The sequence below is a fragment of the Akebia trifoliata genome, chromosome 12 (assembly GCF_017979445.1).
Source record: "Akebia trifoliata isolate Shusen 1 chromosome 12, ASM1797944v1, whole genome shotgun sequence".
Classification (NCBI taxonomy): domain Eukaryota; kingdom Viridiplantae; phylum Streptophyta; class Magnoliopsida; order Ranunculales; family Lardizabalaceae; genus Akebia; species Akebia trifoliata.
Genome location: NC_141386.1, coordinates 3,923,562 through 4,067,740, shown reverse-complemented (window position 1 = coordinate 4,067,740; position 144,179 = coordinate 3,923,562). Strand labels below are relative to the sequence as shown.

At 33.9% G+C, this 144,179-nt stretch overlaps 8 protein-coding genes, 2 long non-coding RNA genes, 2 other non-coding genes and 2 pseudogenes across 16 annotated transcripts; 6 read left to right on the top strand and 8 right to left on the bottom strand.

The window, feature by feature from the left end:
- Nucleotides 1–1,461: 1,461 nt before the first annotated feature.
- On the bottom strand, nt 1,462–14,742 carry ERS (glutamate tRNA synthetase). Its single transcript, XM_086417813.1, has 14 exons — nt 14,433–14,742; nt 14,042–14,160; nt 13,737–13,858; nt 12,404–12,586; nt 12,106–12,224; nt 11,947–11,995; nt 11,719–11,820; nt 11,488–11,590; nt 11,298–11,361; nt 10,720–10,834; nt 10,508–10,608; nt 8,163–8,319; nt 3,752–8,044; nt 1,462–3,128 (listed from the first exon to the last, which is right to left on the bottom strand). Exons 1-13 carry the CDS (start codon nt 14,699–14,701, stop codon nt 7,814–7,816), a joined length of 1,734 nt encoding a protein of 577 aa, XP_086273939.1. The 5' UTR covers nt 14,702–14,742; the 3' UTR covers nt 1,462–3,128; nt 3,752–7,813.
- A 9,401-nt stretch (nt 14,743–24,143) lies between these two features.
- Nucleotides 24,144–32,146, bottom strand: MKK6 (MAP kinase kinase 6). The gene is made up of 8 exons (XM_086418758.1): nt 31,964–32,146; nt 31,699–31,783; nt 29,316–29,450; nt 28,201–28,425; nt 27,937–28,119; nt 26,773–26,996; nt 24,559–24,604; nt 24,144–24,478 (listed from the first exon to the last, which is right to left on the bottom strand). Exons 1-8 carry the CDS (start codon nt 32,044–32,046, stop codon nt 24,386–24,388), a joined length of 1,074 nt encoding a protein of 357 aa, XP_086274884.1. The 5' UTR covers nt 32,047–32,146; the 3' UTR covers nt 24,144–24,385.
- Nucleotides 32,147–36,008: 3,862 nt separating this feature from the next.
- On the top strand, nt 36,009–40,525 carry LOC147388691 (profilin). The gene is made up of 3 exons (XM_086418759.1): nt 36,009–36,202; nt 38,341–38,478; nt 40,202–40,525. The coding sequence occupies exons 1-3, from the start codon at nt 36,080–36,082 to the stop codon at nt 40,334–40,336; spliced, it is 396 nt and encodes a 131-aa protein (XP_086274885.1). The 5' UTR covers nt 36,009–36,079; the 3' UTR covers nt 40,337–40,525.
- Nucleotides 40,526–43,346: 2,821 nt separating this feature from the next.
- LOC147388690 (uncharacterized) lies at nt 43,347–47,795 on the bottom strand. 3 transcript variants are annotated; one of them, XR_015170721.1, is made up of 4 exons: nt 47,367–47,581; nt 44,894–45,165; nt 44,682–44,762; nt 43,347–43,710 (listed from the first exon to the last, which is right to left on the bottom strand). It is a non-coding gene; the product is annotated as an uncharacterized LOC147388690 (long non-coding RNA). The 3 variants fall into 3 exon arrangements; XR_015170720.1 differs by having other exon boundaries at nt 43,347–44,042; nt 44,682–45,165; nt 47,367–47,795; XR_015170719.1 differs by having other exon boundaries at nt 44,682–45,165; nt 47,367–47,587.
- Nucleotides 47,796–48,058: 263 nt separating this feature from the next.
- Nucleotides 48,059–54,499, top strand: LOC147388689 (uncharacterized). Of its 2 annotated transcripts, none has more exons than XR_015170718.1 (3): nt 48,059–50,302; nt 52,475–52,587; nt 53,390–54,499. It is a non-coding gene; the product is annotated as an uncharacterized LOC147388689 (long non-coding RNA). The 2 variants fall into 2 exon arrangements; XR_015170717.1 differs by having other exon boundaries at nt 52,475–53,056.
- Nucleotides 54,500–56,282: 1,783 nt separating this feature from the next.
- LOC147388688 (glucuronoxylan 4-O-methyltransferase 1 pseudogene) lies at nt 56,283–58,236 on the top strand (annotated as a pseudogene).
- A 12,835-nt stretch (nt 58,237–71,071) lies between these two features.
- Nucleotides 71,072–74,332, top strand: LOC147388687 (profilin). The gene is made up of 3 exons (XM_086418460.1): nt 71,072–71,318; nt 72,332–72,469; nt 73,898–74,332. The coding sequence occupies exons 1-3, from the start codon at nt 71,196–71,198 to the stop codon at nt 74,030–74,032; spliced, it is 396 nt and encodes a 131-aa protein (XP_086274586.1). The 5' UTR covers nt 71,072–71,195; the 3' UTR covers nt 74,033–74,332.
- Nucleotides 74,333–85,285: 10,953 nt separating this feature from the next.
- On the top strand, nt 85,286–88,630 carry LOC147388686 (DUF1005 family protein (DUF1005)). The gene is made up of 2 exons (XM_086419421.1): nt 85,286–86,031; nt 87,501–88,630. Exons 1-2 carry the CDS (start codon nt 85,439–85,441, stop codon nt 88,156–88,158), a joined length of 1,251 nt encoding a protein of 416 aa, XP_086275547.1. The 5' UTR covers nt 85,286–85,438; the 3' UTR covers nt 88,159–88,630.
- Nucleotides 88,631–109,143: 20,513 nt separating this feature from the next.
- Nucleotides 109,144–116,953, bottom strand: LOC147388685 (NAC domain-containing protein 75-like). The gene is made up of 6 exons (XM_086419431.1): nt 115,680–116,953; nt 115,282–115,459; nt 114,108–114,640; nt 112,760–113,017; nt 111,962–112,063; nt 109,144–109,668 (listed from the first exon to the last, which is right to left on the bottom strand). The coding sequence occupies exons 1-6, from the start codon at nt 115,800–115,802 to the stop codon at nt 109,582–109,584; spliced, it is 1,281 nt and encodes a 426-aa protein (XP_086275557.1). The 5' UTR covers nt 115,803–116,953; the 3' UTR covers nt 109,144–109,581.
- A 4,045-nt stretch (nt 116,954–120,998) lies between these two features.
- LOC147388684 (mitochondrial-processing peptidase subunit alpha-like) lies at nt 120,999–127,744 on the bottom strand. Its single transcript, XM_086418491.1, has 13 exons — nt 127,587–127,744; nt 126,052–126,282; nt 125,654–125,950; nt 124,924–125,091; nt 124,647–124,814; nt 124,471–124,551; nt 124,242–124,308; nt 123,681–123,778; nt 122,459–122,531; nt 122,287–122,357; nt 122,077–122,126; nt 121,495–121,607; nt 120,999–121,392 (listed from the first exon to the last, which is right to left on the bottom strand). The coding sequence occupies exons 1-13, from the start codon at nt 127,623–127,625 to the stop codon at nt 121,340–121,342; spliced, it is 1,509 nt and encodes a 502-aa protein (XP_086274617.1). The 5' UTR covers nt 127,626–127,744; the 3' UTR covers nt 120,999–121,339.
- A 624-nt stretch (nt 127,745–128,368) lies between these two features.
- TRNAR-ACG (transfer RNA arginine (anticodon ACG)) lies at nt 128,369–128,441 on the bottom strand. Its single transcript has one exon. It is a non-coding gene; the product is annotated as a tRNA-Arg (tRNA).
- Nucleotides 128,442–128,514: 73 nt separating this feature from the next.
- Nucleotides 128,515–128,587, bottom strand: TRNAR-ACG (transfer RNA arginine (anticodon ACG)). Its single transcript has one exon. It is a non-coding gene; the product is annotated as a tRNA-Arg (tRNA).
- A 607-nt stretch (nt 128,588–129,194) lies between these two features.
- On the top strand, nt 129,195–132,590 carry LOC147388681 (uncharacterized; annotated as a pseudogene). The gene is made up of 5 exons (XR_015170595.1): nt 129,195–129,498; nt 129,584–129,696; nt 130,456–130,701; nt 130,787–131,202; nt 131,297–132,590. The product of XR_015170595.1 is annotated as an uncharacterized LOC147388681 (transcript).
- A 1,140-nt stretch (nt 132,591–133,730) lies between these two features.
- On the bottom strand, nt 133,731–139,603 carry SIGC (RNApolymerase sigma-subunit C). The gene is given in 9 exon segments (XM_086418532.1): nt 133,731–134,221; nt 134,224–134,338; nt 134,340–134,396; nt 135,426–135,626; nt 135,736–135,876; nt 136,686–136,916; nt 137,012–137,569; nt 137,670–137,833; nt 139,239–139,603. Coding segments are annotated over 9 exon segments (1,668 nt in total). The 5' UTR covers nt 139,333–139,603; the 3' UTR covers nt 133,731–134,114.
- Nucleotides 139,604–144,179: the final 4,576 nt, after the last annotated feature.

The window sequence follows — 144,179 nt, the reverse complement described above, 5'->3', positions numbered from 1 at the left end:
TTAAACAATTCTGATTGTTGTTGTTATTAATTTCTCAATCAACTCCATTCCAAAAGATTAGATTGTAATCGATTCCAACAAAAAGGATCCAAAACCTGGGTGGGTACCCATTAACACACCTATCCTAAATCTTTAAGATAAAGATTTTTTTTAATAAAAACATTGATGAATCAGTAGATCAGATAAAAGAGAGTCCACGTGGCACTTAAATAAGCCGGGAGCACAGATACTTCTGTCTAACTTAAAAGCACGCGCTAAGCTCCCCATTTTGCGAACCACCTCAACACATTAACGCGCTTTTAAAACTGCAACTCTCAGTCTCTCCTCCAAAAACAAAAATGTTATAAAAAAAATAAATAAATAAAAATCTAGAAAGAAAAAAAAAAAAACCCACTCTCAGAGACACGCACCTTGTCTCACACCTTGTTTGGATAGATAGGAGAGATACGAAGTAATTTCTTCCATTTTCTCACTTCATCTGCAAATATCTCCGATTTGGGGGAGAACAAAATTTCTCTCTCATCACTCAACTTCCCAAACAAGAGAAAGGGAGAGAATTGCTTGCACCATTGGTTAAATATAAGGTCATTTCAATTAGTCTTGAGAGTAGACAGAGGTCCAGGACGGTATAATAGGAAGAATAATTTTTTTTGATGATAGGTAAATGCATAATATATTCAATGTGATCTGAGTTAACCAACAAAGCAAATGCAACAATACCGAACATGACACCCGACAATTGTCACTCCAAATTTCGAACCCATTCCCATTTACCTATAAAATCCTCAAAGAAATCTCCTTTGAATCTTTGAAACCTTTTACAAACACTTAAATTGACTCCAAAAAAGTCTCCCTTCCTTCGAACACTGATGAGGTGACTCCTCTCTTTCTAAAGACCCCAACATACCACAAAAGGAAGAAGAGATCATGACAACAGAGCTGTTTTCTGATCCAAATTTATTAACCTAGTAGATATTCTAATTCAATCCAAATTTATGCTTTTGTGATTTTCCTCCCATTCCTTCTTTTTTGCTTTTTTTTTCTGATGATGGGGGGTTCTTGATCATTACTTCTTTTTTTCCTGCTGGATCCAGAAGAATAAAGAGAGAATTTAAATAAAACAGAAAATTTAAATTGGTGATCAAATCCTATCATCGATCAAATGATCATATGACAGTTCAGAAATTTAACTTGATGTTAAAATCATCCACACGATGGGTGTTGTAAAAAGGTACAAAGGATTCCCTGTTATGGCCGGGCTTCAGGCACAGATGTACTGTTCCAATGATAGTGCAAGGGCTGTAGCCAAAAACAGCACCATTTACCAATTATAGCATCTAATTAATATTCTTCCCAAATAATAAGATTAGGTTGCTAAATTATTAAGAAAATATTTTTTCTTTTCTACTCTAATGTTTTGATGAGTAATTATAATTTATAATATAATAAGGTTCAAACATACCTTTGGAAGATTTTGAGGGTTTGACATCCAAATCCATCTCCTCACTATCACTATCAGCCACTACCGACTGACTCTTCGGGTTATTTCCAAAACCATCCAACAGATCATCCAAACCAAAGCTACATGCAGAATTTATATTGAGTCAAATACCATAGGAAAAAAGATGTTTTTTGTTAGGGCATGATGACCAATCAAGAATTCACAAAGATTCCCATAAAGAAAATGTTTGTTTTCAAGAAAATTGGCAAAGGGAATAATAGGACCACTACATTAGAATCATATTTATAGATAATACCAGGGTATATATTGCACGTACGATGAAGGTACAACATATCCATCAATGGGCCTGAACTCCTCTCCCAAAAGACTATTCCATTTGATGATCAGAATTCCTAGCTTGATAGTTTATTTATTTATTTATTTTTTTAATATATAAGTAAAATCCATTCATTCTCAAAAAGAGCTGGTTGAAAAAGGTAAAGATAGTCTATCGTCCTTTCTTGTCTCACAAAATCAAACCCCCCCCCCCCCCCCCCCAAGACACACACCAAAAAAAAGAAAACTCTTAACCGTGGATTTGAAAAATTCAGATGAAGCTTCACGTTGAAGGAAAAGGTAAAGGTAAAGATGCCAATAAATTGTTTACATGCAATTCATATCTTAATAACATTTTTTTTTTTTTTTTTTTTTAAGTTACGACTTAAAATATTTTAATATGTTTAAACATATGTATTGGCTTCTGACTCAGCATGTGTGAGCCATGTCTAAGGTTACCTATTGAAGATGGTATGGGCCCACTAATAAATGGATTATCAGATAAATGAAGGAATGTGAGGTTAGTGAGGAGGCCAATTTTGTGGGGTATCTTACCACTGAGTTTGTTCCTTCCCAGGTAAAGGGATTCAAGTTTGGTAAGATACTTGATTTCTGATGGAATTGGTCCCTCCCATGAATTATTTGTTAGGTAAAGGTTTTGGACGTTCTTAAGAGTAGTAAAGAGTTGCACTGGAATACAACCTGTTATTAGGTTATCAGACAATTCAAGAATGATTAAGTTGGGGAACTGAAAGATGAATGGGGGAACCTCATGTTCCAGTGAGTTATCATTGAGGCAGAGATGGGTCAATGATGCCATGCCCTTGAACTGAATCGGGTCTGGATTCAGTATATGGTTTCCACCAAGATCGAGATATTGTAAGTTTTGTAAACTACTAAGCTCATGTGGAATCGCACCAGATAGGGAATTCGTGTCAAGCCACAGAGATTGGAGATGTAAGAGGTTTCCTATCTCAGAAGGGATCATACCTGTGAAATTGTTGTCCTAGCAATAGCTGACCTGAAATTCAATTTTAAAAGCATGGCGTTGCTCAGAAGTAGCAGCCTCTGATAGTTCAGAATGCAGAGCATAGTCAAGAGTAGCTCCTTATTCTCCATGAACTGTGGTGTTATTCTCTGTTGCTACGTCACTTTGAGGACTCTTCGATGGATAAAAATCTCCAATTCGCAATTGTTGGTCCATCCAAGCACCCATTGATTTAATGATGCCAACCAAGAACTTGACAGATTCAAGTCGGAACGTAATATCTTGGGCAGGAGACAATGTAGTGGTAGAACCAGGAGGCAGACCCAATTCAGTTTAGAAGGCTATTTACTGTCCTGCAAATATCTGATGGAATTAACAGGGTTTTAATACATCTTACTAAAAACCAGCTACAAGAAACTGACACTTTGAAATTCAAAAAGAAAAATAAAGTTTGCATATGATAGGGAGAGGGGAATTACGCCTTATATGTCTCCTAGGAATACATAAATTAGTTAGTCTTATTAGCCACCAAACAGCCATCTCTGTCATGAATTGAGGCTATCTAATCAGTGACCAACCTTGGCAGAGCCATAGCCTCACAATGTTCACAAAATTGGATGATATAAATATCTGAAAAAGTTAACTCACGTGGGCACAGTTTTTTTTTTCCCCCCCTTCTTTATCAATGAAACCAAGCTACTAATCAAACAGTTCAGATAATCCAATCAGTTTGATTGTGAGAGAACATTTCATCCATCATGTGGCTTATATTGTTAGATTGTTTGGATCAACAGCACTTGCTTAGTTGGGAAGGTAAGTCATGGCTGGGCAGCTAACAGTCCATCATACCATTTAATAAAAGGTGTCTAAGCCAATCATGGATAGCTAACAAGACTATCCAAGACAGAGAAAAAGGCAATTATTAAACTCAATTTTTGACAGGTGTCTACCATCAAAAGTAAATAAAACATGTGCTAGGAAGATACCTTTCAAAAATATTTGGTGCATCCACATCACAGTCGTAATTCACGAAAACGTCAAATAATGATTTGTGGGTCCTGAGAGATCTTCTCCAGCAAGTTGAGAACTGTCATTTTCTGTAGAAAACTAGGCTGAAGCACATTTTCAAGTACTCTAAGGACGATCATGGGGAAGAAAATTCCGATTTCTGCCTTCAATCCTAGTCTAAACTTCAATAACAAACTCATAAAAATAGAACATAGAATCTGAAAAATGCTCATAACTGACAATGCACTATTTTTCAACAATGTTAAGCATAGATATTGCTTGATAGCACTTAGAAACCTGCTCCAGGACAAGAAAATTAAAATTTAACAGAAAAAAAAAAAAAAAGAGCAAAACAAATGAGGTTAGAGTAACCTGAAGATATAACGAGAAAATCAGAGAGACGCAAGAAACAAACTCAAAAACCACAAAAAGATAGATATACCAAGCAGTAAAAGCAATGGGGTCAACTGATCATTTGGCAAGTAAATTGGTCTCAAGACAACTTGGACAAATTCCGTGTGGATTAGCAGAGTTTCTCGAAAAATTGATGATTCGTTTCGACTCAAAGAATTTTATTTATTTATTTATCTATTCATTTATTTTGATAAGTAAAACTTCATTAGAAGGAAAAGATAGGAAAGGAGGCCGAGAAGGCCTACATACAAGAAGAAGAAAAAAAAACATAACTCACTCTCTAGACTTATATATCTGACCCCACCTAAACAAGATATCCTTAAGAAAGACACACTCATAAAATAACAATGATAGGAATGAATCACTACCAGGAGAAAGTGCTCTTTTCATTCAAAGATTTTGCTGTGCATTTCATTCCAGATTCCCCATCATATGACAAAAGGAGCAAATGCCCACACCATTCTCTATGTGCAAAAAGGCATTAATCACAGCCAAGAGTGGAGAAGATCTGAAACCAAACTAGGAAAGCACCAAGCAACATGGAAGAGAAAAAGTGAGCCAAAACCTCACATACAAAAGAGCAATGTGGACCTAGAAACCAAAATTGTGAAGAGAAAAACCATATTCGTAAACTTAGATGTAGAAGGTGCCACTTAGCTAAGTGGTAACACTTGTAGAGAGTTGATCCGGAACCTTGGTCCAAATCCCCTTGAACTCACCTTCACCACCATTAACCACTACCCCTTGCTTGCCTAGCAAAAAAAAGTTGTATATGTATAGCACCCTGAGTTGAAACAGATTGAGAGATACTCTCTTATAAGAGGCAAAATTGTCTCGGGTGTTCTACCATTGAGTCCCGCATAGAAGTTGACCACTTCAAGAGGTGAGATAACATAAAGGGATGGGAAGTGATCAACCTGAAAGGCTATAATAACAACCTTGTCTTCCACTTTTTAAACTATCCTACTTGGTGCTTTCGCCACAAAAATGGAAAGGGGAGAAATAAAGGACCACTTTATTAAAGACAACAGATTTCCATTAACAACGATCAACGGAGAAATTGTACAAATGAATACATTCATGCACTTCCTCTATCCAAAATCGAAGTGCATTCTCCATTAGGTACAAAAAAGCTCTACTTAATGTAGTCATACTTTATTTTTTAATGTCCAGTACAAGGAATACCCAAAGTCTTCACTCTGAAGTTAAGGACAATACATTCATTTGCAACGAGAATATTCTCAATGATTGTCCACCATGAACAAAAGTTTCCTGATAAGGGGATATGGGACTCAAAACACAATTCATAATCAAAGTTACAATTTTGGCCAACAAGTAGATTATATCCAACAAACTAATAGCCAAAATTCCTTAAGACCCCAACTTCTCTCTTAGGTACCAAAGCAACTTCTCCCTCAAGTACTTAGCCAAAAAAAAAAAATACCAAAGCAATTTTATCTTTAATCATGTCTTCAGTCAAGGTGCATTTCTACATTGGCATTTTTGAACACCAAGCAGAAATCTGAAACATTGGCATTTTTGAACACCCTTTAGAGTGATAAAAAAAAAAAACCAAAAAATAAATCCCTGCTAGAGATCACTATGACAACAGCTCAAGAAACCTCATATCTTTATCTGCTGCTGCACATGAAAAGTTTGAAAAAAAAGAAGAGAATGAGATGATAAAAAAATAAACCCATAAATTATTTCTCATTGGAAACACAAACACCCTGTGGTTCTACTTCAACATCAATGAATTCTTAGGTTGTGGAATAGGTTATTAGGTTTTAAATTGTCATCTAGATAGCTATTATTTTATACCTATATTTTAGAAATTTAACTAGCATTGAATCGGGTTCGAACTGGTTTTAAAGGGATAGACTGACTCAGACATGTTTCCTATTTTCTCTTCTATTTACAAAATTTAAGAAGAGAAACTGTTTGGTTAAACTTCTTGAATCTTTAAATAAAGTTTCTTTAATATTTTCTGATAAGTGACCACCATACAAGTTCTATCTTCTCTCAATTAGTGTTTCTGAATCACTTCTAGTTTTGTTTTAGTTTTACAAAGTTTGCATGATCAGATGAAGGAACCAATCAGTCAATTCAGGCTCATTGCATCATGATTTCTACTCTACACTTTCTTGTTGTTTGGGTTCATTAATGCCGACAATCCCACTCTCTTCTTTGATTGGACTGTTTCTTAATCTCAACGTGCACCTCTTGATGCACCAAAACAGGTTTATATCATTAAACTCAAATCATCCATTTTACAGTTTTTCTTTAAAATAAATCAAATCCCATAATTATCTGATTTTGTTGATTATTTAGGTGATTGTGATCAATGTTCAATTTCCTGGCCCATTGTTAAATGTGACAACAAACGACATTGTTAAGGTTAATGTCCACAACAACTTGATCGAGCCCTTCCTCCTCACCTGCTAATGTGATCAAGTGAACGATCTCGACTGTTTAGTTGTTGCAAATTGGTACATCACACATTCATTAATAGATTTGGGTTTCTCTTCAAATGCAAAGAAAACAAACCAGCAAGTGACCATGAAAACTGTATTTTCTCTCCAAATGCAATACAAGCCTCAATCATGCAAAGGATTTCTGGATACAAAAAAGTAGATCTTGATTTTCAGAAGCATTACCTTCTTGATGACCTTGCATAGTTTCTCTTCTCTTATCTTCGATTCCCTCAATCCAAACACACCTGTAAAAGCTATGGAATATGGATATTTATGTGAAAATGGCACCAGGAAAAGAGAGACAAATATATTTTTAGGATCAGATCTTCAAGAGCCTTGCATCGCTGGTCATCCTTAATTTCTATGAATATGTTATTGTAGAAGCTACCTATAGGTTCAAAGGGATGATAGTCCTCATAGTTACAAGCAAACAGATTTCTTATCGTCATTACTTCAGTTTGTTTTATGATAGAAAAGATATATTGGTTAATTTACTCTGTTTTATATTAAAAATAATTATAATTTATAATCTCATAAAAGTACAATTTTCTGGTAAAATATGAAATTCTGTGGGTTGTTTCAATAGTTAATCAAGAAAATAATTTTTTATTAGAATTTCAGTTTTTGGTTCACAAGTGGCAGGAAAGGATTTGACATCCCCCCTTGAACCGGAAATCTCTTATACTATCTGAAAATGACTGACCAGATATAACCATATAAATACACAATTGGCATTTATTTTTATTTTTTTGCACAGCAATGCATTCATTTTCATTAAGAGTCTTTTACAGGGCAAGCTTCAAATCCAAATACAATTTATACATCACCTCTAAAATTGGAAAAACTCCCTCAAAATCTCATTTTCAAAATAAGTTTTAAACTAAAAGTTAGGTATAATTGTGGTGTCCAACGTCTTTGGACTCAGAATGCTTCCAAAGACTCGTACCATGTGTTTCTGAGAAATCCAATAATAAAGAAATTGTTGATGCACACAAAAGGCAAAGTTTATTAAAAACCATCAAATAAATTTACAGAATCAAATTGAACATCCTTCATATCTGATAAGGTGAACATTATCATGTTAGATGATCATAAATGACAAAATACGCATACAACATAAAACCCTGGAGACTCGATCAAAACTGTGAAAACTCAGTGAGACACGGTGGCAACAGATTCTAAAGGAGGCTCAACCTTGTTAAATGCTTCCCAGTCAAGTTCTCTCAACATTTTGAACCTTTCATCTAATGTTATGAACTCTGCCTGAGGAGCAATAAGACGGCATGTCCCAGCTTTATACAGTAAAAGCACACTAGCCCCCATATCTGGGCCATGGAGCTTCCCTGTCAGCAAGACTCGAAGAGGCATGAATAGAGATTTCCCCTGCCACAAGCATTGAGATAGGACTGGAATGAAAAACAAATTCATTCAAGTAAAAAAGAGTAGAATCCTGACAATAGTGAAAAAGGATATTCACATCACTCGTCCATTTGAAACCAACCTTGCGTTTCAATGATTTGCCGAACGTCTTCACCCATTTCTGCCAACCATCATGACCCTTTTCAAGTGCATCGCGGAGCTCTCCACTGTCATAGGCAGTGAGCAAGCTGGTTGCAAATTCAGAAAGTTTGTCTTCCAAGACAAGTTTACCTTCAGGACTGCAAATGGCACAAACATTTATTATTATATTAATCATTAAAAAAAATATTGTGTGGTCTCACTTGTAAGCAGAAAAATGTGTGTGTGTGTGTGTGTGTGTGTGTGTGTGTGTGTGTGTATAGGGAAATGCTAACGTCCAATACTTCATAGGGATGTTAGCATTGTCCAACACTTTTTTTTTCCAATAATACCCCTCCTCGTTTTGTCTTTTAGTGAAAAAGACAAGAGTATGGTAGTCTTTTACACAATAAATGCTTGTTTACATGATAAATGCTATGAGCATTTAGGTATTTTGAATTAAAAATCTTTGTTGTAGTAAATGCTTAGACAATCGATGCCATCATAATAAATGCATTTATTAATGGCATAATAAATGCACTTATTATATTAAAGGCTACCATACCCTTGTCTTTTTCACTAAAAGACAAAACAAAGAGGGGTATTATTGGGAAAAAAAAGTGTTGGACAATGCTAACGTCCCGATGAGGTCTTGGACGTTGGCATTCCCATATATATATATATAGAGAGAGAGAGAGAGAGAGATTTAAGTATATGCCTTCTACTAGAGAGATTTATGACCTATGCCCCACATTCAACCAATCCCCATCAAGTTGAATAGTCTGGATTAGTGAATTCATGGACCAAGTTTAGAGTACGGAACAGTGTTCACTAGGCTGATGGAAATCAGGCCCATCATTTCACCATAATCAAAGGCTTATCGCAAAAATTAGGGATCAGCTGAACAAATATTGTATTCAATTCTGTCACAATCCATGTCTTCCATTCACTCTGGTTTGTTCAATCTGCCTTTGCCACCTCATATAATCCACATAGTATACAGTCTTTTTGGTTATGATACTCTGACAAGCAAAATATATATTTGCTATAATGTTAAAAAATATATTCATCCATCAGAAAATATTGATACTGATATATTCTAAAAATGTGAAGAAGATTTAATATAGCATTGCAAAAACTATTGACATATTGTGGGCTCAAGCACGTTTGAAACTTTGATACAGGCAATACACGAAAGTGGTTGATATATATATATATATATATATATATGGGTCCCGTTCGGCACCCAACCATTTACCCAACAATTTGCCCAACATGTTTTGTCCTACATGGGTTGAAAGTTTTGGAATAGGCTGATTTTTGGTGAGGATGATCTCTATGGTGAGGAGATCATCCTCACCAAAAATCAGCCCATTCCAAAACTTCTAACCCCATCACAAATGGTTTACAAAAAATGGACGGTCCACGAATTTTCAACTTGTAAACATGGGGTTAGAAGTTTTGGAATGGGCTGATTTTTGGTGAGGATGATCTCTCCAGTTTTGGAATGGGCTGATTTTTGGTGAGGATGATCTTCCAACTGTAGAGATCATCCTCACAAAAAATCAGCCGATTCCAAAACTTCTAACCCATGTAGGACAAAACATGTTGGGCAAATGGGTGGGTAAATGGTTGGGTGCTGAACATTTCCCTATATATAGAGAGAGAGAAAGAGAGAGAGCGAGAGAGAGAGAGAGAGAGAGAGAGTAGGAACTTCACCCAAGAATCCAGTGATCCCATTTGCGCAAACTACAAATGGTTGTATTCATGTTTGGAACTTTGATACAGGGCAATACATGACACTTGTATTCGTCCATCTAAAATAGAATTTGTTCAAATTAAACTCCAGGGATTTAGTTTCACCAGAGAAAATGGTTGTGATTCATGAATTGAATGAACAGGACCCATTTAGCGAACCCAAGAAAGTTAGTTATTAAAGAAGGTTCAACACACATTTTTTGGGGTACATTTTCTTTATTCCATAAAATTGTTTATCACAAAAGATTTCCTAGATTAGTTATAGGAGGTGCAACTTCTTGGATAATAAATTCAAGATAGTTCATGAAAAGAACATTGTGCAGCCAATTCTTTGGCAAGAAAGAGGATATATCATGAAATTCACCATGTATTGGTCACTCCTTATATACCTTTAATGTTCTTGTATCTTTTCTTTATTTTAAAAGTCTAGACTCCCTCTAATGATCAAAAAGCACAAAGGTCACATACAACCAATAAGAATGTAGATTCAAAATATGCAATTGCAGTCAGAGACATTTACAGGTCATATAAAAGATGTTAAATAACAACACAAGACTAATGAGCTATACATGGTAAGCTCAGGAAGGGTACCTTGACAAAGTAGCATACAATGGATAAGAAAGTAAATTTGAGAGTGGTTTATCTGAATCTGTCACTAAGTCAATCCCATCCTTGAGTAGCTCAGCAACTTCCTGTTTTAGAAATTTATTTTATGAGTATTAGTATTTGGTTTCTTTGCATACAAGATCAAATAATACAAACAAAACAGTACTCAATCAAAATGCACGGATGAAGAATCTTACCTTTACAAACATTCCTTCTGATTCTATGAGGATACCAGCAGTTTTCCAGTGTTCACCCAAGAGCTTTATTAACTCTTCTGCCGGAAGAGCTCTCAAATACTGACCATTCATCCACCTTAAATTCGTGGAAGAATGAAGGAAACAGTGGCAAAAAACATCAAACTATGAAAGAACAAATATCTAAATCCCAACAACCAATGAAACCAAAACTGAAACCTCGTATGTGTCCATGGCATGGTTTAAAATATCATACCATTTTCAGAATGTATTGGTTGATACATATCATTATCTGAACATTCTGATATGAAACATGTCTAGAATCAAGTTAAAATGAATGCTTTGATCTGTACCGGTTTGTCTCAACATGTTTTGATTTGCCTTGGAATGTTTCAACCGAAACATTCTTATCAGAACCAAAACATAATGATCTTGAGTTTCATATTCTAGGATGCCCCCACCATCTAAAGGTTATCATCCCGTGTTTGTTCAACATCGGGTGGTACACATTCATCCCATCAGATTAAATGTTTAGAGATGTCTTGGATGACCCAGATAACTGCTGAAGAGCCATGGCTTACCTTAACTTCGTCGAATCAAATATAGCTCCACTCTTGTTGACACGATCAATTGAAAACTTTTCCGCTGTAAACCACAACTTTTTCTAGTCAAGGGAACTGGATTAAATGAAAGACTGGTCCTTTTGTGTTTTCAAAACCATTCTAAGTGTCACAATTTTTTGGTATAAGAAGCTGAAAGGAAAGTACTAACCAAGCTGCTGGAGGGTGAAAAATTCATTTTCGGTACCATCTCCCCAACCCAAGAGTGCAAGGTAATTCACCATTGCTTGAGGTAAATATCCCATCTCCCTAAACTGTCAAAAGACACGCCATTAAAAATTAAAATGCTACAAGCCAAATGCAGCTTGTAGTAAAATTGGAAAAATATTTGTACTTCATCTGGCCAATAAAAGATAGGCATACACTAGTATAACTATAATACCTGACCCACTGAAGTTGCTCCATGACGTTTTGACAATTTACTCCTATCAGGAGCAAGAATAAGAGAAACATGTGCAAAGTAAGGCATTGGAAATCCTAGAGCCTGTAATGGAATAAATAATATATTAGTCAGGTTCCTCAGCATCAGTGAATGAAAATGAAAAAGAAGAAAAATAATAAAAAAAGATTCAAAGTAGTACAGTAGTTTGAATCTCAAAAAAATGATTACTTTGTATATCAGTGCCTGCCTCAAAGTGTTGGGTAAATGTTCTTCTGCTCTGAAATGTAAGTATTGAGGAAAATTGTAAGCAATAATGAAGTATGCACAATAGGAGAAGAATCACCAGATACATAGCAGATTTCACCCACACTAAGGTATAAAGTTTACCTTATAACATGAGAGATAGCCATTGTAGCATCATCAATTGTGACACAAAAGTTGTATACAGGTTGGCCATTGCTTCTCATGATCACAAAATCTCCAAGTGTATCTAAGCCCCAACTGACCTTCATGAAACGATCAAAAAAATAACAGGACATACACAATCAAACATGCTATTGAATGTGACAAACAAAAGTACGAAATACCCAGTAGGTTATCAGCTACTACACAGAAGATCATAATGACACAAAATCTATAGTAATGCTACCATGAGATCACATTCACGATAATGGATGGAACTTACTTCACCACGGATAAGGTCATTGATTTTCAAATTCCCTTCTTTTGGAACACGAAATCGGTATGTATATGGTGTACCCTTTGCCAACTCTTCATGTACTTCATCATCTGTGGCAGTGGCCCACTTTCCTATGTACACTGGTGGTAGTTGCTTTAGCTTCGCCATCTCCTTCATTTTCTCTAGTTCCTGGAAGAATCAGTATGGACCTTCTATTAGGATATCATAGCATTTCCATCCATAAAGACAACTCGTGAAAACAAAAGGATGCATCTCCATGATCTAACACCTGGATTTCAAATTACAATATTTCTTTTATAAAAAAAAAAAACCCTAACCAAGTCATCATAACTACGCTAATGATGATTTCAAATGAACATAAATAAAAGTAAGAAACAAAGTGCCAAAAAGACCCGGTAAAACTAATTCTCAAATGAAAGCAAAAAGACCAATATCCCCTTATAGATCATAATAATAAACTAAACTACCGATGATACACTAACTTTTTGTGGGCCCCTACATTCACATGGACATACAAGTTCATGTGGACAAAAACATTGAAGGAAAGGCACCCCGACCACCACACAAACAAGAAATTTATCCCTATCATATATGACGAATAGTTAAACTATTACAACAGAGCAATTTTTCATAATGTTCTAATGGCAGGACCAACTGTAGCCATGTCCTCATCCGCATCCTAATTAATTGAAAATAGCCTCCTCCCAAACCTCTTTTTTACATCTTCATCAGCAATCAAATGTGAATCACAGTCAATATCTCGTATTTTGTTTCGTCTAATTTTATTTCAAAAATCTCAAGGAGTGGTATTCTGCATCTTATTTAGTCTTCGATGCAGAGGAATTATGTGAGGTGCACGGTATGTGATGTCCAATAATGGCATGTAATAGTTGACACTTTTTCTCAAGAGTTTCTAATATGTTTTGGAGACTCCGACAACTGCATGCATCATGTCAGTATTTTCTTCCAGGCGCCTCTCTCTGTGACCCACGAGGAACTTAAGGACTTGTCTAGAGTAGTAGTAATTCTTATAACAGACCACCCATTTAATAGCTCTTTCGGAATGATCATTGGTCACAAACTTGTCCTTCCAACAATATAATGAAAATACACACTTGTTGCACTAGTTTGACAAGCATCTACAACTCAAGTTCGCATGAACACCGCTACCTACAAGTGTGCATGTGTCTGCGGATGTGGAAGGGGGGCATTCGTGTTTGTTATCTAAGCGTGTGCAAGTATAAGACAAAACATTACTGCCTTGTGATAGCCCATTTAAAAATTGGCAAACATTACCACTAATGGATCGTGAAATTACCTCATTAGAACAAAAGCAGCGGTAAACATGACCAGACTCCAAAAGCTTCTCTGCAAATTGCTTGTACAAAGCATTTCTCTCTGATTGCCGATATGGACCATACTCTCCACCAGCAGTAGGCCCTGCATATTAACCACAAAGTATCATCTGCACCAGTAAATTCATTGTTTTTTTTATGGGTAAGCTGGAGTTGAACCCACGATCTCAGAGTTGGTTTGCAATGTGTCAAACCACTGAGCTATGAGTCAAAGCCCGCAAATTGATTGTTATGTGCAATGGGAGTATAACATTGGTAGAACAACTACCTTCATCCCAAGTAAGACCGAGCCAGGTTAAATCTTGCAGCATTGCTTCCTCAGATTCCTTTGTGGATCTCTCCAAGTCAGTGTCTTCAATTCGAAGAACAAATTTTCCGCCCTTGGACCTGGAAGATTGATCAACATGAATGGAGGAAAAAAATCTGTCCTTCAAACCAGTGAAATTGAGAATTTGGGGAACTCATTTCAAACACGTAAATTAGCTTATTTGAAATCTGTTCAGTGTGTTCAAGTCACGCACACGCAAAGGGGGAAAAAAAAAACTTATTTGCAACCAAACAGATCCTATATGCACTAAAACTAAAACGAGCTGCTCTTAAGAAGGGCGCCAAGAAATGTAGGAAAAGAAAAGGAACGATTAACAGCGAGAAAGTCGAACCTGGCGAACAAGTAATTGAATAGAGCTGTTCTAGCTCCTCCTACGTGTAGATTTCCAGTTGGAGAAGGAGCGAAACGAACCCGAACTTCTCCTTCACCCTTCTTGAGGACATTGGAGTTGAGACTGGAGATCGAAGACGCAGAAACTGAGAATTTCCTCGGACAATAGAAAAATCTAATATTTTGGAGTAAAGATGGGCGAAAATTTGGAGGAGCAACCTCAGAAAAAACCCTAAATCTTGTCCATGGTGATCCAGCCAAAGTCGCCATTTTTTTTTTTTTTTCCTGCAACACTACGCAAATTCGAAGACGATAATGAGGGGTATTGCGATTTTATTTATTTTTTGAGTAATGCTGGGGTAACGTTGGATTTACTGCGATTCTAACATCTCTAACCAGGAGGTGCGAACATAACCGTAGATGTATTTAATCGTATCTCGATGAAAAACATCTATGGCTATCATATCAACATAGTGAAAAGCAAAGTCCCCCCAAGATTTTCCTTATTTTTTTTTTATTTAACCTTAACTTTACGTCAACTGATTATTAATTGGGTTATTTAGGGATGACTCTCCACATTTCACTGAATATTTGAGATATCCCCCATGTTTTTTAATAGATTATAAACGCCACTTGACTGGGGTCTACGCTGGAAGATTAATGAAAATGACCTCATCTTCAACCTCTTGCTATGTTTGATTTCTTTTTACCAAAAAACCTTCAAACTCTCAAACCTCTGAGGAAAAAAATTTTAATCTATTCAATCCACTATTTTCATTGTAAAAATTATTGACTTTTTCTACCCAAAATTTTGTCATAGAAATTGAGGATGAAAGGTTCTAGAGAGAAAGATAAAGGGTCTTTCTATTAAAATTTGAATATGAGGGTGTTTAGGTCATTTTTATTAATCTTTAAAAATAAAATGAGATATGTCATCACTTTTCTAAGATCATTTTTTCTCCCCACCTGTGATCAAGAAGTGTGTCCCTGAAGATGGGTATTTTCTACAAAAGTTACAAGCTCAATTTATGTAACCCTCGTAAGGTTATCACACGTGTCGTCAGATTGCCCAGGACACTCACAAATGGGCACCAACTTAATCGTTGTTCAGTCTAAGGTTGCCCAACATAATAGGACAAGGAATTTAAAGCGATTAGGGCACTCCCACTTATTTTATCTTGGTATTTAATGAGATATTCTATGGTCTTTATCAAAAAGGACTACATACATGACATTCTCTTACTAACCTATCCCAAATAATGATATTATACCAACTAAACATTAAATATCCCAAAATACTACTAATTCAACTCAAATAACAACATAATAAAGTGTGGGCACAATCCTCAAAAGTATAATCAACAGCACCCATCCAACTCAATCACAAGCTAACATTACACCTAGACCTATCATGTCGTGACAATTGACTATGGATTTCAACTATAAAACCCCATCTCAAATATTAAGAGAGGATTCAAAACTTGAATTCTCTCTTCAACTCCTGATATCTACGCACTCTTTGCAATTGTATCGTCCATCATCCTCCCCAAGCGCTCTTTCCACACTCTACCTCATTTTTCATCACCTTATTACCAACTTTATCATTGGATAACCTTTGGTAAGCGCCTTCTCTTTTATCCTTCCTACCATTGAAGTAGTTTGTAAGTGTTTCCAGAGTCAAGCTATATCAGGGATACATCAACCGTCAGATCAAATATTAGATTGTCATCAAAGGAGCATACGTAACTCGACGAGAAGAAACTCGAAAAAGGGCTCCTTCATCAATTGAGGATTGGTGTGACTAAATCATCCTTATTATTATCAATTATAATGAGGAGAATTGACTTTAAAACCAATGACTATAAGATGTAAATGGGCCGGATCAAGACTTTATTTTTACAATCTTTTTAAAAGCCACGCTTGATCTGAACCAATTCAAATTTAGTCTTCTGGTGGCTTATTTATACAATCTTACGCATACTAGCCTTGAAATCATTAATCGTGCAATTTCTGTCTATGTGAACATCAATCATTGGTAGGCCAAAAGTTCATGGGATTAATAGATTTAATAATAAATCACATGCAATGTTGACATGATCAATGGATTGAAGGAACCTAATGTCTAAATTAGTTAAAATCATTGAGTATTGATACCATAACGTAGGTTCAAAACACTTTGAATATCTAACATACCCTTACTCTTAATCTACCTAGGAAGATTACAAGATTGGTGTAAATGCCTTCACATTAGTTATAATCATTGAGTATTTTTTTTTTCTCGCATAAATCCATTATCTTCAACCTTTGGGATAAATTATTTTTAACCAATTACACATCATCTCTGAGAGAAACAACCTTCCCGACAATCTGCTTCATGAATTAAAGGGTGGCACCAAGGAAGACAATTGAAGACCGGGAATTCAAAGAGAAGGATCTCCAGAGATCAATATCTGGCATTGAGCCAGCCTATCATAAGTATGAGTTGGAAGAGCGAGTCAGTACCGCCTATTCCAATGCCCGAGTCTCAGTGACTCGTCAAAGCCTAGGCCTAACCCACCTTAGCTTGAGCCAATCATTGAGCCCTCTACTGAGCATGAGTTGGAGCTAGTAGATTATGACTCAGAATCTAAACCTGATGTGTTAAGTCTTCAATCTGTTAGAAAAGACTCGATTTTTCCACTAATAGATCTCAAATCTTACTCTTCATGTTTGAAGATTGAAGGAGAGAGAATGACAATAATGAATATGAGAAGGGTAATATTCAAAAGAAAATTGTCGATGCACACAAAAGGCAAAGTTAATTAAAACCCATCAAACTTTTTTAGAGAATCTAATTCAACATCCTTCATATCTTATAGGGTGAACATTATCTCAATGGGTGATCATAAATGCTTCCCAATCAACTTTCCTCGGCATTTTGCACTTTTCATCTAATGTTATATGCCTTCTACTAGAGAGATTTATGACCTATGCCCCACATTCAACCGATCCCCATCGGTTATGATACTCTGGCAAGCAAATATATATATTTGCTATAACCTTCTAAAATATATTCAGAAATTATTGAAAATGATGTATTCTAAAAACATGAAAAAAATTTAATATAGCATTGCAAAAACTATTGACATATTGTGGGCTCGAACATGTTTGAATCTTTGATACAGGCAATACACGAAAATGGTGGAGAGAGAGAAGGAAAGAATAGGAGCTAGTTCTCACCCAAGTATTCGGTGATCCCATTTGCGCAAACTACAAATGGTCGTCGCATGTTTGGAAATTTGATACAAGGCAATACATGACACTTGTATTGATCCATCTAAACTAGAATTTGTTCAAATTAAACTCCAAAGATTTAGTTTCACCAGATAAAATGGTTGTGATTTATGAATTGAATTAACAGGTCACATTTAGAGAACTCAAGACAGTTATAAATGAAGGTTCAATGCATTTTTTTTGGTACATTTTCTTTATTCGATAACTTCTTCCTAAACCCTATCTTCTTTTTTATGTTTAAATGTTGAAAAAACTAATAAGTTGGAGGTAAGGGGGTATAAATGTTATCATCTTCCATGTTTAATTGAGGAATCATTGTTTAATTCTTGGGTAATTATAAAAGCACCCCATGAATTAATAAGGGCAACCTGTTAGAAGTTTCGGAATTGACTGATTTTTTGTGAGGATGATCGCTTCATCATAGAGATCATCATCACCAAAATTAACTCATTCTAAAACTTTTAACCCATATAAGACAAAACAACTCGGCTATGGTGTGGATTGCCCTTATTAATTTGTGGGGTGCTTTTTTAATTACCCTTAATTCTTCAATATTAATTGGCTAATCCTTAATTGGGAGAATTTTGTGACTATGGCTAGGAGGAGAGGAAAGATAATAGAGTTGAATGTGGTGAAGAGGAAAGGATTAAAGTGCCTGACCCGACTGTGTAAGCATAACACCAAATGATTGGGATTTAATACGAATCCCAATATACAAATCTCAATGATACATATCTTAGGAATAATTTACAACCGTTGGATTACATATTTACACAATTAAGATCATGTATTATTCTTAAGTCAAGGAACCTATCTTCTATATGTGTGTATCTTTTGGATTACAAGTTTAATTAAGTACAATGTAACAATGAAATCTCAATCGGTTGGGACTTGGGACCATTGACTAATGAAGAATGGCACATGATCCCAACCGTGAAAACATGAAATTCAACTATTGAAATTTATCCTCGACCATATAAATCTCAACAATTGATTTCATGTTTACACGGTTGAGATCATGTGTTTTCTCATGAGTCATTGGAACCTGACCCATCTCAAAAATCTCCATTGCAAGATCCATATAATTTATTTCCTATTTTAGAGAATGATTAATTTAACATCTTTGTAGAATTTTTTTTCATATTTTAGAGATTCATTGATTTATAGAACCTTTGAGACATTCCTTATATAAGGAATTTTGGATCAATCTTGTGGATTACAAGTATGACAAGTACCATGTAAGTATTCATAAAGAAATCTCATAAATACCCAACATAAGATTTTTGTGATTTATTTCCTACTAGTGATTTGCTAGTTTATAAAAACCCCAACATATCTATATATATATATATATATATATATATATATATATATAGCCTACTTTAGAAATTTGTTGATGTATAGGATCTTTGTTACCTTCCTTGTATAGGATATATTTAAGGGAAAATTATTTAAAGGACCCTGATAGAGGGATTTATTTATAAATAGTCTATAAGTTTTGAGCGATAGTTTGATAGTCTATTTAGTAAAATTTTTATTTATTAGTGGTCTCTCGTAATTGGCGAACTCACTGCTTTTTATTTAGTGTACAGTGCACCACTTTTTATTTTGTCGAACTCACCACTTTTTATTTATTGTCGAATTCAACATTAGTAAAATCCATCCATTTTAAATTTTCGAGTTTTTCCGATTAAAATACATGGAAAGATCGACTAAAAACTTAAGATAACAACTTGTTTAAATGATTCAAATCAAAAGAAATACTCTTGATCGATTTTCATCAAAAAACGAAGAAAGAAAAAAAAAAAGTGAAAACTCCTTGATTTTTTACACACGTCTTCAAAATGTTTTAAAAATCCTTGAAAATGATTTCTTTTTTTACTCTTAGATCCTTTCTAATAAAATGGAGTCTCCGTAACTCAATAGAGATGTCAAAAATCCATTTTTTATATGAAAATAGTGAGTTTGAATGGTTAGGAATTCAATCACAAGAAATGTGAGAAATGTTAGAAATGATGAGGTTTAGGAACAGATTATAAATAAAATTTTACTAAATGAACGATCAAAAGATACCCTAAAACTTAGGGCAAAATAGAAAGAACTCCCTCCACCAGGAGGTCTTTTAAATAAATTTTCCTATATTGAATCATTCTTTGGGATTACAAGTATGTCCAAGTACAATGTGATTGCAATGAAATCTCAAAAATCCATTATACAAGATTCTTAGTATTTATAACTTGATTGATTTGTAAGATGCTTGAGATATTTCTTCTAGGTTTTATTATTTTTTTTCCTTAACAATTAATTAATTTTATTGGATCTTTGAGATCTTCCTTACATATGATATCTTTAATAGATCTTTTGGATCACAAATATGATTATGTATGAATTATGATATATTTGATTACAATAAAGTCTCACAAATCTTCAATGGGATTTACTTCCTAGTTTTGAGATTGACTTGTAAAATTAGAGGATCGCAGTAAATCTTCACAAAATTAGATAATATTTTTATATATTTTTGAGAGATTCTAATTAGATAAATGAAAGTCTCATGACTTTGCTCTTACCTAATCTCAGTTTTTGTATGTTTTTTAGATTTAGATATTAAAAATTTTCCTCAAGTAATTGACAATTGTGTGGATACTTTCTTATCTTAAAATTTCAAACTCAGAAACTTTTTAACTAGTTTTAGAGTCATGGGGCAATCTAAGTCAAGTTTGCTCTTATCATTTATTGGGTTGAGAGCTGGATTCATCCTTCACATTTAGGAAAATTTTCCAAAACCTAGAAACGAGGGAATCTCTCTTGAAGTTTTTTCAATCGGTCTCTCCTTCAAACGTTATCCCTTTTGGATAAATGAATAGAAGCAACATATGCTTCAACTGAAGCCACATATTTTGAAGTGGATCAAAGAATACACCATGGTTCGCATTGACATCATAAACTTCTGAACCAAGGTTGATTGTGGTCTTAACTCAGGATCTAAGAGGAACGACGTCATGAGGTTGATCCTCCATCTATGACGAGATACCTGTGGAAAATCCATGCAAGAATCACACTAAAATCAAGTTTGAAAGAGAGAGAGTTGGAATTAGAGGGAGAGTTTTTAACAAAAATAGAAAACAGAGAGAGGTATAGAGAAGATGTCTTGGTTTTCCGTTAGATTATGCCAAATCAAATGGTTGCCCTTTGTAGGGTGAAACGTCTGATGCTGAACAACTCCAACATAAAGCTACAACATGTTTTGTCTTATATGGGTAAAAAGGTTCAGAATGGGTGGATTTTTTGTGAGAATGATCTCTATGATGAGGAGATCATCATTGCCAAAAATCAGCCCATTCTAAAACTTCTAGCTCCATGTTTGCAAGTTGAAGAATTTTGGACCGTCCATTTTTTGTAAACCACATTTGATAGGGTTAAAAGTTTTACAAAAAATGGACGATTTTTCAACTTATAAACATTGGGCTAAAATTTTTGGAATGGACTAATTTTTGGTGAGGATGATCTTCTAATTGGTAAGGATGATCTTCTAATCATATAGATCATCCTCTCCAAAAATCAGCCCATTCCAAAACTTCTAACTCATGTAGGACAAAACACGTTTGTTAAAGTGTAGGGTAAAGCTTAGGGTGTTGAACATTTCCATATATATATATATATATATATATATATATGGGTAGCGTTCAATGGCCCACTTTTTGGCAAAACATTTTTCAAAACATGAGTTAGAAGTTTTGGAATGGGCTGATTTTTGGTGAGGATGATCTTCTCACCGTAGAGATCATCCTCACCAAAAATCAGCCAATTTCAAAACTTCTAACCCCATCAAAAATAGTTTACAAAAAATGGACGGTCCACGATTTTTCAACTTGTAAACATGGGTTAGAGGTTTTGGAATGGGCTGATTTTTGATGAGGATGATCTCTACGGTGAGAAGATCATCCTCACCAAAAATCAGCCCATTCCAAAACTTTTAACTCATTTTTTGAAAAATGTTTTGCCAAAAAGTTTGCCATTGAACGCTACCCTATATATATATACATATATAGGGAGCGGTTCAGCAGCCCTAAAGTTTGCCAAGTTTGGTGCCAAACATTTTTTAATCACTTTTGATGGGGTTAAAAGTTTTGTAATAAGCTGATTTTTTGTGAGGATGATCTCTACGGTGAAGAGATCATCCTCACAAAAAATCAGCTCATTTTGAAACTTCTAAGCCTAGTTTACAAGTTGAAGAATCGTGGACCATCCAATTTTTGTAAATCACTTTTGATGGGATTAGAAGTTTTGAAATAGGCTGATTTTTTGTGAGAATGATCTCCTCATCATAGAGATCATCCTCACAAAAAATCAGCTCATTCCAAAACTTCTAACCCATATTTTGAAAAATGTTTGGCACCAAACTTGGCAAACTTTAGGGCTGCTGAACTGTCCCCGTATATATATATATAGGTCCCGTTCAGCACCAAACATTTTGGCCAACATTTTAGCCAACCATTTTTGTCCTACATGGGTTAGAAGTTTTGGAATGGGTTGATTTTTGGTGAGGATGATCTCTACGGTGAGGAGATCATCCTCACCAAAAATCAACTCATTCCAAAACTTCTAGCCCATGTTTAGAAAAATGTTTTGCCAAAATGTTTGGTCCTGAACATTTCCCATATATATTTTTGCTTTGGCGGGCCGCACGTACCTCCGCCCTATACTGTGCAGGCATTTAAATATAGTCTTGTGGAAGAATATATAGAGATTCAAAGTCACGACCTCGGGTGCACACCCAATCCCTCCTTACCAACTTAGCTAGCCCTAGTATATATATATCGTTGGATCTCATATTTTAACGGTCAATATTTCATGTTTTTAATTTCCCTATTGATTTGACCACATTCTACACTAGGGACGGATGTATCAACATACCACCTAAATGGGCAATAACCAAAAAAAGAAAAAATCATGTTCAAAGTAGCTTTCATCTTCTCTCATTTATTAAATTTGGATTTGGATGGATTTTATCTTACATAGGATGCTTTACTTATTTCCCCCAAAAAATGATATAAGAGTGAAAGTCATGAAGGTGATTTGTCTTCTTGGAAATCAGTTGAGCTTTGCAAGCAAGCCTTCACTTTATTCTCGATGATACATATCTCGAAGATAATTTCTAACCATTGGATTACATATTTACTAATTTGATAATCCATGTGGGCCAACGACCCTTAGTAAGATTTCACATTACACGCTAAAGATTCTGTCTAAAATGGTTGATTTTGTTGGTAGACCTTAACGCTATGTTTGGTTTAAAAGAAATGGAGAGAAGAGAAGAGAAAATAACTGAGTTTCTCTCCATTTCTTTTGTTTGGATTATTAAGTCGGGAAAGAAAAGAAAAGATTTAGAGAGAAGAGGAGAGAAAAAAATGTGAGTTTTTTTTTCTCTCCACACATTTTTTTCTCTCCCAAAGTGGAGAGAGGAGGAAAGAAATAAAAAGAAATCCTTTTAAAATATTTTATAATTTCAACTCTGCTCCTAGATCTTTTAAAAGATATTTTAAAATTTCAAAATTATCCCAATTTCTCTACTATCACCAAACATGGTGAAAAGAAACTGAGTTTCTCTTCTCTTCTCTTCTCTCCACTTCTCTCAATCCAAACTTGACCTAAGTATGATTCAAAATCGGCAAAAATAATTAATTATATTTATTTTAAGGGTAAATTCTCTAATAATTGCTTAAATTTAAAAAAATATTGAAAGTGTTTCATTTGTTGACACAACACTACCTCGTAATGTTGATAAAATATTATCAAATTATCATCACATTCACAACATTTAGGAAATACCAAAAACTTTTGTAATTATTTGGAAATTTATCCTTATTTTAAAGGGTGGCGCCTTTAAAATATTATTATAATAATCCCACGCAAAAATATTAGTACAATGTTAAAAACCATTTTTTTTTAATAACAATCCTTTCTTTCTAAAAAGATATAGTAGCGTGATTTACATAATTTGTTACTTAATGAAATCTTAGTAAAGGTCATTTGGCCCACATGAATTATCAAATTAGTAATCAATCACCACATTCTAGATTTCATGAAAAAATTCGTATTAAAAAAAATATATATATCTTTTTTGAGTTTAACCATGGTGTTAAAATGGACAGCTACCTTACTCTATAAATTTAAAATTGAAATCCAATGATAGAACTTCACTTTTTTGAAAATTATTTTTTTCAAAGTTTTTAGAATTTTGTCCTCGCAACCAAATCATGTTTTTGGGTGTCAACAATCGATGCGGGGAACATTCCTACTAAGTTGGAAAGTGTTTTCTTTCTTAAAAAACTAACTTCCACCCACAGCTTTTAAAAAATTTAAAAACCTATAAAACCCTTGGTATAATGTGTATGTGATTAAAAGAACATAAAGTATTAAATCATTTAAAATAACATTGATCCCACTCAAAGTTTGAGTAACAAAGTTGATCGAATAGGTCAATCTCAACAGGATCGAAGAATAATACATAGTAGGTCAAAATCTATAAATATGATGTTCACCGTTGTAGATCTATCATTTGTATAAAGAAAATCATCCTCTTACTTGATACAAGATTTCACATAATATCTTTCATCATGAATGTTGACTCATATTATGTGTAGAAAAAAGCATTTTACCCTAATTATAAGAAACAAACTATCTTGGGAAATTTACAGGAGGTTCCAAGCTACCCACCAGAATTGCAAGATTGAGGTCTTTGTCCTCGAACTTTTTGATGAACGGATGGCTCTGAAAACAAATAAAGAGATTTAGTATATACTCTTAAAAAAACATAAATGTCGACAAAAACAAATCTATGATATACTAACCACAAGGTCTAACGACGACATTCTTTCTTGTGGGTCTTTTTGAATGCTGCAAACACATCCAACAAAAACTTATTTTACAAATAATAACGTTAAAAAGGCTTGTAACTTATCAAAAAATGAACATCATAGGATTGTAACGGTTGAGATTTTGTGTATCTCAACAATACATATCCCAATGATACTTATGTCGAGAATAATTTTCAACCGTTATATATATATATATATATATATATATATATATATGTGGGAGCGGTTCAGCGGCCCTAAAGTTAAACAAGTTCCATGCCAAGTTTTTTCAACCGTTAGATCTTCACGCATCCGACGGTTTAGCGGTAAAAACACGATTTTAATTTAAAATCAAACTAATTACAAGTTACCCCCTATTTAATTTCTAATTCTTTCATAAATCCCTCCTCTTCTTCGGCAGAACCCTCTCTTCTTCTTCGGCAAAACCCTCTTTTCTTCTTCGCACTCTCTTTCCCACTATAAGCTGATACTCTCCTCTCTCTCTCTCTCTCTCTCTCTCTCTCTCTCTCTTTTGGGGTGCAAATATTAGTTCTTGAAGTTTTATTGGCTTAGTTGTTCCCATCCAATTTTATGCAGATTGAGAATGAGTATGGACCATCAAGTAAGGTATCTGGGGTTATTGGCCATGCATACTTGACTTGGGCTGCAAATATGGCCGTCGGATTGGGTACTGGTGTCCCATGGGTGATGCGCAAGGAAGACGATGCCCCAGATCTAGTGGTAAGTGACCTTGTCCTGTTTGCCTGCCAGATCTAGCTTAGCTTCAACCATGTGTCTCCAAAATAATAATAATTCGATCATGGGTGATGTCTTGAAGCTCTTTTCCCTTGCTTGGTTCTTTAGTTGTTGGGCTCTTGGAGTTCACAGTGTTGCATTGATCTATAAAAGGAAAAGAAAAATCCGTTTCCAAACATGATAACAATCTTGGTTTCAAAGTACTGTGTAAGAAGTAGAGGGTTCTGTGTAAGAAGTGGGAAAGAGAGTGCGAAGAAGAAAAGAGGGATCTGTCGAAGAAGAAGAGAGGGTTCTGCCGTAGAAGATGAGGGATTTATGAAAGAATTAGAAATTAAATAGGGGGCAGCTTGTAATTAGTTTGATTTTAAATTAAAACCGTGTTTTTACTGCTGAACCGTCGGATGCACGGAGATCTAACGGTTTGAAAAAACTTGGCATGGAACTTGTTTAACTTTAGGGCCGCTGAACCGCTCCCTATATATATATATATATATATGGGTCCCTATCCGTGGCCAACAGTTTGGCAAACATTTTGGCAAACACTTTTTCAAAACATGGGTTAGAGGTCTTGGAATGGGCTGATTTTTGGTGAGGATGATCTCTACGGTGAGGAGATCATCCTCACCAAAAATCAGCTCATTCCAAAACTTCTAACCCCATTTTACAAGTTGAAAAATCGTGAACCGTCCATTTTTGTAAACCATTTTTGATGAGGTTAGAAGTTTTGGAATGGGCTGAGTTTTGGTGATGATGATCTCCTCACCATAGAGATCATCCTCACCAAAAATCAGCCCATTCCAAGACCTCTAACCCATGTTTTGAAAAATGTGTTTGCCAAAATGTTTGCCAAACTGTTGGCCATTGATCGCTACCCTATATATATATATATATATATATATATATATGGGTCCCGTTCGCCACCCTTAGTTTTACCACACACTTTAACAAACACGTTTTGTCTTACATGGGTTAGAAGTTTCGGAATGAGCTGATTTTTGGTGAGGATGATCTCTATGGTGAGGAGATCATCCTCACCAAAAATCAGCTCATTCCAAAACTTCTAACCCCATCAAAATTGATTTACAAAAAATGGACGGTCCACGATTTTTCAACATGTAAACATGGGGCTAAACATTTCGGAATGGGCTGATTTTGGGGAGGATGATCTTCTAATCATAGAGATCATCCTCACCAAAAATCAGCCCATTCCAAAACTTCTAACCCATGTAGGACAAAAAACGTTTGTTAAAGTGTGTGGTAAAACTTAGGGTGCTGAACATTTCCCTATATATATATATATATATATATATATAGATATGGTAAAGAGTAGTCATACATGATTGCTTCAAAGATACAAAGGAAGTTAGTCTATAAACCACGAACTAGAATAAGATAAAATGACATCGCATATGGACAGATCTCTGTTGCTGTGAAAGAGAACAAGATACATACCAGGCCGATATAAATGAACAAAACTCAGGTGAAAACTGGTCTGTTGGAGCAGAAGGAGGTGGTTTTCCCACAATAGCCTCCAAAAGCTCGTAAAAGCTTGGCCAACTTTGTTCTTCTTCAGATTGTATGTAAGGGAAACGTCCTATGGCACACTCGAGTATTACCATTCCCAAACTCCAAATATCACTGCTGTAGTCGTAGGTACTTCCACTAATTCTCTCAGGCTGAAAAATAAAAATATAAAGAGAATAATGGCACCAGAAATAATATTGTTCCCATAAAGTAGAGACCCAGAAATAGATTCGATAACTCTCATATTTAAAGAAAAAAAAATGTAGTGCATATGGAATGTGCCTAAAGTTTAGGACTCTCTAAATTTTCAATAAAGTAGCAAAAAAATATTAGACTAGGATAGGGGTATAATTACGTTTTATGACGTGGACCAATAAAATGCCTCCCCGTGGCCACTAGTGCAAGGCAAGGATGAATAGGAAGGGACATGCATCATGTCCTCAAAGTAGGAGGAACCATTTGGCAAGAGAGAGGTTCAGCCGAGACATCCATTCCTTGCTTTAGCTGACTCCTTAAGGGGACTCAGCCTAAACGACATGAGTAAGTACTTGAAGCACTCGGCTTAGAAAGGCCAAGAACCTAGTCCATGGGGGAAGATCACAGAATTAGAAAGAGAATAAGAGTGGACATAAAGTGGAAGGTTTCATAGGATCTACAGGATCCTAATTAGCATGGGATTGTTAGACCAATTTGGAAGGAGATTAACAGAAGAAAGAATCATGATTCACCACGGAATCAAAAAGACAGATGAAAAGATCTTAATCCAAGGAGGATTGGGACATGTACACAAGATTGTCAGGAAAAAAGTTATCAATTCAAGAATGATTCTAAAAAGCTATAAATAGAAGCATCAACACATAAGTAAAGGATTTTTTTTTCTCGCGTTCTAATTCAGCCCTTCTGGTTTTGCTGCTAACTTGATCGTCAGAGGGTCTTAATCTAGGTAACTCTCCCAGATTTGAGACTTTTTGCAAGAACATGAGAGAGATCAGCCTCGAGATTAGAGTCTGGGGTAAGGTAATTTATTTTTGCCTAGAACTAACTAGTTCAGTGCTTTTAAATAAAAAATGGAAGTATGGTAATTCAACATACCGACATATAGTTGTACGTGCCAACAAATGTATCCCGCTGACCCATGGAGCTAGCAAGCATGGCACTAACCCCAAAATCTGTTATCTTTACTTCCCCTCTTTGATTTACCAACAAATTGGACGGCTTTATATCTCTATGAATGACATGTTTTTCATTATGCAAATACACAAGGCCAAGTAAAACCTGGAGCACAAACACAAAAGAGGTTAGATGGAGAAATACAATGCAAAAAGTATAAAATCTAGAAAGAGGAAGTAGACTGACCTGCTTACAAACAACAGCAAGATATGGTTCAAGTATCGTTTTGACTTGTTTAATGATATCTGCTAGAGATCCACGGTCCATATATTCTAAAACAAGAGAGATGACTCCATTGTGGTAGAAAGAGTGGTAACAAACTACAACATGTGAACACTGTGATGCTTGGTTTATTTTCAGTTCCTGCACTATTTGTTTACGGACATCCTCTTGAATATTCATCTGGATGACCTGCATGACACATAACCAGTTAACTTCCTAGCAGTCCCTGAAGGGCTAAAGTCAGAAATGTTCTAAACCTTCAGAATTATTCAACATGTAGACCACTCATCAGCCCTTAAATAACTAACTATATATTTCTTTACAAAAAAAAAAAAAAATTCAGACCACATTCACCTAAATGGATCATTATGTGAATTGAGGATGAATTCTTTTCATCTTCCTTATTCTACGTATTTTCGAAATCATTTAGGGGAATTCTGTTAGAGATGTTAAAAATTTAAGTCCTGTAAATTCAGGAAATATTTTTTTATATTCACAGAGCCATAGTTTTTCACTTAAAAATTCAACTTAAGTGGACTTTCTGCACTCTTTGAAAAAAGAAATACTGGGTGCAAAGAATTGTTTGATCTATGTAAATGAATAAAGTCCTTTAACTTCTGTGGTGAAAAAGGTACACTTTGTTTTTCCATACATTTCACCTGCTCTGTTCTCTTGATCCTCATTTCTTTTTTTTTCTTTTTTTTCGGTGGAAAAGGCCAATAGTTTTATGAATCTTAGGAAAGAGGTCTCATTGAAAGAAAGAAAAAAAAACACTAAGTTAGCAAATATTTACTACAAATTGTAAATATTCCCTTCAAGATTCAGTAAAACTGGAATGCCCTGCATCCAAAACTTCATCCCTAGAAAGAGTCAAACCCGCTCTTACAATGAAACAGATTCATTTAATTTGGAGGATTTACTTATTAACAGTGTTCCCATTATTCCACATGATGCAGAGTCATGCAAAATTTAGCAATAGAACTAACGAATTACACCAAGAATAAATTCAATAGCATGTTAACATTTCTTCCTGTAAAACAAACATGTAGCTAGAAAAAGAAAGTCTCTAGAACAATGACCTTTAGAGCAAATAATGTTCCAACCCATTTATGGCGAACAAGTTGAACGACTCCACCACTTCCCTTTCCAATGACCTTGATAGTCTCAAGGTCTTCCAACACGAATTGGAAGTCAAGCTCTTTAGAATCTGAAAGCTGCCCATGGGAAGAGTAAAAGCAAATTAGATTAAGAGAATCAAACATTAGATAAACAAACACAAAGAAATAAGAGAATGATCATGAATAATATTCTCTAGTTCATGCCAAGCATCTCGCTTCTTTGTGTACCAATAATATATGGTTCAACAAATTGTCAGTCATTCGATAGGGAAAAGACCAATTATTCTATACTCATTTGGTAAATGGTACCAATGGAGAAACGAGTACTAATTAATATTGGCAAGAAGATTGCAATCTCTTTGAGACCACCGAGTTTAGGCTTAATCCTTGAGGCTTGAGGTGTGAGAAATAAACCTCACTGTGAAGCACATAAACTCATAAAGGGGCAGAAGATGAATCAAATCATCTTCTTCCTCTCATTTGTACTACTGGAGCTAATATTCATGGTTTGGGTAGCTTTAGTGCTTGAATAGTCTCCAAGTAACTGCACTTCTATGATAGTGGAGAAAAAAAAATGCTAGAACACTAAACTCGTCACAAGAAAAGAGAAAAAAAAAACAACTTTGCATGGGCAGGACAAAGTATTCCTAAGGAACACTCTCAAATAAATCATAAACCTCTCATGATAACCAACACCACTATCCTGTTAAAAGTACTCATTATTATTTGTTGGATACCTGGGTTATTGACCAATCGTGGAACAATATCACATGAGCATTGTAAATTGTTGTAAATAGATGAGCAGTATACATTACTAAAATAAACAAAAATAAATGTGATATAGGAATTAAATAATAAAGGCTTTGAATGATAGAAAAGAAGAATTTTATGCTTCATAAAAGCATCAAATAATAATTAGCCTAATTTTAAGAAATACAACCTTGAGCTGTGTGTGTTTTATTGGTAAATCATAAAAAACAAGAGCTCCTGAGTTCTTCTCTTATTCCTGGTTGTTTGAAGGTTCTTATATATATAATGAACCTTCTCTAAAACGGCCTGTTGCGAGATGTCTATTACATTCTTATTGGGCTTGGACTTCAAGAGGCAAAACAGTATCAAAGGGGATCTTTTCCTCTTGCTCCAAGCCTTGGCCCCGGATCAGGCTACTCAACTGACCCATGCAGGGGTTCGGGGGCAACGCCCCTGAGGCAATTTTTTTGGGGTATATATATATATATATATGTATTTCCTGGGTAGGGTTTTTAATGTTTTTGCTCTGTGAGGTTCCTTGCGGCTGAGAGAGTGTAATCTTTATCATTCATAATGGATTTTTTTCTCCCTCTCCTCTGTGGACATAGGCAATTTGCCGAACCACATAATCTTTGTTCTTTGTGCGATTGTTTTCTTCTTTGTTTTTTGCTATTGTTACACTTCTGCACAAGATGGCCTTCCAGCTTAAGGTCCCAACTCTCCAAGCTTGCTGAAATATCATATTTTCTCCTTGTAATGTTCATAGATGTATTTCCTAACAGAATGATAACATCGTCTCATACTACACATTTGATCCTATTTTGGGCAGCTATTACAATTTAATCAAGCACCCATTTTGCCATGAAGAATATTACAATTAAAGTTGGCATTTTTAACTTAGATATTTTCCTTCTCTTTGCAGAAATTGTTGGCTTCCAATTCTTGCGGCAGATCTAACAAAACCACGAAACCCCTCTTTTTCAGAGTTATTTAGTGGCCCACAGTGTCTTCAACCATCACGTTTCCTGACGTTAAGAAACGTGACCCACGAATCTATCACGTTGTGGCAACCAACTGAGATGTGGACGAGTGTTTGATGGAAGCCTCGATCAAATCCGGTTATTTTAAGCTCCGTTTGGTCCCCAAAACTCACTCACTCTCTCAATCTCTCCTTCATTTTTTTACACAATCAATTAAGAGTGAATCAGATTTTGGAAGTGCCAAATCGAGACCGAAAGATCCGCAGCGCAAGAGAGTGAAAATCAATGGCTGGAGGTATGTATTTTCATACGATTTTTTGGGGTATTTTTCAGATTTCGATTCTTAGATTATTTCCGTATTTATTTTAGAGAATCGATTTTTAGATTCAGATTAGAATTACAGAAATCTCCAAATTCCACCAATAAGACCTCAATAGAAATTGCCATATATCTTAGAATTACAAAACTCTAACATGTAATTACTACATAAAAAAATGTAACAAAATCAAACAAATGGTTAGTTTTAATTACAAAACTCAACAACCACATGTGAAAGATGAATAATAGTGATACCGAAATACTGATGTCTACTATAGGAATCAGTATAAACTTACTCGATTTTCCTTTTCTTCTGAGATCAATCTCAAACCTTTCTGATTCAAGAGCAGATCTCCATCCTGAAATGTTCCACTTGCAGTCCTAAAAATTCAACAAACCTAAAATTAAAATTAACCCCAAAAACAGAATAAACTAAATTCAGAGAAATCTTCGATTAGAAGTCCATTCTGTGAATCGTGTAAAACGAAAATGTAGAAAGGAAATTTAAAAAAAAAAAAAAATCAAATTGATCACATTTCTGTAAAAAAGAGTGTTACTTACAGGAAGTTGGTAATAGGGGTTTCTTGAGCAGGAACAGAAAGCTTGAGCTGTTTTGGATTTAATGGCTTCTTGCTCTTCATCATCTCTTGGTTTATTTCTAGGGTTTCTGATTTTTTAGGGTTTAATGGCGGACTTTATCTCTGTGTGTAACTGTATGTGTGAGAGAGAGATGTGAAACAAAGAAAAAATAACGAATTATAGTTCTTTATTTTTAATAGAGAAGCCGACGAAATTCAAATTACGAAGACCGCGAAAGCATTCTTTAACAGTTTCTTTTGCCTTTTTTTTTCTTTCAGTCTTTTACTTTTTAATCTAACGGCCCTTCTCACTTCTCAGTCTCACAGTCACAACTGACGACTAAGATATATATTACCACCGATTTAATGGGTTGTGATAATAGCACACCATTATACTATGAATTCACATCATAAGTGATTTTATTAGGATATTTTAGAAACACACCCTGTAAAATTATTGATATTAGATTTAACCCCTTACAATATGTAAGATTAGGATTACCCCTTGACCGTCAGCCAATGCTCTTTAAATTAATAAATTAAGAGGGTGTTAATTTTTTAAGTAATTATAAATAAATAAATTTATAAAAATTAACAAAAGCAATTTAATACGCTGGACCGTCCGACGTTTTACATTTTCCAAATATTTTACCTAACAATGTGAGAGGCGTATGAGTATTGTAGAAAAATATTTTCTTTACTAACTTAGTAAGATTTGAAATCTTAATAAGAGTAGTTGAGCTTCAAAGAAATATCAAATTGGCAAGTCCAACATGACAGATTTCTCGATTTCATGTGGACCAAATCCAAGGTTTTGAAAATGAACAGATACCCATCTCCCAAATTTAAAATTATAGTTTACTAATAGAAAAAAAAATTATTTTTAATTTCAATTTTCTTTAAAGTTCATATAATTTTGTCCTCTATATTCCTATGGAATCTGATCATGTTTTTGCATGTCACAAGTTGAGCTTCAACGTAAGATTTGAAATCAAGTTGGTATGTCTAGCCTTACTCTTTTAGTATTCAAATATGAAATTCTCCCTCAAACGTTGGACAGTCTAGCGATTTGACAAAGTGCGGAACAGTTCCATGACTTAATTCATTTTCGATAATTAAAAAAAAAAAAAAACTATATTTTCATAATTAACTAAAAAAATTAACTCTCTTTTATTAATTTTAAATTAAATTCTAAAAAATCAAAATTTTACGTTAAATCATCAAGAAAAAGCAACATTGACTTAAGGTGGTGAAGAGCTATAAGCCTAATCTTGCATTTTTCCAAGGGAATAAAACTAATATCACCAATTTTAAAGTGGGGTATTTCTAAATTACCCATTTTATTATAAAATCAGACCATATAGAACAAGATTTTGAAGGTGAGTGATCGATTGTAGAATCTGATTCTTACTTATAATCGGATTTTAAAAGCCTAAAAATATCGTTTGGTTTGGATCTTTTGCACTAAATCTTTTATAACCAGTGATCATCAAAAAATAGAAATGGATGCCTTCTTATTTCTCACATTTTTGAAAGACTTATTTTATGTCTTTATAGGAAGTTATCAAATGAACCACATTACTGCTCCTCTTGTTTAAGATCATGGGTTCAAGTCAGTCCACCTATCCTCTAAGGGAGAAAAAATAAATAAAAACAAACCATTTTACTACTTACATTAGGACTACAACTTGGCCAGGTTTGAGCACAATTAGCAAGGGTCCGGGATTGGGTATGGGTAAAAAAAAATTTGACCTAATCAAATTGGGTTGGGTTCGGACAAAGACGTTGGATTGCCCGAATCTAAGCTTTGCCCAATTTGCTTGAACTTAAACTTAGTATGATTATAATTTAAAAATATTTTAAATATCTTTGTTTCTCTTTCATTCACAATTCATATTTCAAACTTTAGTTAATTCTCATAATCTTTTTTAGGATACATAATTATAGATTTTATATATTTTTTCATACTACTTATCTTGATATAAGTCATTATTATTCCTAAATTATCTCGTATGAATAAGGAATGAGCAAACTCAACCAACCCGACTTGGGTTGGGCTCGAGTTGACTGTTGAGTATTTTATGCTTGAGATCAGGTTGGACAAGAGCACGGGTTGATTCCCAACCTGCCCAAGTTGTAGCCCTAATTTATATCAATGTTTTAAATCTCGAACTAATCAATGACCTAATTGACTAGTCGGGTTGATCCAAACATGTGTCATTTGTATACTCAAAATCAGAATCATGACAAGTTTCTTTGTCTTTTTTAATTTTTTAAGAGTCATGATCCATAATGGTGTCCCATTCCTATAGTAATGTAAGATGCCTACATGGCACGTTTTAGTTGGATTTAAAATACGTAGGGCTGCGTGCACATTTTGTGAGGGACCCATATGCTTTGGTTCTGGCCCTAGCTCTTTCAGCCCCCTTAGTCAGACTTAAGTTAGGACACCTCCCATCATATATACAGGGTAGCGTTTGGAGGCTCTAAAGAGAGCCAAACATTGTGCCAAATAGAGAGAGGTAGACATTCTCTCTATCAAAGAGGCTCTAGATTTGATGAAAAATTATTAACTTTGTAGATATACTCACTCTCGTGTTCGATCCATGGTCTATTGAAGATTTCCATCAAAGGAAAATAATCTCTCCTCTATTCTTTGAAATAAAAATTCAAATCATTTATATATTATTATAATTTATATATATTTATCTTCCATAGTTACATAAATGAAAAATGGTAGGAAAAAAATCACAAAAAATTTACAATTTTGTTCATAAAAATTTTCCAGTGTCGAACCTCGATGCTATAATACATTATAGTGTTAAAAGCTCAATGGTACCTATTGTCAAACCTTGACAAAAATTTCTAACGGAGTTTTTTAAGTGAAAAATGTCCATAGCGTCAAACCTCAAAAATAGGTACCATTGAACCTCAATGTTATAATGCATTCCAGTGCTGAGGGTTGACACTGAGTAAAGTTTATGAACAAAAATCGTAAAAAATTGTGAAAGCAATTTTCCTTTTGCTAACATTTTTCATTTATATAACTATGAACGAGAAATATATTAAGATTATAAGAATATATAACCAATTTTAAAAAATAAAATAACTAAATGAGAGATTGATATCATTTGCTTGAAATCTTTAATAGATCGTGGATTGAACACGAGAGTGCGTAGATCTACAAGGTTAATTATTTTTCATCAAATCTAGAGCCTCTTTGGTAGAGAGAATGTCTCTCTCTCTCTGTTTGGATGATATAAAATGTTGCGAGAGAATCAAGTTATAATTTAGAATATTATTTTTCAAAAGTTTATTAAAGAAATAATAGGTGAGGATATTTTATCCAAAAACATAAGATGACGTAACGAATAGCCCATATTTTGAGTATTAAAAATAAAAAAAAAGTTATCGCTTTTTTTCTATAAACCCATGAAAATTTTATGTTAAATGTCCTTTTGATAATCTAAATGCTTAAAAAAATTTCCTCGAACTTCCTTTTGCTCAAATGAGACTTATTATGTGATGTATGATAGCCGTGACATTTTATTACTTAACTCTTTTTTTAATTATATTGCGAGACCATCATCTTGGTCACTTTTTTTATATTCAATAATAATAAAAAAAAAGAGTCGTGATGAATGCACACGGTAAATCATACGTGGTCGACGTGGTAAGGGCACAAAATCATAGATCTTTTTCTTCAGGATACACAACAAATAGATCAACGGTTCTATGCCCTTGCCATATTAGTCATATACAGATCATGTATGATTTACCGTGTGTGCATTCATCATGATTCATAAAAAAAAATTATCTAAAAAAGTATAAATAATCTAGACGTCTCGTTAAGTCATCTCGGTATCCTTCGTGGATTGATATTGAAATTGAAAACCATGAACTAAGTTGGAAAAATAAGGTTTAGAGGGAATTATTATAACTTTTAAGGGACACTATGTAAATAATTAATTTGATTTTGTGTTTGCCCCCGTAAAATCTCTTCTATTTATTTACCCAAAATTTTCTTTCTTCCAAAAAAAAAAAAGTAACAAAGAAAAGTGAAAAAAATACAGAGAAAAGCAGAAGAGAATAATAGAAAATGTCGTGGCAAGCGTACGTAGATGATCATTTGATGTGCGAAATCGACGGTCACCATCTCTCGGCTGCTGCAATCATCGGTCACGATGGTAGCGTTTGGGCTCAGAGTGAATCTTTCCCTCAGGTTTTGTTTTTCTCTTTCTTTAATGCTTCATTTGATCTGATTCGGTTCTGATTTGTGATTGGTTTGATCCAAATTATGGTGGCGGTTTTCGTTAAATTTTGTTCCATTTTTTTCTTAAAATTTGATTATATTGTTTAATCCAAATTCCATTAGATTTGTTCTTTGTTGGATTTGGATTGATTTGATCACAATTTTGTTATATTCCCGACCTATAAATTTGATCACAATTTGTTACATTCCCGACCTATAGATTTGATCTTGTGGTTCATATCTGATTGAGGTGAGTTCATTGTCATACTTGTATGATTGTTTTATTGGATTGATTTATGTGTTTTAGATCCAAATGATGCTTGCTTTGTTTCATTTAGAGTTGATTTCGTAATTCGAATGGGAAGATAATATGATGAGATCAACATTACTTGTTGGATCTATGAAATGGTGTTTTTTTCAATGAATTATGATTGTTTCGAGATGTAAGATTGGATCGGTAGTTGGATTTCTTTTACAACTTATTCGCTGAGGGGCATCGGTTTGTTGATTCAATAATTCATTTGATGAAAATGACAGATCAGGATTTTGTTTAGCCATTAACCATTTTTAACTTTTGGTTTATAATAATATTTCAAACATGAACGAGACCGAGTCGTCTCGGACGAGTTGTCCGATTTATTCGAGTCGTCTCGTTCAACAATGAGACAAAGGAGTGACTTTTGACAGACACGTCAAGTTTGGGATGACTTGTCAACCCGTCTCATTGGTTGACGATACTAAGATGAATCGTCTCAGTCTCGGACGAGATTTAAAACCATGATTTCTAATTCAATACTTTTGAGTCTCGTTATAATGACATTTGCTTAAATTTTATTCTAGTACATTTGTTTGGTATCTTTATCAGTGTTTTTAGAAGCGTTTGAGCCTCACGAGTCTTGCCTTTAGAAGCGCTTCAGGAGGAGGCTCATTAAAAACGTCCTGTGGCATTACACCTCATAAAAGCGTATGCCTCATATTAATTTTTTTTTCCTATATTTTTTTAAGTGTAATGATTTTCTGATGCCCCCCTCTGACACACGCCCCATCACCGAACCGTAGATTATTTGCCTTGGGATACACATAACCATAAATATTTTCTTGTGTATCCCGATGCAAATGATCTATGGTAATGTGAAGGGGGCGTCATATTATCACAACTCTTTTTTAAATTATATGTCAACTGTATTTTCTTCTTTTTTTTTCCTCATCTTACGTATTATTTTCTTCTTCTCTCTTTTTTTTTTATTATTAATTTCTTTGTTGTTGCTGGCATGCAACATAGTTGGAGCATATAAAAATAAATTCAAATATAAAGTTTAATATATGTAAATAAAGTTGTTGGATTGATTTGATTCATAAATAAAGTTTTGTAGTATTTAGAATAATGCAAAGAGATTATAGAAAAGATAGTGCTTAGTTATATTTTTGCAATAAACAAAGAATAATCATTTAATACAAAAACTTTTTAATTATTTCAAATATAAAATATGCATGTTTTGTTGAAATATAAAATATTAACATTTTATATTAACAAAAATAATAAAATTTTAGATTACTATTATTAATGTAAGGAATTCATACTTGGAATTAGACTATATGGATTTGAAACTTGAAATTTGGAAATTTGTTATATGTTATATTATTTATATATGTTATACTATTTATTTAAAAATTCAATCTAAGGCCTATATTTGAAGGCACCGTCTAGAAAAATGCCTCGCGTCACGTCTCCGCGTGTTTGAAAACATTACTCTTTGTAATGATTGGATGGGAATATTTATGCAGGAGATTATTTATATGTTCCCATTCCTGGTGATATATGTATGGAATTCGTTTATCATAGCTGATTGGAAATGCTAAGAGTTTGAAATGTTGAATTGGCAATCTCTATTATCTGGTCTTATGAGGGTATCTATCTTGAATGATCCCGGATTCGAATCATTCATATAAACCTTTTTTTCCTACTATGCTTTTTCCTAAAAATTATTTCATCTAGAATTGTACATCAGAGAATTTATTTATTTATACTTTTTCTCTTTTTCTTTTGCAATAGTGACCATTTTTATTTTTATTTTTATTTTTTTTAATATCTTGGTGTTTATGTGCAGTTTAAGCCTGAGGAGATCACCGGCATAATGAATGATTTTGATGAACCAGGATACCTTGCCCCTACTGGCTTGTTTCTTGGGGGCACAAAGTACATGGTTATCCAAGGAGAGCCCGGAGCTGTGATTCGTGGAAAGAAGGTGATTTATAAAAAATTAAAAATTAAAAAAAACTTTTACTACTTGCTATTGTTTTTCTATGTTGTTAGATAATTTTCTGTTTACCTATCAAAAGAGTTAATTTATATTTTTAATTCGTAATAATCATCTCTTTCTCAATTGGTCAACCAACAGGTACACAAGGCACATTTTTTTATCGTCTCTCATTTTTTTTTTTTGATCCACTAATATAGAAATGTATTCATTTGGAAGCATTTCTAGCTGATTATACCTAGACCATGCACATTAGATTCGCTAATATAGATGACGCTGCCATCTTGATGAGTTGGTAAACTCCATGTGTGGCACCACATACCTGGGGCGACCCACGTTCACACAAACCTTTAAAATATAAATGAAAGGAAGAAGGGTTGGGAACACATGGATTCATTGTATGCTGGCCCTCTCCTTCTTGACCTCAATACATTTCTATATTAGTGACCTTGATTTGGGCAAAGGAAGACTTTTTTCTTTTTCACATATTGGGTATTCTCCTTTTAACAACTTGGAGATTAAATCATATTTATTAAGATTGCTCTTAGGAGTTAGGATAGATAATAAAATGAGTGATATTTTGAAAAGAGAACGAAAATAGATAAAATTATAATGCCCAGACATGTATGTGCTGCAGAGTTGAGGCCTTAGTTTCCTTTTCACTTCATGCCTTAAGCAGAAACCTTGAGGTGAGATGCTTTTAAACAATAGAATGCTCCCCTTCCCCTCACCTTCCCCGGTTGGCCGTGCTATTTCACATAATTGCGATCGAACCTAAGATGCATATATAATAAGACCCAATAGAATTTAAAATTGGAAGTCGTTGTAGATGCTTTAGTGAAGACCAGCACACACATAAGTTTCTTATGGGAAGGCAGATTCTACATTTCTTCAAATAGAATCTAACACAATCTAATCTTTGGGTCGGTGGTCCCAAGAAAAAGTAAGCCTTATGAGACCGTACGTGCATAATCTTTGCTTTCATCATTCTCTAGTTTCTATCGAAAAAGGATCTCCCACCATTTGATGCATCTTACACATTCATATTTATTGATTGGGAGACCCAGCACCACCACCTTCAGAAATAAAAGCTGATTGTGAATCTCATATGAGAGGGACCCTAATAAGTTGTCATCGGACCTTATCGAAAAGGGGTCTCCAGCCATTTAGGTGTCTCTTACGTGGGGTCCAGGTCTAGCGCATGCCCATTGCTATAAACACATGGCTAAGATCAACTTTTGCTTTTGCATTTTATTAGATCATATCAAGAAAGGCCCCCAACCCACACCTTGTCGATTTTGGGGCCAGTGCAGATTCATATCTATTCACATGAAAGCACACTCACAGGCCCGGATTGCTCTTTCTTTTACTTTTGTTCGTCGTTAGATCCTATCACGAATGTGCTAGCAATCCATAAGGTCCATCTTTTGGACTATGCCACGTAAATAATCTCAAATGGGGTAATTTATACTCAAAATATAACATTTTTTGTGTTGCCATTGATAAAACAACCGCCCATAACATGAAAGTGTCTGAGTCGTATTCTGAAATATTCTAGCACGTGTTCTGTTTGTTTCACATTTTGTGACTCGATTTTCTTGTTACAACCTTTCAATTTTCCCATGGTTGTGCCGTTAGTACTAATGGCTGATCAAATCTATTAATGTCAAGTTCTCACCTTTTACTTCTACATCTGTATTTTATTTGGCAGGGAGCAAGTGGCATTACTATAAAGAAGACAAACCAAGCCCTTATTTTTGGTGTCTATGACGAGCCTTTGACTCCAGGTCAATGCAACATGATTGTCGAGAGGTTGGGAGATTACCTCATTGATCAGGGCCTCTAAGTCCAAGTTGCATTAATGACTTCCTTTCTATGACCGTGAAGTTATTGGAGAAAATAAACTTGTCAAAATTGAATCTTTTTTTTTTTTTTGAGTCGGATCGTTTGAGATCACATCCTCCCATTCCATGTTTTTTTGTAGTTGTGCAATCCTTGTTTGCAATATCAATTTCCAAATTATTTTGGATTTAAATGTTCATGTCCCATAATCTTGGATCAGAAATTCTTTTAACATTATTATTAGCAATTTGTTTAATGATATTGCTGATCCCAAGCTAAGAAATGCATTTCTTTTTTCCTTTAAAAAGAAATTCTATTATTTTGCTACCCATTTTTCCAAACAATTGTAATTGTAAGCGAACTTTTGAACTGTCATTGGCCCATCCTCACTAGGCACAAGGGGCGGCATAGTCAGGATTTTTATTCACTGGGGGCTAAGTGCTAACAATGGTCAATCATAATTTTGATTTCTTTCTATGCCAAAACATAGAGGGTTAATCATCATTTAAAGAAAATAAAAAATAAAAAATCACTGCCCTACATAATCCAAAAAATCACTAAAACAAAAATTTCAAAAGTTTTATAAAAAATTGTTAGATTTGGCCCCTAAATGATAGAAATTTGCAACTTCAATTTGGTGCTGGCCTGGACTCCGGAAGTTATTGTACACATGTAACCTTATTTTCTTTTTGGTCTTCTTGTTTTGGCTCCCGAAGTTATCTTACACATGTGACCTTATTTTTTTGGTCTTTTTTTAATCCATCTGATCCAAAAACAACAATGGCAAAGTATTACAAGTTTCAGCACTATTAGTAGAAAACAATATACTTATCTGAACAATCATGAAAATTGAGTCATTTTTTATGCAATATATACTCACTAAATATATTACATTTTTGTAACCCAAGGTTCAATACACTACAACATTTTTGGCCTACAGCGGCGTTTTATAACAGCGGATACGTTTATCCGCCTCTATATATATACATGTTGCAGCGGATATAATTATCCGCCTCGATAGATACCCAAGCAAATTATTCAATTCCTATAGCAGCGGACCAGTATGTCCGCCGCTATAAAACCAAAATTTCTTTTATATTAAAGTTCGATTTAGTGAGTTTTGCTTATAAAATTGTTTTTATTTGAATATAGCAGCGGATATGAGAATCCGCCAGTAAAAAATTCAATTTTTTTTATATAAAACATTCTGTTAATGTGTTGCTCTTTACCAATGTATTATAAAATTTAATATAGCGGCGGATTTGGATGTCCGCCCCTATAGAATGATTATTTTAAATATTTAATGAAAATGGACTATAGCAGCGGATTAATGTATCCGCCACTACAAAAATAGATTTTATTTTATTATTTTTTTGAAGTATAAAAAGTTATGTTGATGAGCTCTTTATCAATTTATTTTTAATTGAATATGGCAGCGGATTATTCTTTCCGCCGCTACAGAATGAATTTTATTGTAGAAAAAAATAATTCATTTTATTGAGAGTGGATAAATAGTTAAAAAATTATTTTCTTTTATTTTAAATTGAGTATGGCAGCGGATAAATAGTTCCGCCACTAAAAAATTAGTTTTTTTTAATATAAAAAATTCGATTTATGAATTCGTCTGTATTAATTTTTTTAAAAAAATTAATATAGCAGCAGATGAGGGTATCCGCCACTAAAAAATAGTTATTTTAATTGTTTCACTACAACATTTTTATCTACAGCGGCGGTTTATAACAGCGGATAATGTTTCTGCCTCTATAGGTATATTTTTTGCGGCGGAAAATTGTATCCGCCTCTATAGGTGCATTTTTGCAGCGGATAATTGTATCCGCCGCTATAGAGACCTATGCATACACACCAGCTTATCTAATACATATAGCAGCGGAAAAGTATATCCGCCACTATAAGGACCCCATGTATATTCTCCTATGGTAGAAGTTTTGCAGCGGATCATTTTATCCGTCCCTATTGTGCACAAATGGCAGCGGAAAAAAAACTCCGCCGGTAAAAAGAGTAAAAAAACAAAAGGAAAACCCGCGAAATTCCCTCTCATTTTTCCCTTACGCTGTGTTTGGATTGAGGGAAGGGGAGGGAAGAGAAACTCATTAAAGGAAGGGAAGGGAAGGGAAGTTTCTCTTCACCCTGTTTGGATTGAAAGAGAAGAGAAGAGAAAAAATCATGTTTCTCCTGTTTGGTTAAGATTCATAAGAGAAGAGAAGAGAAATTATTATTGTCAAATGACTATTATACCCTTCATAATTTAAAAAATAAAATTCTTCTTGTATAATGATACAAAATATAAATAACTAAGCATTCAAGATCAATTTGAGGGGTACCTTTCGTTTGAATGCGTATAAATGAGAGTTTCTATTGCCACACCCACTTTTACTAAGAACATTCTAAGCAAAAGTTGGTGTGGCAATAGAATCTCTCTAATATAAGGATTTTGTTAATCAAACACACCCTAAATAATTTTCCTTAAAATAGAATAACTCCTTCCATTTATTTTTATTTTTTTTGGATTACGACCTCCTTCCATGCATTTCTAGCCACTCGAACAAAATTAATTGATTTGAGGTTAGGATTAAATGCTTTAAGGACGCGTAAAATTTTCCATGTATGACCCATGATTTGGACAGTTTAATGTTATGAAAAACACTTTCCTTACTTAGCTTAATAAGATTTTAAGCTTTCCAAAGGGTTGTTTTCACTATGTGAAAAAGGCCCATATTTGACAGTCTTAGCCCGTCAAATTTTGAGAAATTTGACGGACCATCCCGTCAAATATGCCCATCAAATATTTTCTTGTAGAAATTTTTTTTTTTTACGGCCCTGGAATATCAAATTATTAGAGAATGAGCTTAAAAAATAAAAATAAAAAAAATTCATGGAGTATGACCGTCGAATTTGGAGGTTTAACAAACAATAGCACAGTCCTCTAATTCACCAATTACAATAAACGAAATAATAATAAAAAAAATCAGAAAAATAATAAAACAAACTCCAAATTAAACTAAACAACTCAAAATTCATATTATATATTGAAATTCCATACAAAGATATATATATATTATATAATTGATAAGGCAAAATTTGACTGTACACTAGGTTTACAACTCTTATGTCACTAGGGAAAGCTAGGAAGGATACCATCTAAGGGGGATGTTATACACATCAACAACTTCTCACATACTTGTCGTAATTCCGACGAGTGACTCATTGAGGAAATACTTGACAGTACTGATCTTGCTTCCAGTAGCTCAACCGATATACTCTCCACGACCACATCTTCACTTGCCATGAGGGATGCCATTACTTTCATAGCTGCCATCTTTTTTTGCATGAAAAAATAGTTTACCGATGGTAAAACACCTGAGAAATAAGAGATGTCGATGTTGTGATGAGTTTGACTCATCTTGGGTAGGCAAGATTTTTTGAACTGTGAGTATGTGTGTTGCCATTCACATATCCAAGGTAGGTCCAATATATAAATAACAAAGAAACTAAAGTTCTGTTGTAGATTGTAAGTCAAAGAAAACGTAAAAAGAAATGGATTCCAATATCTTTTCTACTCCTTTTTGAACAACTTTTACGGAAAGTTTGATTAGATCGAGTGAGTAAGGAAGAATTGCATATTTGAGATGGTACATTGTTGAGAATAAAACTTGTATGAATGCAGCCCTTACCTCTGAGTCGGTCATCATCTGGCATCATTTAATACAAACACAAAATGTGACAATAAAATGAGCAATAGGAAACTATGGATTTTAACATTTGGAAAGACTTTCTAGTGATGATGAAGATCCCTAATAACCAACAAACCTCAAAGACAAAAATTTCCATAACAATTAAAATAAATGCACAACAGGATTCAAAACTTCAAATGCACACAAGCCAAATCTGTAATCGAGGAAAATAAATAATTGTTTACACTTCATTAGAAACATCTACCTTGTTTTTATATACATAAAGGGAACAATGAAACAATATGGCAACTGAGCAATGTATGCATCAAATGGAACTAAACCATCAACAAAAGAAATGAATCATTACAGATTAATAAGAACTCTCCATGAATATAGTGAGTGGCTATAGGCAATCTAGATTAGGCCCGATCATTTGACAAGAAGGCAAGAACAATGCACAAGTAAAAATACAGCACCCTTGTATTATCCAAATTAACCTGAAATAGTTGAGTTTCATACAAATTGGATCCCAAAAGGATCAATTGAGGGAGTCAAATCAATAATCTACATACAAAAAAGAAAATGGAATAACAAGAACACGAGATGGACAATTGAATTTTTATATAGCATAATGAGAAGCCTTGCATAACACCTTACCTTGTCTTTAAGCAAATATATAGTCTGTAGGTCCTCATCCTCAAGTGGGCGAGAAATCCATACTAATGCAGCATATTGCTTCTGCATGAAATACAATGGGAATATAACACTAAGCCCATTCAAGGCCTAATTTTCTAGAACAAAGCTAAAAAGATAATATGGTAAATAGTAACATAATGATGGCATATTGACCATTAAGAAAAAAAGATAACCTGTTTCTCTACCTCTCCTTCATGCATCAAGGTCCACCCTTGACTACCTACCTCCTTCAGGTTTCTCTCCAATTCAGATGGAAAATTCAACACAACCTTCAGTAAAAGTACATGAATGGGTGGTTTTTTACATAACAAGCCACTGAACTTACTAATTTGACTTTTGAGTTGTTTATCTACTCTTCCATTTCTTTGATAGACTCCTTAGATGGAACATGGCGTGCATTTTGTACTTCAACCAGGAAAGGTCGACTTGAACCCAACATTCACACCTAGACAAACAAGTTGTTCTTGATAAGAAGAGTATTTATCAAATCCATGCACACAGTAAAGAAAAACAGGTCTTGTAGTACATCAATATGTTTTCTACCGGCAACATGAAACTAGTAGTTGTCGCCTCGACATATAGGAAGAATTCTGCTTCCTATTATTTACTACAGAATAAGTACCATGAGGTTGTTAGCTCATCACTTGCAATTCTGTATGCACATGCTTGTTTGGGATTACAGGAAATAATCCTCCATAGGCTATATTGTTCTTCCCCAAACCACCAAATCCATTTCCTTAAAAGAGTTGAATTCATGACTTTCAAGATCCTAATCCCCAAGTCTTCTTTGGAGTGCTCATTGTCCTCCAATCGACCAATTAATATGTTAAGACATCATCTTATGCACTCCATTGAAGTCTTTATTAAGCTTTTCCAACTTCTCAATGCTCAACAGAATGGTTTGTAAAAAACATGTAACATAGTTTGATTTGCATACGTTAGCCTATTTATCCTTGATCTTACTCTGTTCATCTTTGATAGTTTTAGATAGACCTTTTATTGTGTGCCTTCTCTTTTTATTAATGAAAACACTATTTATGTATCAGAAAAATAAACAAATACCGCAGGTTTTCCTTTCTCCCAATTTGAAGTATTCATACAACTTAAGACAATGAAAGCAAATTTGATCAGGATATAAAATTGAGTTCAAAGAACTAATACTTCTCCACTGGCACAACAATAGGTGGGATGACACCAATTCTTGTATACTGGAGGATAGCCACAAATGTAAAATGTACCTTAATTGTGAAAAGTAGTAGTCAGGGGGCACAAACAATTCAAGTATTATTGTTGGAAGATCGTTTACAAAAGCATGAGCAATGGATTGAATTCACTTTGCTCAAGACATTTTCATAAAATTCTCCAAATATTTTTGAAAAATGGGAGAATAAGGGGTTGCCCGATTAATTCACCGAATTAATCAGCATTTCATGGTATTAATTGGCAATTCTCTAAATTAATTGATGAATTGTTGAATTGAACAAAAGAATTTATTTATTTTATCAACCAAATCACCCCTAACCTTTACCTCTCTCCATCTCTCGAAACCTTAACTCTGTAATACACCTATTTTAGTGCTTAAAGAATCATTTTTATAATGCCCAAATTTTTTTGGAATCTTTTCCAAATTAAATTGAACCCACCACCCCCACACCCACCCCCACCCACCAAACCATTGCTAAATCCGAACTTGGTTTCTTTTATTTAAAGGAATTTGACTCTCTAAAAAACACATGTAACCCTTGGGTCTTCATCCTCCCAACCTAACATACTTATCTCAATAGATCCATGGAATCAATTTGCAATTCTCCAAATAAATTGGTGAATCTTTAAACAAAAAAATATTTCCTTTTTGTAAGCTAAATCATCCCTAACCTCCGCTCTCTCCATCTCTCAAAACACTAACTTTATAATGCACCTATTTTATTGCTTAAAAAACCAGTTTTATAGTCATTGAATTCTTTTCTGAATCTTTCCTGAATTAAACCAAATGCTACAATATGAGATTTAAGGGGATTTGACTAACTAAACAACACATATAACCCTTGGATCTTCAACCTCCCAACCCTAGCACAATTATCTCAATAGCTCTCTGCCAAATGGAGAAACAGCATCCTTCCTATTCATTTTCATCCTACTTAATTAAAACTTGTTAGATAAGGTAAATATTTCCAACCCTCCAAGTGGCAAGAAATACGCAGCTTCTCCAGTGAAGAGATTTGAAACAACCTCCAGAAACATTTTTCCCTACTTATATGATCGATTTAAGAAAATAAAACTAAACAACAAATGTTCAATTATAGTAATACTTCGAAAAATGTAAATTAAAAGAAAAAAAAACACACACACATGAATGTCAGCGAAGTTCAAATTTACTGTCGTAATTCGCAATCTTGTGTTTAAAAATTACTATGTAATTAAACTGAGAACATATGTTCAGCAACATGAGATATCCTACAATTCGTATTTGAGGATTTTGAGATGAAATTGAAACCCTAAAAGTAGAAATCGAAGTAATGACGAGCTAGAAAGGAAATCAAACATCAAAGAAGAGTGAGAAAGAAGAAAAAGAAGAAGAGACTTAAATGAATTTTCAAGATCAGTAGAATGGAGGATACAAATACTAAATACAAGAATGGTTCATACTTCACCAAGATGTATAATGGTTTTGAACTTCCGTACAAAAGGAGAACGCGCTTCTTCATTGAACTGCAAAAGAGGGGTCGTCGCCTTCGTCCTTCTCTAGGGTTTCTTCTTCGTCTTCTTCGTCCCTTCTCTAGGGTTGAATTGTGTTTCATAACTTGGGGTGCAACTAGTAATAGTTGGCCTGTCAATATTATATATCTTTGGAAATTTTGAAAAATTTGGAAATAAAATTTTGTTCTCTTCCCTTCCCTTCCCTCCTCGTCACTCCGATTTTGGGGGGAACAAAATTTCACCATTTTTCCCTTCCCTTCCCTCCATTTTTCTTCTCTTCCCTCCTCACTTAACAATCCAAACAGGAGAAAGGAAGAGAAAATTACAAATTTTCTCTTCCCTTCCCTCCCCTTCCCTCAATCCAAACACAGCGTTAGTCTTTTTAAATAAAAATAAAATGCCGCTTCGTAGAGAGAAAAACAAAGAAGAACGAGGGAGATGGAGAACTTTAAACGAAATCGTAGAAGTTGCAGAGGAGAGAATCAAAGATACATGGTTGTTGAAGAAGAAAATCATGAACAAGGAGATGAAGAAGACCAAGAACAAGGAGAATCAAAAGGGGTTTCGAGGATTGTGAGCTTAACAGATGAAGATCTGGATGAGTTGAAGGAGTGTTTAGATCTTTTGGATTAGGGTTTGGATTCAATTAAGAAGAAATTTTGGAGCTTTGTAACACTTTACTGGCTTTAGATCTCTGTTATTCGATGAGTCAGAGATTCATAGATGAGCAACAAAAGCCGCCTGAAGCTTCTACCGAAGCTTCAGCTTCAGCTTCGTCTGCAATGCCGACAGAGACATTTTCTTCTTCGTCGTCTATATCAGACCCAATTTCGAATTGGAAGATCTCTAGCCCTGATATGTAATGTGGGCTTCTATAATTTTTTTTTTTTTTTTGAGTTTTTTTTTTGTTACTAATCTGAAAAAACTTACTTGAGTGCATGATTTTTGTTTGATTTATTGTAGAAGATTGGTTTTAAAAAAAATTAAAATTTTCCTGAATTATTTGGGATTCTATAGGTGTTTGGATAACTAGTTTTGCATCAGAAAATCAAGATAATTTCTTCTATAAAAAAATTATTTAGAAATATCTCTCTTTTGGCACATCAATGGTGATCCAAACAGGTCACAGTTCTAATTAAAGATTAATATCAACAGATATAAGAAATCTTCTCCCTCCTTTTTTTATTTTTATTTTTTTATAGGTAAGTTGAGATAAAATACCTGATTTTTGTTTAATTTCTTATTGAATATTGATATAAATATTCAATTTTTTACCTGAAAAAATTTCTTTGAAAATGTATTCGGATTCTTAATCTACTTGTGATTGATTTTCTGACTGAAAAGATCATCACTTAAAAATTTATTATATATATTTGGGTAACAAATTTTGATTTTTTTTTGGATACCAATACACCAAACAGAGATATATATGGTTTTACAACAAAGATAATGAGACATCTTGTTGATCAATTTCTACAGATCACAGTTTCTGATCTGAAAGACTTCTTGGTTATAATCTTGGCTTGCAAAACATGGGATTCTTTAGTTTCAAATTCAATCTTAATTGGGTTGTTAAATACCTCTTGATATTCAGTTCTCGGTTGCTCCTTCGCGATTTGACGTACCATTTTATTAGGTGCTTGGTTACCCCGCATCGATCACAAATTTGTTTGGTAGTAACTATGTAATTCTAATTTATTTACCTCTATAGATATGGGAGTATGGGACCTGAGGGTCCCAATCCAACAATTAAGAAAATACCTTAGAGCTAAGAACATGATACAATGAAAAATGAGAGAACAAATAACGGAGTTGGAAGAAGTATTTGGTACCAGGATCAATATTGTATTATGTTGATAAGCATATAACTACCGCTAGAAGTGTCCGACTATTAGAGCCTTCGTAACTAGAAGTAAGAACTGACAGTATTAGCAAAAACAAAACACTAGTTGCTCTTAGAGATGCGGTAGATATGAGAGTTCTTTGTAAGAAAGAAGCTGGACTTTAATTGAAGTCTGTATGATTAGAGGAGGGTCACTTATGAAACAAAAACAATGACCCTTCAAACTGACCCGAATACGTAAGGAAGACTAAAGTCCAAAACCTTGACACTAGCAGACAAGGTTTGTTTCTTATCTTTTACAATTCTGTAAATCAAATTGAGGTGTTTTATTCCCATTTTTAGCACACTCTTGGTAAGTAAATTTTTCTTGTATGCATACTATAATGGTTGTTTCTGGTACTCAATGTTGCAGGACAAATGTAAGGCAGAAAATTTCTTTGTAGGCACAGCAGGCTTTGTATTTCTTTGTTATGTGCTTGGGGTACTTATTAGTCAACCTGAAATCCCATTTAACATGAATGGGGTGCTAACAAAATTAAGTGGAGAGAGTGTATTCACACTCACAGGTACCCTTCATTCTCTTTTTAATAATTTCTACTTTTATGTTCTCTTTGTATCCTTCACATTTTTAATTATTGCTATTAGATTGCATAAATCATCTTCTTTATTGAGTAGGCATTTAGTTAGAGGTGACTAAGGGGAAAGTAGGGTAACAATGCATTGTTCCTTTGGCTTTGAAATTTGAAAATGACAATATCTTCTCATCTGACTTTTGTCATAGTATATATTGCAATATTAAATAGCTGTTGTATCTGCCTTGTTTTCTTCCCCTTCCCTGACTGTCGTCATTTTTCTTTTTCTTTACATTAACCCATTCTCATCTGACTTTGGTATAGTTTTACCTGAACATTTGGCTAACATATCCCAGTGACCTTCACTATGAGAAGCAATGTAATGTGTGAGAAGAGCATCTTCTTCAAGAGTCCATGCTAAGGATGCTGCCAGAAAGCTTTACTTGTGGGCGATGTTGAAGAAGAAAGAGGTATACATCTGCTATTATGCCATGCACTCTTTATTTTGTTCTGACGGCGTCTCACTGGATGCTTTTCTACTCATGCTTTTCTGTCTATATAACTCTTTCCAAGAGATTTAATGAATACTTTATCTACTCATGCTTTCCTGTCTATGGCGCCCATAGTAAATTTAGTTGACCTTTTTAGACTGTGTGATCAACTTCAAGATTTTCAATATTAGATGTTTATGGACAGTATGAATGAGATTATTCAATTTTCTGATTTGGAGTCGTTCATCAGTAACGATTGATATCCTAACACTTTCACCTTAGTACTCTATTCCACTACCTTCTCACCCTAGACAGGTTTGTGATATTTGACAAGGGAATATAGTTTCAATGTTCATATAGCCCATCGGTACACATGAATGTGTAATAGTCAGGTCAGGTTGGGTATGATAATTCTGGAATATTTGGTTTTTTCTCTTTTTCCTACCTATTTACTTCTTTGTGAACTTTTAATTGTACATTACCATTGTCCTCTTTCATTTAGTAAGAGTCCCATGTTCTAGAAAAATGGAAGAACAGGATGCAGTTTGGATCCAAACTTACTAAAATTGATTTTCTGATCACTTGGATTTCCTTCAAATCATAGTAACCATTTATCTTCCATTGATGATCTATGCTTGTTTCCATTTGGGGCCTATTGATTGAATGCCTTCAATTGATGATGTGGTGCATGGACCACTTGAACATGAAGAATAGATCTTTTGTAATGAAGAATATATCTATTGGTATTGGTGAGGTTTTAGTAGTAAGTATGTAATACTCTTGGTAGATTTGTGGAGCACTTGAGATTCACCTTTGATGAGATGTGGGATCCCATAATGAAAAATCTTGATTTGTTCATAATTTGGTCTAAAGATATGCATGTAAAGAGTTGTCTCATGGAAGTCTAAATGAATGTAAATATTTTGGCTTAGTCTGTGTATGTTCATACTTTTGCTCCAATTGAGTAGTCCCATATTCCTCAAATTTGAAGGTTTAATTAGACTTAAGAGTACCTTATTTTCGAATATAGGATAAAATTGTGATATGACTTAACAGTTATGTGATCATGTGCCCATGCAACACGTCGAATTCAGGTGATGAGATGCAGGGCGTCCTCCCATGTAGGGACTGTCTACTAATAATCCATATGTTGTTCTTTAAGTAAAAAATTCAACTCTTTTTCTTCAAAAATTCTATTGAAGTTTCATTCCTTTATTTCGATGTCATCCTATAGTTAGAATAACTATATTTTTTTTCTAACTAGAATAAGTGTAATATTACACAGAAATATGTTACATATAAAGAGATTATTTTCATATTTAAATATATTGAGAACTTAGAATAAGTGTAATATTACATATAAAGAGATTATTTTCATATTTAAATATATACGTGTGTAATGAAAGCTAAAATGTCCATCTTATTCTTTGCCATCCCGAACACTGATTTGAACAAACAGTCTACATGCAGAATTTGATGAAATGTGATCTTAGACAGGATTATGTTGGACACCATTAGAGCATTGCCTCATAGATGTTTGTATCCTCACACATTCATTTGTTTTGTTCATAGTTTTCATTACTAAAAGTAAGGTGAGATAAATCATAAATTCAATGAGACAGATTGCGCCCTAAGCTCAACAAGTAACTACCTCTCAACCTGTGAACACTAGGACCAGATTATTAGTAGGGTGCTCCATGCATATACACTAGTCTTCTATAGCAACCAACACAATCATTTTAATAGAATAACAACACTCATGATTACTAACCATGTCAACAATGTTCGTTATGGTTGGTAGCCCTTCTTTTTTTCTTGTCTCTCTTTTGTATCCTTTGGCATAGTCATCTCGATCTCCTTAACTAGTGCAGGTGGTGTTCAAACATTAACTAGTGCTTGACAATATCAAAACCTTATATTTGGACTCTTGTTTGTGGTTCTCACATGGATAACATTTTGCACAATCTAACTGTACAATTAGCTGTTCTCAATATCATGATGATCATCAAAACAGGAAAAATAAATAAAAATCAGTCTATTCTAATCTTGATTGAGCTTGTTAGGTTAACAATTGTCTTTCTCATATTCATACTAGAAAGAATGGGCACACCACATATTAACATTCTGTTTATTTGCTTGCTTTCTTTCCAGTTTGCTTTTGAGGACTGTTACTAGAGGTCATCAAGATCATGATTGACATTAATGTCAACGTGGAATCAGCTGAGATAGATACAGAAGTATGTTTTCAGAAGTTTCTTCCTTAGGTACTTTCACTATGTTATAAAACCATTTATGATACCTTTTTTTTTTTTCTAAAAATAGGGTTTGATGGTATTAGTTGTTTGATTCTGCCATCACTGATTTGGATTCTTGTTTTGTTCCATTGATATAGGCACAGTGTTAGATGAAGGAGTTAGGATTCAATGGGTTAGTGTCATGGCATATTATACATGGCAATTAGCTTTATTGGGATTATAACTATAGCAGCAGTGGCAACCGTTAAGTGGTAAAAGAAGAAAATCCTGTAGTAGATTGAGATGGGGATACTAAAAGAGAGAAAAAGATCAGAGTGATAGAGAGGAAACTCATTATTACAATGGCCTTCAAGTGGAAAAAAAAAGTGTGTTAGAAAGCCAGAGAGTCAGTCAGAGGGAGAGATTATGGGAATGGATTCCTTAGTTCAACTAAACATGGAGTCAAAAACAATGGGTTCGAAAGAAGAAATCAGTCTTGGTAATTTATTATTTTATTTGCAAAATTAATGATGGGTTTTTTTTCTATATATATTTGATGACATTCTCCCTTCTCACATGAGACATGGTAACATTCTCCCTTCTTACATCTGACTTGTTGATTGCTTTATCTAATATATGCATATCAATTCATAATTTTTACAATATCATTATGCAAATAGAAAGTAAATGAAAATTATATATTTGGGTCCTCAATTTAACACTAACAAACTAGTGCTACATAGTTATCAGTTACAAACTCAATTCTTCTGTCTATATTATTTTCTTGTGCCTTGAATATATTAGTTAGGATCTAACTTGACTAGTGCTGCAGGTCGCAAAATTTTGGTCTGTGAAGGTGGAGAAACTCGTGGCGATAGAACGATACTCCCATGTCATGCACATCAGCTCCACGGTGAGAGTAATGTCTGCTTCCAATTTTTAATGTTGGTTCAATTTGTAACTATTAACTAATTTGAACTCTGTGAATCTTAGCTACTTAACAAGAGATATTATAAAATGTTTGTATAAATGTGAACGTGAATCGAGTCTCTAACCACTCATTTACATAAATAATGATGATAAGGAGGGAGAAGTTTGAATGATAGTTTCAAATGGATGCACTCGTACCGTTTTTGTACCCATGAAAATCGTTGCCCATGAGGCAATATTTTAGAATATCACAAGCACATAATTCTACTCTATCCATGTTTTCTTTTTGTGTTTATTTCAAATTGTAGTAGTATAATAGTGGTTTATGTCTGTTGACATTACTTTCTCTTTCGCATTACCATATTTATTCTGCATTTCTCAATCTTCAGAGGTGTTTATGGTATGAAAAAGGTGTTTCCATGTAAATAGGCTCAAAGCCCTTAAGGGAAAATTCTGAGGCATTTAAGTAAGCTTATTGAATATTTTGAGGTAAGCCCACATTTTTTTACATGAAAAATCTATAGCTATCATATCATACATAATATTAAACAAGTAAACTTTTAATGATATTGACACTACCAATGCTCTCTATGTTTATCAATTCTTCCATTCATCCAATCAACCACATTAGAAGAGGTCCAGTCCAGTGGAGACCTCATCAATATAAGAATCAAGAGCCATTTGAATACCCCAGAGAACTTCCCACAGTTTCACCAAGGAGGGTATACCCAAAGTGCAGAATATGAACTTTCAGAAAAATTCATGACCTTTCTATTAGACTAAGTTCACAAAAAATCTCATGAACTTTCAGAAAATTCATGCAGAATATTGCTTTTTAGTTTCAGCATTCTGTGCAGAATTAATTAACTTGATACTATGGAAACTACCATTCCTTTTTGTCAATATAGTCTTGACTCTTGAATAAAGATGTTAGTTTAAATTATAAACATGTGCAGTTCTTTGGTGATTTACTTATATATTAGTGCGGGATTAATAAAAGTTAGTGTGCCAATAGCAGCTCTCTTATATTATTTATTTTAAAATTTTCAATCTGTACAGGTTAGAGGACACAGGTTAAATGTATATATATATGAAAAAAAATTACAGCAGTGGATACAAATTCCGTCTTTATATATTGTTTTTGAAGGATATATAATAAATTTTTTTTTTAAAAAAAAGCGTATAGCAGCGGATTTTAATATCCGCCGTTATATGTGTTATATATTTTTTTTTTAAATTGACCTATTACAGCGGATCTTAATATCCGCCGCTATATGTGTTATATTTTTTTTTAAAAAAATTGACCTATTGCAGCGGATCTTAATATCCGCCGCTATATATATTATATATTTTTTTTTAAAAAATCGACCTATTGCAGCGGATCTTAATATCCGCCGCTATATGTATTATATTCTATTTGTTAAAAATTCGTTCTATTGCAGCGGATATTAATATCCGCCGCTAAAGGCACTACCTGCAACAGCGGATTACATTATCCGCTGCTATAGTTAGCGACGGAGGACACAGCAACGGATCTTTGGTTCCGCTGCTCATCGCCGCAATAGCTTTTACCGGCGGAAAAATCACCTTGTAGCGGCGGAAAAATCCGCCGTTGTAGATAAAAAATGTTGTAGTGATAGCTCAAGAGTTTGCAAGTAAGACGACCATGGGTGAGCCACATGGTTAAATTTATAAAAATATATACAAATATCAAAACAATTCGGTGAAGGTAAGATTCCTAAAGTTATTCCCATTTTGATGTTAATTAAATTTAAGAAATTGATTTTACCCAAGATTACAGGCTTGAGAATCAAATGGTATCCATGAATGTTCTTATTTATATAATAGTTTCATGTAGTCTGAATAGCAATATCTTTAAGAGTTTTCATAAGTACTGTGTCGCAATATCTTGGAGTTGATAAACTTGCACTAGTTGCCAATGGCCTAACTTGATAATTTCAAGCTCACTCTAAGTTTGATTTCAAATCTCATTAAAATTAGTTGGATCTCCACTTTCAGGTTTGCTCGGTAAAAATGCAATTTATAGGTCTCATTACAAAATTTTAAGTTTTTAGCGGGGGTCAAAAACCGTCGCAAATACCAAAAATCGGGCTATAGTGGCGGTCAAAAACCGCCGCTAATAGATTATATTACCGTCGCTGCAGATATGAGTGAGTCCCATAATGACGGTAAAAAACCGCCACTAATAGATTATATTACCGTCGCTATAGATATAAGTGAGTCCACACAAACCGTTAATAGTGTATTACTGTCATTATAGATATGAGTGAGATCTATGGTAGTGGTTAAAAATCGCCGCTAGTTTTTTACCGTAGTTATAAATACAATTTTAAATGCCTATAATAGCGATAATGGCCATTACTAATAAGAATTTTTTTAATTTTTTTTATTTTTAAATTATTTGTAATTAAATACCTATTTTTATACAACCTGTCAATTAAACACAATTACTTAGTAAATCAAATTAATTAATAGACAAGTATAACAAAATGATAAGTCGATTGAATTAAGAGTCAATGCTTATAAATCCATATTTATCACTCAAAAAACAAAAATTATCTATCATGGTTGTTGTTGTGGACACTGATCAACTATTTATCATGGTTGTTGTCGTGGACACTGATCATTGTCGGGTTGATTGTGCTGCTCATTAACCTACAATTCATATACAATAATCAAATTAATCATATCAATAAATATTTATTTATTAATAAAATATTTTAAAACACAACATATTCTATTATCAGTGAGAATTTACCTTTCTCATTAGAGTAATGATCAATTCCTTGAGTCTCTCCACCTCAGCATCTCTCACAATCTGTTGTTGCTCCAAAGACTCTAGTTTCTTCTTCAACCTATGTACCTCAGTAGAATCGTTAGAGGAATTTTCAGAATATGATGCAAATAATTTGCTAGGAGTCTGTCCCAAGCCGACACCACGAACATGACCATGTCTATCAGGACCTAAGACCTGAGAGAATACATCATTTCGATCTGTAATATCTTGAGAGCTTTTTGGTAATAAACTCAAAAGTTCTTTTTATCTTGTCCTGCAAAATATTTTAAAAATTCTTAGTATCTTCAAATTCAGATATTAACATGATTGATTAATGCTTGATGAAAATTATTTAAAATTAAACTTAGAATCTTCTCCGCCGTGGCCAAATCATTGGGCTTGTGTGTCATGAGAGGCATCGAGTGCGACCTCTTTTTCTCTTCGATTTTGTTCTCTCACTAGATGAACTTTGTTCAGGTTCCATCTGCAAATGTAAAGTGCAACAGAAAAATGAATTATTTATCTAGATAATTATGTTTTATGTACTAATTGTGGAAAAGCATATACAACAAATTATGTTTTATTTACTACTAAAACAAGTTAGATCCACTAACACCTCATACAAGGACTAGCATTAAAGAGAAAATTTTGTCAAGTTGTTAAGTTGAGTCAATATAAGGTTCAACATTATCACATAAGTCGTAAGTGAGAAAACATAAGCATTCATGATATGAAAGATTTCTTAAAAAATTATCATGAATGCTAACTTTCATCCCCAACTCTTCACTTCCGAACACAACCTATGGAATAACTCAGTCTATTCTGCTCCATAAGGTTTTCAGCCTTGCTTGGATCGATGACTGCTGCATTACTATTATTATTTTTTTGGATTAAGTACATGAACTGCTACATTCAGAACCTAATTAGCAATCTAGTATATTATTCACATTTAAAAGGACAGATCAAGGTGTCTATGAAATTTGCAATAGAAGAAAACAAGATGAATCAAACATTTCAACAAAGCAATCTTAAAATCAGCACAAATGGTTGCATCACTCAATAATTAAAATCACTTTTGACCACTGATGCTACTAGGGGCGGAGCCAGGATTTTGCTCATGTGGGGGCAACCAAGAGTAGAAAAGAAAATTTGTGGGGGACATTCAAGAGTGAAAAAAATAGTTGTGGGGGCAATTAAGAGTAGAAAAAAAATTTGTGGGGGCAATAGTGATAAATTTCTTTATCCGCTGTTCAAATCTGTCGTAATAGCACATTATGCCATGGAATTTGAAAACTCTTGTGGGGGCAAGTGCCCCCACTGCCCCCACTCGAAATCCGCCCCTGGATGCTACCGACAATTAAGAATAATGAAACACACGCCATTGTAAACCGAGGAAACAACATCATTGGTCACTTTTGTCCACCTCTTCCTGTCTCCACACCTACTTGCACCAAGATCCCACCTTCCATCACACAAGCACTCATCCACTACACAACTTCAGACATCACACCACAACAAACACTCAAAGAAATCTCTGTAACAGCTCAAGTCCTAGAAAATAAGTCTCCATGCAACTTCTTAGTCTTTGGACTTGGTCATGATAGCCTCATGTGGAGAACTCTAAATCATGGTGGCCGTACAGTTTTTCTAGAGGAAGACAAATCATGTATAGATCAAATCAATGCGAGGTTCCCCACGTTATTAACTTACCATGTGGTGTATGATAGCAAGGTAAACCAAGCAAAAGATACGATGAAGATTGGCAAGGGAGAGGACTGTAGGGTTGTGGGTGATCCTCGATTTTCCAAGTGTCACTTGCATTGAAGGGTGTACCTAATGAGGTGTATGAGATAAAATGGGATTTGATCATGGTTGATGCACCAACAGGGTACCATGAAGATGCACCAGGAAGGATGAGTGCTATATATACAGCTGGAATGATTGCAAAGTAAATATTAGAGAAGCTAAATAGATCATGTCATGTTGGATGCAATTGAACAAGAAAGAGAAATGTGGGATTTTGACGAAAGACAACCCCATCACTAAAGGACCAAGACATCACATAAACAATTAGAAACCTTACAAGTATAGTTAAATTAGATTTATGCATCAGAGAGATTCCCAAAGACTAAGTGATCATTCTCCAAATCTAAAACAAGAATGGTGTAAATCCACTAAGATTTCATATAAAAATAAATAGCAGAGTTGATGGATATCATACCTGCACAAATCTGTATTGCCTTGTTATTCCTCCTGCAACATAATACAATTGTGTTAGAAAGGCTTGTGTTTTTGTAGTACCTTGACAAGAGGTAGAGATACAAGTCACTTGTTCTGAAATACAATTAAATACAGGATGAGTAACAAAATAGCAGTCAATAGCTATTTACAAATTTAGCCTCATTGTTATTATGCACTCCTCTAAATAATGGAATGAGCCGAAATAATAATAATTTAGTCTCGTCATCTGATTAGTACTCACTATCCCCTATTCAACTCTACCTTCTTGCTCCACAATTCACATCTTCTCAACATCAGGATGACAAAAGTCACATTCCCAATGGCTTTGCTATTTCTTAGTTTGGTTAGTACTCTTTCTTAGATGGGCTTTATAGGCGAAGAAAAGAAAGCTTTAATAGTGTGGAGGATGCGAGCTAAGATTTGGAGTTGGAAGGCATATCTAGTATGTGTGTATGTATATATAGAGTGAGGAAATGTTATGTTGCCAATCCATTCAAAAGGAGTAGTAGGTGGTAAGGGTGTCAATGGATAGCCGAAATCCGAATTCGAATTCGAAAATTCAGATATTATTCGAAAATTTCGGATATCGGATTCGGATTCGGATGTCATTCTAACATTCGAATGAATTTCGGATACGAATTCGGATATTGCGATATCCGATTCGATAATATCCGCTCCGATAACACTACATGTCATGTATTTATGTTTTACAACAAAACGTTTCTATATGTATATATGTGTTATGTATTCGTTACATACAACGAAAATTTATCTTAAAACTTCGTCTTCTCAATCTAACCCACCTTAGCCGTAAAGAACCAGACGACACAGCTGGTTTCGATCGAACTTCGACCACTATCTTCTCCGGCCGGCGAGTATCAGGTACGCATTCTCTCTTTCTCTCTCTCTCTCTCTCTCTCTCTCTCCGATCTGAACGGCTGAACCGGTCGGAGTGATTTTTCGGACAAATCTGTGGGTTTCGTCGTTTCAACTATGCGAACTCCGACAAGTCTTCCCCGGCCGGCGAGCATGCAGGTACATACTCTCTCTCTCTCCGATCTGAACTAGTCGGAGTGATTTTTCGAACAAATCTGTGGGTTTCGTCGGATTTTTTATCGAATCGGATATCCGATATCTTTTTCGGATTCGAATTCGAATGTTTGTCAGGATATCCGATCGGATTCGAATTCGAATTCGGATAGTATTATTTATTTTAGGATTCGAATTCGGATAGAGCACTATCCGATCGGATAGCTATCCGTTGACAGCCCTAGTAGGTGGTGAGGAGGCACGATCGGATAGCTATCCGTTGACAGCCCTAGTAGGTGGTGAGGAGGCACAATTGGCTAATTAAGCTTAAGGACCTACACCTCATAAAGCATCACATGGGTTTGCTCATTTAGTGTTCTTATCCATCAATCAATTGATGTTGCATCAGAACCACTTATGCATTTGAATTCATTATTCAAATAAACATTATTAGAACTCAGGGGCAATTGATAACCTTATCATTTCTATTTCGATGACTTCAATTTAGCCGTAATAATTCTAAGCAAATTAAACTTTTATGTTTCTTTCTTCAAGATTTATCACTATGACCTTCTTTGTCTCAGATAGGTCTTCCCAATAAACAATTCTTAAAATTGAATGACAAGAATGCATGGAATGCAAAAGATGTTGCTGATTCTGTCTTATCTGACAAGTTTGCATTGGTATTTGGTTTGTTCAGCTCTTTACTTGACACAGCCTTAAGTTTGCAACAATGACCCATGGGCCTTATTAGAACTCAGGGGTCAGAACCACTTTCTTTTGAGTGACCCATGGCTGATTTGGATCTTCCGACAGACTGTGACCTCCATCGATTGGATAGACCAAATCGAAGAGTGTAACCATTGACTAAGTACAGTGGTGAGGTCCAACAGTCCGTGATGGGAGGCTTCTCCAAATTGTATTAAAAAAAAATCACCTTGTAAACTCAATACTGGCTTGAACTCACATTCTATTTACTGTTCAGCATGTCACCTCCGCACAACGCTTGGCAGAGAGTTCTGTTCTTGATACACATTCAAGCAAAGTGTACCCATTTCCTGAGTTATGAAATCAGATCTTACTGGTCAATAATATAGTGATGTATTGTTTTGTTTTCCAATTGTTCTCTTTTTAGAATAGAATAAGCAGTGTGGGTTCATGATATAGTTTATGGGATTTGTGAATGTAACAGCATTTTTGAACTTCTCATAGATGCACATTTGTTTTATTACGGGAAAGCTGCCTTGGGCTAATTTAACGAGAAATTGGTTGGAACCAATTTAGAGGAAGTGGTATTATAGTTAAGGTTCAAAGGAGTCTTTTTTGGTGAGAGGTCATTTTCAAAGGAAGTTGGCATCAAGGTTGCACTTCTCCCTTTTGGGAGGTTTGGTTCCATGTAGAAAGTTTGATGTTCATTCTAACTAGTGTGTCTTATTAGTTGACTAGTGTGTTTTAAGGTGACCCTGATAGGTGAAGCTGATCCATTCCAGATCATAAAAAAGGTGAGGAATTGTATACAATCAACCTAAGATGAAGGCATAATAGCCCAAAACGAAAAACTAACAAGAGAATATAGCCAAAACTTGAAACAGATAGAAAAGATTAGGTTCACATCAGGAATAAAATCATCCATAAGACAGAATTTTGAAGTTCTGGAGGTCAAAAATATTTTCACTCACAAATAAGTATAGAAAAAAATGATGCACAAAAATCTTAAAACCCATTCAAACAAAATGACCTTGACAGAGCCAACCAATGATCAAATATTCTTTTACTTTTACATATATTTCCTATCTTATTTTTATTTTGGACTATAAATTATCTGGCATAGATATGACTACAATATTGCATCAAAATACATGTGTATGGACTTTTCTTGTGGGTTTCTTGAAGGTGTTGTGTTAGACACCTAGATTTGTATTGGATACCAACATACATCTTTGTATCATTGTTACATAGCGAAATATCCATTTCAACATTGCCAGGGTATGGAAGAGTCTCCTCCATTATAGGATTTTAAGTAGTGGTTGTGGACATATTATGAATAACTTGATGGTGGAATCCTATTTCTTCAATCAAAAACTGAAATTTGAAAATGCTGAAAGATGCAAAAAAAAAAAAAAAACACATTAATCATTACTCCACAAGAATGACTAAAGAATAATGAACTTAATTCACTCCATGTATATAAGATTGTGAAACTCCACAAAAATATCATTGAATGATACTTTAATGTTTGTGCAAGAAGGTAATTTTTTCAACCTAATTGGATAATTAAATAACAATTAAACAGAAACAGACCTGCAATCAAGCAATCAATAGTTTAAATGATTAAATAACAATAAATCAAATGTCAAGCAATCAAGCCAAAAGGCTTTTATATATCAACATGGATTGTAAAAATAGGAAAATCTCATAGTTTAAATGATGAAACAAATACAATATGCTGATTTTTTCCAAACGTAGAGTGCAAACCAAGTATTTTTACCACAAACTCTTCTCGCCATTACAACAAAGATCAGAACTTCAAAACAAAAAACAAAGCTACAACAAAGCCTATATCACGGACCAATTTATGAATTGGTCGGTGTGCTTGAGACTATATCAAGCAATCAACCACTAGATTGATGTTGAAAATGACATCACAAGGAACATAACCACTAAAAGAGCGACTATATCACTCATTCCATAAGGCTAGACATATAGAAAAGGGTGGTCACAAAAACAGGACCTTTTACCTACTAGAAAAGGCTTTTCAGATTGCTGGGATTGAAAGCGAGAAACCATGAAACTAGGGAAACCCAATAAATTTGAAATAGGCTTACTGATTTAATTTAAAAATAATTAAAAGCGGCAAATCAGTAAACTGATTGAGCTTCTCTAGAGAATGCAGTGAGAACAATCATTGATTCAGATAAGACTTCTGTTAAAACCCAAAAAAAAATTGCAATCATTAAAAAAGGATAAACTAAATTTCGTTCCATAAATAAATGTATTTTTTCTTATTTTCACTTAAATCTCGCACAACTGCATTATATTAAGAACCTTGCCCTATTAAACATCATTTTCAGACTTCCATCAATAAATAAAAAATTCCATATCCCACAAACAAACATAATGAAAAACTCGAACACCTTTTCTCTTCCCACTCTTGATTGTGCCTATCCACTATTCAATCAATCAACTACACCCCTGTATGATTGCTATTTTGCCAGAAGAAGGAAAGGTTTAGTTGTAGACTTGTATAAAAAATAGAAATAAAAAGTACTTAAATTATGATACATAGGTTGGATCTAACCTGAACTAATGAATGGAATCGAACTGAACTTCCATGGTTCAAGCAATCTCTGATAAAAATCTCCCTCAAATGCTACGAAATTTGCAAAAAAATCATCCTAAACCATAAATCTATCGAATTTGATGGGAGAAAGAAATATAAGAAATTTTATTTTGGGAATCATACCTCGTTCTGCGATTTGGATTCTCAAAACCTCAAAGAGCTACGAAATTTACGATTTCGATTTTCAAAACTTCAGAGAATGTGAAGAGGAGATGTGAAGAGCAAATTTCGATTCTCAAAACTCCAGAAAATGTGAAGAGAAACTTGATATAGAGAGAGAGTGATTTGGATTCTCAAAACCTCAAAGAACTTCAAAATCTACGATTTCGATTCTCAAAACTCCAGAAAATGTGAAGAGGAACTTGATATAGAGAGAGACCTATTAGAATGAAAATCGAAACCCTAGATGTGAAGGAGTTGTGATTAACTTGATGGAGAGAGAGAGGTTCTCACAAAATCTGTTGATAGAGGAGAGAGTTTTTTTTTTTTTTTTTTTTTGCGAAATTTCGGTTTTTGGCGCGCAGGTTGTGTTTTACAGTGGCGCCTATTTTGGACGTCGCTGAAAATGAGTCGATAAAAGACGTTATTTTTGTTGTGTCTGCTGGGTAAATCTCTCTATTTTCATTTGGTTTACTCCAATTCCTCAGATCTTTTTTACTTTTTGTAATATTTTATTTCTTTATTCATTTTTTTTTTAATGCAATACAACTAACGGCTTTGTTCTTATTTGAATTCTGGTTAGAAGAGATTTTGCAAATATAGAATATTTTGAACTCTTTATATAAATGAATGGTAAAGTCCACTCAATACTTTACTGGCATGGGTTAAATAATTGTGGAAGATCAGAATGAATTTATTTAGATCTTCTTTTGTAGAGAAGGTCTCATTGTGGAGGATTTATAGAGTAATTGAATCTGTTTTGAAATTAATTAATCATAAAATATATGTGTTGAGTGAACTTTCATGAACAATGAACTGAAATGAAGAATACATGATCGACGACTAGAATTTTTTTAAAAAAATAAATGTTTATTCATTACAAATGTTTGATTAAAAGTAGGAGGGCTGCATTTTGGTCTTTCAAATTTTGTGGTCAACAAACGTCTGCCTCACTCTGGGCTTAAAATGGGTTGGATCTAAGAATATCCATATAAATATATATCTGATTATTATATTCAGATCTGGATCGGTATCTAAATATCTGGATTTGGATTCATATCCAACTTGGATCTTATTAACTAAAACCATATTCGAATCATTTTGTTGTAACCAAATCCGATCCGACTGAATTCTTTCGGGTTGGTCGAATTGGAAAATTTTAGACTGTTCATTTTTTTTTTTGTTACTATATTTATATTCTACTTGTTATACTATTAAATTTAGAGTCGTGTTGGAGTAACATTGTGGGGGGACATTTCTAACGTGGAAGTGTGTAGGAGCCATAGATGCTTTTCATCGAGATACGGGTGAGATTTCGATGAAATGCATCTATGATTCCTACACACTTTCAGGTCAAAAATGTCCCCCACAATGTTACTCCAACACTATCTTTCAATTTAACTATTAAAATTCTTTTATTTTATAAGAATTCATATTATCTTAAGTAATAAAATAGATATTTTAAAAAACATTAAAATATAATTTTCATACATCATTGGGAGGCAGATATAAGGATGGATTTGTTTCCGACCCAGATCCAACTCAAGTCAAGGGACATCAACCCATATTTTTATCTTAATCTACTCCAAGGGTCCAAATTCTCTAGGATTCAAATCACTTGGATTTTGAATAAAATTCGACACATTATACAGTCTGCACTCCTTATGTTAGTTAGTTTTTAGTCTTATAAAATTACAGACTTTTGTTATGTTATTTACAAAATCAACTTATTAATATTTCAAAATCACAAAAAGACCCTTATAATATTTTAAATGATAAAATATGATATAAAATTATATTATATATTCAAATTAAAAATAAATAAATTTTAAATTAATATAAACAAATTTAATCATCCATAAATCCTAATTTTTGTAATGAACGTGGGGTTCCTTGCACTGCCACCTCCTAGTGCTTATAAAAAGAAAGTTGAAAAAATATACAAATCTCTCTAATTGGGTCAATACTCTACTAAATTAGAAAAATAGGATATGAGATGAAGAGGTTTTGGAATCTTGTAAGATTTAAAATAGAATAATTTACCAAAACGGTAGAGTTTTCGAAATTAATTCCGAAAATGGTACATTGTAGCAATTAATTCCGAAAATGGTAAATTTACCGTTTTCGGAATTAATATTTTTTACTAAAACGGTAAAAATAGTAAAATATATTTTTTATATACCGAAATACCCTTTTTTTTGTTTTACATATATATTTATAATTTTAACCTTAAAAAAATGAAAATCTAACTAAAAAGATTCACTTTCTTTCGATAATCCAACAATCATATGTATTTATAATTTTTTTTTTACCAAAATCAATTTTATTTTCGTAATTTCAGTCAAAAAATAAAAAAAGGGCATTTTCGGTATAAAAAAATACATTTTACTGTTTTTACCGTTTTGGTAAAAAAAATTAATTCCAAAAACAGTAAATTTACCGTTTTCAGAATTAATTGCTACAGTGTACTGTTTTGGTAAATATTCGAAATGTTGTGCATGTTTTGATAAATCTGCCTTTAAAATATCGGAATGTACATATGTATCGATATCAGTATCGGTATCAGCCAAGACCTAATACGAAATGTTGACCCCAAAACATTGAATGTTTTGGGAATGTATCGGTTGATACCGTATCAGTTTTTCATTTATCAAAACATTCAATTGATACAGAATTTTATATCGTGCTTGCAAAGACTTAGATCGATATGATACAGGATCGGTGAAGTCTATACTTACTCCTTATTTGTGCTGGTGCATGTATTGGATTGTTTAAATCTCGGATTCACAAAATTTCTATTTAGTTTATTCTTAACTTTATGAAAAAAATAAGTTCAAGCTGAGAAATCATTTAAAATTAGAATTATTAGAATGGGTTGATTTTATTTTATTTTTCTACTGATTCTAGGTTTTTTGAAAATGATTAATTATAATTGGATCATCCAATGTTATTCATATGGATCTCACAAGTAAAAGTAAATATAAATAGATTCTATCATATGTTGGAAAATGTGTATATAAATTGAAAAAATTCAATGAAGGAGATTTTATGATTTCAAGGCTCGAATTAGATTCGATATTTTTTAAACAAATATTCTCCCCTACTGGTTAGAATCATAGTATACAAAGGGTAAACGAACAAATATTTTCAGGATAAAAGAAGTCTACACTTAAATTATTAAATCGGATTATGTACGATCCGATTTAATTTAGAACACTTGAAGATAATTAGGAACTAAAAATACCAAGTACTTAAATTTAGACAATGGAGAACATATAATAAAAAAAATTCCGATGAAGAAATCTGATTTCTGGTTGATTTTTAATAGTCATTTTTGTGTTTGTTGATCGAAAGTCATAATTAAATATCTCTTGGTTCAGGAGCCATTGAATCGTGTCTGATCTTAAATCTAATGATCCAGATCGCATCCTATCGAAGGTATATGTCTCATGTCTTTTAATCATCACCTTTGGTTGAATCTATGTGATCTAATGGTTTTAATCGCGCCCGATCAGTCACCACTTGATCTAACGGATCCGATCGTTCCCGATTGGATACCAATTATGAATCAATGCACTCGATTAATCTTGATCGGATTAATTTGATCCAATGCATCTGATTGTTCTTAAGGTATTATTTTGATCCATCGTATCCGATCGAATACTAGTGTGATCTTATGGTGTAGATCACACTTGATTCATCACACATGACGGATCAACCACAGTTGTTAGATGATTTCGAATCTTGTAAATTTTAAGATTCCCCAACTCTTCATGACAATGCGTACATAAGGTGCAAAGTGCGCCTCAAAGCGCCCTAAACGCCTAATTGCCCTTTCCTCAAAACTCCCTAAATGCCTAATATGCCTTTTGCACAATGCGCATGCGCAAGTGGTATTTCGCATCACTTCGAAACACCGAATCAAAACCTTAAAGATATGACACAAATACAACTAAATATGTTGATATAAGGTATCACACATTCTCATTTGTGAGTAATGTGAGATTAAATCTTGTACATACAAAAATTCCCAAATTTCTAACTTAAGAAAAAATCAAAAAATTAAACCATAAAATCTATATTATATTTTGAAAATTCCAACATCATATACAAGAGAAATATGAAATACATCCTTGACCCAGGTCCTCATCTGGAACACTTAAACCATCACATTAATTAAAATAAAACCTAAAAAAAGGTCAAATTTTATCCAATCAAAGGCTCTAAAAATGATCGACCATTAAACTCTCATCCCATATTGCAAATGTGACAATCAACACTAAACTTTTCTAAAATCATAATTTTGCACATTTGTACTTTACAATAAAGAGCTACTATTCCCTCACCAACTTTTACTAATGCCACACCAATTCTTATAAAAAGCTTCAAAAAAAATTGCACATAATTAGTGTGGCATTAGTAAAAATTGGTGTGGCAATAGCAACTCTATTACAATATCATAGATAGGTTGTTTTGAATGCATTGAAGAATTCACACCACTTAATTGAAAAGAAAGCAATTTACATAAAAATCATTTGAGTATAAGATTTCTTTCATCCCAAAACCTCATTTTTTTAACGTTTAAAAAAAAAAAAAAATTCTCTTTCTATTTTTCTTTTTTTACATTTAATTTTCACAATTAGTTGCTATGGGGAACCTCTATTGCACTCCCTCTTTAATGGATGTAGAAAGTCAAAATGAGACAAAAGGGGTGATCATTATTAATTGTATTTGAAATTTTGAATCTAGTCTCGAAAATAAATCATGAATGTTTGTAAGTTCGTTGAAGATCTTGTAACAAAGACGAAGACTAATAAGAGAAAAGATATAGTATAACTTTCCTTCTTTGAATCTATTTGAAATTTTCAATGATTTCGACATACCCCTCAATGTTTTGACAAATTTTGACATAGACATATTGGCTTCGGTTAATTACAATAATAATTAATGTAAAATAACTAAAACACCCTCAACACTTGTAGTCAAAACCCTTTTTATCATCTTCAAGTTTCTAAAATTTGGAGGGTGTTATTTTCTCCCTAACACCAAGGGGTTGATTAGTGGCAAGTCTAGTCTTGATAAGCTCCTCAGGAAGGATAGGTCAAGTGTTCGAAACTCCATGAAGCAATGAATTCCTTGGTACCACTCTTCAGGGTCTGGTTGATCCACAACCCAACCAATTGCATGTAGGACTTTTTGAGGGGGCTGTGCGTGTGACAATGGGATTAATCCCACCTGAAGGGTGGGGAGAATACCCAAGATAAGGCAAAAAAAAAAAAATGTTATTTTCTTCTAATTCATCCATACTTCAACCACTTGTAGACAACCTTCTATTTTTCTACTTAAAATCTATAACCATACAGTCTTTAGCTTCGACTCAAAATCCTATGCTGTTCTCGAGCTTTGAAGGTTGAAGGAGATGGAATCTTAAGGTTGGACATGAGAGTAAAGAAATACCATGGAGTTTGAAGATGATGGCTTTAAGATAAAGAAATGGGCATTTGGTCATTTTATGTTATTCTCTTAGAGACGATTGAGGTCAAAGTAGTATGTCATCAGTGTTAAAACACAAGAACCTCAAATATTCACAAAATAAATCACCCAAGCTTTTTTTTTTTTATCAAATAAATCATGAATGCTTATAAGGGATGATTATAAATCTTATGAAAATTTTCATTAACTTGCTAAACTAAGAGAAAAATAACATGAGTGTTCGAAGTACGTACATAAACATCATCATCAAATTCTTATCCCAACAACCTGGCATCATCTTAAGTAAAGCCATGCTTCATTAATTCAATAATATTCAAATTTTCTCTAAATCTCAATCTAAGTATTTTTTTTTCTTTCTTTCGATACTTTAGAATCTTTAATTTACATGGTTTTTGGTTTGACACATTGCAAAGCAACTTTGAGGTCGTGGGTTCAAGTCTAGTTTACCCATAATAATAATAATAAATTACATGTATTTAAGGTAGATAATGCAGATAAGGCTTTGAATGAGCATGTACAGAGGAAATAGGGTAAGGTGGATCAAACATCCGCCTAACTTGAGAAGATGGTCCTTTAGGGGTTGTTGCACAAGGCGGAGGGGAAGAAGATGTAGGAGAATGAGGAAAGATTCGATTAGAAAGGAGAGAAGATGTAGGAGAGAGAGAGGCCCAAATGATTCAAATATCCCTCTCTTTAATGTATACAAATTAGTAGATTGCATGACATGAAATACAAAATTTACTATTTACATGAGATTAGAATCTACTCTATAACTAACTTAAAAAATTGATTTTGATATTTCAAGAAGACAGTTGTAGAGGGTAGAAACCTCAAGATCACTAATGATGATATGTGTCACATAGGGATTAGAGATAGGATGAGATATTTTGACTCATTCGAGACATTGTCCCAAGGAGATATGAATGGTAAGTTGGATCTCAGGGCAACATACATGGATCCATTGCTCAAATAATTGGGGATTCGATTGGGCAAGTTTCTATTTTTTGAGATTAAGTCAAATTCCAAAAAATCAAGGACAACTCGATACAACCATAGTCAGGATACCATTTTGGTAAGGATATAGGAAACCAAATTAAACCAAATTGGGAAAGGTTTCTCTATAAATATGACAATGATCAAAAGAGAAAAAGGTACTAATTTTCTATCCTAAAATTTCTTAGGATTTACTTTGTTCTTAATTTGGATCAAGTAGTTCATCAGCCAGACTCTAATCTCGAGGTGGATCCAGAAAATTGCATCCACAATGGTCTATTTTTATAATGTGTTGATTTTTTTTATTTATTTTTAATTTGAAAGATTAATTAGCCAATATAATAAATAAATTCTATTAGTTTTATCTGTTGGTTTTTTTTTTCTTCTTCTCTCATTCATAAGATGTTTGTTATTCAAAAATTACTAGCAAAATGGCACATCAAGGTTTGTATTTGACCCACCGGGGGTTAGTTGAGATGGTGAGGAGCGTCTGGGTTTGCTTGTCAACGTGACTTCGAGTCTCTACATACCCCTCAACATAAATGTGATGACTTAAATGTCATAACACGGGACAGGGTGTAGGATGGTGTGTGCGGTCCCAAATAGATTAGTCTCACCAAAGGTGGGGATACTCCCTGGGTTTATAAAAAAAAAATAAAAATCATATCTGACCCCAAATCCAATAACTTTGAAAATGGATTAAGGATTTGGCTTTTGGTAAAGATCCAATTTGATAACCTATATGATTAGCTTTAAATCAATCATATCTCGATAAATTAAGAGTGGGATCCAATAAAATGTGAGAAAGTAGGAAAATCATATTACATTTTAATTCGCATTTCATCTCACTCAAACCTGATCCAATTGTTATTGGATCCTAATATTGAGATCCGACAAAACCCGATCTAACAAGATCCATTCTTATTGGATTAGTTTTGTATCCGATCCAATCTAGTGACAATCGAATTTATTTTAGCATTATTAAATAGAGAAACATTTTCCTTACTCATTATCTAAGATTTCAAATCTTACTAGGAGTCTTTGAGTTCAAATAGATAATCAAATTGATAATTTAATATACAATGTTTTAGATTTCATGAAAAAATTCTGATAAAAAAAAAAAAATTTAGACTTGATTAAAGGTTTTGAAAATGGATGACTGACTATTAAATTCCCACCTAACTCATGAGTTTAGTGAAAAATAATTTTTTCTAATTTTTTTATATTTTATTTTAATATCATTGAATTTTGTTCTCTGCAACAATGTGACATTGGATCATGTTTTTGGATGCCATATTATGAGTTCAACCATCCTTACTACGATTTGAAATCTTGCTGACTTTGTAAGGTTAGAGTAGACTGTAAGGTATTTTGTTAGGTTTAGACTTTAGACTTTAGACTTTAGACTTTAGAGCTCAATAGGGAGAAATAAGTAATTTCAATAAAATTGCGGACGTGAGGGGCACTTATGCAATCGAATTATGAGTGGCAGAAACATCACAACTTTCGTTATTTAATCTTTTTTCCTCTTTTCGTAGTTTTGACGCTATTATTAGTTATAATTCTTCTCTCGCTGAAGAACAGAGCAAAAGCTTCGGCTTTGCGACCAAAACAGAACAACAACAACAGAAAGGGTAAGAGAAGAGGAGATCAAACATGTCTTGGCAAACTTACGTCGATGAACATCTGATGTGTGACATCGAAGGTCAACATCTCGCATCTGCAGCAATTATCGGCCAAGATGGAAGCGTGTGGGCCCAGAGCGAATCTTTTCCTCAGGTTTACTTTCATCTTCTGCTAAAGTTCCGATTTTGATCTCTGAAATCGGTTTTTTTCTTGATGGGTGCGGTTTATTTTTGGTGGGTTTTGTAGATCATGTTGGATCTGTATTGTTTTGGTTGATTGGATGATGGATTTTATATATTGGGATAAAGATTGTTTTTTTATTTGAAATTTTATTGATTATTTATGTGTTATTTAGTGATTGATTCGATCTAAAATGTTATCCTCAGATACCCATTCTGTGTCATCGTTTATTGATTTGATTTGATTTTCATTAGTTGTAGTTGAGAGTTTGGGATTTGATCTGATTTATTAGATTAGTGATGTATTTGTTTCTGTTTCAGTCAAGATTTAGAAAAAAGATACATCTAATATGGGATTCTGATTTCTAATTCGTATGGACATGGATGGATCTCATAAATTAAGAGAGATTCTATTGCCACACCACACCATCTTTTACTATTATCACACTAATTCATATGCATACCATCAACGAATTAGCACATATCTGGGGGTGCTATTAGTAAAAGTTGGCTTGGCAATAGAATATCTCTAAATTAAATGATCCCCTTTTAGAGATATAAGAAAAGTTCCATCTTTTTTCTGCCCAGGAACCCAATCATAGGATGCATTGTTTGTCTGAATCCGAATCTGAATACGTTGATCCTGTTCTGATTATTATCATATTTGTTGTAATATATTTTTGTAAGATAATTTCCAATTTTATTTATTTATATGATTTATCATCTGATTGCTTTAAAAAGATTAGTCTATGTGATCTGTTTGGTTGGAATCACAAGAGCAAGATTTTCCTTGGGATTTGTTATTCTATTAATCGCTTTTTTTCTATTAGTGTTCCTATGGATCATTTATAAAATATTTTTCAATCCATATGGGGACCAACTTTGGATTTAAATGCTTACGTGAATGTGTGTGCGCATTTACATTTTTAAGTTGAATGTACCTATTGTGAACGCTTATTCATTGCTTTTAATTTGATGATGATGTAGTTAAAGCCTGAAGAAATCACTGGCATCATGAACGACTTTAATGAACCTGGATCGCTTGCACCAACTGGTTTATACCTCGGTGGCACAAAGTACATGGTGATCCAAGGTGAACCGGGGGCTGTCATCCGAGGGAAGAAGGTGATGATTTCATGTCCTACCCTGGTTAACTGACTTGTTCATTTTTCATATAAACTTAATAAGATATACCATATTATTTTAAATTATGTTAATGTTATATATAAAAAATGATGGTTCTGTGTCGGGCATTGTCACAAAAATGCCTTTGTTTAAAGAAAAGTCATGTTTAAAATGTGTTTGTACTATACAAATTTAAATGAGTAAAAAATGCAACTTTTTTACATTTTAAACATGATTTTTTTTTTCTCAAAAATGTTGTGAGCTTTTGATTAATTGTTGCGGCCTTATGGTTGTTTGTGATTTGGTTCATTAATGTTGTTTAATGCGGAAATTGGACGCAAAACATCGGATTTGGTGATTCATAAATATAGTTTAATATGGGTTTTGGTGATATGATTTCTTGATGTTATAGTTTTTAATTTTTTTCCTTCTATAGTGAGTTATTTTACCCAAAAGATAGGTCGATGGTTAGAGTTTTTTAGCATCATAAGAGCAATTCCAACCCGAGGCTTCAAATTGGCATCTTCTTCATTTTGAAGACTCCGAACCTCTTTTAGACTCCAACCAGCCCCATCATCAAATCACTATTCATTCTCTAAAACACTATTTACTCACTCGTAAAAATAAAAGGGGAATATAATAGGTAGGGGACAAATAATAGTATTTAAAACATGTTTCATGGAAAAAGAAGGTCAAAACTGCATTTATGAAAAAATGGGAAATAATAGGTATTTAAAAAATGTCAACAGTAATAGATATATGAAGATGTGAACATTGATATAGAGACAAAATCTTCATTTTGAAGTCCGGTTGGAGTTCGCTTCGCAGGGCTCCATCTCTAAATATAGAGATTTGAAGCCTTGGAGTTGCTCTAACATGTATTTTATCATTCATAGATATTTAATAGTGTTTTTTTTGGGGCTCAAAATTTTATTGTAAATTCACACCAATTGCACTAAAAAGAGAAAATTTGCAGTTACAGAAAATTTGAAGCCTTGAAAGTTTTCCTTTTGGGGCTCTGCCCCCGAACCCCCCCGCCTTCTAGGCAAGGGGGCCTCCAACCACACCCCCCAGCAAGCTCAGTGCCAAGCTTGAACAACATCTTTGCTGTGTTAAAATGATGAACAATACTTCTTAACCAGTACCATCAGGCTCCACAAACCATATAACAGCATCGCCCCATATTTGACACATTTTTTATTTGGATCTAGTCCAAGGATCCGAAATTAACGAAAACCGTTAATTTCGTATCACTCAGATTTCGGATAAAAATCCAACCCATTTTATACCCTACTTGCAATAACAATTTTCTCAAGGGATTTGGTTGAAATAGATAATCTCATTGGGATGGTTCCAATATTAGATTTTCCAACTAGTGTTGAACTTGATGTCTTACTATGCTGTGGTTGCATTATACTACATTTGCAGGGTTCTGGTGGTGTCTGTGTCAAGAAGACTACTCTTGCCCTGATCATTGGTGTCTATGACGAGCCTCTGACACCTGGCCAGTGCAACATTATTGTTGAGAGGCTTGGCGATTATCTCATTGAGCAGGGTCTTTAGTCGTCACCTTGGTATGTGTTAGTGATTATTTTTGGCATCGTCGTCGTGGTCTTCTTCATTGGCTTGCATCTACCTACCTACCTACCCACCCTACTTGCTGTTGGAATGGTTGCAGTGAAATAATATTACATAATTTGAGGTCTTGAGGAACTTTCTATGTTGGAAGTGTTTGGTACAATGTAGGTGATAGATATGATTTCTTTCTTGTTTTATGGTCTGTATCTGTCTCCCTGAAAGGGGGGTTTATGATGTTTTTAATTGAGGTGTTGCTATCTTATCTATCTATCATCTATTTATTTATTGGGTTGTAGTGGATTTGTTACATTTATTTTTGTTGTTGTTTCTTTCTTAAATTAATTCTTAGTTATTAGGTGATTTCTATTATGTGTTTGCCAAAGCCACTGTTGTCCATTTAATGGATTTGATCCTTCTCAATGTCTCCCTTAGAGCAACTCCGGCCAGCCTTCAAATCTCTATTATTTAGATATGAAGGCCTCCAAATCAAACTCTAACTGCCCTTCAAAAAAGAAGAAAACTCTTCTCTATCACTGTTCACAGTTTCAAATATAGATGGGGGAGAGAAGATTTGAAGATTCATCATTTTCAGAATATCTATTGTGTCCTTTTTTTTAAGGGTCAGGATCACTCGACTCTTAAGAACGACTCATGAAAAAAACACATGATCCCAACCATTGGATTTTGTGTTTAGGCGTCATGTTGGGTTTTTTGGTAAGTCATTCTTAGGAGTCATGATCGCAATCCTTAGTTTTTTTTTTTTTTTGTTTTTTTTTAATGGGATTGAATAGGGATTTTGATGAAGGAATAGTGATTTAATATACACTTTGTGCACAATAAATGATCAGATCAAATTTAATATATATATATATATATATTATTGAATTTATGATGTTTTATTTAGATTTTGTATGTCAAATTGAGTTTGATCTGATATGGTTGTCGTTAGATTAGATTTGAATTCTATTATTGAGATATGATAAAAAGGACGAGTTCTATCCAATGCTTATTGGATTTGTACTGATCCTCATTGGATTGATCCCAAATTAACCCCAATCAAATCTAGACCTAATTGTTGACGGTCCTTCCCATCTTACAAAGAGGGGTTGAGTCAAGCTTTTTTGAAAAAAAAAAAAAAACGCGCACACATACAAAATGAAATTATGAAAATAATTTGGATCATTGCCCACTCCAATCATATTTCTTGGGGCCTTGATCTATGGCTAGTTGGTTGACATTAGTGCAATGGGACTTTTGGGGTCATGCCGTCAATGTCCAGCTTTATCGATTGAAAACAGGCATCACCACTTTGGGGTTGGCTCAACGGTAAAAATTAATGCATGGGGGGTTTGCTCTAGTCATGGTCATATGTTCGAAATTAGGTTGTCTCTTAGGAGAGGGAGAGGGAGAGGGAGAGGGGGAAATGATTTGGTGAATAAATTTGAGATACCTTCTGAGAGATTAACTGAAAATGGTCAAAATGCTTTTTCTTCGACATCCTGCCAAAAACCGATGAATTTTCTCCCTAACTCAATCATGTTAAACCACCTTTTGGGAAGAATCTTTCACCGGTCTTCAACTTTTAGATCTTCTCCTTTAAACTTACAAGTCTCATGGAGACACGATAAGATTTTTGGGGAAGTAGAAGATTGTTGGAATTTTGGGTAAAAAAAACTAAGGATTTTCAACAAAATTTGTTAAGGAAATAGAAGATTGACATATTCTGGGAGAAAATCCAATGGGTTTGGGTTGGAGTTTTCAATTCTCTCCATCATTTGAGTTATTGATTTTTTAGGCATATCGATACCAAAAAAAAAAACAAAAAAGGAATTCAAGTCGTAATGAATGCATGCGGTTGGGTATGGGGTGGATGTGGCAAGGACACAGAACCACAAATCGTTTTCATTGGGATAAACAGGAAAAAGATGTGCAATTTTATGCCCTTGACATGTCAGCTTCGTATCCAACTGCGTATCAAGACTGCATGCATTCATCATTAGTCAATTATTTAACATCAAAGAACAATGCTTTCAGACCCTAATGTGGCAATCCATGTGGGCCTGATGACCCTTACTAAGATTTGAAATTTTACTTAGGTGATGTTTGTTAAACTGAAAAAAGTAAGTGCTGAATAGCCTTAAGTGCTGAAACTTATAAGCACTGAATCTAAGTGCTGAAAAAGTTGTTTGTTTAGATGCTGAATCATGTTTGTTACACATTGCTAAAACTGGTAAATTGTCTTTGTTACCTTTACAATCATATTATACATTATTTGCATGTTTCAAATGCTTATTTATTATCAAACACAATAAAATATTATTTCTTATAAAATTAAAATACAATTCATTTTTAAATAATAAATAATACTTAAATATTCAATTTATAAATAATAATTTCTATTTATAAAAGCCAACAAATTTCAAATTAAAAATAATAATGTCATACAAATCACCAAAATTTGAAATCAACATTAAAATAACTTAATTTTGAATGAATTATTTTCGATGGAAATAAAGGATGTGTAATTATAAAACACCCTATGAATTAATAAGGGCAACCCACACCATAACCAATTTTTTAGTGAGGATGGTCTATATGGTTTAGAGATCATCCTCACCAAAAATCAGTCCATTTTGAAACTTCTAATTCGTCAAAAATAATTTTAAAAAAAAAAAAAAAAAAGTGGACAATTTACGGTTCTTAAACTTGTTTTGATAGGATTAGAAGTTTCAGGATCTGCTGATTTTTGATGAGGATGATCTCCTCATTGTAGAGATCATCCTCATCAAAAATTAACTTATTCCAAAACTTTTAATCCATATAAGATAAAATAATTTAGTCATGGTGTGGGTTTATTAATTTGTGGGGTGCTTATATATTAATGAGGAGATCATCCTCACCAAAAATCAACTCATTCCAATTTTTTTAACCCATATAAGACGGATAATTTAGTCATGGTGTGGATTTATTAATTTGTGGGGTGTTTATATACTTATCCATGGGATGTAAGAGGTAATATCCTTTTAAGAATAAGGGCATACTTTTCCATGCTAAAAAAAAAAATGAAGGGCATACTTGTCCGTGTCAAAAAAAACGAAGTGTTTATCGCTTCAGCACTTTTTTTCAACATCAAAATAGTGCTGAATTTTTTTCACTTATTTTCAACAATAAGCACTGAAAATATAGAGTAAACAAACGCGCTATTTTGACAGAAAATGCTGAATTTAATTTTTTTCAGCAATAAACGTTGAAAAATAGCACAAACAAACACTGCCTTAGTAAGATTAGCCTAACTCAAAATTACATGTCCTTTTGATTGGAAGCAATGCTGCATCACTACCCAATTCAGCTCTTTCCTCTCATGTCTTTTTTTTAAAATTATCTTGTGGAGCGAATTTAGCTTGGCACAACATGCTAAGAGAAGGATGCCTAATAGTTCTCAATCCCAACAAGATAGGGTACACGATTTTCCCCTTATATTTAAAAGTTAAACGTTGATCGATCAAGAGGATATCGTAAAAAATCCTTTGATGACACTGATTTCTATTTCTCAATGATATCCCACAATCGAGACAATTGACAGAATCTTGAAAAAGCATTTCGTAGAAGTTCATTGACATCTTCTTTTTATAAAGCAAATCGATTTCGATTCTTGAATAATCTACATCACTTCTAATTTTATTGTAACAAAAGATTTATTTTTGTGTGGAAAAGGTCTGTATCAATAATTATGATTTTACATATAGAAGACTCAAAAGGTCTTGGATAGAGGTAATGAAAGTAGGTATGAACTTACTATCAATAACAAAACACTTGAATATAGAAAGAGTGGAATGGAGGAATATGATTGTTTAGTTGATCCCAAATTAGTAGGTTAAGGTTTTGTTGTCGTTAACAAACCATACTTATGTGAGAAACCTTACAAATTTAGGCACAAAGATGAAATCTTCTTCGTTGATCATAAACATTTGTCTCATATGTTGGTTGTAGGAGATTTTTTGGATATCTCACTCCTTAGGATCTATATTGAAATTGTTGTGCTATGTGCGGCAATTATGATGAATAATACGAAAAGAAAAAAAAAACAAGAAAAAAATAAAAAATACATAGATTTAACATGATTCGACTGCGTGCATACATCCACAAGAGTGATGAGCTGAATTTTTACTATATCAAATTGGGGTTACATCATATGAGTTTTTAGTAAACACTAGCCATATAATAGGTATTAGAAAATTCTAATAATACCCTTGTACCGTATTGCAGGGGCATTGCCCCTACACCCCAACCTATTAATTTATCCCCAACAATCCCAAAAACATATGCCATCGTTTTGTTCCGTTCTATTCGGAACGCAACACTCCCCTCTCTCTATTTCAGTATTTGCCTGCTTTCTTTATATACGTGTTCCACTTAATATGAGCCACATACTACAACATAAATTATTGTTTTACTTCGGTCTTTTTCTCCGATGATCTTCTAAGTTTTCTACCGTCTTCTCCAATAAATCTTCCTTTTTTGAATCGTCTTCTCCGCAATCTTTACTTGAAAAGACACTAGTGTAATATCAATTAAAGAGTCTCTGATAATTAAGTTAGTACTTGATAAAAATTACAAAGCAAATAGAAGAAAATTAGAACAAGAGATTTATGTGTGATTTCTCTCTTGGGTTTGAGTGGGAAGAGTCTCGTTATTTGTAGAGTGAGTTCTTTAATAAGTATAATAAACTCAATTGTAACCATTTCCCATGTTATCTACCATTCATAGTAGTAAATATTCATAATGCTTTGATGATAATGAAGACTCATTCCTCATGATTCTTGTAACCTACATGAGAATGAGGAGTGACCTTAATTGTGTATCTGCTCGCGCTTGTAACTCTTTTGGGCACGATGTCTGTTTTACCTTGATGATAGAGAATGTTTTAATGACTTGTGCTACTAGAGTAACCTTGTTAGAGATAATGATTAGTTATATAGTGCTTTCTCGTGTTGACATTTGGGTATCTTTGTGATATAAGATTACTCTTTTGTTACTGGGGTGGATTGGTCCACTATATGTAATTGATCATAGAAAAGAAAAGTAGGCCAAAAAGGCCAAACCATTTAATGTTAAGGCAAGAGAAGTTGGCCAAGTGGCCGAACCACCTCAAGCGATTATGTAGAGGGTCGGCCAAGGAGGCCGAACCACCTAGTATGGGATTAAATAAAAGGGTCGGCCAGGGGGTCCGAACCACTTAGTGGATGAAAATAGAGGGGTCGGCCAAGGAGGCCAAACCACTTAGTTATACTGCTCCATGGTTGCTGATCCACCTATGTTTTCGAATCGGATTTACAGATTGGATCATATTAGAATGAATCCAATTACTTTGATTTAGTAAATTTGCTATCCCTTTGAAAGGAATATTTTTCGTTCTTACATGGGTGATTCTAAATATTATATATCACATATTATTTATGATGCATGGGGTTTATGGTTATAAAATTGGTTCCACACTAAAATGAATCTCAGAGGTAACCAATCAACAGGATCTATGTCAAAGCCCATCACATTGACTCGTCCAAGATCAGAGATGACTCTAATATTTTAAAAATCTTAATCAAGCCTATAGAAACTCGACCTACCAAATTTTGAGGTACCCCTCTAGGTTTTAACGAAAATCAGATAACGTCCATATTTTCAAGATGACGACACACCCCTTGACTTCATCCTGCATGATAGATCGATACAAAATAATAAATATTTCTTAGAGAAATTTATCAAAACGGTACAGTTTTCATAATTAATTATCAAAATGATAAATTGTAGTAATTAATTTTGAAAACGGTAATTTTACCATTTTTGGAATTAATATTTTTTACCAAATCGGTAAAAACAGTCAAATGATTTTTTATTTATGAAAATACCCTTTTTTTTTACATATGTTTTTACCATTTTAACCTTAAAAATAAATTAAAATCCAACTAGATCTTTCTCTTCCTTTTAATCTTCCTAACACTAAATAGAAGTATGAAAGAGGAGAGGATTTTTTTTTTGTAATTTTAGTCAAAAAATAAAAAAGGGTATTTTTGGTAAAAAAAATTACATTTTACTGTTTTTACCGTTTTGGTAAAAAATATTAATTCCGAAAATAGTAAAATTATCGTTTTCAAAATTAATTGCTACAGTTTACCATTTTGGTAAATAATCGAAATGTGGTGCATGTTTTGATAAATTTGCCTATTTCTTAAGGATATTTTTAAAAATTATAAAATTGTGAAGGTTGCTAATGTAATTTGTGAGGTCAATAATAATAAAACTCAAATCAATGGCTATAAATGTCTTACAAGGTTGATTATTAATGCATTTTTTTTAAGTGCTCTCATTGCACACTTTCTTAACCCCCGACTTCATGATAACGTTAGTCGGGATATAATTAATAGATGTTTGATTCAAGTATTTTTAAGGTTGTTATTACCACGCTGCAATACTTGTATTTTATCCAAACATATAGATTTAATGTAATAACACCACATCATCATATTTAAAATCGCACCATAAGTGAAGAAATTATTATTTTTAAAGAATCTAAAATCATTAAATTTATTTAAGGGTGGATAATTATGAGGAACTCCTCCAAGTTTTTGTGAAAATTAGAGACACACCGTGCTTTCAAATTGATGATCATGAAATGCTTTCTGACTACGGTATTTCATGAGAGACTAATGTACTATGATTGAAATACTTTTGACCTTGAAAAGGTTTAATAAGTTTTTTTTTCAAAAAAAAAAAAAAAAAAAAAAGATTTTCGGACACCTCCCTATGCCCCCTTCACAGAAACTTAGATCAATTGTCTCGAGATATGCAGAACCATAAATCTTTTTCTTATGTATCTCGAGGCAAATGATCTATAATTTTATGATGGGGCGTATGTGTGTGTGTGTGTGTGTGTGTGAGGGGGGGCATTAGACGTTCACGACTAAAAAAAAGGAGAGATTCTATTGCCACACCAACTTTTACTAAGAGCACCCCAATCCTTGTGATAACACTTAACAACAAAGCATTAACACATATTTTGGGGTGCTCTTATAAAAAGTTGGAGTGGTAATATAAGCTCTGAAAAAGATTATTGGTGAATTACCATTTCGTGAGCTGAAATGAGTTATTTACGATTCTGGCTAACTACTCATTTTAATTATCAAAATGTGAATGATCACATTTTCGTTAAAAAAAAAAATTCAGAACGATAATGAATTCGATGGTTTTAAAGTGCCTATTTCGCGAGTTTAAAATAACTATTTCCAATCAGTCACCTTAAACCCTCCAAATTTGTTATCGTTCACATTTTGGTAATTAAAATGAACAGTGAGCCGGAATCGTGAATTCGTCAAAAGTTGATCACTTTTTTGTAAATATCCCAAAGAGTATCTCAGTAGAATGTGATTTTGGAAAAATCACGTGTTTCTATCACGAGGTTGTAGATGAGGGTGTTTTGATCATTTAATGTAAGTCTCTCATGGAAGATTGAGTCAAGGGTTACATCAGCTTGAAAACACATTGAAGAATCTCTAATAATGCTAATATCCAATGGTCAAAATCACTGGTCCACCAAAAGGTAGATGGCAGTGAACAAGAAAAAGTGTGAAAATTGGGGATGATTTTATAATATTTTTTCTAAATTAAACTTTTGATACAGATGTCGGTATCAAAGTTGAAATGTGAGTTTGCGACTGAAGTTGTGTAACTTGGCCGTTAGACAAAGATTATGTTTGAACTTTAGATGTCATCATGGGCCCATTTGAAGGAAACAAAAATCCATGGCACAGCTCTTTTTGTTCCTTGGAAATGCCCTTTCACATCTTTTGGCCCACACACCCATAAATCATAATTTGATTAGTGGTATATAAAAGTAAATTAGAAATTATAGATGTAAAAAATCTCTAATGGACCTCAAGATTTGTAATTAATGTGCTTTTGATCTTGATTTTACCTCAATCCGAGATAAATTACTTCATCTTTTTCACTGATTTTCCCCCTTCTATAGATTTTTTTAAGGCATGATCACTCGCTACTCCTTCGATTCAAACCCCTTATCACACTAATAATCCCATAAATTTTTGTAATTGTCGACAATTCTTGATTATCAGAGTAATCCAAATTTCCATCCCAATCGTCAAAATAAGTCAAATGGTCGTGTCTAGCTCTAAATATATCTAATTGGAGGTCAAACTTAATATCTATCACTTAACTCTGAGGGCTAGTTTGGGGTTCTGATTGTTTTTTGTCTCGTATCTCAAGGTAACATGTGTATAAATCAATCATGAAAAATATATAAATTTTATTATTAAAAGTAAATCATTCAAGATAATTATTTATGCATCGTTACACAAAAAATTTGCCTATAAGATTAATGGATCAAAAAGTATTTCTTAAGACATTGCAGAGGATAACTTTGTGCTTCTAGCGACTTCTTACTTTCTGTGCGAAAAAAAATAAAAAATAAAAATAAAAATAAATAAATAAATAAATAATAATAATAATGTATGTGCCCTAATTAAAGATCAAAATCTTAATGCCCATTAATAATTTAATATGAGTATATGTTAAGGTAACCAATACGTCATGCTTGTTGATTTTCATATAATGATATTGTTGTAAACAATTGTACAAGTAGGGCAAATGTTTGTTGGCAATCATATGGAAAGTTAGGTGTGCAAGCCAGCCTGCTTACACTCTAATTAAGATTAGACTTTAAATGTGGAACCCACCAAGAGGACTAACCTAAGTAATTATTAAGGGCCCATATTCAATCATCCCATCAAGATCAGGAGCTTGATTCGATAGTTATTTGATGGGAATTTAGTTTGGTTAATTCAGATAATTTTTGTAAAAATAGTAATTATGATTTCGGACTTCTTCTGCAAAATCCATTGTTTTCAACCTCTCTAAGAATCCTGTCCTGATAAAATTCGAGAGATTCTATTGCCACACCAACTTTTGCTATCGTCACCCCAATTCATATGTAAATCATCAAAGAATTAGCACACATCTTGGGGTGGTGTTAGCAAAATTTGGTGTGGTGATAGAAGTTCTATAAAATTTTAAGTTTGATTGATAAAAATATTACCATATATGATAATTAATTGATAAATCATTAATTAACTCGTCAATTTAATTGGCTAGTCTTTTGTTTCGAGAATTTCACAAATTTTGTGACAAATTGGGAGAATTTTGTAACTATAAACATGCTGAATGATCGAACCCACATCAAAATTAGCTGTTATATTCAAAGAACATAATCATACAAAGTGGATAATCTACTTTGAAGCCAAGACACCTGTTGACAGGCTTGCTTCTATTCTTGATCAGGATAGGAGTGGTATGTGTTATCTGAGGTTGTAGCTGTTTTAACCCAGATAGTCTTAAAAAAAAAAAAAAAAATCAAAATATGAGTGATCCGAAATCCAAATTTAATCGGTTTGGGTCCTTGAAGTAGATCGAAATAAAAAAAATAGGTCGAATATGGATTGATGTCCCGGATCTGAGATATCTGAATTATTTTTTTGCTTTAAAAGTTATATTTTAAATTTTTTTTTAATTTCCCTTTTCAAAAGATTGAATTATCAAGACAAAAAATAGGTTTATCAATTGAGAAAAAGAAAAAGAAAAAAAAAAAAAAGAAGAAAAAAACACGAACTCAAATCCAATTGGTTCTTTTTTGAATAAACATCAAATGTGCGATTGAGATAAGAGGAAAACCACAAGAGTCTTACGTGTGAGTGAATATTTTCTATTAATTTATGGTAAAATCTTTGAATAATGATACCAGGGACTTGGGTTCAAATCCTGGCAACACTGAGATATTGAACTCATTAAAAACAAATTTACCAATAAAAAAAAATAGTTATAAAAATTCCCGAGAATAACTTCTCACCTCAAAAGTATGTTTGATGCCATGCAAAAGCACTAATTCAGAATCTATCGAACCAGTTTTAAACCATTTGATCAATAATACATAAAATTTATATCTATTTTGAATATCAAATTAGATTTGAGCCGTTTATCTAGACACGTCCCAATTGTTGTTGGATCCGGTTTAGATCCTATATATTGGTAAGATCAATCCAATAAGAACACCATCAATATCGGATTGGTCTCAATTGATCCGACCCGATCCATTGACAGTCCTAATATTAATGTCATGGGTACACATTGTCTGCCAACTTGTCAATCTGAATGTCTCGAAGCTGTTCTCCATCCAAGATCTGTGGGCCGACATCCATTGCCAGTCTAGATCAATGATATACTGTGGGCCTACATTCAAGTTATTACTATTTTTGGTTATGGACCTATAACTCTAAGATTTTTATTAATTTTAATTAAATGGGCCGTTATATCCCGCCGTCATAAACAAATTAATGATACATGAATGACACGTAAGCATTCGATGACTCGCGATATTTGCGCCGATTCGCTACACATCATGACAGCATGGATACAGCCCACTACAGCTGTGTTGGGACCACTGTGCCCCACTATGTGGGCCGTCCCGATAGAGAGAGTGAGCTATATATTCGCAACATCAATTTCTCGAGAAAAATTGATTTCTTCTTCAATCTCGTGCAAATTTATAAAATTACATTTTTTATTTATTTATGCCAAATAAAAGACTATTGAAAATAATACATGGGTAGTCAATATCTTATAATCTACTTGAAAGTAACATATTTTTAATAATAAATAAATAATAAACATAAAATTTTATAAAATAAATTATAAATTTATTCATAAAAAATATTAATATATATATATAAGAAAGAACTATAATTTTCCAACTCGAAAGTTATACTTGACCTGTACTCTATTAACGTGATAAATACACAAAAACATAGGTCTTTTTCTTAGTGTTACAAAAAAAAAGAAGTAAAATCATAAAATTAAATCACAAGTTATTTCAAATTGAACTAAATCAACCTAAAATCATCGATTTGGTTCAATTCTTGATTTGAACCATACTAAGTTGACTCCAAATATAAGTCCATTAATTAAAATCACCAATCAACTTATGATAATTTTTAATGAGAGAGATGGGGCAAATGTTTTTTTAATGGGGAAATTAAAAGAAATAAAAAAAGAAATTTTATTATGATATATCGCGGTAGAAAGATATTTTGGCGTTTTAAAACCCACCGAGTTTCCCGCGAAAAATCACCCACTAAGAAAACGTAGAGAGAGAGAGATATTAAAGATGGCCAACATTCCAGTCGTCCAACAAAGATAGATGTTTTCGAAGCTCTCTTGCTTTGCTTTAAACGTCTCTCTTCTTCTTCCTCTGCAAACCCCTTAACGACTTTCAATCCATCTTCTCTCACATAAAAATCGAAATTCAAACAGGGAGACTGAGAGAACGCCATGGATACATGCCCATTTGTTCGAGTCAAAGTTGAATCGCTCGCTCTCAAACTCCCACTCGCCACCAAACACGCAGGGTCGGGCGTCCACGATTCCACCACCCCATGTTTCTGCAAACTCCAACTCAAACATTTCTCTTCCCAAACTGCCCTTCTACCTCTATCTTCCACCTCTGGAGACTCCCCACCTGAGTCCACAACCTCCTCCGCCGGTTTCCACCTTGAGCCATCCGTCCTCAGTCGTTTCTCAGGTAAACCCACCACCCTCCAAGTCTCAGTCTACACGGGTCGTATGGGTCGCACGTGTGGGGTTAGCACGGGCAAACTTCTTGGCCGGGTTCGCGTGAACATCGATCTTGAGGGGACTGAGTCTCGAACGTGTGTTTACCAGAATGGGTGGATGAAACTTGGGAAGGAGTCGGATAAACCGTCGGCTCGACTTCACCTGTTGGTTCGAGCCGAACCGGACCCACGGTTCGTGTTTCAGTTCGGGGGGGAACCGGAATGCAGTCCTGTGGTTTTTCAGATACAGGGGAATATAAGACAGCCGGTTTTCAGTTGCAAGTTCAGCGCTGATCGGAATTCGAGATCCCGGTGAGTTTTCATCTCACTTCCGGCGCATTTTAATATTTTCCTTCTAAAAGTTCTAACTTGCGCTAGGGTGGGGGGGGGGGGGGTGGTGGTGGTTAGAGATGGAAGGAAACATCTTCTATGCAAAATTCCAAATTCCTTCCTTTAATCGTGATTTTGCTAACTTGCGCTGTTTCATGGGGTGCGTACTTTAGCTTTTTATTCGTAGTAATTCTAACTAACGCGGATGGTGCCAATGATCTTGTCGTCAACTCTGATTTCTGTTAAATTGTTGATTGTGAAGTATTTCTCTTCAGTGTCATTGAGAGGAACTCAAATATTCTAAATTGGGTGTTTTCTTACAAAGATTAGTGTCGAAACCATTTTAGGGAATTTGATAGTGTACTTTTGAATAATAGCACATGTCAACAAACTTGACAAAATTTTGATCTTCCCCATGAAGGACTAGAAACGAAACATGTCTAAGAGCATAATTGAAACCCTCTAATGGTGATCCCTTCAACCTCGGCTACAATCTCATAAGATTACGATCCCAAAGAGATAAGGTACAAGGGCTACCTTGGGACTCGGAAATAAGGGGGCCCAAGTGAAAACCACCACAAAGTGGGCGACCACTGATGATTTTGGCGTTATAGACCACAATTAATATCTCATTAATGTATCAAGTGTTTAATGTCAGCCTCGTGCGCTTGTGAGCGGCCACATGTGCCAATTTGTATCCAAATATCACACTTTAGCTTGATATAGATGGTTTATTTCTTGCCTTGAGTAGATCTTCAAGAATTTCCCATCTCAAATTTCAAGTCAAGACCTTCTTCCTTGTTTAACTAGATGATTTCCCAAACAGGTTTTCTAAGGAAATATTTAAAGAAAAACTTATTATTAATTCTATTTGCATTTTAAATTTGGTCAAATGGAGAAACTCAAACAAATTAATAGATCTTCCTCACTTCCAAACCTACCTCATATACTCCCATGTGCATTTGTTTCGTTGCATTGGTTGTGGGCATTTGTTTTTCTTTCCAAACTTGGTGGTTGTGTGGTTGTTTAACCTCTCTCTCTGTTTCAATCATTTTTTTCGTCTCATTTATTAAGAGAGCTGTTATTGGCACCCCAACCCGTATTAGAATTTAATAAAATAAGTGAATGGTTGAGAATAAGTAAAAGTTGGGGTACCAACAGAAGTTCTCTTGTTTTTTTGGGTTTAGGATTTTATATGAGCCTAATCATAATGGTAATCAACTACTGAAATTGTTTTAATGAGTGTTATAATGTTTTGTAATGTTGAGATTAAAATTTAAGTCAAACCTTTGTAATGTTAGAAGAATGTGTTTTATCTTCAATTGGGTTGTGGTAAATAATTGAAGTAAACGTTGGGGTGCCAATAACAGCTATTTTTATTAATAACTCTATTTTATTTGTATTGGTGGTGTTTGTTTTGATGTTTGTCTCTTGATCTTATATAATATCAGGTCTATTCAAATAGATCCCTCAAACAACACTAGAGGTTGGATGAATTCCTTTGCAAGTGATCGAGAACGTTCAGGAAGAGAACGTAAGGGGTGGATGATCATGATTTACGATCTCTCCGGCTCACCTGTAGCCGCCGCATCCATGATCACTCCATTTGTCCCCTCCCCAGGCTCGGATCGCGTGTCTCGCTCAAACCCAGGCGCATGGCTCATCCTCCGCCCTCATGGGTTCTGTGTCAGTAGTTGGAAGCCATGGGGTCGGCTTGAAGCATGGAGAGAAAGGGGTCCCATAGATGGACTTGGCTACAAGTTTGAGCTCGTATCTGATGCGGGACCCAACCGAGGAATTTCCATAGCCGAAGCTACCATGAGTATTCGAAAAGGTGGGATATTTAGTATCGACACTAGCATTGTTGGAGAGACGACGAACCCATGGCCTTCTATTAGGGGATTCGTAATGGGTTCAACCGTCGAAGGTGAAGGTAAGGTGAGTAAGCCCGTGGTTCAAGTGGGTGTACAACATGTGAAGTGCATGGCCGATGCTGCACTCTTTATTGCACTTTCAGCTGCTATCGACCTTAGCATGGATGCGTGTCGGCTTTTTTCTCATAAATTGAGAAAAGAGCTTTGCCATGATCAACCAGATTACCTCTCATAGAATCTTACCATAAACCTCTTCTAATGCAGTGATGATGAGTGGGTTCTTAATCTTCTCTTCGGTTCAGAACTATTTGTTGAGTATAGGAGAGGTTTGCATTTTCTTTCTTTTTTTTTCTCCTCAATTCTTTTTTCTTGATTCTTTTTTCCAGATTTTAATCTCCTAATACCTTTTTTTGGAGGGTGGGTGGCATCTTGATTGGTTTGTGAGGTTGACCCTGATTGATTATTTGTGGTTTTGGTCTACAAAATCATTAAAAAAATCTACTTTTTTTTTGTGGGTTTCTTCAGTTAGTTTGGGGTTTGGTACATGAAACAGAGATGGGATCTACTTAATCATAGAGAGAAATGTTTTTAGTTTATAGCTTCATACAGATTGAAACTGTACATACAGCAAAGAGAGTTGTTTGATCTTTTATTTATTTATTTAATTGTTCTTTGCTTGAGATTGAAGTTTCCAGCTTTTGGTTGAATGAGTACAAATGTTTGATGAGTTTACATTGTTCCATCACCCCCCCCCATCTACAACTATTATTATTAGAGCTTTGCCATATCTTTGGATCTGGATTGGGGATTTGGGTTCTTAATAGGATTCAATTTTATTGACTATTCTGATCCAATAAAATGTGAGAAATTATATATATATATATAGTGTCGGGTTCTTACGATCCCTATTACGACTCACATTAAGAACCCTATTACGACACACCGTTTTGTCTTATATGGGCAAAAATGTTTGGAATGGGCTGATTTTTTGTGATGATGATCTCTACGGTGAGGAGATCATCCTTGCCAAAAATCAGCTCATTATGAAACTTCTAGCCCCATGTTTACAAGTTGAAAAATTTTAGACCGTCCAATTTTTGTAAATCAATTTTGATGGGGTTAGAAGTTTTGGAATGAGCTGATTTTTTGTGAGGATGATCTCTGTGATGAGGGGATCATCCCGGCAAAAAATCATCCCATTCCAAAACTTCTAACCCCATCAAAAATAGTTTACAAAAAATGGACGGTCCACGATTTTTCAACTTGTAAACATGGTTTAGAAGTTTTGGAATGGGCTGATGTTTTGAAAAATGTTTTGCCAAAAAGTTAGCCATTGAACGTGACCCATATATATATATATTAAATATACATAGTCTATGTATATATTTGATTGGATCGTTATCAGATTGGATTTGGATCCTAATATTGAAATCGTATTTAAAAAAAACAAATCTTTTTGGATCCGGTCCTTATCGAATCGATCCTAGGTTGACCTTGAACCGAGCAGGATCCAATCCACAGCTCTAGTAACTATCTAATCTTTGGTTGCAAATTCAAGTTTGTAACTTTTTTCTGTGATGCAAAATCATCACCATCATGGAAGCCTTATACCAAAAGCTTTATTCTATGTAAAAATCAGATCTACTGATAATTTAATTGTGATCTTCTCTCTCACTTATTCAAGATATTTTCCCTTTGTTGTGATCTGTTTTGGGAAATTTTTTGATTTCCCTATTTTAGGTTAGAGTCGGGGTGGAGTGACCTCAAGCCGGAATCTCATATCGCACTTATTGACGTGAAAGTGGATAGGAATCATAGATGCTTTTTCACTCGTATCTCGATGAGAAGCATTTATGGTTCCCATACACATTCACGTCAAGAAGTGTGATATGAGGTTACAGCCTGAGATCACTTCAGCATTATTCTTTAGTTTTTAGTTAAACAAACTTACAAACTCAATGGTAATTTCAGACTGATAAGTGGTTAATGCCCGTAAGTTGTGAGTTCAATACCTCTTAATTTCTCATGAGCCGCTTGCGAGGGCGCACCCTCACTTACCATGTGCGGGTGTTGCACATGCCCGTGGACTATTCCTTAGACAAGACCATAGTCTATGAATTGAGTAAGGCCCAGATACGGCCCGGTCCCCTGGCACTATAAGATCCAGGTCCAGCTTCGCGGATAAGTGATCTGTTGTACATTTGTACCCATTAGATTGTAAGCCTGGCTGGACCAAGCCTCATTTTAAGGCCTGACATATAGGCCTCTTATATAGCCTTGAACTTGTAACAAATTAGGCTTTTTAAAGTCTATTGGGGCCGTTATATATAATTCCTATTTTCACTATGTTGGAAATTAGGGAAATAGTTTTTCTAATAATTTCCTGTGATTTCCAATTAATATTTTTCTGAAAAAGCAAGAATAAAATTTCTGCTTTAAACAAACGATCAACAAATAGTCTTAGTTAGATTGAGACCACCAAAAAGATCTGTCGTTGATAATATTTGGAATAAGGTGTTAATGATGATGACGATGGAGTACAAATATTAGGAATGGAGTATTTATAATTGGAGGGAAAATGTTGTCAAGAAAATCAAATTCTGACAAAGATATGTTCTGAGAAAATGATTTCTGTTATAAAATGTCTGTAGTTGTCTGAGTGCACCTAAGAAAATGTCAACAAGAGAGTTTCTTCTTTATATCAACCCAATCAGGGTGTTGTAATTCCATTTTTCATATTGGAACTATACATCCCAACTCCAATACATTAGAGAGCTGCTATTGGCAACCCAAATTTTACTTATTACACCCCAATCTCTTAAATTATTTATCACACCCCAATTAACACACTGTTCAAACATTACAAAGGTTGATTCAAATTATAATCTCACATTACACAAAACATTATAACACTCATTCAAACAACTTCTGAAATTTTTTTTTTTTTTGAACAATTACGATTAGGCTCATATAAAATCTTAAACCCAAAAATAGAAATCTAGCAAAAAATAAAATGAAAAAGAGAGAGCTTCTATTGGCACCCCAGCTTTTACTTATTCTCAGCCATACGCTTATTTTCTTCATTGGGGGTGTAATAAGTAAAAGTTGGGGTGCCAATAGCAGCTCTCATGCATACATAATAGAAGATTAAGAGGTAGAGTTTAAATTGAAAAGTAAACAAGTAAATAACTCTTGTTGTAGAATCCAGAGAAAGAGGGGTCATGTTGTGAAGTTCTCTCTCCCACTACACAATTCTTCCTGCAACATCTTTAGGGGACCAAATCTATAATACAAGGGAACCCATAAAATTACAAACAATCTGATCTTAAAAAGAATCCAAAATCTTCCATAAAGTGAGAGAAACGAATATCAACCTTTTAGGTTGAACAACACATGTCACAACCCTTTTTCTATATGTATATTATGTGGAAATAAACGGTCCTCCACCTTCTACTCCAAGATTTATTTTCTTATAAAAATTAATAATACTTGGTACATTAGTTACCTAATAGGTAGGGCTGTCCATGGATCATATAATACCAAAATCTGATTTGTTCCGATTTGGTAACTATGGATCGGATCTTATAAAAATCCGGCTTGATAATTATCTGATCAATCCAAATTTGAATCGACTTGATTCACCCTTCTTCCTTGATTCTAGACTCACCTTGGACTCTCTCTCTCTCTCTATCGTTGGAACAGTTAGGGCTTGTAGTGATTGATGGATATCACTTTCTAAAACAATACCCTTCACAATTCAATATTCTTATTGCTTTTTACAATGAACCATAATGGGGTGTCGTCCTTTCTTAAATAGATTAGAGTTGAGGGCCTAGAGTTTCTTTATTAGTAGGATTCCTATCTATTAACGTTTCCTATTAAAATTCAATGAGGATCTTCTTAAAATTCCAATGGTCCATCCAAAGTCATGGTCTAACAAATATTGGATTAAGTTTGGACTTAAAATTATGAATTTGATTTGGTCCTGGTTAAATAAATTTCTTATCGATTCGATACAAATTTGATATACCAATACAATTTGAGATTGATCCATGGACAACCTTAATGTTGTGGCTAGATCCCAAGCCACAAACGGAAATCGGTTATCGAAATTAATTCCTTCTAACAACAAATGAATCAATTTCGACAACCAAATCCCAAGAATGTGTTGTAAATCAAAAACAAAAAAATAAGAAAAAAAATAGGGAAATGAAAACAACACAAAATATACATGGTTCACCCACAATGGGGTACATCCACGGGCAAGTTAGTAAGTAGAAATTCACTATTCAATGAAGAAATTACAAGAACGAAGGTTTATACTTACCTCAAATACTCTGATGAAGCCCACAAAATCTCTACACCCAACTCTATTAAGAACCAAACACGAAATCTTGTCCCACTCATGTTGTCACAAATCCGTGATCTCACTCAAATAACCTTGAGTTTCTAGATTTTTATAAGAGAAAATAATACTCACATAGAGACTCAATGCTTCCTCACACTCTCTAACAAAGAGAAAAATCCTTTTAGAGAATCCCCCTTTCATGGACCATAACTATCATATAGAAATCCCTTTTGTTTTTCATAAGCTAATGAAAGGACATTACCCAAAATACCTTACATAAGTAAAAAAACTCATCAACCTGTAAAAACAAAAGAATGTGGCGCTTTTATATTATCAAACTCCAACAATCTTAACCTTGATAGAAAATCACCTACATGCCATGGGCAAACCACAAAACTCACATTAACTTAAAACCTAGAGAAGTCAAGATCTTCTCCAACTTTTCTATTTGAACCATCTTCGTTAGCATATCGGCTAAGTTCCCCTTGGTTCCCACCTTTATCAACCTCCCCATGTTTTCTTCACTCATGTGGTCCAACTTCCGATGTCATAACTCAGAGCTGAATTGGAAAGTATCATTTTTTTTTTTTACCATAGTTGCATCTTCAACTACCATTTCTCTAACTAACTTGTATAAATTGCCAACTTAGACACCTTTCATGACAACCAATACTCCTTTAGTAATCTTGAGAACTCCACCTTGCCAGGTGAATTTGTAGCAACTTGAGTCTAATTTTGAAAGACAAATCAAATTCTTCTTCAAGTTCGGCACATGCACTATATGAAAATCGGAAAATTCTACAAGATAATTCGATAGGCCAAGGCCCATGAATTTTAGAAATCAAAATTTGACGGCATAGGGCCATTGTAACTTGTGATATTCCCTAGATTCGATGGCTTAGAGTCATTGAATTCCTCCCATCTTCCATTAATTTGACGATTTTGACTCGACGAAAAAAAAATTGACAATGAAAATTTTGACGCCATAGTCCTTCAAATTTGGCGACCTTGGACCGTTGAATATTAAATTTTTTCACGTTGTGATGTCTAACACCTTTTAGTGTTCTTACTATTCCATCAAACATTCTTAATCTTACTATGCCAATTCCAACCTTTTTTCTAGTTGAGTTGTTCCCATCAAAACTAAATCACCTTCATAGGATTCATATGAACTAAACCAAGACCAATGGGGGCAGATGACTAACACTACTATCAAGAATCCAATTTTGATAATAAAAAAAATAGGATTTTCTTGAGCCATGAACATTTCATCTTCCATAAATCCGAATGTAGACTCTTCAACTTAATTGACTTTTTTTTTTTTTTTGGCACATTGTTTCTCATTACTCATATCTTTGCTTGAGTTTGAATCTTTATTCGATCTCTTTCTTTTTCAACAATCTTTTTTTTTTTCATGTGTCCTTTTTATGAAAATACTAACTACTTTACTAGTCAAAGAGACCTTTTGATTTTGATCGATGTTTGGATTTGTTCTTTGAAAAATCATTTGATGAACTATCCTGCTCACTTGATTGATCTCTCGAGCTTCCAAAGGATGCATTCCTTCGAAGCTCATTGATAAGTAACACACTATATACTATATCCAAGTCAAGAGCATCTTCTTTGGTAAACCTCAAAATAGTGACCAATTTGTCATAAGACTCCGACAATATACTTAAAAAAGTCATTGCCTTGTCCTCCGTTTTCATTCTTACATCAATAATTTCAAGTTGACAAATAATATTGTTGAACTCATTTAAGTACTTCGAGATCTTTGTGCCTTTTTTCATTCTTATGGAACACAATTTTTTGAAAATTCGATTTGTTAGACATTTGATTTGATACAAACTTTGTAATTTCACCCACAAGTCTTTTATCTTTTTCTTCTAACAAATATTGAATAATATTTCATTCTCTAAACACAAACAAATGGTTGCTTGTACCTTCAAATCAAGTTCTTGCCAATCATTTTCACTTATTATTTCCATTTTCTTGTCTTTTTCATACAAAGCTTTGTGTTGCCCTTGTTGAATTAACAAGTCATATTTTCATTTTCCATAATTCAAAATCCTTTTTTCCTATCAAAATTTTCCACCTCAAATTGAATGCCCATCATCTTTGTTACAAGCAATTTATCAAACACCTTGCACACACAACACTAATTCTCTGATACCATTTGTTGTGGCTAGATCCCAATCCACATATGAAAATCAATTATCAAAATTAATCAATTCTAACAACAAATGAATCAATTTCAACAACCAAACCTCAAAAATATGTTGCAAAGCAAAAAATAAGAAATAATAAAGAAAGTAGTCAAAGGAACACAATCACTACATAAAATATACGTGGTTCACCCATAATGAGATTACATCCATGGGCAAGCTGACAAGTAGAAACCTATTATTCAAAATATAAATTACAAGAATGAAGGTTTATACTTACTTCCAATACTCCGGTGAAATCCACTATGTATTTACATCAAACTCTAGTAACAACCAAGCAAGATATCTCGATCCCACTCCCATTGTCACATACCCGTAATAACGATGTGAAGATCTCACTCATATAACCTTGAGCTTCTAAGTTTTTACAAAAGAAGAAAAATACCTACATAAAACCTCAATGCTTTCCCATATTCACTAACAAAGAGAAAAACCCATTTTAGATAAACTCCTTTTTATGAACCATAACTATCATTTAGGAATCCCTTTTGATTCTCATAAGCTAATGAAAGGATATACCAAAAAGAATAATGATTTTTGACGCGCCCCTCTAACAATCGCTCTCACACACCCCATGACATGGCATGTGCTAGAACCATAGATTCTTTCCCTTGGGATACACAACTGGACATATTTTATGGGGATGTATATTTATGTATCTTGAGGGAAAAAATATATGGTTCTAGCCCATGTCACGTCAAGGGGTATATGGGGTGTGTGTCAGAAGGGTGTTAGAAAATCACAACTCTACCCGAAAAATCTCACAAAAATGAAATAACCCATCAACCTTTAAAAACTAAAGAATGTGATGATTTTATATCACCAAACCCAACAATTAAGTATAGTGCACAACCAATTATGCATGTATTTTTTTTTTTTAATTTGCTAAGCATGTGATAATACCGCTTACATTTAGCTTATTTATTTATTTTTGCTTGGTGGGTTAGTGATTAGCATAAGAAGGGGTTCATGAGGTTTGAACTTAAGACTTTGGGAACAATTTCCACAAGGTCTTACCACTTAGCTAAGTAGTCCTTCTTCAGTTACCTTTTGCTATTTGAGTAAAAGCTACGGAAAAGCTTCATATCTTAATGTTAGAATTCTTCATCACAGTCTTGTCATTCTTAAGACTTTCTATATACATTGAAAAATCCTAAGGTTCTTGCATGATCCTATGCAATGGAGTTGTAGAGGACATAATTATATGAATTTTTTTAAAAAGTTATTTTTCACCGTTGAATTTTATTTTTAAATTTGAGTACAAGGTTGTAACGCCATGCAATTTTATTATCAAAAAATTAAGTCAACTATATTAACCTATTTTTCTATTAAGTTTAAAAAAATATATATTAAAAATAAATCATGACATTGTCGAGCTAAAATAAAGATTTGTTAGAAGGAGAATTTGACAAATGAAAATTTTGATAAACCTTACCATGATTATGATCAAAGAATTAAAATATTTAGTCAAAAAAGATAAAACTCAAAATTTTATAGAAAGTTCTTTTGATCAAATGGACATTATCATTGAGTTTAAAAGTATCAAAAAATATAGTTTAGACTGTAAGCATGCTTAAATTCAATTTTAATATAATAAGTTATGAAAATATTAATTTTATAAAGAAAACTTAAGGCGTAAGGAGTATTTTGATCAATACAAAAAATCGATGAGGAATTTCAAAAATTCGATATACACAATTTGAATTGGTCTAATGTAACAAATAACATAACATATATATATATATATATATATATATATATATATATATATATATATATATATATATATATATATATATATATATATATATATATATATATAATATTTAATTATTATTTTGATAAAATTGAGTTTAATTATAATTATTTATATAAGAGGGAATACATTTGAAATTATTGAAGTGTTAATGTGTTAATAGATTAGATATCCAGGTGTATTTCTTTTATATATTATAATATAATATATTTTATTATTATATATCATAAAATAAGCTGATATTCATTCATATTGCAAGAGAAAAACAGAAATAGAGACGAGTGGATTTTGATAATGGGTTCGTGTACGTTACATTCGATTTAGATTTAAACATGTTTTGAATGTAACTTAAGATATGATAGTAAAGAACAAAATATTCTACAACATTGATATCTATTTAGTAATCGGATTATTTTATTGAATTATCAAGAAAATTAGTTAGAAAAATCATTTTAATGTTGTAAGGACGTGTAAAACCCAACTGCAAAGGTAGGAAACTCATAATTTCAAATTCGTAGTATAATTTTCAATGAAATTTATTTTATTTTAATTTTGATAGTTAATTTCAAATTTATTATGATTTAAATTTAAAATTCATATATCGAATTGTAAAAAACTTTATTTTATATATTTTCTCAGATATTTTAAAATTGTGAAATAAAAATAAATGAATTTGGGTGAATATAACCAAAAAATCATTTTGTTTAACAAATTGATTTTCATAGTAATTTTCGTATTGTGCTCATTTTAAAAACGGTTAAGATGCATTGTTTTGAAAGTGTATTTTCATTGAGTGATAATTTATAAACAAAATAAAATGTTTAAGTTTAAATTTGAAATCGAAAATAAAAGTCTTGATTATTTAGAATTGAGAATGAGATTCTCGATTGGTTAGAATCAAGAATGAAATTTTCAGTTGTATGTGCTTATATTGATAAATTTTCAGGTTTAAAGTGCTTTAGAGCACTGTGTAATAAAACATGAGATGCAATTAAGATTGTAACCGTAAGACGGTGTATCTACATGATTATTACTTTCGATATACTACAATATGTTTATAATTCTAGAATACTTGAGAATGTCATCATACTTGTAAATTTATTTTAAATAAATTTTAAAAAATATAAATATTATTTTTGTTATCCATTAAAGGGATAATGAATGCTTATAAGATTAATCAGTAGCTCTTTTTTAAAGTAATAAATTAATTCGGAATAATTGGAATTTGATATTCTATCTGGTAGTATGATACCACTTGAGAATATCATTTTACCAATTATTCAAAAAATTCTTATCTTATCTTTATTGAAAAATAATAAATTGTATTGTAAAGATGATTTGTAAATTACTGGCTTAATTGAAGACATATGCATACCACAAAGGTGCGATGAAGTTGACTTATCAAATGATTATTTATAGTTTATAGTAGTCAAACGATTGATCTCCGTTAGGGATCAACAATCAATCTGAGCTGAAAAACATGGTTAAAAAATTATGATAAATTTTAAGACCGATCATAAAATTAAGAACTAATAGTGAGTTCTACACTAGTTAAGTACCGGAGCATCGATATACAGATTGATACTTTTATATCGATCATGTACCTTGTTATTCTTATCAAATACATTACCAAGATTTATATTTTTATGTATATTTTTTTTTTGTTTTATTATGAGATAGAAATATTTCGTTATTTTTTATATTAAAGATTAACATATTTCGAGTGTTATTCATTTTTATTTACTTATTTAAATACCTACATTATTTGTAATAGATTAACTTGTTTATTCATTCATGTTAGAATTATTAATTTGAAATGTGAATTTACTATTGAATAACTTCCCTATTATTCACCTTACCAACAAAACATTTCAGATATCTCAACTATTGAGATATTTATTTTTGATAAGGAATATTATTTAAAGGGATTACAAGATCAGGATGATGCACACTATTTCTGTTACATGTAAGTCAAAATTAATGTTTAATGAAACTATTTTTGTATATTTTTAGATTTCTTTATATATATTAACATTATGTGTGTTGTATTTATATATATATATATATATAGGGAGCGGTTCAGCGGCCCTAAAGTTTGACAAGTTCAGTGCCAAGTTTTTATGGTCGTGCGATCGTAACAGATCCAACGGTTCGCTGCTGTTTTACGGTTTTAAAAGAAAAATCCGTTTAATTAAAACTGACTCCCTCAAATTTTAGTTTTTTTTGTGTTTAAATCCCTAAACATTAAACAAACCCCTCTTCTCTTCTTCTCTTCGAAGGCTGCTGTAACCTAAACCCATCTTCTCTACAGCTCTCTCTCTTTCTCTCTCTCTCTCTCTCTCTCTCTCTCTCTCTCTCTCTACAGCTCGAAAGACCTCTCTCCTCTCTCTCTCTCTCTCAAGATCTGGTTTGAACGAGTTCCTTGTGGAGAGCCAAGTCGCCGTCGCCGTTGCCAATCAATCTCTCTCAACCCTCTCTCGCCGTCGTCGTCGCAAATATCTCTCAAGTTCGATTGAAAAGGTAATTCTTTCACTCACGAAAATCGATTGGTTTATTAATTTTTAATTTTTTGTAGTTGTTGAACTTGAAACTTAAATGATTTGGGTTTTTTTTTTTTTTTTTGAAACTTAAACGAGTTGTTCGAGTGGCATATAATTTTCTCGATTGTTAGGAATATAGTTGGGTTTTTTTTTCGTTGAATGAGTTCTTGTCCAGTGGCTGTACCTGTAAACTGTTGATGCCGCAGCTTTGAAAACTTGATGGTGAGTTCGTTGTAACATGGAAGGTAAGATGTAGGGAAAATTTTAACATCTTTAAACAAATATAAAATCAAAAATAAAAAACAAAGAAAAGAAGATAGGCTCAAGTGTGGGCCAAAAATGCCAACTTATGAATTAGAAATGAACGAATTTGAAAAATAATTTTGGGTATAAATTCTTTATGAATTACCCATATTATAAAAACAAAAATGTCAATCGAATTTGAAAAATAATTTTGGGTATAAATTCTTTATAATTTCAGTCTTGTTAGATGTCGAAGTTAGACTTAGAATGATGGCGTGATTTTTTGTGGAGATAGTTCCTTGTGGAGAGCCAAGTCGTTTGATAAGAGAATTTTGTGATACTTTTTAGTGTTTTTTAACTAAAATTTTGGATTTTTTAATTGAGAACGAGGTTAGGGTTCTATCTTGATGGTTTAGTTCTTTAAATACTCCAACTGTATTTTCAATCAATCTGTGGTGGCTGATGTGCTATAACACTTGCAAAGTAAACACGAGCATATTATTTAGGGCATATAGTTCTGTCCTGTTTTTGTTAGCTGATCTACTCTTTTCCATGAAGAAACAGAAACCCCTAATTTCTAAATGTGTCTTCAAATTAATTGAGACTCTTATATGGCGTGATGAGTTTTTGAGTCAAATTTGTAAATCCAAAAGAAAAAATAAGATGAACCCATTGAAGCTCTCTCTCTCTCTCTCTCTCTCTCTCTTTCTCTCTCTCAAAATGTTAGATATAATACGTGTAAATTAATTAAGAATCAAATAAGGCGTGATGAGTTTCAGAGTCACAACTGTTTGATCCAATAGAAAAAATAAGATTAACATTAAAGTTCCCTCACTGATCCAAAGGAAAAAATATATATATGAAACATAATAAACTTAACACATTGACAGAAACAGAAAGTTAGAAACTAAATAAAAATTAAAAATATACACTTTTAATACTAAATGAAAAATTAAAAATATACACTTTTCAATGAAGAAACAGAAACCCCTCATCTCTTAATATGTCTCTAAATCCAACCTCTCTAAAGCTTTTTAGAACAATAAAAAAAAAATTCCATTTTTTGGTGAAGAAACAGAGACCCTTTGCCCCTCTCACAACTTAAATCAGATTTCATCTACTGCAAGACCCTCTGCTTGTAATTTACCAAGAAGGGTATCGGCCAATTCATTAATAATGATAACATCGGCCCAAATCGATTTGGCGAGATTTTCGTTTAGAGCTGCAGTAGTGAAATCAGAGCTTCCCTTCATATTTCAAATTCTAGTACACGTTTTACATCAATAACTCTTTTCTTAATTGCTACAATTCTTTCAAAGGAGAACCGTTTGTTTTTTCTCAGATGTGAGCAGGTAATCAATCACCTACCATTTCAAGTCTTGTTTATATGCATTCACACGTATTTTTCGACAAGATAGTGTGCACTTGATATTTCGATTTCACGACCTATGTATGTTTGGCATTGAGCATTATTCACTTGGTGAGCATTATTTGATACGATGATATCTTGATGTCAAACAAGTTCATCGCCACCGGTTGTCACATTGTATTTAACAAGGACATAGATACTTGTGTTGTTGCCACATTGAGATAATAAGAAGGAAAATCGATTGTTTTGTTTTGTTTGTTGATTGTAGAACTTGAAAGATAATGTGGATTGATTTATCAAATCAATTCTCGCAATTCCTTCAACTCATTTGATTGCTTCCAAGCTTCTTGTATTATGGTTACTAATCATATCTGCTTAGATTCTTTCTATGTATTATCATTTATGCTCCAATTGGATTTTGCTAGATTTTATTTATTTAAGTTTCAATTTTATTTATTTGATTAGTCATTTATTTAAAATATTATATTTTTTACAGGTATTTAGGATGACAAAGTTTTATGTCGTTTTTGTTGGAAGTAGACCAGGGATTTACACAACGTGAGAAGAATGTCACAAGTATACAAATGGATATAGGGGTAATTGTTTTAAAGCGTTTGCGACATTTGAAGAAGCCGAGAGGCATTTTTTGACTTACAATCGACTTCACTATGGAAACCCAACACAATTACCTGAAGAAAGTCAAGGGCAAAAGAAGAATTCACAAATTCTTGAAGAAAGTCAAGGGCCAACAAAGAGATCGCATAACTGCGAATGTCCGTTGTTTTATATAATTTTTCTTTTTATTGTGTTTATGGTTGTGTTAATGATGTATAAATTTATCAAATAGAAGTTTATCTGATGTATAAATTTGGACTTGTAAACGTTTGAGCGACTACTTAATTTATTTTTGTGATATTTTTATTTCTCATATTATTGATTGTAGCATTTTATTTAGGATGTATCCAATAAATTGTTCCATGGCAGTCCATGTATTAGTTAGGAATTGGGATCCATTGACTGATAAAGAATGACCCACGAGTACGCAAATGCTTGATCTTGACCGTGAGAATACAATAGTTTGATTTTGTATTTAAAAGGTTGGGATTATGTGTTTTTTCCACGAGTCATTCTTTACGAGACACCTAATCATGACACTTTAATTAATACTGTATAGGTTATCTAATTTTGGACAAGATTTATGTATGGACTTCATGAATTTGTGGGACAAGGTCTGCATGCTTGGCAAATATCAGATTAATATGTTGAGTTGCAATATGAAATACCATATGTACCCAGACAAGGTCCACTGGTATACAAGTATTATTACTGAAGTGACAAAATAAAATGGTTACAACTTATGAAAGTTGCAGTGTCAAGGAATATGTTACAATAAAGATTGGGGTGGAAGGAAAAAATATAACATTGTTAACTTGATTCGAAACAAGTGTGGGTGAAAAGAGGGCTTTTTGCCATCATAGTTCGTTTAAGTCAACTCTAAAGGAAACCCAGATTCGTTAGCACCTTGAGCAGTGTTTTACGACCCCATTGGATGTCCTTTTGCAAGACATCATCATCATCATCAACTGTTTTGTAATCAGTCTGTGCTTGCTCTTGAGTGAAAGGAGGTTTTCCTTTAGGTTCTTCCTTGGTGGGCTCATCATGGAATGTCATCACAATTGTTTCTTCCTGATCTAGGTTCCTACCTTGTTCTTGCTTGTTTTTCTGATTTTCATACGGTTATCAAAAAAAAAAAATGAAACAATGTCAGGGATTTATGCTAATGGAACCAGTGGAATGCATCATGTCAAGGATGCATTAGTTATTGAAGCACAATTACAAATTAGAGTGCTTATGAACTGCCAAGCTTTTTTGTTTCTTTTGTTAGATACACTGCAGCTCATTGTGATAACATGTTTGGCATGTTAGTTAATTACCACAAAAAAGAAAAAAAAAACCCATCTTCTCCTGATACTTCAACTTCTAATTCAAGTACTCCAAGATGGACATGACTTCTTGGATGTAATGTAATACCACGTTATTATCATTAAGCAAATGAAAGAGATTGTAACGTTGCCATATTTCATCTCATACTCCTCCCATTTCTAAGAAAATTAATTTTCAACATTTGAACTACAATCAACACATTTTTATTGATGGTGGGAAGGGGTACATTACAAACTGTGTAAATTCCTAACCAGTAAGGACAAATAAAAACAGAAGTTGAGCATGCCAAGGAAAATGAAAAAAAAAAAAAAGTTCAAAAAGTTAGAAAACAGAAACACGTCTCATCAAACAGTTACCTCTGGTGATTTGTGTTCTTCATCTTCAACAACTCCATTCGAGGAATCAACAACATTGCCATTCTCACCATCATTAGGGACAACTTCTCCAGTAGTTCGTGGTGAAAATGGAGACAAACAAGGTATCAGAACAGGTTCCCCTTCATGGTTAACGAAGCTATCCGTATCTGTCATGCATATTGACTTTTCCTTGATAAATTCATTGAAATTCCATTTGTTTCTCTGGGGAACTTATTAAATGCATCTTCAGATTCTAAAATGGATGGGAAGAACTCCAAGAAAGACTTCAATTCATCATCCTAAAAGACCAAAACACACTGCTAACTAAGCACACAAACCATCCTCTCCTTTGATTACACTAAAAGGTGGGGGCAAAAAACAAAAAAAAACAAAAAAAAGAACCCTCCACATGATGGCATAGAGATCTGTCACGAAGACCACGTGATGGGCGGAGTAGGTGCACTCTGAGGGAGTTGTGGAGTCAGACAATGCTGTTGCTGCGACTGTGGTAATCCTCTTACTTCACCTTCCCCCATTTGAAGAATCTCCTGTGCATCTTCAATCTCCATTTTCCCATCTTCTTCTTCTTCTTCTTCGGCTTCCATTGGCTCTGACAGCTCCATGGTAGGTGTATCCATTCCGGTTACATGAGGCTCTATCATGTGTTTATCTGCCACCAAAAATTTTAGAGAAAAAACAGATTCAGAATTTGTTAGCATTGGGCCATATTTGCAGCCCAAGTCAAGTATGCATGGCCAGCAGCCCCAAATACCTTACTTGATGGTCCATACTCATTCTAAATTACAAAGAATTACAAAGTATTTAAGAATAGAGAACCAAAACACTGAAATTAAAAATTATGGAGAATCAAAAATCAACTTTTGAAAAAAAGAAATCCATTTTTAGAGCTAATAACTAAGGCATCCTATGGATGACTAATAAGGGTTCTTTCATGACTAATTCTTTCATGGTGGAAGGTTATTGGGCAAATGCAATCAAGTGTACAGAGGTTCGGGGTCAAAAGCAAATTCTTTTGGGGTTAGTTAGTGTTACTGGATCATACAAGGGAACTGATGAAAGGCTGGAGTGCTAGACAATTATTTTTCTCAAAATCCAAAATGCCAATGATGTCACGAATTCACCCCCAAGAAGTGGTGTAAACAGACTCCTAGTTCATAGAGAATCCCCTTTCCTCGAGCATTATAGTTGTGGAACTGATTGAGTGGATATTAGTACAGTTAGTTGTCAAAAAAAAAAAAAAAAAAAGGTTGCTAGTAAATATATTGGAACTGTAAAACAATTGCATCAAAAGGCCATTTGTAGAGCTTCGTCATGGCAGAAACAATAGATCCCATTAGAAGATATAACACCCAAAATAATACAGATAAAAGCAATCATGTATTAGCTATCCAAATGTTCCATTCAATGACATTCATTTCTAATTTTTTCATCCCAACATAAACATACACCATTTTCATAAATTCATATTACAATTCAAGAAGAAAAAAACTATAACAACAGTTCCATTTTGTTTTTCCTAACATACACCATTTCATATACGAATCAATGTCAATTATAATATGGGTAATTCATAAAGAATTTATACCCAAAATTATTTTGCCGAAATCACAAACCTCAAAGGAACATCGTAGTTCTAATAACAATTGATACGATTATAAGTGGTACTCATATTTGAGAATCAAAATAGAGATTGGGAAGATGAGTGCAAGTGAAACAAACAATTCAATAAGCAGTAGACATCACTGTGCACAAGGGAGAAGCAGAACATCTCCTCCTTAAAATAAACCTTTCATTTTATTCAGCACATCTCTCAATTTGGCAGAGCCTTGATTCCTTCATCCATTAAAGAAGTGGGAACAAAAATTTTTTTATAGGCTTTGGCAATCTATGTGTTCACCTCTACCATTAATCACGCCATCATTCTAAGTCTAACTTCGACATCTAACAAGACTGAAATTATAAAGAATTTATACCCAAAATTATTTTTCAAATTCGATTGACATTTTTGTTTTTATAATATGGGTAATTCATAAAGAATTTATACCCAAAATTATTTTTCAAATTCGTTCATTTCTAATTCATAAGTTGGCATTTTTGGCCCACACTTGAGCCTATCTTCTTTTCTTTGTTTTTTTATTTTTGATTTTATATTTGTTTAAAGATGTTAAAATTTTCCCTACATCTTACCTTCCATGTTACAACGAACTCACCATCAAGTTTTCAAAGCTGCGGCATCAACAGTTTACAGGTACAGCCACTGGACAAGAACTCATACAACAAAAAAAAAAAAAAATCCAACTATATTCCTAACAATCGAGAAAATTATATGCCACTCAAACAACTCGTTTAAGTTTCAAAAAAAAAAAAAATCCAAATCATTTAAGTTTCAAGTTCAACAACTACAAAAAATTAAAAATTAATAAACCAATCGATTTTCGTGAGTGAAAGAATTACCCTTTCAATCGAACTTGAGAGATATTTGCACGGCGACGACGAGAGAGGGTTGAGAGAGATTGATTGGCGACGGCGACGGCAACTTGGCTCTCCACAAGGAACTCGTTCAAACCAGATCTTGAGAGAGAGAGAGAGGAGAGAGGTCTTTCGAGCTGTAGAGAGAGAAAGAGAGAGCTGTAGAGAAGATGGGTTTAGGTTACAGCAGCCTTCGAAGAGAAGAAGAGAAGAGGGGTTTGTTTAATGTTTAGGGATTTAAAACAAAAAAACTGAAATTTGAGGGAGCCGATTTTAATTAAACGGATTTTTCTTTTAAAACCGTAAAACAGCAGCGAACCGTTGGATCTGTTACGATCGCACGACCATAAAAACTTGGCACCGAACTTGTCAAACTTTAGGGCTGCTAAACCGCTCATATATATATATATATGTCTAGAGAGTGAGAGTTAGTATTTATGACGTGGATAACTATTGATTGATATGAGATATATATTTGATGTATGTACACTTTTGGGTTGTAAGTCGTCACTAAATATCTTAATGAGATCACTTTTGAGGGTGTCAAAATTTACATCTGTGGCATTAGTGGCGCATACTTTTGAGTTGTCACTAAATGTTAATGCTATAATATTTTAATGAAAACATATTAATTTTGCAATTAAAAGTTGATTTTTAGTGACAATATATAAATCACAACTAAAAAACTTGCTACTAAAAATCAACTTTCTTGTAGTGCCACTTAAAAGCGCCTTCAATCCGTGGAACGTGCGAATCTGTTTTTTATTTTTGAGGTTTGGGAGTCGCCACCTAATTATTATGGTCTAGGAATCAAGTATTGACTCTAACAAATAAAACACTAATTTACAAAGAGAACAGGTCCAGTTATCACGTTACGGGGTTGGAAAGTGTTAAGTACCATCCTCGCTTAGCAAACGTCGGTCTTTACTATTTCTCAAAAAAGATTACATTGCTAAAAGACTTAAAATAAATAAATAAAATAAATAAAAAATTAAAAAAAATACCTAAATGATCGCAACGATTTGTTTCCTCAGTACTAGCGAGGAGCGTCCTTGTATGAGTTTCAAGTTGAGGTGTTTTCTTCTTAAATCTAAGTATTTTATATATTTTTTGGAGTGTTTCTGGGTGTTTTTGAAGAGTTTCTAGGTGTTTTTTGAAAAAAAATCTAAGGTTTGAATGATAGGTAGGGAGTTAGGACATCAAAATTAGGGTTTGAAAAATATTAGGGAGACTTTTTGACTTACTTTTTCTAGAGTTTATTTTGACCTTCGACATTAGGTTGTGGAGATTTTATATTTATAGAGTTTTTTTGGAAGAATTTGGATTTGACTAGATTTCCTTTTAGATAAAGGTGAATTAGGGTTTTGACTTAAGTCTTATTTGATTGACTAGGTTTCTTTAGATTAGGATTTTAATTTAGGTTTTGAAATAAGTCTTATGAGATTGACTTGGTCTTTTAAATTAGATTTTTTAATCTTGCATACAATAAAAAAATATATTTTTAAATTTTGTGGAGAACCCCCTAATTATATCTTTAATTATTTGGACCCCTAGATGGAAGGGTCTTTTAATAAATATCAAAGGGATTCCACTTAAATAACTGAACAACCATCAACAATTTTGCCTGAAGGTTTGATTGATTAATTTTCTTGATTCAGATTTTTAAATTTTAATTAGGATTTCACTTTACGTTAATTAATATTTTAATTATTAATTTCAGAATTTTAAATTGTTAAAATAAAAAAAATTATTGTTTTGCCCTCAAAGAGGACTTTTGCATTGAGAAATCGTTTTTTGATGTTTTGAAATCAATTTTTTCATAAGAAATTCGATGAGATTATTGGTTTGTATCACTTATGAATTTTTTTGGCGTGAAATGATTGTCAACCCTTATGAGGGATATTTTCGTAATTTTATCAAATTTGGTGAAAATTGGCAGAATGATTTATTTGATTTCATTTTGTTGTTTTATGTGTTCAAATGAATTTTTCTAAGCGTAATGTAGGCTTAGAGGATGTTTTGATGTTAGTGGTATTTTAGTAATTTGATCATGTTTTAGTGATTTTTATCGTAAAACTTCTTTTTGTTTGAAAAATGATGATTTTTACGTTTTGGGTCGTATTTTCCTAGCGTAACGTGGTTTCTAGAATTTTGTTTACTTGAGATACCTCATCTGAATTTCTAAAACATATCTAGTAACAAATAAAAAATATTAAAATATTCATCCATCATTGGGAACCGTCACAACCGGGTTAACGAGTTGATTAATCAGGCAAGTGCGAAAATGGGGTGTCTACACCACTTGAACCTCTTGATTAGGAACCTTCTTTCGAGATTCTAAGAGGTCTTTTTCACCCACATTTACAGAGAAAATAACAGGACTGCTGATTAGCTAGCTTCGTTGAATAACAGTTTAGAATGCCTCTTTTTTGTTGTAATTCGCTCCCTAGTGCTCTTTCTATATTCTTGTTTAGGATAGGAGGGGGTGCATTATGTGAGGTTGTAGCTGGTTTGGGTCTACCTTAACCTAGATAATCTTTCAAAAAAAAAAAATTAAAATTAAACAAGAAGATGTGCTACTCAAATAAAAGATGTTTTGAAACTTAAGATATTATTCTTATTCTTACTTTGTTTGTACTTTTTAGCCCCTTTGAGAAACTACCATGAAGTTTTCTCTCAACCCATGTTGATCTACCTTTCTTTCATGCAAGTTCCATGAAAGAAAATCTCTTATAAGTGTAATTAAGCCCATCTCCTCTACTATGCTGAAAAGAAACTTGCATCCATAATAGAATAAAGTTACAAAGAGCCTCACTTACCAGAAATAGTGTGACTTATAATGGGAATTCTATTCACTATATAATAATAGAGTCGTGATAATCCGACTCCCTTTTTTGTATGCTCTCTTCACAAAATCGTAAATCCTTTGCTTTGGGATACACTAGTAAGAAAGATTTATGATTCTGTGAACTGCTAGGTCAAGGAACGTACAAAAAAGAGAGTCAAATTATCATTAGTCATAATAATAAGATTCTCATTTTTCAAAAATATGTCCTAACCAAACCAATGTTTTAAAAATCAAACGGATTATTAGATGAAAAATTGTCAAATTGGTTAGGCAACAGTGGGACCTCGATTCAATTTGGTTGGACCGATCTACATTTATTAGAAAAATTAAAATACATAAATTTTATTTCAAGTACTTTATTTTCGTTAAAAAGGTAACATTCACAAAAACCAAACAGTTCATCTTGTCTTTTGAGTGGTTTGTCAGCAATTAGGGCCATTCCAAATATCTTTTTTTTTTTAAATACTAAGTAAGCAAGAATATTTTATTAATAAAAAAATATTTACAGTGGAACTCTCTTAATTTACAACCCTAAATTGTGGTAAAGCTAGCCTACCCCCCATGGGGCATCTTCTTTCTATTAAAGGGGGAGGCTTATAATACTATCCAAGATGGAAGAAGACTGACTTCTAATTGCATAAATCTTCTTGGACTAATTTGTCTTAAAAAGATAGGGTTACTCAGATTATACTTTAAATCTAAATGAGACCCCAATGACTGGACTGCTCAGATACAAAAAAGAAAAGTGCATTATGTCTGTCTCTTTGTTTCTTCCATCTACAAAAAGAGGAGGAGAAAGTGATTAGAGTTGGAAACACGAAATGAACCCAATTCATAATGTATGGTAGAAGCATTTAAACTTAAAAGAAAAATGGTAGAATCATCATTTTACCAACATCCCTATTGTTGATAAAGCCTCGAGATTCACACAACTCAAATTCAAAGACCATCTAATGGAATGGACCTTGCAAGGTTTACTTGTAGTGATGGTAAAGATCTGATAATCTCATTTCCTTGGTGTATAAAACCCTTCAAGACAAAACATATTTTACCGAAGGTTAAAATAACCTTTCAAGCTACAACTTAAAAAAAAAAAAAATTATAATAATAAACATATATTGCTTGTGAACAAACCCTTTGGTTTCTATGCTTTGGAAACAAAATAAAATGATACAAAAGACTGTAAAATAGAAAAAAAAATAATAATTTAAACAATGAGAACGAAAATAAAGATGATACTGTAATCATGATGGTGATGATTTTCATGCTTTGGGGCTTGGACTTTTAATTCTCTCTCCTTGTCAGCAACAGCAGCCTTTCTTCTCTTTGTTTCTTTTTCTTTTGTTCTTCTTTCCAACATGAACGGATTATTATACAGTTAGTTTAGTTGAGCCATGAGCCATCATATCCTATAGGAAACCCTAAAAGCGTACTTGGCTTCTCTTTGGAAAAAGAACTACTGCAGCAGGGTTTCAAACACTGATTATGACGTTGTCTGTTAGGGTTTCTTGTTTGTTTTTTTTTCCTTTAATATTTCTCCTACCCATGATGATCCGGATTGTCAGGGTCGGGCCAGAAGGAGTACTTTAACCAATCTGCCTCTTGTGGGTTTGTGATGGATGATTCCTGCAAGAAAACTAATAGGGTTAGGGTTTATATAGCACAATAATAATATAAAAAAAAATTAAAAATAAAATAAAAGAATATATACAGTTTATAATAGAAAGTTACTATTACTGCACCAATTCTAATATAAATCATCAAAGAATTACACATAGTTGGTGTGGTGTTAATAAAAGTTAGTGTGGCAAAAGCAACTCTCTTATAATATGTGATTTTTTTTTTGTTCACAAAGCTCACCAAAACCTAGGATGTACCAATCACATGGCTCGTGTGTATTGAATGGCATCCCTAACTTACAAAACTACCTTTGTTATGCTGGATGTGATGCCCTAAAGAGTTTCTAAGCAAAGAATCACTCTCCATTTAGGTATTATTTCTTTATTATTATTATTAGTCACGATAAACTGATATAGTTGATGTGGCATGTGCATAGAACCACATATCTTTTTCTCCAAAATAAAATACACAAGGAAAAGATATGTGATTCTGTACACATGCCACATCAACCGCAGCATCGTCTTGTCAATTTCAGCGAATTAATTTATCATTAGTTTTAGTATTATTATTATTATTATTATATCATGGGTTTTATTTTGGGTATTTTATAAATACCCCTATTAAATTGGTAACTTTAGATTCACCCTTTGACCATAGTCAAAGTTGTTTTTTTTTTATGATTAAATAATGAAATTTTGATATAGTAATTTAAATATTTCAAGAGCATTTTGTAAAGAAAAGAAAAGTTAAAATTTAACCATTAAACCATCAGCAAAATGCAAGTTGACTTACGGTCAAGGAGGGTAAACCTAATATCAATAATTTAATAGGGGGTGTTTCTAAAATAACCTTTTATTTTTTCCCATTCATAACCCAGTTGGGAATTCTTCTTTCTTTTTTCCTTTTTCCAACATTAGATGACCAAAACACATGAGAAAGCCTATCTATTCCCTTTTTCTTTTTTGTTTTTATTCAAGAATTCCCAGTTCGGTTCCTGTCAAGATTATATCTAGGTCTAAAAGCTAAAGCACCCCACAAGAAAAAGTTTCAGTTTTTTCAGTTTTTGTTGTTTTCAAAAGAAATTTAAATAAAGGAAGATTCTGTGGAAGGGATTTAATGTATTTTAGCTTCTCTATTTCTTATGTGGATCCTATTTTTGTTAACATGCTGGGAAAAGACCAACCCAGCAAAACAAAATACAACAGAAGACAATGTGGTAAGTTTAAATTCTCTTTGTTTGTTTGTTTGCTTTTGATTTTGTTTTTTTTAATCTTGCTGTCCGTAAACAATTTTCTCAGCTATAATCCACCATTTTATCTTGCACAAATTAAAGCATAGAAATACACAAGTAAATAAGCAACCAGAATTTACATTTATGGTAATTTTCTTTCAAGTTCTTCATGAAAATGCTTCTATTTTGTTCATACCAAAACCCTAGGAAAATAGTTTAGTTTTAGTCCTCAATGGAAGCTAAAAGAATTTCCCTTTGGAAAATCTTCTTCAAATTTTTTTTGCCAAAAGTGAGTTCTATATTGTTTTGAAATTCTATGAAAATTTCAAAACAGTATAAAGTCCTTTTTAAAGAAAATTTGATCAAGAATTTTTTTTTCCCAAACTTCCATACAGCCCTAATATTAGATATATCTTATTCAGCCTGATCGGTGATTTACAACCATTAGATTCAGCCATGATGAGAATTATTAAGTATGGCTTCAGGCTGGTTAATGAAAAAACTTCTAACCTAAAGGCTACCAATCACCAATCAGACTGATTTTGGTATGTATGCATGTCAAGGGGGTGGACCAAACATTGGTCAATTAGAGGGTCCTGAAGACTGCCAAGTGCGCTACATGAAAACTGAAAAATTCGACGGGCCAAGGCCTACGAATTTTAGAAAGTGAATTTCAATGATCCAGGGCTGTTGAAAATTTTTATGTTCCCCAGATTCGACTTAGAGCCATTGAATTTCTTCCATCCTCTATTAAATTGACGGTTTCAGGCCTTTGAAGTTATAAATAAAAAAATTCGACACCTTGTTCCATCGAATTTGGGATATTTTCACATTGTGATGCCACAGTTTAGGCCATGAACAGCCCCACCATGAGATCGATCAAGTTGCAGTTCAATTTATTTTATTTTCTTTTTGGAAAATTAAAAACAAAAATAATAGTCGAAGACTTCTAGTCCTTCTATTTCAAATTATATATATCATATATTTATTCTTATTAATCAAACCTTCTTTGTTTTATTAACCTTAGGAGGATAAATAACACATGATTTCAGTATAAAATATACTTACTCCTTTGATGTCAGCTGGAGTGCAGGCCATCAACAGTTCTTCCAATCCAGAAGCGGACCTTCCTCCCAATTTATGATGATGAAATTGTTGTTGTGGATGTTGCTGTTAAATGTATTCAATTATCAACAACCGATCATGTGTACATCGCTTTATATGTTTTCAACTCGACAAGCATTTAAACGATGCAAGTCAATAGGTCAAATTGCTGCCACTTTATATGAATTTTACCAATGGAGATAATTAATCTAGGGATGATAGAGATAAATTAGGTGTATTGTAATTAGAAAATATGAATTAAATGCATCTCATAAACATTAGAGATATTTACAAAAAAGTGATCAACTTTTGAACCATTTACGATTCTAGCTCAATGTTCATTTAATTACCGAAACATGAATAATAACGTATTCGGAGGTTTTTAAAGTGACTATTTCACAGGTTTAAAGTGACAATTGTCACTTTAAACCTGCAAAATAGTCACTTTGTTCTGAATTTTTTTTTAACGAAAACGTGATTGTTCACATTTTGATAATTAAAATGAATAGTGAACCAGAATGGTAAATAACTCATTTTCAGCTCACGAAATAGTAATTCACCCTAAACATTATCATTATACCTAACTTATCTCTATCATCTCTGACTTATATCTATCAATTACCACAACTCAAAGAAATAATTTTAGTACTTTGTGACATCGATATATGACCAACTGAGTCGATCTGATTTGGGTCGTCTATATATTCTAGCAACTTTGAAATTTAGAAAAGTTAAAAAGAAAAAGGGATTTTGGTTGGGTACCTGAAAATTTTCATTTTGGTGGATAATTCTGGACATATTATAGGAGTCTTCATCAAGAACAATATTGGAGGTGTGATGGAGGGGAGGAGGAGAGATAATTGTCGAGATGGGATGTGAAGACCTACTGGCATGGAAAGCTGACGTTGCAACATGATGATGGTGATGTTGTTCATGGGTCACGTGATGGGTCCTTTGGTGCTCGTGCTTTTCATGCCCCTGGAAAGCTTCTCTTGCCTTTGAAGCTTCTTCCATCCCCACCTGTAACAAACATCCCAAATAAAAAACAATAATAAAAAATAAAAATAAAAATTGATAGGTAGCTTATTTCCTTCTCTTAACTTCTTTTACATCACATAATGGATGAGATAAACGATTTAAATCGATTTAAAATTATTTATGAGAGATTCTATTAGCACACCACTCCTTTTGAAATTAAAAAGATGTTTATATGTAGTTAGTGTGTTTATAACGTTAGTGTGCTAATAAAAGTTTTCTTATCTATTAGTATATAATTATATTCAATTAATTATAATTTATTTTTATAAAATAAGATGGATTAGAAGATGCTTTGTCACAACATTATATTATTTATATTTGGATAATAAATATTAAAATTATAAAAGAAAATATAAAAACTTAGTCAACTTGGTCAAATTAATTTTATTGACTCGGCCATTATTTCAAAATGAGTCAAGATCATATGCACCTGGGTGGTTGATTCAAACCCTCCTCCCCCTCCTCAACGCATGCCATGTAAGCCATGATTTAAGGGATTGACGCCTAAAATACCTCAACACATGCCCCATAAGCCATAATCCAAGGTAATTTTAAAAATGAGATATTTTAGGCGTCAATCACTTGGATTGTGATTTACGTATGTGACATGTGTTTGGGGTGTGGGGGGAGGGTTTTAATCCTCCACCCTAGGCGTGCAAGATTCACACTCTTCCAAAATATCAAATGAGTCAATGTGAAGGATGATTGGCATTGAAAATCCCCCTCTTTCACGAACAAAGTCAAGATGACAAATGCAAATTATCTCATTCTTAGATGAATTTCGAAACCATGATAATTTCTATTATAACATTTTTCTATAATAATCAAATGATAAAATTATTGTCTTACTGAAAAAAAAAAAAAAGAAGAACATAATTTAGAAAAAATTCATAATAATTTTTTTAATTTCTTCAATATATATACATCAGTCCAACCAAATTGAACCATGGTCCAACTATGCGAACTGACAAATTAAACAAAATTTTAATCCAATCATTGGTTTGGTTATTAAAAGATGCCAAAAATGATTTAAGTATCATTAATTAATATATGAGATTAATGAAATAAGTACCTCATCAAAGCTGAAATGATCAGATTTCATTTGTTGAATTTCCATGGCATTATAACTTGAAATTACAGCACCAGCAGCAGACAAGTCATCTCTCTGCGTATTAACTTCTTTAGAAGAAGAGCAGCTCCCACCACCGCCACTCTCTCTTCTACTATTCTTTTCGCCGCTACCTTCACCACTCTTGTCTGACAAATTACATTGTCTTGGTTGTGTCTGATAGAATATTTTCGAGACGACGAGCTCTCCTTCTTTCTCTTCTTCTAACTGACCCAAGTGATATTGGTGCATGACCCAATTGGTTTTTTCTGGTTTTCGATGTTTTCCGAAGTTTGTATAGAGGACTAGAATTTTCTTGCACCCTTTTTGTTTCCCATTCACGATCACCGGCCTTGTTTTTCCTGTTTTGTGCCACCGTGTCTCACCACCTTGTAGATCGCATTCGGTCTGTATTTTTCTTCGCTTTCTCGTTCCGGTTGTGTAGGCTTTGGAGGGTCTGTGGAAGAAATGTTTGCTTAGACCATCTTTTGTTACTCCTGTGAAGGACAAGGGAAGCATTTTAATTTCAAAATCGAAGTTAGGTTAACTTAGGTGTAACAAACTGTAAAACAATGAGATACTTTCAATTGTAACAAATTGCAATAATAATAATAATAATAATAAAAGAATTTCTATTGTCACACCAACTTTATAACACATCAATACTCTAAAATTAGATAATTATTACTCCTTTTGCTCTCTTAGAAGACCACCTTCATTCCACTTCCAAAGAGAGAGAGAGGGTGATCCCTCCCTCCCTCTTTCTCCCCTACTCTCTCCCTTCCCCTTGTCTTGTTCTCTATTCAATTCTCTCTATTAGAGTTTTCTTATTGGGAAGACTCTAGGAGATAGGGATCGTGCATCATTGTTAGTACATAGGTTGTGATGTATAATTTCCTCAAACTGGTGCGCTATACATAAAACTTGGTGTGGCAATAGAAATATATGTAACAAACCCTAGCGTGCATGATGTTTACAGCTGAGAGAGAGAGACCTAATAATAAACTCAGATATAGATTAAAATATCCAATTCAACATGACTTATCTTCCTGAGAAAGTCCTTTCCATCTTCCTTCTTCGTTGGACAAGTAATACTATTCTCTTGTATTTTATGTAGAGAGAGTATAAGTTTTCTGACCTGGAAGTTTTTCAGGGTGAGTGTAGCAAATCCCATCTTCTCCTTCAATTGTAGGGATGAACTCATCTATCAAAGGGTGAGACTTCGAATCCTGAGCATTGACCTTCGCCTCGAGATGTTCTATCAGTTCTTGATCTGTTGGATCAAATTTCACTCCTGCTGGAAGACCTAACCAATCCTGCAAAATCTCATCAAATTCAATATAAAAAAAATTAAATGAAAAAACTCTTAAATTCTCCCCCATTAGCAGTTTTGTAGATCAAATAATCTTCTAATGTTCAAAGAAACTGTAAAATGAAATAACTTAATTACAGTCAACATCAAGCATAACCCTTATCTTGTTTTAGTGCAATCTTACAGTTGAAGCTAAGAATATTACTATATATAATTTTTCATACCGGCTTTCGTTCGAGTTTGTGTCCACAACCAGGGCACTGCTTGGATCCACACATCTGATGCTCTTCATACTTTGCATCAATTAGATCAGAACTACTGAAGGAACCTTTGTGACTCTTATTCATGGCTCTTTATCACACAGAAGAGATGCTACTATTCTTTTCAACTTAAATGAAAAACTTTAATAAAATTCTCATCTTTATGTAACATTTATCCTCCTGATCCAGCTCTCCACAATCAGATACATATGATGATTCTGATTACTAGAGAATTAAAAAGAAAAAAAAAAAGGAATAATTTGGTGGGTGTGTTAGAATCTAGATTTAAAAACAAAAAACAACAACACAAAAAAAAAAAAAAGAAGAAGAAGAAGAAAGAGACAAGATGTTTGTTATCTTCGGAGATGAATCAAGCAAGAGAAGGTAGAGAAAACAATGAAAGATTCATTAAAAAAGAAAGAAAAAAAGAAGAAAGAAACCCCACATACAAAAATAAATAAATTACTGGAACCTCCAACCCTTGTTCAATCAAATTCTATGTAGAAATGGAAATTTAACAAAAAACCAGATGAGGAAAAGATTCAAAACAAACAAACAACACCAGTCCTCTCTAAGGAAATAAGAAAGAAAGAAGAGAGAAGAAGAGAATAAGAAAGAGAGCAAAAGAAGAAACTATCACTGAGATGTTGAGATATAAACTTACCCTCTTTAACCATGAGAAACACAAGAATTCCTTTGTACTTTAACTGAAGCCAGTGAGAACAAAGGAAAAGTTTGAGAGAGAGAGATTTGTTTTCCAAAGCCACATAAAGCCCCAATACCTTTGTTTAAACCTTGACTACTAAAGCAAAAGAAAGAAACTGCTTCCACAGCTGTTACTTAAACAAACACATTCAAAAGCACACATATAAACTTAACCAATCTGTACATATATTTTGTCAAATATACTGAAACTTAGTAGCAATATTTGGAGAAAAAATATTAGAAAAAGATTCATTAAAGATTTGATAGATAGATAAATAGATGAGAGTTGAATTATTATTTTTTAGGTCTAAAGAAAACTAACGGCTCAAATACTTTAAGAACAGATTATATTTGAAATTTTGTTTTCTTAGAGTAAAGTAGATTTTTTACTGTAGGAAGAAAAGAAGATATTTCAAGTTTCAACTTTGATGTGTGGGTTATATATATATATATGTCAAGAAAGAAAGAGATTATGGTCTAGAAATGAGACTATAGGAAAAAAAGAAGATGAGACCTCACATGGGTTTTGAGCTTGAGTGATGAAATCATTATTTTTTTTTTTTTTGCCATGAGAGTTGCAGAGAGAGAGAGAGAGAGAGAAACCTCTAAAATTGCTTGATATGCAAGGCAAATGAGCGGTACACTTGATGGACCACCACCACACCTTCTAAATAAAACCAATAAAATATATATAGCAAAATCTACAAACTTCAACAAGAAGCACCATATAAAATATAAAAATTTAGACCAATTTTTTTTAAGGTACAATTTCAGATTATTTAGTTTCATTTTGTTAAATTTAATTGATTTTTTTTTTCCAGAGTTTCAATACTAGGGAAGTATAAGGTATGTACACTAGGGTCTGGGATTAACCCATCATTTTAGGGTCCCACCCACCAAAAAAAAAATTACAGAACTGATGGTTAGGAAGGGCATAAAGTTCTCCTTCAAGGTTTAGTTGGCCCACCGATGGAAAAGTCTATCCTACCATATGTTTTTGGGAAAATTACTTGAAGAACCCCGACGAAAGGATTTCTTCCTAAATAGTCCCTAAGTTTTGGGTGATAGTTTGATAGTACATGTAGTAAATTTTTTATTTCTTAATGGTCCCTCATTATTGTCGAACTTGCCACTTTTTATTTAGAGTCATGTTGAAGGAAAAGCATCCATGGTTCCCATACACTTTCACGTCAGGGTGTACAATGTAAGGTCCAATCTAGAGGTCATTTCAACATTATTCTTTTATTTATTGTTGAGGTCAATCATTTTTTATTGTCAGGCTTACCACTTTTTATTGTCAAGTTCAATATTTTTTATTATTGAATTCGACAATTTTTAAAAAATGACGAACTCAATAATAAAAAGTGGTGAACTCGACACTAATTAAACTTACCTATTTTTCTCTTTTTGAGTTTTTTCAACTAAAAGACATGAAAAGATTGACTAAAAACTTGAGATAACGACTTGTTTAGATGATTTCTAACCAAAAGAACCATTCTTGATCGATTTTCATCCAAAAATGAAGAAAAAAAAGTGAAAAAAAAAAAAAAAATTCCTAAATTTTTTTACATCGTCTTCAAGATATTTGAAAAACCCTTTGAAAGTAGCTTCTTCTTCCTTCTTAAGTCCTTAATTTCCAAAGGAATGAAATCTCTAAAACTCGATTGAAATACCAGAAATCCAATATTTTTTGATGAAAACGATGAGTGTGGATGGTTAGTTTAAAAAAAGAGAAATGTGGGAAATGGGGTTCAGGGAGTGATTAGAAGAAGAAAAAAAAGTTTTACTAAAGGATCAATTAAGAGCAGGGGCGGAGTTAGGATTTTCTTTTAGTGGGGGGCAAACTTATAGTTAATTGGAGGGGGAGGGGGCAAAAATTGGAGGAAGATGAGGGAGTCGGGCAACAGGGTCAAATGGGGCATGTCAGTAGTTCAAAATGTAGGAGTATCTCAAATTTAAGCATAAATTCAAGGATATCTAAAATGCCCAAAAAAGTTGAGTGGGGGCAATTGCCCCCCAATGTCTCCTTACTAGCTCCACCCCTGATTAAGAGAGGCTCTAACACTTAGGGACTAATTGGAAAGAACTCCCACCGTCAGGGTCTTTTAAATAATTTTCCCTACAATTTTTTAGCTCAACCTGATTGAATAATCTTTATTTTATTTTATTTTTTGGGCGGTTCCTAATTGAATAAGCACAACCACTAGATCATTAGATTTCTATGGATGATTGGTTTGATCCAAACCCATTCAGGGGTCCCAATGCATCCTATTTTTTGGTTTAACAAGAGCCCGTAATATAACTTGTGAAATGAAATCACTAAACTGTGTGAAAATGAAAATAAATAAATTCAGCCAGCCAATCAGCATCAGGTCTGGGACTAACCCAACAATTTTATCTATTTATTTTAGTATGGACCCAACAAAACACCTGTTGTTTGTTCTTTGTATGGGAATTTGAAACAAATTTTTAATTTTTTTCTTAAAAATAAACGTGAATTGTAATAAAGCATAAAGCAAAAGAAGAATTTTTTTTTTAAAAGTAACTTAAATATTTAATTTATTTTTTTTAAAGGAGAAAATTTGAAGAGAGGATAGAGGTAGTGGGCCCACATTATATGCTTTCAAGTGGGAGGAAAGAGTGTTAGAAGAGGTCAGAATTGTGATCTGTGGGTGTTGGGTAATGGGTACGACTCTTGTGTTGTTAGGAGAGGATAACGTTAGTTTATCTAATTCGACCATCCCTTCTTATATACTCAATTTCCAAGTCACAACTAAGTTTATTTTTCTATAATTTTTCAATTATATATTTTTTTTAAATTAATTAAGAACCCAGATTCCAGAACCGTCCAACTAGGTTTTGTGGGAAAAAAACTTTGAAGCGGATAGCCCGCATCAAAATTTTGAAGGAAACCTCTCCATTGGATTACACGTGGCATTTCTAAAGAGGTATTTCAAATTTTGACAGAAATGTAAGTGTGTGAATTAAATTCAAATTGTCACGAGGGTTCCTTAAAAATTCCGTCCCCTTCAAAGTCGGACTCGGTTTTGTATATGGGACTTGAAATCAAATCTGGTGGGTCTGAAATGGAGGCTTTCCGATGATTAATACCTCTCGATTGCAGGCCGATCTCAGCTTGGATGACTTGAGTTCGTGATCAAAGGAAGACCTTGTGGCTCTAATTATACATGCACATCAATCCAAGCTACTTCTAAAATTGGTTTAAATTTTTTTCAAAGATTTTATTATCATATTTAAATACTATTATTATTAATCCTAGTATGAGTAGTATTTCCTCGGGGCCACCCACGAGGGCCCAACCTCATTTAACCCGGTGCATATGATGTGCAAGCGTTGCACGTGCCCATGGAAGGGACCCATATGCCTTGGCTCCAGCCCTGGCTCTTCCAGTCCCACTAATAGGATGTAAGTCTAGACAACCTTCATCAAAAAGAAACACACATCTTATCCTAAGAGCAACTCCGACGGGGCCTCATTTTGAAGACTTGGAGCTCTAAGTTACTGTTCACAGTTCTATATATAGAGAACGTAGATTTTTGAAGACCAAATGGGGACGCTATATATGAGTGACTAATGTTTTAAAGAATAGTGATTTGAAGCCCGGGATGGTTGGAGTTCGAAAGTGTTTCAGAGGCTTAAAAATGAAAAATGTCATTTTGAAGCCCATGGTTGGAGCTGCTCCAAGAATAAATCTCAACCATTGGATTTTTTGTGTGTAAACGTTTGGGTTCACGTGTTTTTTCCATGTGTCATTCAAACCTGAACCTATATATATAATACCAAACCTGCATGACTAGGCCGTGTTCTAATAAATTTGGCATGGTGAGACCTGATAATCAACTAAATTTAACCCAATCTATAGATTGGCTGAAATTTCAGAAAGAGACACTCTTTGGATTTTCAAAAGAATTCCAGAGACGTGTTGCACGAATGGGACATTGAGGCCCTCTTTTGTCACAAGCAAGTCATCCCTTGCAGATGGAAGGCCCCTCTACTTCAGTGGTTCAATTAAACACTGATGGCTCCTTGCGTCATCCTCTTGGAGGTGAATGCTATTCAAAGCAAAGACTGTCTTGTTCTGTGAGATGCACACTATCCTACGTGGGTTGAAGTTGGCGGCTCACTTGGGTATGTCATCATTTGAGGGTTGTGGCTGATTCTCAAGTGGCTATTAATTGCTTGAAAGAGGAATTCCATATTCCATGGGACACAAAGGGAGTAGATACCCAAATTAAGGCTCTCATGCCTAGTTTTTCTGCCATCGAGTTTGTCTTTGATTTCAGAGAGACCAAAAAGGCTACTGGTCTAATTGCTTCTTGGCCGGGGGAAGTTGTTCTCGAGGTTAATGAGTTCCCTCCTAGGCTTTTGAAGATTATCGAAAATGATAGAGTTGTGAAGATTCACTATAGGGAGTAGGTCTATCGGTGGCGGTTTTTCTCGTTTCTCGAGTGCCTGCCCTTTGTTTATCTGGCAGCTGTGTAAGCTTTTTTAGCTTGTCTTTTGCAGCTGAGGGCCTGCTTTGCCCCGATCATTTAAAAAAAAAAAAAGTGGAGAAGCTTCAAATAAATAATAATACAATAGAATCAGACTTCGGAATTTGACAGAATATTTATGTTAAATAAGAAAAATTTTCCCAATAAAAATTAGAGAACTGGATCTTTGGAATTCGGAGGAAAAAAAAAAACCTCCAACACAATCACGGTAGAACCTCACATGGTCTACGTGAAGCAAAATTGAAAGGTGTCTCGAGCATCACATTTCCCAGAAGCATCATTCCTAACTGATCCAAGAAGAACCTTTTCCTACTCTCTTTTCTTATTATTTTTAACATCTTGATCATGTACTCAGGGGAGCTTGGAAATATGACAAAACTGCTTAAAATAGACACAATTACCACCTCATTTTGCATGGAACTTGCTGCTGACAGATTCGTAGCTGGGAACATTTACAACTGCCAAAACAAATATTTTCAGATAATTGAGAATTGAAATCGTTTGAACATGAATGGAATCAAAATAAGCTAAGAATTTTTTTTTTAAATAAGAATTATTACCATCTCCCCAAGATGCCATAGTGAGAGGAGAAGAAATTATTTTATGAGCAATGGAGGTGATGTCCTTCAAGGTAATATCATCAACCGCCTTTAGAAAATGCTCCACAGGCTTCCTGCAAAATTCAAAACAACATTCCCATTACTAACAAAAGAAAAACTATGTAAATATAGACGTAGTGTTAGAAAATTAATTCTCCTAAATCCATTCAGATTATGAAGTTAATGTAAATCTTTTTTTGAGGATTTTGTTGTAAGAAGATGGGATAGGGTTTATAATCTCATTATGTAGTGTCTCGTGTGGGGTTTATCTTTTGATAGGTCTTTTCCTTTTGTACTCTTTTGGGTGGTCACCTCTATTAGCTCGACCCCCTTCGACTAATGAAATTATTTTTAAGTATCCAAAAAAAAAGAGTAATGAATATAATTTGAATGGTCCCTTCAAAGTTATGAAACCAACTAGCCACATGGCAAGAAACAACAAAACTTAGCAAAAGTAGGCATTTGTACAACATAATACATAAGAAAAATATAAAGTTATAAACCACAAATCGTCGAATGAAAAGAGTACAAATCAAGCCAAACCTCTCTCCATATGTCAAAACCTGACGTCCTATATCTTCTGATGCAACCATCTGCAGAAAGACACAGTAATAAGCACATAAATAAATGAATACAAATAGGTAAAACAATGTTTAATAGAGATCGAGGCACATATACCAGGCTAATAACCAGGCCTATTCACCAATTTTGTTTTTACAAGTAATTTTTTTAATAAATAAAATGAAAACATACTCTTGATTCGAGGTTCATCAGAACCACAGACTTTGTTGACTCCTTTGCACGATCAAGCTCTATTTGCTTCACTGTGAAAAATAGATTAAATAGAATCTCAGATAACAGTTGCAAGGAAAGATGCATCTCACACAAAGAATAACGGCCAAGAGATGTAAATGTGGCATCAAACCTTTCCCAGGTGTTGCAACTTCAATAAGTTCTCTAGCTGCTAAATCAACAGCTTTTGATACAAATTCAGATCCCTAAGACAGAAAAGAACATAATCAATTTAAGGTGATCATCAGACATGATGCATAAAAACCAAGAGATATTCCACCAAATCATTACTACTGGCCTGCTATGTAGTAGTTAAAATTAGAGAACTTCTAATGCCACCCCAAGATGTGTGCTAATTCTTTGGTGATCAATATATGAATTGGGGTGGCGTTAACAAAAGTTAGTGTGGCAATAAAATTATTTCCACAAATTTTGTTTGTTATGATTCTATATCAAACTGCCACATGAAAGAGGGAGATAACACTGGACAATCCAACCGCACAACAATTTTTCTCAACAAGTTGATCATTGCTAGAAATCAATTCATTCCGACGTTAATTATATGAAAATTTGACCTGAAGTTGCAAGTTTATAGGAAAGTACAGATTTTTTTAATTTAAGCCAAATGTTTTTCACATTGTTATAATGTCAGAACGAATTCTCCAACACGACTACCTAGAAATGTGTGGCTAGGAAGTGAACTACTATCGTGCCTTTATAGGGCTCACGTGTAATTCAATGAATTAAAGTTGTTTCGGGAATTTAAAAGTTTGGCAGTATATCAGTACAAATATTAAACAACCAAAATTACAATCTATTATATTCCATTGACACCAGTGTCGTTCTTTGATGTTCTTCAATTATGAGATTCATGAACTTATTTTAATATGATTTCTCATTTATGGATGTTGTGTGAAGGAAGACAACAAGTGTATTGAGGAAGACCCATTAAAGGCATGCATTGAATCAAACTTGACAATTTCTTCCCAAGCAAAGAAGAATAAAACAATTCAAACAGATAATAATTTCAAACCATCAATAATAAAAAAAACGAAGAATCTGATGATAAAAGAAAAGGCGAAGTATAATCCAAAAATCAAAAAGCAAGGCCTACCCCAAACCAAGGCTTTTCAAAACCAAGATAAATGGTCCTAAATCTTTAGATCATGTAGAGATAACTAACTTTCTACACCAATTATTCAATCTAAGAAGCGTCAAATGAATTACAAAGCAATTTCTGAAAATCACAAAGCCATTTCAAGTTCAACAGCAAACTGGAGCAGTTGGAGATGAATTTGAACAAGAAGTCAGTTGAATCGAATAAAAGCATTGAAGGAACAAAGTAGGTAACTCACAGTGGTTGCTTGAATCCCAAAGAGCCCAGTATGATTGTATATGCTGTTGAAAGCAGAAAACGACTGAACTTGCTGATATCCATTTAGAATGCGAACATCTGCTTGAATTAGCATCAAAGGATTAAAGTGTCCGCAGTAAATACTAATCATTTTTTATACGCATCAAGAACTAGCAAACAAATTCAGTATTGTCTCTACAGTAGTAAATTAAGATAGCTGCTATTGGCACCCCAACTTTTACTTATTACACCCCAATTTCTAAAATTATTTATCACACCACCTTTAAAGATTAAAACACACTCTTCAAAGTTCAAACATTACAAATGTTTAGCTCTAAATATTTTAAAAAAAAAAAAACAGAGCTTCTATTGCCACCCCAACTTTTACTTATTCTCAACCATTCACTTATGTTCTTTATTTTTAATTGAGGTGTAACAAGTAAAAGCTGGGGTTCTAATAGCAGCCACTAAATTAATCCTAATCTCTGATAAACTAACTGAAGTATATAGAAATGAATTTTAAAGTATGGTTATCTAATACTAAAGGCAACTTAGAACCTACATAGCCGTGAGTGCATCCCTTTACCAGGACCCCCAGCCGAGAAAGAACCGCCCCCTCCCATGAGCATCTGCATGAAGATGGCCATAAAAATAAAAATATAATATCCCATCTTGGCTTAACGTAAAGTAAAAAAAAGAGGAAACGGGAAATAAGGAGAACAAAGAAACATTCAAGACAACTCAATAATAAAGAATCAAGAATTTTGAAAAGCCAAAATCAAAAGCAAGACCTGAAGTACGGTCAAAACCATGGCCTCCTTCTCCGAATGCCATCCACCGGGAACTTCAAAAGCAAGGGCAACATGTGTACTCTGCCTCACAAGGAGAGAAAGGAGAAGTCGTCAAAAGAAAGTAACACGGGACATATGACAAAGAAAAGATCATATGGAATGCATATAATACACACCGGCGAATCAGCTTGACAACGAAAATCTCCTCCAACATAGACAGATTTTGGCTCAGCTGGACGAGGCACCCCTGGAAGGTCAGACAAAAGTGGCTCCGCAATACGTAACAACTCTTCATGTTCAACCCCAGACGCTGCAAGTACCATACGGGATGCAGTATAATTTTCCTGAAATTCTCAAAGCCAACAGTCTTAGAAAACAAAGAACCACAAATAAAAATAAAAAAAACCAAAATAAGGGGATTAAAAAGATATGTGCTGCAAAACTTGCTCTTACAGCAACAAATTCCTCCAAAATGTCACTATTCAATCTGTTTAATGCAGATTCTGGGGCCAAAAGGGGATTAGCTAAAGCACCAGAATAGCCAGCAGAGTGAATCGCCTCCAAAAGCAAGCCCTGAGGATTGTTATTAATTTCTGCAATCTCCGCTTTCACCTTCTGGATCTGCATCAGTATTTAACGAAAACCAAACATCACACATACCCATAGTTTCTGACTTATTGAAAAAATCACGATTAAATCATGATTTTTTCAATAAATCATTACTTATAGGAACTTCATGATTAAATCACAAAATTCTTGATTAAATTGCAAGCATTGAGATTAGATTAAATTAAAACAAAAGACAAAATTGAAGCACTAGTAAGAGAAGATGACCTTGATGAAGATGACAGTGACCATTTTATTGATGATGAATTAGATAATGAGGATGGAATTGAATATTTTAATATTTTAAATAACATAAACCTCGAATGTGTTGTGGACTTGTGTTTACTTATTGTAGATGCAAGAATGATATCTATATGGAGGTTTGGTGATGTATTATTGAGGTTTAACATGAACACCACCTAGTATGAACAATTACACAGACTTGAGCCTAGCCCGATTTCTTTCCAAAATTTTTTTTTTTTTTTTTCCCAATTTAACCAGATGTTTCCCTTGCCAATTTATTCCTGAAATCCCTACTTGTTGGCAGAACAAACTCCACATGAAGACGAAAGAATACCTGTTCACTAACTTCCCAATCCAAGAACACGGGGTTCCTCACACAGTCAATGAGAAGCTCTAACATTTCAGGAACGTAAGTCTTCAAAGCATCATAAGTGTATCCCATCTGCTCCCGCGATGCCGAAGCTGTCACATTGCCCCCAATTGCTTCCACCTCCCGCACGACACGTAAGTGGCTCCGATTTGCTGTGCTCTTGAAGGCCATCCGTTCTAGTAGGTGAGTGGCCCCACAAGAGATGGGTGTCTCATAAACGGAACCACAGTCAACATATATTCCAATGGAGGCAGCAGGGTTCTGTTTACCCATGAAAAAAACAGTATTTACTTAAGATTAAAAATGTTTTAAATGAATAATTAATTAATTATAAATATTACATATGGAAATGCCACATATACCGATGATGTTTCTGAAGCGATCTTTACACCATTGGGTAAAGTTGTTATCTTGGTCTTGCCTGGTTCAACATGATCCGGTAATGGAGGTGAAAGGGTAACGCCTGGAAGTGGGAAATCTAGAGGAGGGAGAGTTTTAGAGTGTTCCCCTGTTAGCCAGCTAAAGAGACCACCAGAAGAAGACGGCTTAGTGGCCACAACACTAGAACTTGCAAACCTGTTCCCGGCACAGCCCTACTCAAAAGAATTTCAATTTGGACATTAACAAAAATCCCATCTCATATAACTTATCATACAGGCAAGAAAAAAATAACGATAAATCACTCTATCTCTATGTAAAAGGTGGGAAAAACAATAGAGCCGGGATCAATACTCAAGAATCAAGTATTAAAAAGCACCGCTTTTTTTCAATTAGAACACTAACAAATATGCATCTTATTAACTTACCATGTAGATAGAATCCCATAAATCACTCTATCCATATATAAAAGAGGGGAAAAACACTAGATTGCACGCAGACTGATGTATTTAAACTCCAACCAAACTGTGCCACGTAGACACTGTAAGAATGGGATACCATTCTGGATGGCCACTCATATTCAAAACCACTGTTATGTTATTTTTTGATAAAAATTCAAAAAAAAAAAAAAAAATTGCAGCTTGTCTGAAGTGGCAAGTACAGTTGTCCAGTTAATTTAAGATTCTTAAATCATCCATATAGAAGCACACAGAGCTCTCGTGAAATTTCTTTATCCAACCAAAACGAAATTACCGATTAATACAGAAAAAATAAAAAATAAAAACACATCCAAAATTCCAACCAAACAGCAATCGGATCTAAAAATGCACAGAAATGTACACATTTGGAGGGAAATAGTAAATGATTTACGTGTTCTGGGTTTTCTCATAAAAATGTAGCTTGTGTGAATCGATTAAAACAGCTATCCAGTTAATCTAATTTTCTAAAATTCAAATAATAACATACATATAGAAAACAAACAGAGCTCTCTCACGAAAATTTCTTTATCCAACCAAATCGATTAATACAGAAAATCCCACATCAAAATTCCAACCAAACAGAAATAACATTCAAAATGCATATCAAAATACAAATTTGGAGAGAAATAGTTAATGATTTACGTGTTCTGAGTTTTTTCACAAAAAATGCAGCTTGTGTAAATCAATAAGCACAGTTGTCCAGTTAATAACACCCATATAGAAAACAAACAGAGCTCTCCCTCTCTCGTGAAATTCTTTATCCAACTAAACGAAATTACCGATTAATAGAGACAAACCCATATCGAAATTCCAACCAAACACCAATCCGATCTAAAAATGCAAAGAAATACACACATTTAGAGAGAAATCATAGATGATTTACATGGATATAACATCAAAGATATAATCTTTCAATCAATCAGATTCAAATCACTAAAATGAATCAAATTTCATAGTTTGTGTTCACGAAAACTGCTGTTATTGAGAGATCGTAAAGAGGATAAAACGCTCAGATTAGGGTTTCGTGGAGCGTTACTGACCCTGACAGCCCTAATTCGTGAAGCTGAAGCTCTGTACATTATCGATTGCGACGAAACCCTAGAATCCAAATAGCTTTGGAAGACTGTGTTACGGTCGCTCTACTGCACGAAAAGAATTATTTTGGGGACGTAAATTATACCTTTTGAATTTGGGTGATTTAGGTATGCCCCTCCACGTTTTAGTGAATATTCCAGATACTCCCTGTATTTTTAAACTAATGCAAAATCCTTTACTATGTTCTTCTCTAGAGGACTAAAGAAAACGACCTAAACGCCCTCAATTCAACTCCTAGTTAAAAACCCTTGTTTTTTCTACGGTCTTCAGCCTTAAGAATTTGTCTCGTTCAACATTCAAACATAGAAAAAAAAAAACGTCATAGAAAATTTAGTAACTAAAAGTTGATGAATTTTGGGTAAAAAAAATTAAGGATTTTTAACAAGAAGTTTGATTGAATAAGAGATTTAATAGGTTAAAACTTCTAGATGTTTAAGATTAGTTGTTTTTTTTTTTTTTTTTTTTTTTTTAGTCGGGTTATAGAGGGAAATAGTCTTGGATGACCTTACCACCAAAGGTGGTGAATTGTTTTGGAAAAAAGTTTGGGGGTTTTGTGGAATAGGTTAATAAAGACAGTGGCATTTTGGTCACTTTCTATTCGTCTCTCGTGAATGACGACAATCGAGGGTGTGTCATTGTCTCACTCGTGTCTCGATGAAAATTAAACTCGTGGCACTTAAGTTTTGTTTTTTTTTTTTTTTTTGGCAAAAATAAGAAGATCAACAAGCGACTCCACTGGGGATCGAACCCAGAATCTCTGGTTTCGTAGACCAGCGCCTTATCCATTGGGCCATGGAGTCTGTAATTGAGAAGTAACTGCCTAATTATATTATTAATCCATGATAGAAAACGTAGGCTGCGACAAACAAGCGACGACTCCACTGGGGATCGAACCCAGAATCTCTGGTTTCGTAGACCAGCGCCTTATCCATTGGGCCATGAAGTCGGAGCTTGGGATGTAGCTGCCTAATTAAATTCATAATTCGTAACTGAAAACAGTATCTAACAAATAAAAGTATTACATAACCCGAGACCAAGATCACTTGGCCAATATTGTATTAAGACGAGCTTCAAGAAGATAGATTGAATATCAAGTCAAAAAGTAAAATTAATTTATTACAACGATTGATGATCTAGAAGATGATTGATTTCAAGAAGAAAAATTAAGGATTCTTGATTTAGTTGAAGATAAGTGTATTTAAGTTTTTTTTTTTTTTTTTCTGGAAAATAAGATAAAGAATGAAGAGTGCATATCTAAACTAATTACCAAATCCATAAGGGGGTTTTACATGATTTTAAACTGATTTAAACAATATGACTCATGTGTGACGAGATAACTCGAACGAGTCAACTCGATATGAGTGGAGAACGAGACAAGATAAGCTTCTAGTCAGATTTGTTGGAAGTTGCAACTAAACTCCACAAAAGAGGCAAATAGAGAGATGGCGGGAAGCGCGCTTATAACGGTCATCCACCCTTTTAAAACCAATAATATATTTCAAATCTCTCTCTCTTGATCATAAGCAGTTTTTCATTTTTTTTTTTTTTTTTTTTTTTTTGGCATGTTTGATGGAGGAGAAATTGAAGAATAAATAATTCTTAGACAATTCTCTCTCCCTCTCTCTCGAAGATGGGTTCCTTTGTTTCTCTCCATAGATCAACATCTATGGATTACAAGTAGAGTGGTTGTTAATGAAGATGGTTTCATGGTGGTGGTGATGATGAAATACAAGCCTTTGCTTTTGAAACTGGGAGTAGCATTGGCTTTCACATTTGCTGGAGTTCTTTATTCCCATTTTAGATGGAAAAGAATCCGTCCAACCCATTCTCCTCCTCCCTCACATTCTTCTTCTTCAGGTTGGATGTTTCGTTGTCTTTGTCGCCGTCTTCTTTTCTATGTGATTTTGTCTCTCAAATGATCTTTTATGTTCTTTGAAATCAGGTGATAGTAGTAAAATTGATGTTTGTGGAAAAATGGGTCTCCAAAGAGAACTTCATTCTGTTCAGACGCGGTCATCTTCTGATAATTCTGCTTCAATCGCACCCGAACATAATGTAAGATTGATTGAATCCCAAAAGCTCATCAACCCCTTTGATGTTTGTTTGGTTTCTTTCCCTTGAAATCATGGAAAAAAAAAAAAAAAACAAATAAAGGCAATAAAGGAACTTTTTATTGTTTTTTTTTTTTTTTTTTTTTTGGGGGGGGGGGGGGGGGGGGGTCCTTTTTGGTTTGTGGGGAAATGAAAAATGAACACTTTGATTTTAAGGCTCTAAAATTGCAAGAGGAAGGCTAGAAGCTATAACATGGATTGAGGCAGTAAAAAACATCTTATTTGCCTTGATTAAACATATGGCTCTAGATAGAGTTGGATGAAAAAAAATTAGGATTTATGTTGCTGACCTCACCATTTTCATCGATGATGAATGTGGTGGAGTTGATGCTTATGATGAATTGAGACAAAGCGCTTTGATTAATGGGTCTAAGAAGATGAGAAGAAGGCCAAAATTAAATACGCACGAATTGAGCTAGAAAGAAAAGATATGAACACATGTGCCCGAATGAAGATAATAAGGCATAGATGATTGTGTGGGATACATAAAATTCCTCAGTGAAACTAAATTAAATGAACAATGAGGAAACTTTAGTTGGGATTTTGTTTTTGAAGGAAGATTTGTTTCTAAATATGATATCTAGTTCATAAGAATATGCATGAATTTCTAGATTTTGTAACGTGGATCGAAAGTCTAACAATCTTGGCAATATAAATCAATTACTCGAACTCATATAACATTGAAATGTATTCTTTTTCATAGGACAACGAATCTCAACAGAAAGTTACTACTGAGAGTCCACTCATTGGGCTTTCTCCAAGTAGTAAACATTCTGGAGATGAAGATGGTTTCCTCTTGCCAGAGTTTAACGAGCTTACGGTCAAAGAGTTTGAGTTTTCCTCCAACACCAACACCAGGATTTCTCCGAGGAAAGACGTAGAGACTCAGACACCTCCAACATTTAAAAGAGCAGTAGTAGACAAGGAGACTCAACATTTGAGAAACATAGTACTAGAGAGGGAACGAACTCAGTTTCAACTTGAGTATATCACGAGAGCTACGAGTTTGGATAGAGACAGAAACTGCAGTGAAGCTATTGAAGATTAATAGTGTGGAGGCTAAGCTTTTCACGCTCAAAATTGAGTCGTTGCAGGCCGAGAACCAAAGACTGGAGTCACAAGTGGCCGACCACTCAAGAGTAATGGGTGAGCTTGAAACTGCAAGAGCAAAGATAAAGATGTTGAAAAAGAAGATTAGATTAGATGGAGAGCAAACCAAGGAACAAATCGCTGCACTTCAAAAAAATATCACGAACTTGGAAGCTCAAGAACATAGGAATGCCTCAAACAATGCTGATATTCAAAAGAACATGCAGAGATTAAAGGAGTTGAGAGCAAATCTGAAGAACTCAAGAGAGCTAATTCGAGATTGCAATGTGATAATTCTGAGTTGGTAAGGAGATTGGAATCTACACAGATCCTTGCTACTTCTATTTTAGAGGCCCCGGAGGTAATTTAACCATTCATTCTGTTTTTTTTTTTTGGTATTTGCTCCTTTTTGGTCTCTCAGATTGATTTTCATGGTGGGGATTGTTCGGTTGCAGGCCGAAGCATTGCAAGAAGAGAACAAGTGCTTGAGACAAGAAAACAATGATTTAACAAAGGAAATTGAGCAAATCCAAACAAATCGTTGCACGGATGTAGAGGAACTCGTCTATCTTAGATGGGTGAACGCTTGTTTACGATATGAGTTGAGGAACTATCAAGCTCCGCCTGGTAAAACCGTAGCACGGGACCTAAGCAAGACCTTGAGCCCGAGATCGGAGGAGAAAGCCAAGCAACTCATACTTGAATATGCGAATTCAGAGGGAATGGGTGATAAAGGTGCCAATGAAATGGACATAGATTCTGAATATTGGTTGTCCTCGCACACTTCCAATATTACGGAGGTTGGCGAGTTTGATGATTCTTCCGCTGATCATTCACCTGCCACACGAACAAGCAACTCGTCCAAAATGAAATTTTTTAGCAAGCTTAAGAACCTCATACACAGAAAGGAGGAACATCATCGTAATAATCACACTTCATCTCTCGATAGAACTACAAGAAGCTATGAGAGTTCGGGAAAAAGAGAATCTGTCTCCACGGGTTCATCCGAAGATGTAACGGGAGCATATTCTAGTGGTACCCTTTCTTCCAATTGCAATTTGAATATTTCAGTGACAGCATTAACAGACATTGAAGCTAAAATTAACGAACGGATGAATAAGATCGCTACTACATCCGAGAGTTCTTTGACGGCTTCTTTAGATATCCAAAGACTAAGGAACCCAAACCTTGAAGATATTCAGGATGTGGAAAGTCATAGGAGAAACAGTGATGTGGGATCGTTGTATGGGTACAAGAAAATGGTTTCAAGAGAGGGAGGTGTTGGTGGTTTCCCACAACACAATCTGATCAACGAGGAACAAGAAGACCCCGATAAATTGAAGTTGATGAAGTTTGCCGAAGTTTTGAAGGACACTCATAGAAATTCTCGCTCACACAAGAGATCAAAATCATACAATGCCTATTAAGGTCTAGTGAACCCAAATTTTCATACCTCATTGCCTCTAAATTTTCTTTGATAGTTTAAAGGATTTAGATTTACTTGTCAGTGCCCAACAACATTTGTTACTCTTAGAAACTACTTAGAACCTAACTCTGCACTGTTGATAGGCTATGACGAATATTTGTGTATTAATCACCCTTATAATCGGATTCATCAGGACAAAGGAGTTCGCTTTTATGTAGATAATGACGACAAAATATTCATCTTTGAGGGAGGGAAGGTTCAATTGTTGTAGAAGTAGATCGATACTTAAAGTAGTAAATCTGTTTTTTATGTTTGTGATTGTCTGTGATGTACTTCCTCTTCATGTTTAACTAGAAAGGGTAAGTTATAAGGTTTTTTTTTTTTATAGTGATTAGAGGGAAACAATTTTGAATTTCGACTGTTGATGCTCAAACATGACTCCCCCCGCCTTTTTTTTTCTTTTGTTAATGAGTAGAGGCAAAAGTTTTTTTTTTGAATTTTGAATTTTGGTGTTGCACGAGAATCCTACCAGAATACAATAATAACAAAGCGTTATGCCAAAGATTTGGTTGGGGTCGACTAAACGAAACTTGTTCTTATATTCCACACTATACAAAGCCAAGTCTTTTGTTATTGAAAGTGAGTTCGTATCTACTTTCATGGTTAAAAAAGAATGTTGCAATCTAATGATTCTGATAGAATTAGAGTGTACTTTATTTGCAGTATATTCTTTCATCTCTTACATATAGTGAAAATTCACGGTCTTAAACCATCCTACGTTTTTACAATCGAAAAATTATTAATTCTCCAATCACTTACAAGGCTTTTATATCAAAGCATTCTTAGATAGAAAACAACAAGACACAAGACAGCTGATCACCTTGCTTTTGAATGTATCTTGATTCCTCCACTATTTTGTTTCCAAAAATTCCTAGATTCTCATCTCATATTTAGCAATTAGTATACTTCCAAGTTTTTCATTAGAAAATTTATTTTAAAAATAAAAAGCCAAAAAATAAAAGAAACAAATTGATGATTTTGCATTATAAATTGATTTTTTTAAAATAATTATCCTATAAAAGGTGCTTAGGATCACCACAAACTTTTGTTAGATTGATGTAATATTTTAAAACTCAGTAAGAAAAAAGAATGTCCATTAACAAAAGACACAACTCTACAGAGCAAGGTTTAAAATCTCATTTCGATCCAATGTTTCAAACAGGAGAAGAACTGAAATGCTCTCGACCCAAACATTACAAGACATTCTGAAACATTCAATGCTTTGAAGCAAATGACTTGTTAGAGTCTCAGCCAAAACCGAAATGTTCCATCAAAACATTCCAAAAATGGCATTAAAATTTTGAATGATAATTGCTAATTTCAAGCATATACTGTACATGTTGCATGAACGCCCCTTTTGACAATTGAAAACAGAACAAGTGATTTCTGAAAGAGAACTGATATTGCCACATCAACTTTTACTATTGCCACACCAATCCCTATGTAAATCAACAAAGAATCACCAATTACAAAATAGCTCCAAGGCTGAAAATAAAATAAGAATAATAAAAAGGGAAGCTACACCTAATAACTGACAACGTTCAGATTAGTGTTGGCAAAGGTCGGCAGACGCAGATCAGCTATCCACAAAAGAATTCAAGATGCACCCATCGAGATTAAATCCTGATTGTATCTTCTGATTACTTAAAGATGTGAATTCTGTCACTCGTTCCAACTTCTCGAAATTTACTTCTAGTCCTAGTAATCAAAGAGTAAATAACGAACTTTCCAGAATTGAATTCCAAGTGTTGCAAATATGGGGCCTTTCTTTCCAACTTTTAGTGAATCTAAAAATTCAAATAATGGCTTAAATTTCTCTGGACTTCCTCCTTTCTTACCTTTGTTAAAGCTGATTTCTCTATCTTTCTTATCCACTCCTTAGTGCACTTGAAAACCTCCCTATCTCCTCAAGAGATTTGCTTCGACCATCCTGAATCCCATATCTTAGAATCAGTACTTGCCGCTCTCTAGGTTGCAAGCCTTGAAGAAGCTCATAAATGTCTTTCCGCATGTGTTTGTGTCATGACCATCTCTTCGGGAGTCTTTATCGATTTATCTGAAGTAAATTCCTGCATCACATATATAGTAATGAACAAATCATCTATACAAAATTTTTTTAGATATTTCCAGTGCCGGTGTGTAATTCTTAAAACTAAAGGGGACGTATATATTTTTATCACACCCACTCATGCACACACACACATGCACGCTTTGATGTTCTTCAAGGTTTCCAAAAAACAATATAAGGAACCCAAAAAATTACTTTGGAATTGTTTTTTTTCGTTTTCGTTTTGAAATGTTCTTCCAAATTCGGAAAATTTAAATGTGCTTGTAGAGATTCAGGCTTTGTTTTTCTCATAGAAGCCTAATGAATGTCATGGGATTTTTCACAAGCCTTGGGAACAAAGTATTTGATTTTCTACCTATATGAAATTAAAATAACACAAAAAAAGAATATCAATGGTACAAATCTAAGGATGGTTTAGTGTGCGTGAAGAGTATATCTAATACCATAGTCTTGGGTTTAATTCCCACCATCATCAAGTTACTGATCTCATTAAAAACAGACTTGCCAATCAAAACAGAAGAAAAAATGAATAAAAGTGTATAAAGGTATGAAGAAATAAATTGAAGTGCATATCTATTGTGCAAATAATACCTAAAAATATAGAAAGGTGCATGAGATAAGGTTATATCCCATGTGTGGTGTAGCACGTGACAGCCAAGACACACATGTACCTAATAGGCATGGAAATTATCAAATGTTCCATTTCTAAGACACAACTCAGAAACCAGTTTTTGATTTCTCATGTTGATTCTGCCAAAGCAACCAAGAACTCGTTAATCTTATAATGGGGCATGATATCACTCGACTGAGGCCATAGTCAAACATGAATTTCGACAGAAATGTTGGTCATGGTATATTAGTCCCCATTCAATTAGGTGTCATTTCCATATGAAAAAATGCTGACTCAAAGAACTTTACCACTCTTCCGTCATTCACGGTGTGGATTACGTAGAGAGTTTTGAACGATTGTATGGATGAGAGAGAAATGTGTAAAAAGAGAAACAAAGGTAATGTAGGATTTAAATCATACCATAAACTTTACACTCAGGTTATCTCCCATTCTCTGATCAATTGAACCCACTATTCTCGGGCACTTACAAGCCAATCTAATTTTAGCTAATGACACACCAGTGAACCTAGAAATCTCGTCATCATTCGGGTACCTTCCATGAATGTTGTAAAGGGACCTCCTTGCTTTACGTATTTGATTCATCACACTGTTCAGCGAAACCTATGAAGAGAAAGAAAATACGAGACATAAATAAGAATTAGTTCCTAATCACATAAAACTTAAAGGAAGAAATCAAAATCACTAAGATCAAGGACTACAATGCACTTACAGGTATATGGATCCCTCTAGAATGCCGTGCCACTAATGTTGACATTGATTTCCTGATCCAGTACTGAATGTAAGTTGAGAATCGGTAACCCCTTGTGTGGTCAAACCTTTCTGCACCTTGAAGGACACCCACGTTCCCCGCCTATGAATAGTAGGTGCACAGAATCGAATATTTAGGGAGGTTATAAGATTAATTTTATCAGGGAAAAATATTTTATGGTCCCATAACCCTAAATCCCTAATGAACTCTACCTCACTCACTGAAAATGTATTCCACCAACTCATTAACAGGGTCATTCAATTGGATGGTAACGGGGACCATAGTCACAAAATTCTCCTAATTTTTCTGAAAATTCGTAAAATTTGATGAACTAATTAGTTGATTTATTCATTGATTGTTGAATGTGATAACACTTTTCGTTCACCCTCAACCAACTACTCCAAATGAACGATCTGTTGGGGAAGGGGAGAACTATGAATATAAAGGATCATGGGGCTTAACTAGGGTATGACACACCCGAGAGTGGAGCAAAATATACACTCAACACTCCTCCTCACCCATAAGGGTGGAAAGAATCGAGCCCGTGACCTATATGAAGTTAGCGCTCTGATACCATGTTAACCAACCAACTACTCCAAATGACCGATCTGTTGGAGAGGGGGAGAACAATGAATACAAGAGGGTCACAGGGTAAACTGGGGGGTATGAAACACCCAAGAGTGGAGGAAAATATACACTCAACACCCCCCCTCACCTAAGGGTAGAAAGAATTGAACCCGTGACCTATACAAATGTAGCTCTCTGATACCATGTTAACCAACCAACTACTCCAAAAAACCGATCTGTTGGAGAGGGGGAGAACCATGAATATAAGAGGATCACAGTGCTTAACTAGGGTATAACGCACCCAAAAGTGGAGGAAAATATACAGTCAACAGTATTTGACCAACCTGAAGTAGATCTTCTAAAGATATTCCTAGTCTTCGGTAGTTTCTTGCAATGTAAAAGACTAAAGAACGTGTACTCCTTAGAAGCTTATCTCTGCAATACCAACCAAAATGCAAACGCTGTTGCAACATCTTCTCATCGACTCCAGCAGCTTCTGCCCAACAGCTAAAACTTATCACCCGTCCAGTTTCCGCTTCCAAACTTGTTCTGATTCTCTCCAAATTCGCAGCTTCCTACAAGTTAGACCGAAACCCAATAGTCAAATCCTTCTTCAAGCATTATACAAACAAGAATAGAGAAGTACGTTGCAAAATTAAAAAAAGACTACCTTAACTCCGATTGACATTTTTGATTCCTTCTTAGCAATTATAAGTCTTCGGGTCATTGAGTTTGATGGATTTTCCCGTCGAGGAACTTTACTAATTGTTTTAAAGGACGATGGCGGTGAAGAAATCTTGGAAGACTTTTCTAATGCTCTATCTCTCCTTGATTTTCTCTCTTTTTTTCTTCCAGAGCGAACAATTATATTACCTACTTTATCATCTATTGGACCATTTATTGGAGAGTCTCTCGGAAGCTCGGTAATTGGTATAGGTGTGCTTAGAGTTGGTTCCTTAAGGCCAAGGGTCCGGGATAGGCAGACGTGGAATAATTTTATAGCTCCAAGCTTTCCTAATTGTATAAGAATATCCTTTTCCAGCTTTACCACGTCTGCATCGACAAAAATCTCTTCAATCTTCTCAATGTTTTCCATTAATGAACTAAAATGTGATGTCTTGTTGACTTGTAACCTGGGATAAGATGTAGGTGTATCATCTTGAATAGACACGCTAGTGTCGTCAATTGGATTGTATAAAGTTCTATGAGATCCCCTACCAATTTTCATCTGAAAGGACAAGAAGCTTAAATCATATTTCATGTTTCAATGAACAAAAGAAGATGAAAAAGACTTTTAAGGAAATAAGATCCCGAAAACATAGACGAACCTTCATTTCTTCCTTATCTCCTGACTGGTTCTCTATGATTTGTAGTGATCCAAATGAACTTGAATAAGCTTTCAAAGAATCTTTATATAGAACCTCACTTTCCTCGGGAATAACAGATAGGATGGACATCCTTGGTGATTCATAAGAAGCCTCCTTGCCTCTAACTGTATCATTTGAACATCAATTGTGAATCTTTAGATCCTGTAATATATATATATAAACCCATTGCATTTCATGAATGATTTATTAGAAAAGGTTGAGTGCATGGAATGCAGGATAGAAAGAGCATATTTCAACACTTCAACAATGGTACAATAATAACTTGCTGATCAAGATAATTTAAATTAATTTCAAAACAGTAAAAATTTGCATGATATTTGGAACGGGCACTTGATTGGGGATTGACAAACATCTCAATTCAGGTAAACATGAGTATATGACCTTCAAAATCTCATACAAGAATTCCTTAATAGTAAAAGAGGCAAAACCCTGAGGGGTTAGCTCATGGCAATTTCAGACCGATAAGCAATTAATGCCCGTAAGTCGTGAGTTCGATACCCAGTATGAGCATTAATTCCTCAGGGGCCACCTGCTAGGGCGCATCCTCACTTACCTAGTGTGTGTGATGTGCGGGCGTTGCATGTGCCCCGGGACTTGTCCTTGGACAAGACCATGGTCTATCGACTGGGCAAAACCCAGATACCCGGTCTGCTCTCTATAGGGATATCCGGTTATCAAAAAAAAGGCAAACAACAAATGTCGTATCCAAATTACTTTCAAACTCAAAAACCCATAAAATATCACCTACATAGCTAAACCCTTAAACATCTTACCATAAAAATGTTCACAATAAGACATCCTAAACCCTCTAACATCTTAGAATTAAAAATGCTCACAAATAAGATATCATAAACCCTTTAAAAGTGTATGCTTCGAAGGTATTAATGAAGTTCTCAGGAATCAATTGTACATGGGGCTGGTTAGATTTTGATTTATTTTCTGTAATTTGTATTGTCTAGAGCATTGTCCTTCTAAATCTGATTCTTCTTTTTTTTCTAGGCTATATTAAACTTCCCTTCCTCAAACTAAGCAACACTCACGTGACTAAGAGAAATTTTTTGATATCTCTACAGATATCAAACTTGTGATTCTTGGAATTCAGAAGACATTTGAACAAGAACGGAAAATTGAACTTTGATCTCTCCAGAGGAACTAAACTTTTTTTTTTCTTCTTTTTTTTAACTCTGTCTGGAGATCAAAAATAAAAAATGCAACCTATACTAATTTTTGATGAAAAAGTTAAATCTAGAGCAGAAGATAACACACATACAACATCAAGTCAAGTAAAGAGTTTCCAATTCAGATAGGATAGAAGCTAATTCAACCCAATTCAATTACTTTCTCTTTTTTCCCAAACTAAAGATAACCCATGATCCATCCCATAATTTCTGAGAAACCCAATATAAATACAGAGAAGAATGGAAGATTTACATTAAAATACATCAACCATTTAAAGAAAAAAAGTGATTAACAACATTAAAACTGAAATCTACAATGTTGAAAGCTCACCAGAAGAGGAGTATTGCTTTGTGGATGAATTGGTGAAGAAAGAAGACTGAATTGGAAAAACCCATTTGGAGTCCAACATGAAACCAAACCCCATTGTTGCTTATTAATCCTTGAATACAGAGCTTTAATGTTCATCAAATCCCATAGAAGAACACCAAAAAAATGGATAAATTGAAGTTGTTCACTCTCCAGTCTCCACCACCAGTTTTACATCTCCAAAGGTTGGACATTTTTTCTCCTTTCTTTCCAACAAGTAAAATATCTTTCAAAATCAGTTGGTGTTCTTTGAATGTCACACGTCGTTGGAGATGAAAGCGTCCAATAACCAATCAAAATCAGACAAATGGGTGTGGTCTCCCGCAGACATTCGAAGCCCAGCAGTTCCTTTCTTCAAGTATCTGTAAAATTACTTGGTGAACCCTGATAAAGGTATTTCTTTCTAAATACCCCTCTTTTCTGTCATAACAAAATAGTCCTGTTAATAAACTTTTTCTTTCATTATACCCCTCACCCCCTTTCAATCGTTGAGATCGATTATTGGAATTGTTAAGACACCATCCCAAGCATGGTTTTAAATCTTGTCCTAGATGACTCGTTCGATATGTTTCGATATTGTCTAACAATGAGACAGATAGACAAGTCAATGTATCGAACGCGATTTAAAACCCACGTTCATTTTTCTTATTGTTGAACGAGACATCTCAAATGTATCAAAAAACTCATCTAAGATGACTCAAACTCGTTCACAGACGAGATGAGACGTCAAAAGGAGTTTTAAAACCATGATCTCAAGTGTCAAGGTGCATTTAGAAAGAAGTCCCTACCGAAAAATTATATATTAAGTAATTTTCCCTTAAAATATATGTATCTTCAAAAGTAAAATAGTGATAAATTAAGATATAATTTGTCTCCACATAGAAAAAAATAAAAACCCTTCTACTTATTTATTTATTTATTTATGACAAGGGCAAGGTAACTAGTCTCTTAGAGCACCATATCTCGTCCAACTACCTTAGGACCATTATAATTACAACTACCATTCATTGGGGCTTCGGTTGTCGGCTCCCCTGTCATCAGGATCCCTCCAAAACCTTCAATTTTCTATGAAATAGTTAAAATCAAAATATTAGATTTCATGTTTTTGTGAGATCATGCTTCCTCAATACTTATTTTGCGATTTTTTTTTCCTCTTTGATTTTTTCATTTTTGAATCTTCAAGTCGTCCATTTTGAGATTAAATAATGTTAAACCGAGTAAAAAAAAAACTCAAATACACTCAACTTGACATGGAATGTGCACAGAACCATAAAATTTTCCTTCTGTATCTGAGAAAATAAATCTATGATTTTGTACACATGTTAGGTCAATTGAGTATGTTTTTTTAGTCAATTTATTGCTTTCTCTAAGATTTGCACTTGAGACGTAATGCTGGTTCTGATATAATAGGAATCCAAGTAATACATTAAAAATATCTAAATGTTAGTGATACAGAAAGCTACGTCTATAGCTTTGAATCATAATGCACAATAGTTTGAGACGTGATGATGGCAAGAGAAGCAATTCCTTCTAGAAAATTTACGAGTTGAAATAATCATACCAATGTTATAAAATGTGAATATCTACTTGATGGACTTAATGGTTTTAAATATCACCCAAGACTGAGATGACTCGCCCGAGTCATCTTGGAATCGTTATAGAAGGAGACAAATTTACACGGTGTCTGAAACTTCACACCATCTCGCGATATAAACGAGATGACTCGGACAATATTGTATATTTTAATTAAAATAATTAATTTTTTAAAATCTAAATATTTATTATAAATAAAACATGACTTTATGACTATATATCTTTTAACCTGTTTTATTTTATATATAAAAAAAAATTATAATTACTTTCATATAAATGTATATAGATAAATCATTATAAAATGAGTTAAATCGTTGAAATGAGTTTACTCCTTCAAGACAACTCGATCTCATTCATGGATGAGATGAGACGTCAAACTGAGTTTTGAAACCATGATGGACATGTAAAGCCAATGTGATTATGTGACCGAGGAATAAGGAAGATAAATCGAACTTGGCAATCATCCTAATCATGCAAAAAAAAGGAGTCATGATTTCTGACAAAAAAAATTTTAACTCAATTTGTACGTGGTTGATGTGGTAAGGGCATAAAACCATAGATCTTTTTCTTCGGGATACTCAACGGTTATGTGCCCTTGCCACATCCAATCAAAAAATTCATTAGGGAAAGAAAAAAAGATTATAATATGGTATGGGAACACCAAGCTATATAATTTGATATTTAAAATTATGAAATTTCATTAAACTCATTGGGTCATGTGTGAATTTTCCCTTTTTTTAAAATTATACATCGAAGTTTAATCCGTCGTCGTCGTCGTTGTTGTTTTTTTTCTTACCTAAGGAATATCCCCACATCGGTGAGACTAAGGTTATGTTTGGATTGAAAGAAGTGGAGAGAAGAGAAACTCATTAAGGGAAAAGAAGAGAACTTCAATTTCTCTCCACCATGTTTAGATTGACAGGGAAAACTTGGGACAACTTTGAAAATTTAAAATACCTTAAAAGAGATCTAGGGGTAAAATTGAAATTATAAAATATTTTAAAAACCTCTTCTCTCCCCTCTTTGAGAGAAAGGAAAGTCATATTTTTTCTCTCCTCTTCTCTTCAATTATTTTTCTTTTCTCCTCCCACTTAACAATCCAAATAAGAGAAATGGAGAGAAACTCATTTATTTCATTTTCTCTTCTCTCCATTTCTCTTACTCCGAACACAGCGTAAGTCTCCATAGGGCCAAAGGTGAGCCCACAACTCCCACTAAGTAGATTATTCAGAGGCTGCACTCGGTTTCGAACTCACGACCAAGAGGGGCGTACTCTTGTCAGTACACCTTGTCACCGAGCCACATCCCTTATGGGCTAATTCATCGTTTGACATGATTATATCCAACTAATCTTTATGCTATAATTTCTAAGACATTTACAACGTCCAATAGTGTTGGTCACTAGAAAGTGTTATTCCAGCCCAAAAGAATGACCCAGTTAGATTTGGGTTCCCCCAATTTGAACCCAACAGGCTCAACTCGACCTTCGGCTGGGTTTGGACTTTCGTACCTAAGGTTCAAATCAGCTTTTTAGCCCAATCAAATTTTCTGGTTGGGCTTGGACTATTGGACTATTGGACTAAGGCCACGCTCACACCCCTAAACATGATCACTACACGTCGAACATGCAATAAATCATAATTCTCTTACAACTTGTAACTAAAATTTTTTAGTGAACCTCTCAGCAATATAAGCTTGCAACCCATCTAAAACAATACAATTCAAGTTGGGCTTGGGTTGAGTAGTATAAGTACTTTGGGTTGGGCTCAGATTGAGTTATCCAACAATTACTTTTTGGTTGAGCTGCACTTTAGTTCGTGAGGTTAGACTCAAACCCATCATGACCCCCCCACCGAACCCAAGTTGATCACAAAACAACTATCAATCTTAGATTATGTATTTTATTTCACTAAGAACCAATAAGAATGAAAATTGTTGTATACAGACTTCAAACTTTTGTGGATAATTGGAAAAGAAAGCCGAAAATACTATCGAAAAGTATCATTTTGGCACCAAAACCTATTCTTCTTCAAAAGGTAGCTAAAAGCAGAATCCGACAACGAACCCAAATGCTACCAATATGTTCCGACTTTAGGGTGTATTAATATCTCATATTGGGACAAGGGTTGATGGGCACAAGATTGGGATACAAAATAGGAAAATCATACTAAAGATTGATGTCTACATGCAAAATTGTGATTTGCTGATTTTTTGCACACATCTCGAGGTTGGAATGCTTCTTTTCCTTGTACGAGAATGTACAAGAGATGACATATATCGACAACGTGTCCTTTATCATAAGATCAATCTTGTGACGTGATATAACATTGCTAAGAATGTTAATTTTCGCCTTCAATTTCTCTACTTTTTATTTGGTCTCACATATATAATTAATTTACGACCACACATGCCTTGGCATTAAATTTACATTATATCTTGTTAACGTAAACCTAATTGGTCAATCTGCGATTAATGTAAATGTAATATTTAAATAGCAAATAAGGAGAGACCCGATGTCTGAATAATGATCCAAGAATCCAAAAATCTTTCTGTGATCAATGATTATTTATTGTATTGAAATTAAGTATATATCATACAAGTAAAGTTCCATCGATGAGATTTTCCAAATGAAAAATGATATTTAAATTCTTTTATTGCTATTTTAGTTCTTTTGAATCAATCATCATGAAGAGACATCTAGTTGTAAGAGTGCCCATGCATGGTTTTAAAACTCGTTTCGATGTCTCATCCATGAACGAGACCGAGTCATCTCGGATGAGATATCTGATTTATTTGAATCTTCTCAGACAAGATTTTAAAAAAATGCCTTAGAATTAGAACAAATCATGTCTTTGAGACGATTTGTCAACTTATCTCGTTGGTAGACGATACCGAGACAACTCGGACGAGATTTAATACTGTGGCTGAAAGTGTGTATATGGTTTGGGCTGGACCAGGGTAACCCAATTCTGAAGAGGTGAGCCCAGGTCGAGTTTAGGTTTTATTTCATGTTTGATAAAGTTGGTTATAAATTATTTTTACTCACTTACATGGTCATATATGGAAAATATTTTAGACGATCCAACATAACGTTGTATTATTCTCATTATGATGATTATCGTTAAAAGATAAATCTGTCTATTCAAACACCATTTTTTACTTAAAATAATTATAATTTTTTTTTATTTTAAAACAGGTCCAATTCTCAGTTTTTATTAGTTCTCATCGGTTTATTTCCAAGAGAAAAAGGACCCAAAACCATCATATCAGTTCTAACTTCAATTTGGGGTGCAGGGGCATGGGCGGAGGCCC

Bases quoted from the DNA above. Each gene is read 5' to 3' on its own strand.
- ERS (XM_086417813.1), bottom strand. From the start codon at position 14,701: ATGGCGACTTTGGCTGGATCACCATGGACAAGATTTAGGGTTTTTTCT. The intron at 14,161-14,432 runs GTTCGACTTTCT...TCAATCTTCCAG, and splicing joins TTCAATTACTTGTTCGCCAG to GTCCAAGGGCGGAAAATTTG. The intron at 10,609-10,719 runs GTAAGATTCTTC...TTTCTAAAACAG, and splicing joins CAGAAGGAATGTTTGTAAAG to GAAGTTGCTGAGCTACTCAA.
- MKK6 (XM_086418758.1), bottom strand. From the start codon at position 32,046: ATGATGAAGAGCAAGAAGCCATTAAATCCAAAACAGCTCAAGCTTTCT. The intron at 26,997-27,936 runs GTATGTTGAATT...TTTATTTTTCAG, and splicing joins GCACGTACAACTATATGTCG to CCTGAGAGAATTAGTGGAAG. The intron at 24,479-24,558 runs GTTAGTATATCA...ATTTGTTTTCAG, and splicing joins TGTCGTCGTTAGACCTTGTG to AGCCATCCGTTCATCAAAAA.
- LOC147388691 (XM_086418759.1), top strand. From the start codon at position 36,080: ATGTCGTGGCAAGCGTACGTAGATGATCATTTGATGTGCGAAATCGAC. The intron at 36,203-38,340 runs GTTTTGTTTTTC...GTTTATGTGCAG, and splicing joins AGAGTGAATCTTTCCCTCAG to TTTAAGCCTGAGGAGATCAC. The intron at 38,479-40,201 runs GTGATTTATAAA...TTTATTTGGCAG, and splicing joins CTGTGATTCGTGGAAAGAAG to GGAGCAAGTGGCATTACTAT.
- LOC147388687 (XM_086418460.1), top strand. From the start codon at position 71,196: ATGTCTTGGCAAACTTACGTCGATGAACATCTGATGTGTGACATCGAA. The intron at 71,319-72,331 runs GTTTACTTTCAT...ATGATGATGTAG, and splicing joins AGAGCGAATCTTTTCCTCAG to TTAAAGCCTGAAGAAATCAC. The intron at 72,470-73,897 runs GTGATGATTTCA...CTACATTTGCAG, and splicing joins CTGTCATCCGAGGGAAGAAG to GGTTCTGGTGGTGTCTGTGT.
- LOC147388686 (XM_086419421.1), top strand. From the start codon at position 85,439: ATGGATACATGCCCATTTGTTCGAGTCAAAGTTGAATCGCTCGCTCTC. The intron at 86,032-87,500 runs GTGAGTTTTCAT...ATATAATATCAG, and splicing joins GATCGGAATTCGAGATCCCG to GTCTATTCAAATAGATCCCT.
- LOC147388685 (XM_086419431.1), bottom strand. From the start codon at position 115,802: ATGAATAAGAGTCACAAAGGTTCCTTCAGTAGTTCTGATCTAATTGAT. The intron at 115,460-115,679 runs GTATGAAAAATT...GAGATTTTGCAG, and splicing joins ACAAACTCGAACGAAAGCCG to GATTGGTTAGGTCTTCCAGC. The intron at 114,641-115,281 runs GTCAGAAAACTT...TGTCCTTCACAG, and splicing joins TCACCCTGAAAAACTTCCAG to GAGTAACAAAAGATGGTCTA.
- LOC147388684 (XM_086418491.1), bottom strand. From the start codon at position 127,625: ATGTACAGAGCTTCAGCTTCACGAATTAGGGCTGTCAGG. The intron at 124,552-124,646 runs GTGTGTATTATA...CTTGTGAGGCAG, and splicing joins GTTGTCAAGCTGATTCGCCG to AGTACACATGTTGCCCTTGC. The intron at 122,358-122,458 runs GTTTGATGCCAC...TATTTTTCACAG, and splicing joins AGTTGCAACACCTGGGAAAG to TGAAGCAAATAGAGCTTGAT.